The sequence below is a fragment of the Hemicordylus capensis genome, chromosome 3, assembly GCF_027244095.1.
Source record: "Hemicordylus capensis ecotype Gifberg chromosome 3, rHemCap1.1.pri, whole genome shotgun sequence".
Lineage (NCBI taxonomy): Eukaryota > Metazoa > Chordata > Lepidosauria > Squamata > Cordylidae > Hemicordylus > Hemicordylus capensis.
The window spans coordinates 294,432,258-294,534,272 of NC_069659.1; the positions used below are offsets into that span (position 1 = coordinate 294,432,258).

The 102,015-nt window shown below is 44.2% G+C and overlaps 2 protein-coding genes and 1 long non-coding RNA gene across 14 annotated transcripts; 2 read left to right on the plus strand and 1 right to left on the minus strand.

Annotated features, from left to right (window-relative positions):
* Positions 1–452: 452 nt before the first annotated feature.
* Positions 453–67,929, minus strand: TRPM2 (transient receptor potential cation channel subfamily M member 2). Of its 10 annotated transcripts, none has more exons than XM_053309212.1 (34): positions 67,551–67,651; positions 63,091–63,280; positions 61,194–61,417; positions 60,560–60,645; positions 56,623–56,791; positions 55,209–55,389; positions 54,896–55,062; positions 48,998–49,178; positions 47,432–47,493; positions 46,351–46,551; positions 44,104–44,206; positions 43,169–43,290; positions 40,156–40,506; positions 39,351–39,488; positions 38,204–38,333; positions 34,435–34,580; positions 32,286–32,398; positions 29,268–29,481; positions 26,347–26,465; positions 25,443–25,575; positions 25,097–25,268; positions 22,318–22,501; positions 21,712–21,893; positions 16,807–16,939; positions 16,320–16,407; positions 15,404–15,491; positions 13,543–13,694; positions 12,053–12,129; positions 11,722–11,823; positions 5,729–5,815; positions 4,815–4,920; positions 3,543–3,644; positions 1,856–1,972; positions 453–756 (listed from the first exon to the last, which is right to left on the minus strand). In XM_053309212.1, the coding sequence occupies exons 3-34, from the start codon at positions 61,386–61,388 to the stop codon at positions 631–633; spliced, it is 4,527 nt and encodes a 1,508-aa protein (XP_053165187.1). In that variant the 5' UTR covers positions 61,389–61,417; positions 63,091–63,280; positions 67,551–67,651; the 3' UTR covers positions 453–630. The 10 variants fall into 10 exon arrangements, 8 of the variants coding, with proteins under 8 accessions (XP_053165187.1, XP_053165188.1, XP_053165194.1 ...); XR_008319396.1 differs by having other exon boundaries at positions 735–756; positions 3,486–3,644; positions 67,551–67,657; XR_008319395.1 differs by having other exon boundaries at positions 735–756; positions 3,460–3,644; positions 67,551–67,657.
* On the plus strand, positions 5,420–31,202 carry LOC128350697 (uncharacterized). Its single transcript, XR_008319397.1, has 2 exons — positions 5,420–5,621; positions 29,292–31,202. It is a non-coding gene; the product is annotated as an uncharacterized LOC128350697 (long non-coding RNA).
* A 17,796-nt stretch (positions 67,930–85,725) lies between the features above and the next one.
* On the plus strand, positions 85,726–100,263 carry CFAP410 (cilia and flagella associated protein 410). 3 transcript variants are annotated; one of them, XM_053311727.1, is made up of 8 exons: positions 85,865–85,952; positions 89,314–89,332; positions 90,284–90,429; positions 91,863–91,909; positions 93,998–94,227; positions 96,369–96,543; positions 96,823–96,916; positions 98,415–100,263. In XM_053311727.1, the coding sequence occupies exons 3-8, from the start codon at positions 90,373–90,375 to the stop codon at positions 98,541–98,543; spliced, it is 732 nt and encodes a 243-aa protein (XP_053167702.1). In that variant the 5' UTR covers positions 85,865–85,952; positions 89,314–89,332; positions 90,284–90,372; the 3' UTR covers positions 98,544–100,263. The 3 variants fall into 3 exon arrangements, with proteins under 3 accessions (XP_053167701.1, XP_053167702.1, XP_053167703.1); XM_053311726.1 differs by lacking the exon at positions 90,284–90,429 and having other exon boundaries at positions 85,726–85,952; XM_053311728.1 differs by lacking the exons at positions 85,865–85,952; positions 90,284–90,429 and adding an exon at positions 85,983–86,112.
* The last annotated feature ends 1,752 nt before the right edge of the window (positions 100,264–102,015 follow it).

Genomic DNA, 102,015 nt, shown 5'->3' on the forward strand with positions numbered 1-102,015 from the left:
CTACATCTCAGTGTGCCAATGGTTGTAACATGGCAGCATCAGACTTGGGAATGGTTTTGCAGAAAGCTGATGGCTTTCGGTTGCAATGAGTGACCAGCCCTAGGATCTCTGGGAAACTGATTGTATGTTGGGCATTGTATTGACTTTTGAGAGGCAGGTCTGATGACAGGGCATGCAAATCAAAGGCAGTGTAGTTGGCCTCTTGTTATTAGCATTAGAGCAGTGACCAGAGAGCCTAATCAGAATCAGGCCTCACTGTGCTGGCTGCTTCACAGATTTAGAGTGCCACTTGGAGCCCTAGGAGTCCAGTTATGTGTTCATGGTCCACAAGACAGCCCATGGCAAGCTGGAAATGGAACCCAGGGCTCCTGCTTCCGGTGGCACAAGGCAGGAATGTCTCACCCCTTCCTTTTCTGAGTGCAAACATAAACTTTAGTATGAATCAATATGAGCCGGGTTTTGAATGTTTCATTTGCGATTCAAAATTCTAGTCTCAAGCTCAGAACTGGTTGTGTACAAAAAAAATGCACCAAGAAGACAACCAGAGGGGAAAGGACCAGTTAGGTTGCTGCCATTAGAAAGAGCTGAGGGAGAAATAGGAGAGAGCCTGTTGGTGTTGCTGCTGTGTCATCAATAGTATGCCCCCAAAAGGACAGCCGCTTTCTTCAGGAGCTCCTTGTGGTTCACATAAAGGGGAACTCTCTGGTCCACAACCTGCCACCGGACGGTCACCTCAAGGTCACAGCCCTGGAGAAACTGGAGAAAGAAATCCCCCAAAGCAAGAGGAATATAGGTTACTCTCAGCTTTCCCTCAGCATTCTGCTACTTCCCTCAAGCCATGTGGAAGCAGACACAGTTCCAGTGATATACAGGTAGGCTTCTCCCCAGAACCCTTGGTGCACTTACAAGCTAAGCGTGGCTACAACGCCACTTAATTTCCATAGCCTGTTCCATTTCTCCCAACTTGATACTAGACATGATCTATATCTGATAAGACCTAGGGCATCTGGATGTTATTGCACTCTTGGGAATAGCCATATAACCTATTATAATTACTGGCTGCCATACTACACAAGGAAATGTGGGCAGCTAGAGCACTCTCTGCACCCCTGTGTGTAAGCAGCGTCAATGGGGCTGTGCTGCAGGGCAGCAGCACTCTGGGAACAGAGTTGTACTACATAATGTCCATTGGAAATAATGGGTGTTGTGCAACTGTGTTCACTGAGCTTTACAATGCAGTCCTGCTGCCCTGCAGTGCAGCCCCACCAGGAGTGCTTACATGCTCCCAGGGGTGCAGGCAGTACTCCAGTCACCCACATTCCCTTGCATGATATATCAGGCACTGAGTAATCTCTCTCTCTCTCAGCTGAAAGCCCAGCACCCGCTGTGGTGGCGGATCAGCTCCGCCATTCAGCTGGCAGAAGCCATTTGCATAGCCCGCAAATGGGCTCCGCGCATGTGCAGAGGCCAGCGGAGTGGCAGAGCCGATCCTCGGCCACAGCAGGTGCTGGGCAGCATGCCGCTGCTGCGAAGAGCTTTCAGGTGCAGCAGTACAGGAGGTAAGTAACTACTAATTGACACTTAAAGGTGCCTCCTGCTGCCCCACCAGAGGCACCCAACCCAGTTGCCACTGGGCCTCGGGCCTGCTCTTGCAAGGCTCTTATGTTCTTAAAACAACATGCCTATGTCTGTGGCTGGGACCAAAGAGGCTGCCCTCTCTTTCTCTTGCACAGCAGGTCATGCCATGGCGCCTGCATTGTTGTGGCATCCACCTGGGGTTTTTATTATAGACCCTTGAATTTGCATTTAGAGGGGAGCCCATTTCATAACTCAAGAGTGTAATTATGACATATACCGAATTCATACGCTTCATCTCCACATCATTCTGGTCTTCAAAGTGCACACTGGTGGCCACTGTCTCGATCCAGGCATTGTCTGTGTTCCTGGGGTCATCCACATACCCTTTGAATACCTAGAAGAGAATGGGGAAAGTGGAGATGAAAAGAGAGAAAACAGTAAAGATGGTGGCTAGCATAGAGTGCAGTGTTCTGTCAGCCTTGGAATGTTGCAATGTGTTCGTGCAGTTTGCCTGAGTGTGCAATGTGCAGAAACACAAAAATTGTGCAACCAGAGTTGCACAAGAGTAACCCCATTGGAAACAATAGAGTTACTCATGTGCAATTCTGGTTGTGCAAGTTGCAAAATTTGTGCAGATTGTACAAACACAATGTTCCAAGGTTGATGGAACATTGTGCTGTATGTCAGCCAGTGTCTTCTGGAAGGTAGTGAGAATTCATTATCATTCAAAAGCTTGGCTCTCTCAAGGCGTAGGTATTACAATCAAGTAGCTACCCCTGCTGTAAAAGGAACTGGTAGCTTCACTACTCAGACCACAGGCCTCAGCCAAAATACTTAAGACTCAAGTGTGTGTGTGTGTGTGTGTGTGTGTGTGTGTGTGTGTGTGTGTGTGTTTCTGAGAGAATGATTAATCAGTAATCAGAGGCTCCCAAACCTTAGCCTGCCCAGGTTTCCTGATGTGACGGCTAATCACCTTCTATCCTGGCTGAATTCCAGTGCAAATGGCTAGCTTAATGGAGAGTTGCCATAGTCTGGCTTTCCAAATCCAGGTGCCTAACTTGCATATTATGTAAATTGGCTTGAAAATAATATTTGAGCAGAATAGTGACTGCACATTTTGCTCCATAACTCTGCTTCTACAAGGGCTAGAGCTTAGCCTTTTCCCCTTTTTTCTTTTTAAATGAAAACTGAAATCCGGGTGAATCTGGGTGGGCTAAGCAATCTGGGTGAGATGCTTAAAATCTGGGTGAAACCTGGAATTCCAGGGGGCATGGAAACTCTTCCATTAGGCATGCTAACTATGGGAGTGATCCCTGTGCCCTCTAAACATGTTCACTGAACACATTAGGGGAATGAGTAAATGAGGTTAGCATTTTAACCAGTTCATGCAGCCAGAGCCACCAATCTAAGCATTCCCCATTATTTCCTCCATCTAACTCATCAGAACTTCTTCCAGCCTATATCTCTGTTTTGATTTTCCATCCCAGCCCTTGTAAAACTGAATCACTGAATTGACCTCAAATAATGAAAAAGCATGGTAGGGTGAGTGATGACCAACCTATTTTGCAAAGTATCATAGATCCCCACACAATGCTTTCTAGTCTCAGAATGGCTTTAGTACCTGCAGAAATGGCCCAATGAAGCTCGTGCATGAGAGATGTGTGTGGCCAAAGGTGTGTCTGCACCCTTGTAGACACAGCTCTGGCCACACAAATGTCTCATCTGCTAGCTTCTGTAGGGCATTTTTGCAGACACTGAATTTGGAAACACCAAAATTTGTTTGGTGCCCCAAAAGCTGCTCCTGTTTTCTAAACATTAATGAGTCAAGGCTAGGCTATATATTGTGTCCATTGTTGCATCATACATCAAAGCTTCACTAACTTGCATTTCTCTTCAATCCACCATACATTGTTTAAGTGACTCCTCCTCTGCTTTTTTCAAGTCCCAGTCAATGCCCAAAGTACCTCTGTACCCTGATTCAGCAGTTTCTGAAACTGTGGCCAAAACTCCCGTCTCAGGACCCGCTTCAGTTTTGGTGGCAATGCTTCCCCTGGAACCAGAGATCCCTGGATAGAGTGAAAATATCTCTCAATAGTACAAGAAGCAGCTAAATCTTTTCACATTCTGTTACTAAGATACAAGGGCGCTATCCAGATTAGACCCTGCAACAGGGTCATGTCAGATCTCGGAAGTGTGCTTTCACATTTCCTGCATTGTGACACCACAGTCCCTACGTGGACAGCAGGGTGCTGTTCACACTGTCAATGCCTTGTCTCAAATTTAATCACTGCAATATAGAGCTAGGACGTCATATATCCAGCGTAAGGAAGTTGCTGTTGTTCAGGTTGTTAGTTGCTGCAAGACTGCTCCCCCTGCTGTTTATGTTTTCATTGCAACTTGCCTGAATGGAGGCATTTTCCTGCTGTTCCAGTCTGGAAAGCGCCAAGGCAAGGAAAACAGGAGTTTTCCTGCTACTTATATAGATTCCAGTCAACGAACATTTATATAGTTTCCAGTCAGAAAACATTTCTTGCACATGCAAGAAATGGTGATTTGGTGTCATGGCTGCCATCTTGGTGAGCAGTACAGTCCAATCTTGGAAATCCAAACGAGAATGCCAGATCCTTCAGCTTGAACTACTAAGAGTGAAACCACATTCCAGAAACTGGCCTCAAATTAGAACAGAGAACAAACACATTGGATCAGTGAATGCACACTTCTATGGACCTCACTAGTAAAGGTTCAAGGAAGAAGGTTGGCTTAATGTCGGCATTAATGTCCAAGTTTCATTTTGAAAGTCTTTTGTAGGCAGCCAGGCCTGCTTCTTTCTACAACAAAAATGGAGTGCAACTATGGATGTTTTGACATCTGTCATTTTTCACTTCTACTTAATTAAGCCACCCACACATTTCTCCAGATCCAAATTGAACAGACTGGCTGAATTTTCCACAGTGTAATGTGGGTGGTTCTGAACTGCTCACACCATTGCAGGCATCTAGAATACATGCCCACATTGCTGCACAACAGAGCTGTTCCACTACTGCTTACTGTTGCTTGATCACATGTTGCAACGCAATTTGCATTGGGAATAAAAGCAAGTCATGTTGCAACATGTGATCACACATGTAAATAAGAAGCAATGTGGGCATGTGTTATTGATACCCGCAGTGGTGTGGGCAGTCAGAACTGCCTGTGTTATGCCACAAGACGAGTCAGCTGCTGTCATGACCACTTACCCCAGGCAAAGCCCAGTGGTCCGACATGGGAAATTTGACAACTAAGACTTCCAGCATTTTCTTTAAGCTTTTCCGATAAATAGATCCATCAACATTCCTCCTCCAACTACAAACAACAGAGAGAAGGATGTTACAAAGGATTTCACTATAGTCTGAAGCACATGATGCAGCAACCTTGCTGCAGTTTAACAAGTCTGGGTCTGGTCAGTGCCTAGATGGGGGCCACCTGGGGACCCTATGTATGCTGTCAAATTTCATGAAGGGGAAAGGTGCGATATAAATGTAACTATATAACTAAAATAAATTATAGGGAGCTGTTTCTGCACAGTAGGTTTGGAACCATAGTGGTAGACTTCCCTGGTTACTCTTAAGTGTTCTCAAACAGCCTTTCTCTGACATTTAACAGTTACTAGATTCCAGATAGGGACGAAAACCCTGCTTTCTGTAAGTAGTAAAAAGTATTCTAAAGCAAGGCAGCTCAGCACAGCCCATGTGACCCACATCGGCTGGATTTCAGGGACATCTATGTTCTTTTCCCTGTACTGTTGTCATGGATACAACACTAAAATGGCAAGACCGCTACAGCCATTAGCGAGAGCAGAAAAAGTACTGGGGAAATATGCAGAGCACTTTCTATCAACCTGTGAAAAGCAGGCCAATTCTAACTCTGCATGAACCTACATCTGATAGGAGAGGAAAAGGAACCGTGCTGCTTTCAAAGGGAGCCAAATGACATTGCTCTCTAATGGCACCACCACCTAAAGAGTACAAAGAGGCTGTTGTTCTTTACTGCAAAGTAGAAATCATGTGAGTATTTCATTTCTAATATCCTGAATAGTTTCTATGCAGAGCTGCCCTCTTGGAGTACTGTACTGGCTTAATGGAGTTAAGAATGCCCTCCTCAGCCTACTTACCGTGTCACAACAGGGTGAAGTGCATGATTTGGGCCAAAGAACCGAAGGATCCCTTGGCCCCTCAAACCTGTCCTTCCCATAGGATTCCTGTAAGGGGGAAAAGAGCTACTTTGGTGCTGCTGAGTGCTAGGGCCTTAGCTATGTTTTAGTTCCAGTTCCAGTTAAACATATATTTTTTAAAAATCATGGCAACAAGTAGGGAAATTTCATATGATGCAAAGCACAAGAAATTATCAGGAGGGACTTACTGTGAACCTAAACTCGCCAAGACTTAATCCTGGAGCATAAACATGAGATTACCTCTAAGGATGTGCAGGAATATCTTTTTATCATAACCACAGATAGCCACACACATCTGTTATCGACAGAATAGATCAGAAGGTACCAAAACCCTGCATATATATATACATACCAAGTTCTCCATCTACTTCATGTATTTGAAGTAGGTTGCTGCCTATGAAAGCTAGTGGTACAATAAACCAATAAGTCTCAGGAAGTATTATCACACTGTTTACCTTTTATTTGGACAGTATGTCTCTTTAGTGACTGTGGGAGTTGCCATATGACGAGTCAGGCCTGAGCCCAGCCCTGTCTACTCTAAATACTCTTCAGAGTCTCAGACAGAGGTCTCTCCCAGCCATGCTAAAACAGGTCCTTAAAATGGAGATACCGGGACTGAATCTGGTACAGGCAAAACATGCACTGGATCTCTGAGGTGTGGCTACTGGAGCCGCATGCCCAGGGATGAAGCCCAGGGAGTAACCTTTGGCTAGTCACTGTCTTATCTATCATACTATTGCAATTACAAACACAGAGACACCATGGTGTCCCCAGGGGCAGCCCTTTCATGAGGCCAGGTAGGGCAGTCGCCTCAGGTGGTGGATTATTGGCGTGCCAGTGGTAGCAACTCCTTGGGACTGATCTGACCCTTGCAAGTTTTTCAAGGAACACTTCTCCTCACACTCTTTGCAAAGCCTGCAATAAGCACAAGAGAAGAGGAGATTGCTGGCAACCTTCCTTCTCCTTGTCCCCCTTGCACTTTCAAAGTTTGCCAGGGTTGATTTGGAAAGGGGGCTGTCTCCCACCAGGGGCAAGGGGCAAGGAAGCATTTTCTGCCTCATCTCAGACACCACAATACCTTGGGCCACCCCTGGTCTTTCTACAAGGTTCAGCAGAATATCACCAGCACAAAAATGACCAGAAACTGGATATGGGACATCTACCGTGATTACTACAATAAAAGCAGCAAATACTGAGTCTCCAATCTCAGCAACCTTCCTTCAAGCAGCAAATACTGAGTCTCCAATCTCAGCAACCTTCCTTCATATACTAAAGAGAAGATTGGCTATTTATTACATGGACTCTAGTCAAACTATTCTTCATTGTCACATGAGACAATGTCTCATGTGACAATGTCTCTCTATCTCTGTGTGTGTTACTTGTTAGGGTTACTTGTTAGGGTTAACATATAACAGGGCTAGGAGTTCTTAGGGTTACCTAAAGGCAGTGTTTACTAGTAGTGGGGGTGGAGTCAGCTAGGGCTGGGAGGGGCCCCACATTCCTTCCTTTGACTCACATCCTGTGTGACAGTTGGAAGCCTACTCTACATATGAGGTGTAGGCCCGAGAGCATAGCGAACAGAGCATAGCGGACAGGGATAGCAAACAGGACATAGGAGTTTTGCAGGAGTTTAGCGGGAAGTGTGCGGGGGAGCCTGGAACAAGCCCCCGCGATCACAAGGATCACAAGGAGCCTGGTGGAGAAGAGAACGTAAGTACATATCCCTCCCTTGTATCCCTCATATTCTTGGGAAAGGCTGTGTGGACAGTTAAATAGCTGACCATTACAGCTGAGACCTATCCTAGTAAACTATCTAATAAACGGACAATAAGCTCCCTAAATACTGTAAAGAGCCAACTAAAACAGTATGAAGATAGAAGGTCAGCAGGGGAAGGGGCACTTCCCAGTGTATTGCACAGAGTGCCACATGTACGACTATTTGCCCCATGGGCAGAAGTCATGGGTGTGTGCTTGGTGCAAGGAGCTCCTGGCTCTCAGGGAACAAATCCGTTCCCTTGAGACCAAGGTGGCGGATCTGGAGAAGCTCAGGGAGACAGAGAGGCATGTGGATGAGACCTTCAGGGATATGATAGAGGCATCCCACTCCAGGGCTGGTAGCTCCTCTGCTGTCAGGGAGAATGAAGGTCTTGGGCAAGGAGGACATCGGTCGGAGGAAGAGGGAAATGCTCCTTTAGAAGGGACCCCTTCCATGGATGATGAGCCCATATCCTCTCGCACAGGGGATACTCCTCTGGGGGGTGGGGGACTCCTTGTAGTTGGTGATTCGATCATTAGGGGGATAGAGAGATGGGTTTGTGACCCGTGTGTTGACCGCACGGTGACTTGCCTGCCTGGTGCGAAGGTTGCGGACATTACACAGCGTCTAGACAGGCTCCTAGGCAGTGCTGGGGAGGAGACAGCTGTTGTGGTGCACGTCGGCACCAACGATGTGGGGAAATGCAGTCGGGAGGTCCTGGAAGCCAAATTTAGGCTGATAGGTAGCATTTTGAAATCCAGGACCCCCAAGGTAGCATTCTCAGAAATTCTACCTGTTCCACGCGCAAGTACAGTGAGACAGGCAGAGCTGAGGGGTTTCAATGCGTGGATGAGACGTTGGTGCCGGGAGGAGGGGTTTAGGTTTGTTAGGCACTGGGACACATTTTGGGGCAAGCAAGGCCTGTACAAAAGGGACGGGCTGCACTTGAACCAAGATGGAACCAGACTGCTGGCGCTTAAAATCAAAAAGGTTGCAGAGCAGCTTTTAAAATGACACTGGGGGAACAGCCGATGGGAGCTGGGCAGTATCCCGTTTGGCAAAAGCCATCCTTTAAAGTGTGAGGCTGCAAAGAATTCAAATAAAACAGATGGGGACGGAGCAGAACCGCATAAAGAGCAGACGGGAGGCTGTGTCAGCAGGTCAAAGAGTCAAAGGAATAGCATACATCAGGGGAAAGATTCAGTGTATAGGTGCTTGTATGCCAATGCCAGAAGCCTCCGAGCCAAGATGGGTGAGCTGGAGTGCTTGGTTGCTAATGCAGAAATAGACATAGTGGGCATAACAGAAACATGGTGGAACAGTGAGAACCGGTGGGACACTGTTATCCCTGGGTATAAACTCTATAGGAAGGACAGGGAGGGGCACCTTGGAGGAGGGGTAACACTGTATGTTAAAGAAGGGATAGAATCTAACAAGCTAGAAAACCTAGGTGGACTGGAGTCCTCCACAGAAACCCTGTGGGTGACTATACAAGGCCGGAAAGGAATCATGCTACTGGGGACATGCTATCGCCCTCCGGATCAAAATGCCGACAGTGACTGGGAGTTGCAGGAGGAAATCAGGGAGGCATCAAGGAGAGGCAGGGCTGTAATTATGGGTGATTTCAACTACCCACACATAGACTGGGTAAATTCACATTCAAGTCAGGACAAAGAGGTCAAATTTCTAGATACGCTAAATGACTGTGCCTTAGAACAGTTGGTCATGGAACCGACCGGAGAGAAGGTGACCTTGGATCTAATTCTGAGTGACACCCAGGACCTGGTGCGTGATGTCAGTGTCATCGACCCTTTAGGGAACAGTGACCACAGTGCCATCAAATTCAGCATACATGCGGGGAGAGAATCACCAAGGATGTCAAACACAGACATTTTAAATTTCAAAAGAGGAAACTTCTCCAAAATGAGGAGTATGGTGAAAAGAAAGCTGAGGGGGAAAATCAGGAGAGTCACTTCGCTCCAGAGTGCATGGCGTTTACTCAAAACCACAATACTAGAAGCCGAGTTAGATTGTATACCCAAAAGGAGGAAAGGTACCACTAAGTCCAGGAGGATGCCAGCATGGCTAACAGGTACCATCAAGGAAGCCATAAAAGGGAAGAAGACTTCCTTCCGAAATTGGAAGGCCTGTCCAAACGAAGAGAACAGAAAGGAACACAAACTCAGGCAAAAGAAATGCAAAGTGACAATGAGGGAGGCAAAAAGAGAGTTTGAGGAGCATTTAGCAAAAAGTATCAAGGGGAATAACAAAAACTTCTTTAAGTACATCAGAAGCAGGAAACCTGCCAGGGAGGCGGTTGGGCCATTAGATAATGAGGGAGTGAAAGGGATTATTAAGGAGGATATGGAGGTTGCAGAGAAACTGAATGAGTTCTTTGCGTCTGTCTTCACGGCAGAGGATACTGAGCATATACCTGTTCCTGAACCAGGCTTTTTAGGGATGGAGGCTAGAGAGCTGAGTCACATAGAAGTGACAAGGGATGATGTTCTAAACTGTCTGGAAAAACTGAAAGCTAACAAATCACCAGGGCCGGATGGCATCCATCCAAGAGTCCTCAAAGAACTCAAATGTGAAATTGCCGACCTCCTTGCTAAAATATTTAACTTATCCCTGAAATCGGGCACTGTACCAGAGGACTGGAGAGTAGCAAATGTAACACCAATTTTCAAAAAGGGATCCAGGGGCGATCCGGGAAATTACAGGCCAGTTAGCCTAACGTCCGTTCCAGGCAAATTGATGGAAAGCATCCTCAAGGATAAAATTATAAAGCACCTAGAAGAACAGGCCCTGCTGGGAGTGAGCCAGCATGGCTTCCACAAAGGTAAATCTTGCCTCACCAACCTTTTGGACTTCTTTGAGAGTGTCAACAAGTATGTGGATAAACGTGATCCAGTTGACATAGTCTACCTGGACTTCCAAAAAGCTTTTGACAAAGTTCCTCATCAAAGACTCCTGAGGAAACTTAGCTGTCATGGAATAAAGGGACAAGTACATGTGTGGATTGCTAACTGGTTGAAAGACAGAAAACAGAGGGTAGGTATAAATGGAGAGTTTTCACAATGGAGGGAAGTAAGAAGTGGGGTCCCCCGGGGATCTGTACTGGGACCGGTGCTTTTTAATTTATTCATAAATGATCTAGAAGCAGGGGTAAGCAGCGATGTGGCCAAATTTGCAGATGATACCAAACTCTTCTGGGTAGTGAAATCCAAAACGGATTGTGAGCAGCTCCAAAAGGATCTCTCTAAACTGGGGGAGTGGGCGATAAAATGGCAAATGCGGTTCAATGTTAGCAAGTGTAAAGTGACGCACATTGGGACAAAAAACCCCAACTTCAAGTATATGCTGATGGGATCTGAGCTGTCGGTGACGGACCAGGAAAGGGATCTTGGGGTTGTGGTTGACAGCTCGTTGAAAGTGTCTATTCAATGTGCAGCAGCTGTGAAAAAGGCCAATTCCATGCTAGGGATCATTAGGAAGGGGATTGAAAATAAAACGGCTAACATTATAATCCCCTTATACAAAACTATGGTGCGACCACACCTGGAATACTGTGTACAATCCTGGTCACCACATCCAAAAAAGGACATTGCAGAACTGGAGAAGGTACAGAAGAGGGCAACCAAGATGATCAGGGGCCTAGAGCACCTTTCTTACGAGGCAAGACTACAACACCTGGGGCTTTTTAGTTTAGAAAAAAGACGACTGCAGGGAGACATAATAGAGGTCTATAAAATCATGCATGGCGTGGAGAAAGTGGAGAGAGAGAGATTCTTTTCCCCGTAATTGATATACTGCCTTTCAGTTCAAAGGACCCTTATGCAATACCAATAGCCCTATCCAGACATTATGTTGTACGTGCATACATGTTTGTACACATGTACATGTTTTTGTGTGAAAGACTGTACATGTGTTAATTTTAAATGTGAACCTGGGTACAGCCCCCCTCAAATGCAGGGTATAGATAGCAAGAGTACCATTGCATTTGCAGTGAACATATACACATATTGTAGGTGTCTTGGGCATAACGTGAAAAGGGCTCAAGTGTAGGTCATATATGGCTGATGTTCCATTGGAATGTCCTGTTTATCTGAAGTGAAAATATGGAAGGTGAGGCATGGTAATGAAAGCTTCTACCCATGCTATCAGGCATACTCACAGTGGCAGGCCATCCTGGACCATATAGGTGCCATGGAAGCTCTGTCTGTTGACATCCCCATCCATACTGTTGAAGTTTATCCTTGAAAGATTCTCCAAAGAGCTGAAAGACAAGAGCAAACCCTTTGTGTCCTCAGAATGAGTTATTGTAAACCAGCGCCAGACTCAAAGGAAGATGGTAAGAGAAGTAAAAAGCAATTGCTGAGAGGGAGAATGAGTGAGAGGCAAAAAAAGAAAAAAGTGTGTGTGTGTGGGAAGAATCAGGTACAGAAAGAGCTAAGAAAGTGCCAGATGGAGTATGAGAGAGGGAGACAACCAGAGGGCATACTTACTCTCTTAGGGTCTCGGGGATAGCCTCCTCTTGCATTTCTACACTACAAAAGGGTGGGTTGTAGATCTCAAACTCTACCTACCAAGGGAAAAGTTTTTTTCAGATATAACTCAGTGTCCCACAAAACAACACACATCCACATTTCAAGTATGAGATGTCTTTGGAAACCCAACAGCTGTGGGGACAAAGGGTTCTGCCTCAACTGTATCTTTACTTGGATCCAAACTCCAAAGAGCTCTTTTCTCTCGCTTTCTCTCTCTTCCTTTTGGCCAGCCCTAGTGTCACTCAGAGTTACTATGACTGCACACGTACTAGCAAGAACTGGGGGTCAAAGCTTCTGAAGTGGAACTCTTTAAGGCCCTGCTCTTTTGCCAATAAGCTGACAAGAAATCTGCCATCAAGGCAGTACTCAAAGCCTAGATATGAGTTCCTTTGGAGTTCAAGGGCATATCTGCACTACAAGTTTTATATAATTGTTACTCTTAGCTAGAATACAGGCTAAGGTGGTTTCCACCTATTCCCTTTCCCAGGGGCAGAGCTGCTGTCTGGGCCATCACACTCACTGCAATGGGCACCTGGTGGTGCCCCCCTCGGTGCCCCTTTTCTCCCTGCTGTGTGCAGTGGCGGCATCCTCCCTGAGGGAGCAGCCCACCTCTCAGCTGCCACCACACAGAGGGAGAGAAGGGGTGCCCTGTGCATGCAGTGGAAGGGGTGCTGCAGGAGGGAGGGGCTGCCACCACTACTACCGGGTTGGGGTGGGTGGGTGGCCCAAACACTAGCTTTCTACCGATGCCCTCCCTACACTACCACCCTCTATCCAGGAACCTTGGGAACTGTAGTTCTGTGAGGAGGGCTAGAAATCTCTAACGTATTCTGAGTATCCTCACAAAGGTTTTCAGGATTTAAGGCTTATCCAAATAATCCTGATATTTATTAAACTCTTAATAATTAAAACATGCAAAAGGCAAAAAAACCAAACAAACTGTAGTGTGGTGAAGGTACTGAGAGTTCTTTTTAGAGATTTCTAGCTCTTCTCACAAAACTCCCATTCCCTGGGTTCTGTGAGGAGAAAAAAATAGCTATAAACTATTTTGAATGGCCCCTCTATCAACTGAGGATGAGTGTGTCCACACACACACACACATCTCCTCCCCACTCATTGTGTCATCCTGTTGCAACATAATAGTGTAAGAGAGAGAAGATGGAATTCAGAACCTCACTGAGCAATTAAATATTACTTTACGGTAGTTTGGACATTCCATCCCCCCCCCCCCCATTTAGTAGTGGGATAATGCACTGGATGCACGCACATGCTTCTCTGTATGCAATTCAGTGGACCAGCCAAGTAGCATTGTCTGAACTGGCATCATATCAGTACTGCAGCTATGTTCCATGTCTTTTATAGTTCTAATTGCAAAGCTCAGCTCTTGGCAATATTTCCCCCCTTCTGCATGGAACTAGGCCTTCCTTTTGAAGAGTTAGGACTCCTACCTCCCATGACACTTTCTCGTCTGGCACAGGAAAGCGGACAGCAGTGGAGTTGGGATACAAAAGGTTCCTGGCGCTCACATGGTATAAGGTGTGGAAAAATTCTGGGACCTCTTCTTCAGGATCATCCTTCATTTCAGGGGCCCTGCTAGGAACTAGGGCAAATAAAATTCCTTCAGCCTACACATAATCAATCTGAGGAGATCATCATACTATATTTCTGAACTTGACTAGCCATTGTTGGTGGACAGTATTCAGAGCTAGGTAAACTATTATACTGAACCAGCATAGTGGCCTTTAGAGAAAAAACCACAAATAAGCAAGCAGAAAGAATAGTCTGGCCCATTGTGGTAATATTTTGAAAACAACTGCAAATGCATATGCAGAAAAGAAGCCCGCAAGGAAACCTTCAATGTTGAGAACTTTTGGGGCTAACACTGCAGCATAATCTGGCGCTAGTGCTAGGGATCATTTCTTCAGAAACATGAGTGACCCTAAAGCCCTTTGAAATAAAAATTAAGCTTCCCACCAACACCAACCATCTTCATATTAAATTGACTTCATATTCATCTTTATATAGCAATAGCAATAGCAATAGCACTTACATTTATATACTGCTCTATAGCCGGAGCTCTCTAAGCAGTTTACAATGATTTTAGCATATTGCCCCCAACATTCTGGGTACTCATTTTACCAACCTTGGAAGGATGGAAGGCTGAGTCAACCTTGAGCCCCTGGTCAGGATCGAACTTGTAACCTTCTGGTTACAGGGCGGCAGTTTTACCACTGCGCCACCAGACTTTATATGAAGTCTGAGGTCAGATTTCAGCATGCTTGTTTTCTAAACCTCTGCCTGTTTTCTGCTCTTCTGAAGAAATTGGAGATTTCCTCTCATGAAAACACATCACACAATCTTTTTGACGTTTCTCTTGCAGCAAGGCAATAACTAGCAGGGATGATCCAACAGCAGAAATATGAAGGGAGGTGTGGGGGGGGGGCAGGGGAGAGAAAGAGAGAATATTCACTGCAGTAGGAGGTGCAGCTGCAAAAGGCAAATTAGAAATCTGCCACCTCTAAGAAAAATATTGTCCACCAGAAGTCTTTATGGCTCAAGTGCAGAGCGAGATCCAAATGCAGAGTGACATCTAACACCGCTGCCCGCTCCTCCCCACGATTTTACAATGGTGACGTCACCACAACATGACTTCTGGGGAATTGCCTGGCATGTGTAGAGACCACAACTTTCTTGTTCAACACACACCTACACTGTACATATAAATATCCCCTGAAAAATCCTCATGGTGGCTGTGTCAATCATACATTCATGCTGTCAGTTCCAAGTAGAGGTCATCATAACCTGGACCAGCTTTCATAGTAGTCCAAGAACAAATTTGTCACTTTGGTAGGAAGGTAGAAACACCAGTTCTCTACTCCCCTACAAACCACAAAGGTTCACAAAGGGATCAGAAACCAAACTGGACAAACGTATCATACAACAAATGGAAACATGTCCCCCAAAGTGAAAGAACAGGAAGGTGTGACCCTAGGTCCCATCTGAAGTCTGCTGCTTGTGATACCTTTCATACTCAGGTTCCAATATCCAAGTACACAAGTCTCACATCAGTTATGAAGGGCACAGGTGATGTTTGTATAAAATTCACAGTGGTTTCCCTTTAAAATGCTCACAAACAGTGATAGGGAAATTGTCAGACTCCTGTTTGTGAATATTCTAGATAAAAAAGCTGTAAATGATACACATGTTGCCCCATAAATGACATGATGCATGTGTATTTTGTATTCAGGTATTGGAGTCAAAGTGTTGACAAAGCAGCTCTCAGATTCTCATGCTTGCAGCCAAACGTACCCATTATAGGAGCATCTTCCTCTGATCCAAACCCACTACTAGTGAGAGAGTGAACAATCCATCGCAATGCCTTTGCAGATTGAAACACCTAAAAATAAGCAATCAAACCAGTTAATGCTCCACTAACCAACCAGCAACTCTGTCCAGAGGGGAAGAAGTGAGATGATAAGGCTGTTGAGCAAGTCTGGATTATAAGAAGGAACTTAGGGATGCAGTTTTTTTCGCATTTTAATTCAGAAAATAACACTTCCTAGCTGAAGAATAATTCAAATAGGGTCTCTCTTCTTTCCTGAGAGCAACCTCTCAGTTTAGATAAGGTTAAGCATGTAAGTTAATTTGCCGCACTCATGTCTCTAGGCCATTAAAGGACAGGGAGAAGCTGGAAGAGACTCCTCTGTGCCTAAGAATACATTAAATGATCCAACAGTTGATCAACAGTGGCTGGCATGACAGGGTAGTTCACCTCAATTTGCTTTTCACTCTTTCCAGTTCTCTGGCAAGGTAGCCGTATTACCAGTCAGATCCCATCCTGGAGTAACTTGTGGGGTGTGAAATTTGATTCACTGTCAAATCAATCTGGGTCAAATTGGGGTGATTTGCAAATTTGACCCCTCAAAATAGAGAGCCCGATTTGGGGTTGAGGAGAATCACCCGATTCGACACAAATCGATTTGGGTTATTTGAACACTATTTTGAGGCCTGTTTTGCTGGAAAAGCGTGCCTCAAAATGGCACGTGAATCACCTGAATCGATTTGGGTGATTCGGGACTGATACATTGAGGCAGCCGGCCAAGCTGGATGCTTTCAACAAATCAGTTAGGGGGTCTGCAATTCAATTTGACCTTGAATCAAATCGCAGATTTTTGTTTGTGCATACCCCTGGTTTCTTGTGGAGAGCCTTGGAAGTCAGCCTCACCTGCTCTTCCAGATACACCAACCTCTGTTCCACCAGCCCTGTCCTTTTCACCCGATCAAGGTCCAGAAGTTCTGCCAGCACATTGACTCTGAAAAGAGATATTAGTGTTCACAGGGAGGCCAGAAGAGGACCAGTAAGCTCTTTAAACATGCTCCTCTTTGGTATTATCCATAGGCCCATTCTAAGAGTCAGGGTGCTATTCTATCACTGCACAAAGGCATACCTCTTTCCCAGCTTCTGTCTGTACAGCAAGATTGTGGGGCTGACACATCAACTCATGAAAGCAACTCCTCAGATGTTCGAAATCTTGGACACAAGATTAGGTAGGTAGGATAGGGTGAACCTGAGGTAGTTGCAAGGTCTAAATTATGGTCGGCAGTGCACTAGCAGAGCAGCTCAAACCCCTCAAGTTTCATGATGCCCAGGAGCACAACATCCACTTGGTCTGGTGTTGGGGTCTACTTAGCATAGCAAAAGCAGCCCTCACCTTTCTGCAATATCCTGGATCTTCTGCTCAGTGTTCTGCTTTTGCTGGCACTGTTGGTTCTGCAAGTAGTTTTCCTTCAAATACATCTCCCAGGACAAGAGTGCTGCCTCTTCATTCTTCTCAAGTTTCTCTTCTGCAGGCCAAATCAAACAGATGAAGAAACACAGAGGTGCACCTAGGAAATTTGGTGCACACCTGGACCTAAAGGCCTTTGGAGCCCCCCCCCCCAACCGTTAAACATCATCCCCCTACACCATGACAAACACAGTATTTTTAGGGCAAAAACAGCAACGGAACTCACAAGTATGTAATAATATAAAACAGGTATATTTATGATGCAACTTAACATATACCCATCCCACATATTTCTTTCTCGATTTCCCCCTCTGTCTCTAAAGCACCTGGAGCTTTCCCACACAGAGCTTCCAGCTCTCAGGGTATATGATGAGCAAAGCCACTTTGAATTACTCTCGCGGCATGAGGAAAGCAGCCCTCCTCTCTGCTCTCGGGTTTCCTTTTTGTGCAGGTTCACACTGCACGCCTCCATGTTTTCCTTATAGCCAATTGGGGGGGGGGGCAGAGAGAGAGGTGGGGGGGGAGAGAGAGTGTGTGTGTGTATGTGTATGTGAGCTCCATGGGGAGGAACACAATGTTACCATCAAAACCTTGTGTCCTAGACTGGAGCATTTGTATACACTAACAGACCTTTTCCCTTTTTCCCAGCACATGCATGGTGTGCTTTACATCAGTTTGTTGGTAAAACCTCTTTTTTAACCAGCAAAAACCTTAAGCAAGCAGACTAATATCATTTTAAAAAGTCAACTGGCGCATACACAGAGGTTTTATAACTAGAACCTTCAAGGAGTTTGCTTCCTGAAAACTGGTTTTTCCACTCTTTGCATCTAGGCAAGGCGGTTCTATTTGCATTCCTAAAGAGTGCTTTCCTCTTATCATGTTAATGATTATGTAAAGAGTCTACTTAGTGCCTCTCCCTGGCATTTGCTGTGGTGTATTCAGAAAAACTCGCTTAAAACCAGGGTTTTAAAAACCCTTGTTTTAACTGGGACAAGTTAAAATTCAGAAGTAGGGGTGAGCATGAAACCAGCTGGCCCAGGCCCCCATTGACCGCCCACCCCAGTCCAGTCTTGGAGAGGTTTGGAAACAGGTTTGTTTGTTTTTTAATTTCACCCCCTCTCGGAGGCTTCTCCTAGGCTGTGAGGGGTGGGTGGGATCCACGGAGGCTTCCCCTCCCCCCACCAGCTTCCATTATTTCTTAAATCATCCAGTTCAGGCTGTCTTTGGCCCTTTCCAGGCCTTTCCCCTGTTGCAGTGGCCATTTGGGAGGCCACCGCGCATGCCCAGTGGGCTCCTGCGTGGCTGGGTCATGACCCAGGCCATGCAGAGGCCCACTGGGCATGTGTGGCAGCCTCCAAAATGGCCACTGCAACAGGGGAAAGGCCTGGAAAGGGCCAAAGACCACCCAAACTGGGCAATTTAAGGCATAACAGAGGCCGGGTGGTGGGGAACCTCCGCAGACCCCTCCATGGCCTCAGAGAAGCCCCCAGAAGGAATAAGTGAAAATTTTTAAAAAGTTTGCAACACCCCCCGCCAAAGAGCTGGTGGGACCGAACAGTGGGTGGTCGAACCAGTTTGCACATCTCTATTCAGAAGCCTGATTTGTGTGGCGGGTGCTTCCAAAGATCTCAAATGCACATCGGGGTAAGTCTGGCTGGTGTGTGAATGCACATACTCTCTTCTGGAGGAGATTCGCTGTATCGGCTCTGTGTGGAAACTCTCCAGGCACAGATCACAGTCACATTAGGCACAGCGCAGGCAGCGGCATGGCGACTACACCACCTAAGAGACTAAAGAGGATTTGGGGGCCCCCAGGGGGTGTGGAGGCTCTGGACTTCAGACCCGAAATCAAGGGGCAAGAGTGCCTCTGAGGAAATGTAATGCACATGGTTCACAGTGATGTGAATTCGGTTCGTCCCTGGGTCCGCCTTTTAGCCAATCAAACAGACACAGTGGGAATCTCTTTTGAGGCAATTTATTGCACTGCAGTTGCAACAGGTAATCAGAGGGCTTTACGCTCTCAAACGGATTACCAATTGGTTATAGGTGCATCTAACATTTATACAAACAATCTGAATGATGCTGATACCCTAGACATAGTATACGTGGCAACAAAATGGTGGACTAAGTATCTAGTACGCATGCGAATGATTCATTGTTCATCTGGTGATCACTCCTTATTTGGTTACATCCTGTTTTCTTAACTGTCAGCAAAAGAACAATGAGAATCTTGTGAGAACCAAGTTTCATAGATACAATTTAGTGGAGAGAGATAATGACGTTGATCATGAGAGGCCGTGATGGCTCTGAGCTGAGCTGGGGTTACTTTAAGTCAAACTGAGGTTTTCTAAGTAAAATGGAGTTACTTTGGTTTTCTAAAACACATCAACAGTGATGGATGAGGAAAGGCAGACTGTTTATGTCTCCATTATTTTCTGGATATCAGTTCTACCTCCTCTTTCTGATGTCTTTTCTGGTTTCTTCTCTCCTTCTTCTGCCCTTTCTCCCTCAGCATCTTCTCAGCAGCTTTATCTCTCCTTCCAACTGTCACTAACTGACTTTTCCTCACTTTGCTCTTTACCAGCCTTCCATGCCCCTCCCTTCACTTGTCCTGCACTCAACAATGCCAGGAATATGCATTTTCCAAATGAGTAGGAAAAGGGGCATGTAAGACCAGCCAGACAAGTAATATTGCTGTGTGCTCCTGAGCCCAGTGAGCGGTCAAATGGCTCTGATGCCACTGCCTCTTATTCTGGCACAAAATACCCCTTCTGTTTTATTCACTGAGTGCATTACATCACAAGGTGGCTTACATTAAAAAAATCACAACAATTTAATGTAAGGTGGCTTACATTTAAAAAACACACAATTAAAAACAAAAACATACACAACATTTAAGATCAATTAAAACAATACAGGAGTCCATTTTTTAAAGTACAATGGCTGACATACTATGGAAGTAGTCCCATTGAAATTAAAAGGACAAGTTTAGATTTTCATTACCTGTCTTTTGAATTTGAATGGGGCTACTTGGAGTAATTTTCCTCACTATGTCACCAATAGCAGTTAAAAACAGGATATTAAAAGCCAGGCAACTCAATTTAAAACCAGGCCAACTAAGGGCCAAAAGCTTCTCTAAAAAGGGGAGTCTTTAAACACAGTTTAAAATGGAATGCTAGAGAGAGCATTCCAGAAGTGCGGTACCACAACTGAAAAAGCCCCGCCTTTGGTTACTGCCATACAAACTGAGGACGACAGCAGGCCAGAGAGCAGGGCAAAGGAAATCTCAAGGTTTAGGCAAGTCATATAGGCATAGGCCACAAGCTGTAGAGGGGTTTGAAAATTAACACCACACTCTACATTTGGCCTGGAAGCAGACTGGCAACCAGTGAAGCTGCCACAAAATAGGTGTCATGCTCATGTAGCAACCACCTCTCAATCCTGAAGTTCAGCAGTAGACCCTCTGAAGCTTCTGAACCATCTTCAAAGGCAGCCCCACATAGACAGCATAGTAGTTTATGCTGGATAGAACCAATGCATTGAAGACTGGTGTCACACCTGCCTTCTCCAAGAAGGGTCTCAGCTGGTGCACCCACCACAACTGGAAAAATACATTCCTGGCCACCTCATACTCGATGAACATGCTTACAGCAGCGGCACTGTTTGTCTGATGGGGCAGGGCAGTAAGCATGTTCAATGATGATTCCATTGAATCAGGTTGCAGCTCATGGAATAACCACTGAACACATGGTGCAGTCCCCTTCTGAAAAACAGTGCCATAAGCGTGTTTGTTGGGTGCGCGAGGGTGAGTGACAGTGGTGGGGTGGGACTTTCGCCCTGCTTTCCCACTTGTGAGTGTGAGTGCGGCTGCCCTCTATAGCAACTGAAGAGGGCTAGTGTTTGCTCTCATTCAGACTAGAAGCACTTCCAAGTTTGTACTTCTTCCCTGGTTTCAGATGACTGAAATAACAAGTAAAGCTGGGTGTCATCACCATACTGACAACAACACAGTCCAAAGCCTCGGACACCTCCTTCAGAGGTTTCATTTAGAAGTCAACAGCACGGGACACAAGATGGAGCCATAGGCCAATGGTCGAAGGGTTGAGCAGAAATTCCCCAGAACCACCTTCTGAAACTAGTTGTCCAGGTAGGAACAGAGCCACTCTAATACAGTGCCCCCAATCTAGAGAGACAATCCAGAAGGATACCATAGTCACTGGTACGGAACATCACTGAGAGGTGCGTTTTTTTTCATAGAACCGAGGAGAATCTCTAGATGCACCGTGTGAGCAGCAGGGAGGCCAGGGCTCATTTTCCCGGCCTTCAGAGCAGTGTGGATTGTGTGGGTATGCAAGCTGTGTGCCTCACAGTGTTTCACTGATCATCGGGGCATGGGGAGGTAGGCCCAGCTCAGTTTTAGCTTGGTCAAGCCAGACCCAATTTGAGTTCAAACTGAGCCAGCTAGACCAGCTTGGAGCTATACTGGTAAAGGGGAACTCTCACCGGATTCTCCATTACTAGTACGGGGAAGGGGGGGGGGCTTTACTAAGTATAAAGGGGGCAGGAGGGGAGTAAAAATACTTATAAGGACTATACCCTCCTCATTTATCTCCTGGTGTAGTCATCCACCAGGGCAGTTTCTGTCTCAAACTCCCTTTTCCAATCTCTCCTCTCATTCCTTCCAGGATTGGTGAATGACACCAATTATCATAACAAAGTCAAAAGTGGCTGTGTGCCCACATACCATACTTTGAACCAACCTGACTCAGTAAGGCCCCACATCATACTCTCAGTGAGCCCCCCTCCACCCGCCGCAACAACCCTTCTTACTGAGCTGCTTGTGCCGTGTGGCTGGCTTCCGCAGAATGACCCTCTTGACAAAGAGCTGCAGGTGGTTCAGGAGGATGAAGGGTGGTGGAGCTGGGGGCCTGCTGTGGTACTCCTCAATCAGGTCATGGCGCTGAAACTTCCAGATCTGATCAGTGTGCTCCTGCACCTGCTGGAATGTGTAGCTGGGAAAGACACAAGAGTGCACAAGAGTTAGCTCTGCCACACACAGGCTTTTATCTTCTAACCATCCCCTGAGTACATGGGGACAGTGGTGGTCCTCTCCTAGACATCTCATAAGTAGAAGTGAATGGGCTAAGTCTTGCAGAAGCACATTTCCATTCTGAATGGTGGAAAAAACATGGATTTCAAAACTGGCAACGAAGGCTCTCTGCTTAGGTGCTCAGGTGACACACAGAGACTTTGGCCAATTTAACCTCTCCTTTGACTCAGTGTTTGCTGCACACTGATATCCTGGGTTTATGGTTTCTTCAAGCAATTTAGCCTGCAGTGCAAAGGCAGTAAACCTTCACCTGTCAGCCTCAGTGTTTTCTGTCATTGGAGAGCCCATAAGGGGAAGGTGGCAGTGCAAGGCGGTGTTAAACTCACTTGAACATGGCAATGAGGAGATTGAGGAGGAGAATGTTGGTGAAGAGAAGGTACAGGCAGAGCAAGATGACTGTAAGCCACTCGGGAAAGATGGGCACCTGCTTGGCCTCACTGATCTCAGGGCACTTGGGCTTATATGGGTCCGTCCCGTTTGGGCTGCACTGATCAAGGTTGAAGTTCACGCCTGTCATAAAACATATTGAATCCAACAAATGCCAAATTACATCATCAACAGCCAACTCATCCCATTATCTTGCCTGCTGATTCTGAATTGCCATAACAGATAAGAACAAGTTCTGTGATCAGAGTTTAGAAAAATTAAAGTTTTGGGTAAAGATTGAACTGAATCACTCAGTCCAATATTACATTGACTTCAAAGCTGGTGGTGAGGCTGATGGCTGATTCCCACACACGGGTCTTTCTCCCTCTAAGAAATTCTATCAAGATGTGCTGCCACTGAACCACTGCCAGAGACAAGTCTTAAGAGCTCATCTCCTGGAGACTGTGCGGTTGCTGTCAGTGCTATTTATTAATTATTAATATTACTAAGAATATATTTATATATTATTTTACACACAAAAAAAGGTCTCAAATCAGTTTACATAGCAAAAGGAATGAGAAAATGATTCCTTGTCCCCAAAAGATCACATTTTTAAAAAAAGAAACAAGAAGAAGACACTGAGGCTGTTCTCATGACCAGCATAATCCTGCCTGGACTATCCCAAGCAGGGTTAGGATGGTCGCGAGAAGCAGTGGGATCCTTGCAGATCCCTCAGTTCCCCACCTGCCTAACCCCCTTAACAAACCTGGGTTTTAGCCAAGGTTAAGGGTGTTCTTGCACCCTTACCCTGGCTACCGGGTATCATGTGATTCTTTGGGTTGCACACAGCCCAAGTAGTCACAGAGATGGGTGCATAGATCATGCCATGCACTGCACTGAAGGATGCCTGGAGGCTGGAACAATGGCCCATCCCCGGATTCGTCCACCCTGCTCTGTGCTCCATGGAGCTGCATGGAGCAGGGCTGTCCATGTAGGAGGTGTGCTGATGATGGACGGTTGGGCAGTCTGGGGAGAAAGTAGGTTAAGTTCAGCCTTCCCCTCAAGCCCTCCCAGCGCGCCCAGGATGATCGTGTGACTTGCCCCACTATTTCTATCAGGCTGCAGCAGAAAGTGAGGCAAAACAGTGAAGCCCCTTCTTTGGCCTGAAGAGAACCAGCTGCCAGCTGCTGCCTGCCTTGAGAATTTAGGGTTGGGGTTTTTTGTTTATTTCTTTAAGACTGTGAGCCCCTTGGGGACAGGATTATTATTATTATTATTTTAAACACTATAAGCCACTCTGAGCCTATGGGCTAAAGTGGGATATCAAACCAACCAACCAACCAGCAACCAAACTGGAGAGATGCTAGGATGAGTTGAATAGGGACAGATGCTCTCCCCCGCCCAGATGTAAGAGAGCCACCACTTTGGAAGGTGCCTCCTTGCCCCTTTAGAAGGGATGGCAGCACTCTTAACAGCAAAGGCTGAGGAGCATAGGCAGCTGCCCCAGGACTAAGAAGGGAATATTGGAATATATACTTCATAAGCCATTTAATCAGACCATAACTGGTTTAACACAGGGGGCTCCTCCAGGTTAATTTGCTCCCATGTAAAGGCAAACAACGTATGTTAACAGAATGATGTTTATTGTGCTATAGTAAGTATATACCATAGCAGCTGCCATGGCAGCTATGACAGATAGTCATATTTGATTAAAAAGGCTCCATTATCATATGCCCATCTGCTTACCCTTCATTCACACCATTGCTTTGTGTTTAATGCTTTTACATCTTATGACATTGGTCCAAGTGCCTACTCCCCTGCCCAACGTCTGGCCAGGTCTGTTTGAATATATCCTTAGTGCAGAAGGGATATATTCAAACAAACTGGCTGGCATCCTGACTAAAGTACTCAATACTTAGAAGTTATTCTAAAAGACAACTAAATTCCAATAGGACTTCCTCTAGTAAATTTAAGATGCTAGCCACTGACTAGCCTTGCCATGTCCCCCGGAATTTAGGGTAGCCCCTGGATACTGGCCTCTCCACCTGGCTGTTAAATTCCACCCAAATTTACCCAGATTTCAAATGCACCACCAGGTTTGCCCAGATTTTACTCTAGATCTGATCACATGGAAGGGAAGAGAAGGAGGGGAAAGAAAGGAAGGATCTGTGGCTTTGCCTCCTGCCATTGACTCCGCAGTTTCTCTGCAGTCATTCATTTGTTTTATTGTTCTAAACCACTGAGAGACTTGGGTAGTGGCAGGCAGTATACAAATCTGCCAAATAAATAAATAAATAAAATGCAAATTAGTTGCTGCATAATTTGCATAATATGCAAACTAGGGCACCCAGATTTGGGAAGCTTGAATATGGCAACCCTATCACTGACATGAGAGGAGAGCTGGTCTTGTGGTAGCAAGCATGACTTGTCCCCATAGCTAAGCAGGGTCTGCCCTGGTTGCATCTGAATGGGAGACTTGATGTGTTAGCACTGCAAGATATTCCCCTCAGGGGATGGAGCCGCTCTGGGAAGAGCAGAAGGTTTCAAGTTCCCTCCCTGGCAGCATCTCCAAGATAGGGCTGAGAGAGATTCCTGCCTGCAACCTTGGAGAAGCTGCTGCCAGTCTGTGAAGACAATACTGAGCTAGATAGACCAATGGTCTGACTCAGTATATGGCAGTTTCCTATGTTCCTATGACCCTTGCTAATCCACAGTATGAAGCAATTTTGCATTCCATACCATCAATGTAGGAAGGAATTTGTCCAAAGATTGTCAAATAAGAATGGTAAACAACGCCTCTGAAGATCCAGTCCACGCGCTCCTCGTTATGGATCAGGATGGCTTGCTTGGCCACTCCAAAGGACACAACCCAAACAGCCAAGAGGAAGAGGAAGAAAAAGACATCCTTCATCTGCAAATCCAGAAGACCAGGCAGAAATGAAATATTCTTTGCCATGGAAACAGCTGCCACCCCATGGCCTCTTTCGCTCTTGGCATCCTCATTAGAAGATGAATGCCAGGGACTGCATGCAACTACAATGATGCTTTCCCTAATGACGTGTTATCAGCAGAAATAACGACTCACCATCCTCTTCACTATTATGATCTTGGGGCCTAGAGTTTTACTGACTGTGAAAATGTGCATCAAACGGAGGCAGAAAATAATAAAAGCCAGAGACAGTATGATCCTTCCAGGATATAAAGTGGATGGCATCCATCTTAGCACAGAGAAAAGAAACAAAAACACAGTTATTTATTGTGTTAAACAAAGGAAATGTCAGGACCACATTCTCAAAGACTACTGTTTTCAAACACAAGGAGCACCAAGGGAATCTGCACTGATGTCCCTGCAGCAAACAACAATTATTCAAACGAGCAGAGGGTTGTGTACATGCTTCTGCTGCAGCAGTTCTCCAACATGTGAACTCAACAACAAAAAGGTGAAAAAGAAATAGGAAGGAGAAAAGAAGAGGCTGGGCTTAGGACTCAAAAGGAATTAGGTGGGACTGAAGGAGGTGGGCCTCTCCTGTCAATCCCTGGGCAGGAAAAGAGCAGCAGGAGAGGCTGAAATGCCAGATGACACAACCAACAATTCCAGTCCCTGCCAACGGACTGAAGAGCCAACCAAGGGGAGCTGCTGGCTAGAAGGTATCTGTTTACATACAGTAGAACAAAGGGCATGATTCTAGAGGTGGAGGTAACCAGCAGCTACCTCGAGGCAAATGCCACAAATGTAATATAAACACAAGCCTGGTCTCAGGGTGTTTGGAGAAAGTATAGACTGGGTAAAACAGATGACATTTTGATGAACGTTTTCTGAAGTCAGCATTTAGAATTTAAAGAACAAACAATAGGTTGGCATAATTTCTGATCATTCCTTCAAACATTATGCCAATATATTGTTAGTTTTAAATCTAAATGCCAAATTCTGGAAAAATTATTTTCCCTTTCCAGCAAATATAGTTTGGTATTATTGCACTGCAACATACCTGCAGGTCAGGCCGGCTATAAAGATCAAAATGGCACACACATCCAACTTATTCCAGAAATCGTTGAGGTACAAGGAAGTCATTTTCACCAAGCCAAACCCATCAGGATCATAAAAAATCTGAGGGAAGAGAAACCATTTTGCTATGTTACTTTATCAGAATCATTGTGTGTGCATTTGAATAATAATAAAATAATAATAAATTTGTTAGCCATCCCATAACAAATGGTTCTCTATTTGATACAGAAATTGCTTCACATGCCCAATTATAGAGAGTAGAAACAGAGGCCTATGTTGCATGCTTCCACGGAACAGGGAGGAAACAAGAACTATCTCAGAAAATGTGTGCTTTCCAAATGTTCCCAATCATATGCTGACACTTGCTTCAGGCTACCAGGATTTTTAATGCAAGTTGGATAGGTTTCTGCAGTAATACAGATATGTGTCCATGAAAATATGAAGAATTCCTGGCTTCCACATACCATCACCACCACTGCCCAATACAATTTTTTTAAAATTTCTTACAAAGAGAATACAGTATTCTAGAGTACAAAGAATAGAATTCCACTTCTGCAGTCAAAGCAGGATGTAATTATGCTGAATTAAAGTGAACCACTCCAAAGAAATGCTATGCATTTACTTTTAAAAGTTACTGTATATCCTGCTCTATTCGCACAGCTTTTAGGATAGATAAGAACATCATTAGAAACAATCAATACAATAAAACATTAAGCCAATAAAAATTAACAGCAGCTTAATTAAAACATATTTTATAACAGCAGCATTTAAAACAGCAACGATAAATAAAAATGTGTTGGCAACACTTGATTTATATGTTAAAATACTTCAGAAAAGTGGGGACGATCACAGGCTCCAAAAGACAAGAAATAAAATAACCCAGTGTGTATTCATTAAAAACAAATTAGGGGAGAGGGGGGGTGTAATATCCATTCCTTCAGAATGTACAGAGTTGGCAGTACTGCGTGTCAGCATTGGCATTCATCTGGAGTAATTTGTGACAAAACCCATAAACATGACAAGACAGCAGGCAACTTGAGGCCAAACGACAGGAAGTTTGGCCTGGCATGCTTGCTTTTTCCAGTGTAAATAACAGACCGTGTGTGTATGTGAGGGGGGCGAGGTGTTAATTAGGACCAAGACGGTGGCTGACATCTCACACAATGTTATGTGCACCTCGCAGCGTAGCATTTGTGCTGCTGCCCAAGAGCACTGTTGTGCTAATCACAAGAATTGCAATTGACGGCCATTGAAAATAACATCCATCAGTTGGATGACTCTGGTCATGCAATTCTTGCCATTAGTTCAACTATACAAATGCTATGTTGCAATGCTATGTCGCAAGGTGCACGTAATGTTGCACAGTATGTCAGTCACTGACATAGTGGAAGGGAGGCTTTAGTCTTTTTCTCCTACCATGGATCCCCACCCTCTCCATGCTGTTGCTATTTACCCTACAAATCTCTCACTGGTGGCAATGGGAAGTTCTTTTTCAGGGAAAATATAGGAACATAGGAAGCTGCCATATACTGAGTCAAACCATAGGTCCATCTAGCTCAGTATTGTCTTCACAGACTGGCAGTGGCTTCTCCAAGGTTGCAGGAAGGAATCTCTCTCAGTCCTATCTTGGAGAAGCCAGGGAGGGAACTTGGAACCTTCTGCTCTTCCCAGGGCAGCTCCATCCCCTGAGGGGAATATCTCACAGTGCTCACACTTCTAGTCTCCCATTCATATGCAACCAGGGCAGACCCTACTTAGCTAAGGGGACAAGTTATACTTGCTACCACAAGACCAGCTCTCCTCTCCTCACATGCAATGCAGCCAAGCACTGTGGCAACCACTCAAATGGCTGCCGTGCATGCGCAGAGGCCAGCTAAATGGCTGCTGAGGAGGGGAGGGATCCAGATGGGGGCCATGGGAAGGGAAAGATCTCTCTCCCCCACATACCACAGTCCTGATCCTGATTGCCTTCTCCCCCAGCAGCTGCTATTTAAGCTGAAAAAGCAAGTAAGCAGAGTCAAATTATTTATTTCCTTTAACATGCAGTATAGCCCACAGAGACCCTTCAGATGCAGCATCATCCTCTAAAACAGTGGTGTTTTTTGTTTTTAACAGCAACCATGTAAAAAAATCCTGAAAGTTACAGAGCCAAAGCAGGGGGAGAGGAATGTGCTGCTGGTCACTAGTGATAATAAAACACTGGTCAATAGTTACCCATCATATTCACACAAACACAGTATCCATTGCACTCTAAACTGCAACGGATGTCTCAAGCTGGGATGTAGGAAGAGAAAATGGCACTCAGTGACAAAATATTAGTTTCCTAGTTGATAAGTGCAACTTCCTTCAATGGACATGGCAGCTGGGTGAAAAAAGTATGGTTCGAACAACTAATTAATATCCCAAAATGATCTTAAAAAAAAAAAAACTTTGTGTAATACAGTTCTATACTGCCCCATACGCAAGTCCCTTGGATTGATCCCTTGCTAACTGAGCAAAGAGACACCTTTTAAAGTGGTGATTCTCTTAAATTTAGCAGGGGGAGAGCAACTGGCCCTATCCAGCCCCAGCACAGCATCCCTGCAGTGACTGTTGTTGGTATCTGCCTTATGTTTCTTTTAGATTTTGAGCCCTCTGGGGACAGGAGACCATTTTATTTTTGTTTGTAAACCGCTTTGTGAACTTTGGTTGAGGAGCGGTATATAAATATTTGTCGTCATTGTCATGGTAGTAGTAGCAAAATGATCCAAACTATCCCAAAATGATCATTTCGGAAGGCCCAAAGCCTGGCCAGTGACTGACCAGGCTTCATCTTATGGTCAGTGATGACCAGAAGCTGAAGACCACTGTTGTTTTTAAATTATTTGTCACCATTGATTCTTCTATATTCTGCATAACCAATACCTGACGCGTCTCCTCGCACACCAGAGAGATGAGCCAGAAATAGATGACATACTCCCGCCAGGAAGGAACTGTCTGGAAATCAACCATCAACACATAAGCAAAGAGGAAGAGGAAGGTGAAGTAGGAAAGGATGTTGAGGTGGAAGATGACAACAGGCGCAGTGAAGAAGGCTCGGAAGCGTTTCAGGCAAGACGTTGACTGCAGCCGCTTCTCTCTGTGGAAAGGAGGGAAGTAGCAAAGAATGATGTGGCTGTCAGTGCAGCTGGGAGTTCATGTAATTGCATGATTCTTCCATATCAATACGCATGCTGTGTGATCAGGGCAGAAGGAATTCTGCCAGTTCTTCACGAGAGCCCTTGGGCTTCTCCTATTCATTGAACTAGGGGGTCCTAGCCTTGGGTCACCAAAAAGTTTTTCGCATAGGACTTTATAAAGCCCTTTAACTTGCATCTGCTCCGGAATGGAGGGAGTGCATTCACATATCGGCCAGATTTACACCAAAGTCCCTATGAGTTCATACACAATTTGGGTTTTTCATTGCGCATTAGAGTGTAGTCTAATTTATATCCAGGCCAAAAGAAATCCACTATTTGTGTCGATTTTTTGAGACAACTTTGAGCTCACAGTAAAGACTTCTCATAAACTCATGGTAAAGCCTGCTGTGTGTAAACATCCCAGGAGCTTTCCCGGACAGCAGGCTTTACCGCAGGTTTACTGCAAGGCTTTATTGCGAGTCCAAAGTTGCCCCCCCCCCAAATGACACAAAAAGTGGATTTTTTTTTTACCCCGGATATAAATTGGGCTACACTTTGACATGCAATGAAAAACCTGAACTGTGTCTGAAGTGCTCCCTGATAGCTCACAGGGGACTTCGGCATACATTTGGCCAATATGTGAATACACCCCTCCATTCCAGAGGAAATGTGAACTAAAAGCCAGGTGTGAAAAACTTCCAGAAGTTGTTGGAATATAACTCCCATCATCCCCAGCCACAAAGGTTGAATGCCAGGATGATGGAAGTTGTAGTCCAACAACATCTGGGGACTTAAGTTTGGGAACCCCCTGAATTAAATAAAGTCTTGCCCAGCCAGGTTTTAAGGTAATTACTCAGAGAGCACTGAATTATTCTGAATCCCCGAGTGCAGCTCTAGCTTCCAAGACTGTCACCAGCAAGGAGACATCTGACCCTGGAGAGATGGCATCATGTTAATGAATAAACACACTTCTAAAAGGCACTTGCTGTATGGGAAGGGTTTTTCTGCTTCTGTTTGTCTTTTTAATGGGGTTTTTATGTCTGTTTTATGGTTTTTACAGTTTAACTGATTTTAAGGATTTAAATGTGATTTTTATGGTGTTTTATTGTATTTTAACTTCTGTAAACCGCCTTGAGATGCCTTATGGAAAGTGGTATAAAATTGAACAAAAACAAACAAATAAACCCAGTTATGGCAAAGATATGGAGCTATGCTTCTGTTAGAAACAACTTCTGCTTGAGTTTGTATTTCATCAGCCAAACTATACCCATTTTTGTAAGGTTTCCATATTGCTTGCACCCTTTTTACCTTCAGAAAGAGGGAAAGTGTTGGAAGTTAAAGGACTTTGCGCTGTCTCTTTGCCTCAGACAGTGGAGGACAGACTAGTAAGTCAGAGGGCTAGAGAGTCAAGACATTGGTCATCCCTTCTCCACTGCTCTGATGCTATCCCTTTGAAATGTAGATTGCTACTCTTAGGGAATTCAACTTCCTCCCTCTCTCTCTTCCTACCTGCCCTTCTACCTTGCAACATGGCAAGTCTCTCTCCCTGCACCATATATGCAGAGAGGATGCAGAATCCATCTGCATCCAGCTAGATAGATAGATTAGAGATCCTAACTCCTCACTTTCCTATCTAGAATGGAGTTCCTTAATAAATGCCTTTTGTATTGATTTGAAACTATGAATTGGCTCCAAATTACTTTACTCTCAGCAAACACGCATGCCTAACTAAATTTCCGCTGTGCTGTGCCTCTGTGCACTCTGCTATAATGAGAAAGGGATTCTCTCACCACAGAGAATTTTCAACAAAAAGGACACTTTCAGAGCCAGACACATTATGTTAAGCAGTAGCCAACACATTTCTTTTCCCTAAACAGAAGCTGCAATGGGCAGTGTGATCTCAATCAGGACCACAGCAAGCGGGGAGGGAGGCTTTAACCCTTTGTCCCTGCTATAGTCCTGATCTGTACCCTCCCCATGGCTACTGAGGGGGGAAAAACACAACCAGATCAGCTGTAATGATGCACCTAATTTATTGTGTAGCTTGGCTCTGAGTTATCAGGTGTGTTGTTCATGTTTGCATTGTGCAGATTTCATCAACCTTAAGATGAAAGCAGCTGACTCTAACCTGGAGTCAGGACACTGCTGGAAAACATGATTCTGTGAGCCACTTCATACATGATATTTTACCTACACATGGGGATACTGGGGAGTGGGTGGCGGGTGGGAGTATCCACCTGAATTTGCCATCATGTAAATCATGTGCATGTCTACTTTCCTAAATGGAAACACCCTGAGCAAGTCCACTGCTAATCACCTCTCTTGAAACAAACACCTTCCTTATATAAAGTGTATGTGTGTGTGTGTGGAGGGGGGGGGAATTGTGAGATAGAAAACATATTATGCAAAGAGAAGAAAGTATGCAGGTCATTATTCTAGACGTATGGAGTTGGGACCAGTAGGTTTTAGGAGACTAATTAGAGGACTAGCCAAGACTAACGGCTGCCCTAATGGCATGCTTAGAGATATGAAGGGCTGGGGTGGGGGTGGGGGGACAGGAAAAAGGGGTGGGGGCTGAAAAAGGGTTTTTTGTTTTTTTTCGGGGTTGGTGGTGGTGATGTGGGGTGGGTGGGAGTTTTCTCCCAGGCCTTCACATCTCTAGGCATGTTCGGTCTGCACAGCACACAGCAAGGTGTGACATCCTTCCAAAGTGGAAAAACAAGAGAGCGAGATCTCCATGTTGTACAACCAAGCCTGCAAGTACCTGAAAGTGATGAGGCCAGTGTAGAGAAGGGGGAAGAACAGCATGCACATGATGACCCGACATATCCCATTATCAACACTCAGCTTTCCCCACCAGACTTTGGTTAAAAAGGCCTGCAACAGGAGAGGAACATCATGGGAACAAGGTAAATGCAGGCTGGGGAATGTTCTCTATGTCCTGCAAAAGGTCACAGACAGAAGGTGGACAATGGTTCATACTTGGGGATCAATTTGCAGATATGGCAGCAGGCAACACTGTATACCTGAGGTCACTGTGAGAGTTACAGCAAAGAAGTGGGCACAAGTACAGAACATATCGAATATAAGGATCCACACAACCAAGTCTCCTCCATTAGGGGACTAGGTCCACACAATAAACTTTGCTAGAAGTATGTATTTGGGGACAGGGCAAAGCAAACACAGGAGGGTGCTATGTCTGTCACAAGCTCTGGTAAGGCAAAAGCTTCATTGTTTGTGGGCCTGAGGACCCAGCATGCTACAGGATGCATGCAAACATGGTCTGCCTGCATGGTTGTACTGGGTTGAGAACCCAAGCATTGGAAGCACCAGGGAATCTCAATGAGTTGCTAATGGGAGGATCTAAGCCCTGTGAAGGGCATGGCTAAAGAGCCCAACCTGCTTCCCGGCCCCTGCTGTGACAGTCTGACTCCATGACTGTAACCTAGGATTCAAGATGTGTCCACATCAGCCTTTCTTCTCTAGAATTGACACCATTCATATATTTCTTCCCAAGAATCCAGATGTTTCTCCCAAACTGTGCTTTTCCTGGTCCCCCACCCCACCACCAGGTATCATCTGGTTATTTAAAGTGCTAGCTTGTAGCAAGCTTCTTGTGGCATTGTAACACAGTCTTACTGGTGTGAAAAGAGGTAGCGTTAACATTTCAGCTGGCTTGAAGGTGTCACTTCCCATGTGCTTTGTGTCTTACGATGAAGCCCCACCCTCTCCATTACCTGGCCAACTCTCTACCATTTCCCATTCTAAAATGCCCTCTCTCTGCTATGGCATTCCTGAAGTTCAAGCTGTGGGTCTTCTGCCTCAGTGGAGCAGCCGCAACAATGGCACAGGAGTTTTTAGAGGGAAAGGAGCAGTCAGGCAAAGTTCCCCCAGCAGCCGTTGGCAGGAAGTCTAGTTAGGGGAGAGTGACCATTTCCATCCCTGAAGCAACAGCCATAGCAATTGTGGCATGTGTGTAATGGCAGTGCTCTTTCGAAGAAAGGGGGTAGTTGGTTGAAGTTCCTCCAGTAGCAGTAGCAGCTGAGATGGGTGCTCTAATTAAAAGAGGGAGGATACATAGCTTCTGCCAGCCAGGCGTGAAGTAAGACCCCCGGGGGCCAGGGGACAAAATCTGGGCAGAGGGCCCCAACATCACATGCGCAAAGCACACACATGCGCCCCAGAGCCCTAAGCCACGCCCCCTACATCTGATGTCAGACGCAAGGTGTGGGGCAACCAACATCTCCCTGCCGCTGCTCCTACCTCCTAGGCTGGCGGCTGCCCCCGACAATGCTTCTGCCCCTGCCCCGCCACTGCTTCTTGGCCTCCTGGATGTAGGGGGTGAGCTGAGAGGGGCAGGCCACCCCCTGTGGCGGCGGCAGTGGCGGGCACTGTGGCTGGCGGGCCTCTCTGGCTGCCCTGTGCACTTGAGCAGTTTGAATATGCATGCCTGTGATATCACAGGCATGTGATGTCCATAGTTGAACTGCACAGGCGCAGTTTGGCCAGAGAGGCTTGTCAGCCAGAGCACTCGCTGTTGCTGCTGCGACGGGGGTGGGTGGGTGGGAGGGTGGGGTGGCCTGCTCCGCTAGGCTCACCCCCACCCCCTGGAGGCCAAGATAAGCGGTGGCAGGAAAGAGGTGATGTGGCAGGGGCGGCAGCAGGGCAGGCTGCTTGGGGGCCCCTTGGGGGGCCCCTGACCCTCTCGGCCCAGGGACATTTGTCCCTGCTTGTCCAATGGACGCTACGCCCATGCTGCCAGCATCACTATCCCTTCTGAATAAGGTGAACTATGGCATAAGAACCATCTATTTAGGACATCTTGCCTATGCTTGTTTTGTGCCGGTAAAACAACCCCACCCTACACTTGTTTTGTTGTTTTCTGAAGGATCCCTAAGTCACCAACATCACACCTGGATGCCCCCATGAGACACAAAGTTCATATTTTTGGCCTCCAGTGCTAGTTGCAGGCAGGTGGTCTTCCCCCAAGCATCAGAGACACGGATCAGAAGCTTCTGGGCTCTTTCCTCATCCTTCCGGTAACATTCAGTGAAGACACCTAGAAGAGCATCAGGGATTAGAGATATTTGTTATTTGGGGAGTATTGGGGAGTGGCCAAGATGGCAACAAGCTGGCAGCTCCACTCACGAGCTCCTGCCCTTCAAACAGCCTTCAAGCAGCCTTATCCCTTCTGGGCCAAAATGTCCAAGCAAAACCATGATGAACAAAGGCAAGAAAAGAACTAGGAACAGCCCAAATGCTGACCATCACAGGGACCACCACTCAGCCAAGGCAGGGAAGCAGATGAGAACCAACTCCTATCTCCCTCCCACCAAGCAGAAAGGAGCCATGAGGACTTTCTCTGCAATTCTCATTGAGAACAGATTTACGGCCCTAGGCATGGAGAGCCCTCCCTCTTCCTCCAAGGAGCCTGCTACAAGGAAGACAGCATCACATCAGTCTGCTTCCTTGCCAGTTCCAGAAAACCTCTGGAATAGAGACAAGGGATCTAAAAGTGCCAGACCTCCCCTGCCCTCGCTGTGAACTCCTTACTGAACACCTAAGCAGCACTTGCCTCCTAATGGCAGAAACAACTATTCAAATTCTAGGGCACTAAAAAACATAGCAGCAAAAAAATAGACGAACTCAGGCATGACTCTGATGTGTTCATATAGTATCACAAGGAAACCATGGGGAGAAAAACCCAGATAAACTCCATGAATTAGCCCTTGGCAACACCCAGACAGCTCCCTCCCCTCTTCCAGATGGGTCCTCTGCCAAATCCCCACGCAAGATGCCAGTAAGGCCTCCTAAAACAATTTGCCCTGTCAATTCCTCGTGAGTACTTCAAACATCTCAGGTACTGCTGCAAATTGCAATGAATCACTTTAATGTGCCAAAATGGTCATCTCGCAAGGCAATAACATTTTCCCTAAATTTGCCAACCCAGACATATAGACTTGAAATCTTTCCATTTCTTACCCAGCTTCCCGGAGATCAAACTTATTTTACTCTCCCTTTTTCAACCCTCTATCTCTCTGAGAATTATTTGATTGTGGGGGTGGGGGCATCTCCTCCATAACGTCAATATTAGAGCCATAAGAGTCTTCATAGACTGCACAGTTTGGCCTCTGCTCCCAGAGAGAGAAAAGAATAACATTTCTCCTTCTGAAACTAACCTTGCTGATAAGGCCTCCAAGGCAATTTGATCAGACTTCAATAAACATCCCAATAACAACTTCTCCAAACTTCACCAGACACAGCAGATTAACCCTCTTTGGCCTGAAGAGAGTGAAATTCAAAATTCCATAGATTCAGATCTTGCTGAACAGATAATGCAACTTGCCACTGTTTGAAAGAAAGTGCAGCCATTACCCTCCTCTCCTGCTCAGAACCTGAGCCCACTGACAGCGACATGGACGTTTACCCCGACAAGTCACTCCAGAAGGACCCAAGACTGCAGATGCTTGTGCCCAAACCAACCTAAGGGCTAAGGCTGCAACTCCATCCAGGCCAAGGTGGAGGCTGTCAGTCAATTTTGACAATTTTACCTCAGGCTCAGAGGACAGTGACAGTAAAATGGACAACACTGAGTTCCCCTCCCCCACACCTCCCAACACAAAAAGTGATAGTTTCTCTGAATCCGCCCAACCCCAGTCTACAACCCCTCCATGTAAGCTTCCCTCGGATGATGAAGAACCCCAGGCAAACCACATAATTACAGCAACCTCAGGAAGGAACACTCATTCCTCCTATACCCCAAGAGACCCTACCAAGAGCTCTACTATACCCCAAGAGCCCCTACCACTATTTGCAAGCCCTGGGAATCAAGGAATTGGGGAAGGGCCTCCACCACTACTCCCCCAGCCACAGGCACAGCAGCCCCCCAAAACAAGGCCCCAGTATCCTCTGCATAACCTCAAGAGCTCCAAGAGTTGCAACCGCCACTCACAACACTAGGGGAACCACAGTAGACACAGCCACCTACACCCTTGCATATGGACACTTTACCCAGAGGAAGGGGCCCATACATTGTATTCACCGTCCCAGCAGCAGCAGTCGCCACACGCAAACCCCAGGGACACAGCCTTTTTTGCCATGGGCCCTGGAACGTTGTTTGCCAAAGATCCCCAGTTTGACAACGTCACTGCTCTAATTTACTTATTGTTAAATTTCTATACTGCCTTTCATTAAAACAATCTCAAGGTGGTTCACACAAAAGTTAAAACAATACTACAAACATTACAGAATTAAAATATCAGCTGTAATATAAAAATACAAATCTGATTAAAAGATTAATTAATCTTTCAGACTAATCTCTCCAGTCTGCTTTCCTGAGATGGAGGAGTAGCCAGCTTCCTCTGTGGAGTCTGCATGCTCAGAGAGAGGTTTGGCAACCCCAGAGCTGAGAGCTCAAGAACATGCATGCACATCACCACTCCTATTTTTACAAGAGTCGCAGAAGTCCACTTCTAGGAGGCCTAGAATGCATTTGGAGCCCACCTCTTCAGAACCCAATCACGTGAATATTCTCAGCGACCTAGGGGCGCTGCACATTCACCCCACCTCTACCCAGGATAACCCACTGGGAACTCCCATATTGGCTCCAGCCAATTACACTCTGACATTCAAGAGACCAGCATAAGGTTTCGCTTCTGTCCTAGAATGTGGCAGGCTGGCATGCCAGCTGCAGAGACATCTCCTTCACAGACTACATCTCCAAACACAACATCATAATGGTGCAGGAAACCTGGATAACTGAGGATCTAACGCTCAACAGACTGAGCTCATACTCATTAAGGACAGAAGCTGGTACTGGATGGGGCAGACCAAAAGGTGGACTGGAGATGCTAATTTCTACCACATGTGCAACATTAGCAAGACTTCCTTCATTTAAGCATTACACTAAGGCAGTGACAATTCGCTTCAGACACTGCTCCCTACTAATAATTAACATCTACCTTCCCCCCACTGAACTGGAAATCCCAAGTCAGGAATCTATGGTCTGAACTGGAAAACTACCTAATTGACCTTCTCTCTTCCACTCCCAATGTGCACATAGTGTCTGCATTGGGCCCCAACGATGACACCCTATATGCATGACATCACTGCTGTCTAACTAATCATGAAGCAGACAGACTTCCTCTCACCTGCCCCTTGAAGGACAGGAAGTCAAACTATGCAAGACTCTGCCTGGCCCAAATGGCTACCAGATTCAATCTATTTATCTTAAATGGCTCCTTCAAAAAACAGCCACCCTGCCAAATTCACTTTCTTTCTGGGCCAGATCCAGGTGTTAGGATGGAAAGGATTTAAGTTAGGAAACAGACATAGCTGAAATCCAGCTACTGATGTTTGTTCACAGTGAAAACCTGCTATTCAGATCATTGGTGAAATGGCAGCTCTAACCAGTTCACCACACTGGCTACTTCAACCCATCATGTGATAAAACCATGGTGGTCTGCAATAGGTCCGTAGGTAAGAATTACAGGAGAGCCTCCAGTAAGCTGCTGTTAAAGAGGTTTCTGAGGCTTGGGAACTGCACAAAGCCAATGTAGTATAGACAATTAATCAGGAAAGTATCCGCCCAGGAAGTGGAAGTGCTGCTCTCTGTTCAGAAGGATGAGCCTTACATTGCTCATCAGTCCAGATCTGGGGCCTCACAATCCAGCCCTGACTCACCAACAGCTCGATGCTCGTATTCCTCTGCCAGAATCAGCATTTCGTCTGTGCTGTCTGTGTCATTTTCCTCCTTGGACAACTCCTTCAGCATCTTGCTGCAGGCCAAAGCACCTGCAATGCAGTCCTGGCTCTGAAGCAAAAGGACTCAGGTTAACAAGAACATGATACTTCTGATCCCAGGTTCACCTTGTCACCTTCAACGGTCCTGTGTTTTTGAAAACGAGGCTGCTCCTTCAGCACAGATCACCCTTTCTTCTCAGCGTCTGCAGACATCTCTGTGCTCCCTGCTTCATGGACTTCTCTATGCTCTATAACTTCTCACTGAGGCAATAAATCTGTTTCTGGGCTGTACCACTGAAGTCTGCATGTGGAGGCATATGATTCACTGCTGCTTCATGCAAAAATAATTTGCTCCACTCTATCAGAAGTGAGGGTAAAGGAGGCACTTCCAACAAACAGAAATCTAGCACACTTTCCTGTGGGAAGGGATTTTATTAAATTAAATGGAGGGGCATTCAGTCTCGGAAGCCCTGGCCAGCAGTTTGTACTAAGGTGGTAAACAAGATGCAGGTTTACCATCTCGTAAGAACTAGACCACAGTCCCTTTTCTTGGCTTGTACTGAAACATTGCTGACGATGCTCCCTCATAATCCCCACACAATGCGACTGTTGTTAGCAAGGGTAGTAAAGATCTCTGGCCTAAAGTTTCTGGTAGGGTTCAGGGCCATTTACAAAGTTCTGTTTCTCAAACTGAAGCCTCCATCATGAAGCTATATTAGCTGAATACAGTAAGAACATAAGAACATAAGAACAGCCCTACTGGATCAGGCCCAAGGCCCATCTAGTCCAGCATCCTGTTTCGCACAGTGGCCCACCAGATGCCACTGGAAGCCACAGACAGGAGTTGAGGGCGTGCCCTCTCTCCTGCCATTACTCCCCTGCAGCTGGTACTCAGAGGCACCCTGCCCTTGATGCTGGAGGTGGCCCACAGCCCTCCGACTAGTAGCCATTGATAGACCTCTCCTCCATGAAGTCATCCAGACCCCTCTTAAAGCCATCCAGGTTGTTGGCTGTCACCACATCCTGTGGCAGAGAGTTCCACAAGTTCCAGTCATGTTTGGAGACAGCTGAGATAGGAAGACTTTACCTGGGCCCAGATGATGTCGGCCAATTCCTTGCGGTTTTGGACAATGGCCCAGATGAGCAAGTCCCTCACTGGATCCATGGTGAATGTGACACGGCCAGCAGAACGTTTGTAGAGGGATCGAAGACTCACACCTTGTACCTACAGAAGGTAAAGGGAAATGTTTATGAAGGCTGGCAACAGAAAATTGTCTGGCACCTTGTCTGATGCAAACCAGTATAAGCATGGTATGAATATAATAAAACAAATGGCCAAGTGACATGTTACATTAAAATTGCAGTTTGCCCTTGTAATCCCCCCTTTTGCTTTTTAAATAGCAGCTGTGGGAGGCAATCAGAGTCGGAACTGCAGCAGGGGGAGATGGCAATTTGGAGGATATTAGCTTCTGCCTGCCCACTTTCAGCCTTGGAACAAATCTGGACAATCTTGCAGGAAACGGGCTTGGATGCAGAGCTCACAGATGCAAAGCACAAATGGGGTCACAGGTTTGCACCAGGGGTTAGAGCTCTAGGATAATAAACATTATAATCTAAAGGTCCTAGACGCCAGGAAAAGATATGCCCAATATAGACTCTGCCTCTTTTGGCTTCTGGTGCTACTGCAAACAAATGGCAGGAAAGCATAGTGATTTAAGGGCTGCCCACAAGTCTAGTTTAACAAGGATCAGATTTGGGGCAGGACCACTGTTAGAGAAGGAGAAAGGCCCTAATATGAGAGTAAAGGGGCCCTGTGGTAGGAAAGGTCGAGAAGTCCCATGATGAAGGTGGGGTTCCATGAGAGGAAATACTAGCATGCAGAAATACATTACATTGAGCTTGATATGGGGCACGGCAATGGAGAGACGGTGTCGCTCAGTGTTCTTCGGCTTGGGGTACAGCTGCTGTGTGAAGTCTCCCAACAGTTCCCTCAGCACCTGGGACACATGGTGCAGCTGGATCCCTGGCACTTTGGAGAAGGCTGAACGCTCCTTCTCCTCCAGCAACACTTTCTGAAGTTTCCCATGAAAGACACTGGAGGTCGCCAGATTTTCATAGAGGTAGATCAGGGTATCCCAGGTAACAAACTCCTTCAGGCGCACACCTTGCTCCAGAAACAACTTCACAAATTCCGGCTTGTTGGCTATCAAGGCAGCTGCCATCATTGGGTGCAGTTCAGAGGGCTGTTTGCCACGAAAAGAATCCGGAAGAGAGACAGCATCAGCACAGAGCGGTATGGCACAGGCTGTCCTCCCCATGACATGGGAGCAGGGAAAGGGAGTAAGGAACAGAAGCCCAAAGGGAGGGAGGAAGAAGCATGCAAGAGTTAGAGTAGCCTCAGTTAAGGGCAGCAACATTAGCCCAGCCAGCTAGGCCTGTGCAAATATTCAGCTCTGAATAGTTGATGCCGAATAATCTGTACAGCCCTGCTGGCACTGTGCAGAGGTGACCATTCACCTGTGCACAGTGCTGTACCCCATCATAAGCCAGTGCTGTGCTGTACCCCATGCTGGTGGAGCCCCTTAAAGAGAAATTGAGCCCTGTGAAGCCCCATGGATGTCTGGGAACATCAATGATATTGATGTCATTAGGAAGGAGTTTAAAAATGAAACTGCTAATATCATAATGCCCTTATACAAAACTATGGTGCAGCCACATTTGGAGTACTGCATACAGTTCTGCTCACCATATCTTAAGGACATCGTAGAAGTGGAAAAGGTGCAGAAGAGGGCAGTCAAAATGATCAGGGGCCTGGAGCACCTTCCTTACAAGGCAAGGCTTTTTAGTTTAGGAAGACGACAACTGAGGGCAGACATGATAGAGGTCTAATACAATCATGCATGGTGTAAAGAAAGTTGATAGAGATAATTTTTTCTCCCTCTCTCATAACACTAGAACCAGGGGTTTCTATGAAACTTATTGCCAAGAAATTTAGGACCAACCAAAGGAAGTACTTTTTCACACAATGTATACTCAACCTATGGAATTCTCTGCCACAAGATGTAGTGACAGCCAACAGCCTGGATGGCTTTAAGAGAGGTTTAGATATTCATGGAGGACAGGTCTATCAATGACTACTAGTCTGAGAGCTATAGGCCACCTCCAGTCTCAGAGGCAAGATGCCTCTAAATAACAGTTGCAGGGAAGTAACAGTAGCAGACAGGGCATGCCCTCAGCTCTTGCCCGTGGGCTTCCCGGAGGCATCTGGTGGGCCACTGTAGGAAACCGGATGTTGGGTTAGATAGGCCTTGGGCCTGATCCAGCAGGGCTTTTCTATGTCATTATGGAGGCGCCACTGAGCTCTATGGGGAAAGCAATGAAGAGGATTCCACTTCCCAGCACTCCCCAGGTGCCTTTCCAGATGTCATTGGGGTTTGGCAGGGCTCCATTTCTTTTTAAAGGCTCCACTGGCACAGGGAGCAGCACAGCACTGTGCACAGGTGAGTTGTGGGAACAGCTGCCTCCACAGGTGCCAGCAAACTGTGCAGATTACTCAACTTTGACTATTCAGAGCCAAATATCTGCACAGGCCTACAGCCAGCAGAAGTTCAGATGTTTATTCCATTTAGCCCACATTTACACCTCAGCAAAATGTGGAAAGTGGCAGCAGCTCTAAGCAAGCAAGCAAGCAGGCCTCACTGATGCTGACAGAGCATAGCTGTTTCCTCTCTAACAGGATGTGATGGATACATGAAGGACCAACCGTAAGAGTCTTCCCTCAGCACGCTACCCTAAGGGACAAGTATGGATGGACAATGTTGACAATGCCAGCTGCCTTACCCACCACCACTTCCTACATAAGAACATAAGAACAGCCCTGCTGGATCAGGCCCAAGGCCCATCTAGGCCAGCATCCTGTTTTGCACAGTGACGCACCAGATGCTGCTGGAAGCCTACAAGCAGGAGTTGAGGGCACCCCTCAACTCCGCTGCAACTGGTACTCAGAGGCATCGTGCCTTTGAGGCTGGAGGTGGCATATAGCCCTCCAACTAGTAGCCGTTGACAGACCTCTCCTCCATGAAGTTATCCAAACCCCTCTTTTAAAATCTTGTCTCTAGGCCCACTCCAACCTTGCTACACCCCTGGAGGGAAATAAACTTATTTCCTTTCCTTGTCTGCAGGTCAGTCCAGATGACATTGTTCCTTTGTTGTAGGATAGGAAATCTATGGTCATAGGAAATCTGTCTAAGGTCAGGAAAGGTTTACATGAACAACCTTGACTCTGAACACCAGATAAAGGTGTCAAAGACAACTAGAAGCAGCCCAGTATACATAGCTGGCCGACATGGTGGGCAGCCCTTCACTGAAGTCAGGGACTCACCTGGCTGCTGCGTAACTTGAAAGGCAGCCCTGGTGGAATATGGCGCTACTGCAGAACAAAGTAAAACTACTTTCAGGCAATCACGCAGTGCTCCTGCGTGACTGCCCGTGACTGCTCACTACTTTCAGGCAGTCATGCACAACTCCCTGGAAGTGGTTTCGAGCCATTCCACAGCAGCCCCATCATACTACACTGTCATGGCTGCCTTTCAAGTTGCACAGTAGCCCCAGTGAGGCCCTAACGTTGGTGTAGGGCTGCCTGTCATGTTGGCCAGTTGTTATTAGGGTTCACATCCCATCAGCATGCATGCAGTCATACAAGCCTGATACTTCTGGTCCCTGCTCCAATGATGGACCATTGGTAGGCCGCTGTGCGAAACAGGATGCTGGACTAGATGGGCTGCCTTGGGCCTGATCCAGCAGGGCTGTTCTTATGATGCAGGCAGAAAAGGAACATGCTCATTGCCAATATGTTACCAAAAGCCCCACCACGCTGTATACATACACACACACACACACACACACCTTCCATTCATGATCATCAGTGAAAATCTCACTCCGGGCAATATCCACCCTATTCCATGCCACTGCAAGCTTCAGCTGGTGGTCCCAGTTCTCATGGCCAAAGTGATCACGATAGCGGGAAGCTGCAAACAGGGGCATAAACAAGGAAAGGAGAGAAAGTAGGATGCAACTGACTAACATTTATTTATTTATTTGTTCTCTATGCATCCAGAAATTAAAAGTGGTAGAGTGGGGAACAGGGAAAATAAACAAGTAATTTGCAGTGAAAAGGAGACCCTGGTTCAGCCTTGTGGTCATCCTTCTGCAAATACCTGTGCTTAGTGAAAATTATCCTCTATTACCATATTCAGCAATACTCTCTGAGCATTATCCAGGAACCAAAGACTTTTTGTTTACATTTATTTTTAATGGCTGTGTTAAACAGGCAGGCATGGAGCCATTTCAATTTGCTTTTACTATATGATTATTAAATTGTAATGGTTATTTCACTGTATTTTTAAAAATAACTGCAGTTACCTTCAAATCAATAAATCATTTCTGTATCAGATCTCTCTTCACCCTTCTAGGCTTTGTTCAAATCTCACATGTTCACAGGTGGTTACATGGGCTCAGGATACAATTTTAGGCTGCATTCTGACCATTGCTTATGGTGATCAGGTGTACTGCTGCTCCTCGCAATTTGGATGGAGGTAAATACTAAAAGGTAGGTTGCATCTAAGCGCTCTCTCTCTCTCTCTCTCTCTCTCTTTCTCTCTCTCTCTCTCTCACACACACACACACACACACACACACACACACACACACACACACACAGTACTACATTTTGGAACAGGGGACTGTCCTAAGGGGGGCCATCACCGTGATGCAATGCCACTAACTTAACTAACTGAACTCATCAGCAGCTCCTCAACACCCACCGTGACTGCGCTTCTTACCTTTGAGCATTGCTTGAAGAATGGCCACGTCAACATCCTGCTGCCCATCTTTGCCTTCCCTGAATATGGTCAGGAGCTGCCTGTTCCGCACAATATCCTGGATCTGCAAGAAAAGCCAGAGAAGCAAGTGTGAGGATGCAGGAGCCCATTCCTTGCCATGCTCTCAGCCTGCTGGGAATTGGTTCTTCTCTACGCTATCAAGATGAAGTTTCCAGTTATATATATATATATATCCTAAATAAACCTTTCAACATTCCTGTAAGTTAGGTCAGTATTATTCCTATGTTGGGGGATGGTTCTCAGGCAAAGCAAACAGCAGCTTGCCTAAAGTTCTATTCACACAATAAGTTCTCTGTTATGTACAAAGTGAGTACAGTTTGCATGTACATATCTATGCAGTGTATTCATGTACAGATCTGTATGCACAGGCACATATTCATACATTATGCTCAACACATTTATGGTAGTACACTTTTTATCTACACCCTGCATTTAAGGGAGCCTGTACCCAGGTTCATTTTTAAAAAATGAATGGATGTACAGTCATTCACACAAACACAGGCATATGTGTACAGACCCTTGTATGCATATACAACGTAATGTCTGTTTAAGGTAACGGTGGCTGACATACTGTGCATGTTAGAATGACAGTGTAATGTTGCATTTGCACAATTGTGCAAGAACACTGTGCAAGTGTAAAACTTGCTGAAGCAGACCAGGGGTTATTCTATGCTTTCCTGGGATCTCAGTAAGAGAGATTGCTCTGATCCCAATTTAAGAGAATGCCACTCCTTCAGAGTAGGCTGCCACAGCTGAAGACTGATCCCAAGACACTGACCAGGCTCAGACATGGCTTCAGCAGCCTAGAACTGTCTGGCTTGGGACTTACAGCCTGAGCCCACACAATCCAGCTCTAGACAAACAGTATATTAATCTAAACTCATCAGTAGCACGTGACCTTACAAGGCACATGGGGAAGAGTTTTTCAAGTAACCCTCCAGATTCTTTTAAATCAGACTTAAGCCATTTATAAGTATATGATTTTTTTAAAAAGGGTTGCACACAGAATAAGGAATTGAGGGAAAGGGGGAGTAAAGAAAGGCACACAGGAATTCAAAAGAAAATACAAAAACATTAACTAGCACTGGGTTTTACCAGTCTAGCAGTAGGCGGGTCCTTGGCTGAGAGAGTATTAATCTCGACAGCATCTCCCTTTCTGGACACCAGTAGTCCAGTACCAGTGGTACTCGCAACTCATGACTGGACTGATGACAAAATGATTAAAGAGAGGGAAGGCTTTCCCACTCTTTCAGAGACAGACTGTCTTGGATCCCGTGAAAAGAGTCAGCATATCTCTGATGTAACACTGGTTTTAGGCCAATCCAGGGTTGAGGCTTCCCCTCCAAACTGGAGGTTCCTCCTCCTTAATGGGTCCTCAGACTTACATGTCTGAAGGCAGGCCTGGTCTGAGCTGGTCACCTATTGTGAAAAAGGGTTGATGACTAGAGATTGATGCGTCTGTCTCTTCAGTGACAAAAGCAAGGATTGTGCTCACTTAGTAACAAAAGGGAGGAATGTCTCCCATTCAGAGCACTCAGGGCGGGGTGGAAGTATCAGGCATTCTTGAGCTAAGAGGGGGATCTGTGTTTTGTCACACTTGCACATAAATACAGTGTGCAATAGTGCACCCATTATTTCTGGTGGGCACACTATTGAGCACACAAGATTGCAGGATAGTGCGTCCACTGGAAATAATGGGCACACTTTCATGTGACTGCATTTTGCACAATTTTTGTGTTTCGACAAGAGCACTCTTGCACAGCTGCACAAATGCAACATTATACTGTCACTCCAACACTGTGCATGTGTCAGTCAGTGGATTCATAGGTGAGTTAAGAGTTGAACCTGGGTCACACTCATAGCCCATATGCTAAACTATATGGGCTCCTCCCATATAATGGACAGGTGGGTTCTCTTGCTTCTCATCCTAGTCATAAGTTTCTAAAATAACCCATGAAATGCTGAGCAATGTCTCTCTCAGGGACTGTGGAAATGCAGCAGCCATCTTGTAAGTGCCCAGAGAGGAAGCAGAAATAATAATTCATATTCCCCATTCACTGACATGTAATTCCTAGTGTCATTAACAGGTTCACAAATTGCATATATTTAGCCAAATTCCGCAATGAACACCAGTAATATTAATATTAATATTAATATTAATATTAATACAGGGGCTGTTTGCCTTACCTTTTTGGTCCACTCCACAATCTTACTTTCAGTGAACTGCTCATAGCTGTCCTTGAAGAATGTGCTCAGTTTTTTCTGAATCCGGGAGATGGTTATTTTGGAAATGGGCAAATTAGCCACTTGAGCAAGGACATCAGCCACACGTCCCGAGCCTTCCACGATCACACAAGGAGTGCCGTTGGTGACTGCATTGTAGATGGTCTATAGAACAGAATAGAAGTCTGTCTGTATTTGAACCCAATTCTCATGGAATTCAATTATGCTATGGTATTGAAGACAGATCGTCCTGGAGAGAATCTATCTATGTGGTCGCTAAGAGTCGACACCAACTTGACGGCACTCAATCAATCAATGGTATTGCTGGGAATTTTAGAGCTGTAGAATGAGATGGTAGGAATACAGAAAGTAGCTTTCTACTGAATTCAGACCATTGGCCCATCTGGCTCAGTATTGTCTACAGAACTTGCACTGATTGGCAGCAGATCTCCAGAGTTTCAAATGGGGGTATTTTTCAGCCCTACCTGGAGATGCTCTGCTGCTAAAATGGAGCGGAAGGTAACTAGAAATGTAATGGTGCAGGTGCACATAGGTAGGGAAGTGAAGAGATAAGGCAACCACCTCATGAAATGCCATTGCACACATCAAAACCACGCTTCTTCAAAAAGATGGATGAGTAGCAATATGGTCCTCTATGCTTGGGAAGACTGTGCTACTGTTCCATACTCCCCACCACCGCCCACACACACATAGAATTTTCATTTTCCAGTTAGCAATGATATGTTGCTGGCATCACGTAGATCCCTGCTTAAATGTGAGAGAATTAACAGTGATCATTTCAGAGTAAACACTTTGTGTAGCAGGAGATATGAAGGACTTGCAGACAGAGTATTTTTGCCACTTGTAAAATAAAAGTGCAAGTCAGAAGTCTGTGTATCCACTTTGATTTGTCAAGGAGAGGAGGAGAGCATGTTTTAGGAATATACACCCTGATGGAGTGCAGCAATTTCACACAAACATCCAAAATGTGCTTTAAAAAAAATTAATTAAAATCAGTTGAGCTCATGCCCCACAGAGTACTTACATCAAGAGTGCCAGGGCCACCCTCCAGTACTACACAAACGATTGGTATCTTGATGGCAACCCCTGTGAGGAAATAAAAGCTTCGTCAGTTCCACATGCACTCAGGTATTAGAGACAACCCCATCCTTCCTTTCCTGCTGGTGCCCATCATCCCAGGGCTCTTGTAAGCACATAGTTCTCAGTTATGAAGGAAGATCGGCAATCACTCTGGAGTCTAGTGAATACTTATAGATTAAAATCAATTAACACAACCAATTAATTTAAATGTATTAACAATAAGCAAACATCAACCAAACCCACAAATGACCCAACCCAAACCACTGTTGACTGTGTCAGTTGTCTTTTCACTCAGTGAATGGCAGACATCATACAAAGTTCTTTAGAATCTATTATTAACTGTTCCTCTACTTTCTCATGTCTTATTCACTTTCTCCTCTCCCTCACCATCTTCTCCTTAGCTTCCATTCTCCCTGCAACTGTCACCAATGGACTTTTCCTCTCCTTGATCTTTCTCAACCTTCTGTCCCTCTCCCTTCACTTGTCCTGCATTCTATTATGTCACAATGTCACAACAGTAGGCATTATGTCACCTTAAGTGGCGCAGCGGGGAAATGCTTGACTAACAAGCAGAAGGTTGCCAGTTCAAATCCCCGCTGGTCCTATATCGGGCAGCAGCGATATAGGAAGATGCTGAAAGGCATCATCTCATACTATGTGGGAGGAGGCAATGGTAAACGCCTCCTGTATTCTACCAAAAGAAAACCACAGGGCTCTGTGGGTGCCAGGAGTCAAAATTGGCTTGATGGCACACTTTAGTAGGCATTATACTGACACAAATAATTTGGCATCAGACACAAGAAGTCTCCTTCTCCAGTCCAGACTGCAGAATCCCATGGAAGAAATTACATACTATAGAAAACAGAGGCCAAAACTGCAGGTCCACCCTTCCACTTCCAAAAGCAGCAGCGTCCCAATTATGCCTTATAATAAAAATGACATCATCATCATCATCATCATCATCATCATCATCATCATCCCTTCTTATAGCAAAATGGTTATCCCCATGCCAGTCACTTTGTAAGCAAAATGAGCCACCCACAAAGAAAAATCATAGAGTTGGAGAGAACCTTGTAGGCCGTCTAGTCCAACCCCTTCTCAATGCAGGAAATCCAGGGTTGCTGTTCCAGGCTCACTGGAGGGCTGACTAGGAGGAGCACTCCTGTTAGGGATCAGTGGTGGTGTGTGCGTGCGTGTGCGTGTCTTTATTGTGGTTCCTCACATATTGCTTACACATCGCAAGATTCAAATCACCTTGAAACAATGTGCTAACAACAAGTGCACTTATATTGACAATGGTCTATATATTTCAACTGACACCAGCAATACCTAATGGGAATATGCATAAATGTACAGTTTGGTTGGCAGAAATGAACTCAGTCTAGCCCAGCCTTGGAAGTTAAGTGGGCCTAGCAGGATGGCAGGATGCAACGAACATTCCAGTGTTATGGAATATTCAGCCCTAGATGTTTCTCAGCAACAAGATGCCCTTATCTTGTGTTGCTATTACCTCCTTTCACCTTGGTTTGTTCCGAAATAAACTTCTCAAGTCTGGTCCTCAAAGGGATCTCCACGCCATATTTCCCATGTGTCCCATCATCCACCAGGATGAAGTGTGAGTGATTACTGTCCAGGCAAGAGAGGTTCCCTTGGCTCTCCTCATCCAGTACGTATTCAGCTGGGAAGCTACCCTGCAAATATCAAGGGGGTGGGGAGAATTAGGCAGGCACAAATTGACAGAAGACCTAGTTATTGAGGCCCTGGCCTTATCTGGGTATGGCTTTGTGCATACCAGATTTCATTAAAATCTTTCTGCAAAAGAACTAGAGATCTTTTGAAAGGATAACATGCATTCTGTTGTGCATGTTGGAAGTGAAGAACTTTGCGCTGTCTCTTGTCTCAAAGACAGTGGAGGACAGACTAGTGAGTCTAGAGGGTCAAGACATTGGTCATCCCTTCTCTACTGCTCTGACATTATCCCTTTGGAATGTAGATTGCTACTCTTAGGGACTAACTAACTTCCTTCCTGCTTTGCACTTCCTCTCTCCCTTTCTCTTCCTGTTCCTTCTACCTTGCAACATGCAAGCTCCTCTCCCTGCACCATGTGTGCAGAGATGCAGAATCCATCTGCATCCAGCTAGATAGATAGATTAGAGATCCTAACTCCTCACTTTCCTATCTAGAATGGAGTTCTCTAATAAATGCCATATATATTTATTTGAAACTATGAACTGGCTCCAAGTTATTTTACTCTCAGCATACACGCATGCCTTAACTAAATTCCACTGTGTTGTGCCTCTGTGCACTCTGCTATAATGAAAGAGGGTTTCTCCTACCAGAGAGAATTCCCAACAGTGCAGACAAATATTTTTCTGGCACCAAAATAAATGTTACAACCCTTCCCACTCTGCAAGAGGCAGTGCTGTGTTGTCCCTTGTTATAACAGGTCTCACAGTCTCTCTCACCTCTCTGTTTCCCCCTCTAGCCTTTATTATAAAACTTAACAAGAAAAGCTCACTGCTGAGAATCTAGTGGCATCTTTTATGTTTCTTCTGCAGATTAACAATAAATCCTTTGCCCCATCACTGCTACATTGTACCTTCTAGATATACACTGTGAAGAGCTAAGGAACTTCTTCATGAACCTCGCTGTTTATTAAGATCATTTGGGGAGGTCCGGTTGCGGCTGCCACCAGCTCACTTTGTGGCAACCAAAAACTGGCCTTCTCTAGGGTTGTCCTGAGGCTCTGGAAACACCACCCCCCCCCCCCCGCCAATGAAATTAGAATCTCCCCATCTCTGGTTGTTTTTAAACGGCTTTTGAAAACACACCGGTTTTATCAGGCTTTTAGTTTATTATGTTTTAAAGTTTTATTTATGGTAATTTCAATACGTTTCTATGATTTTTAGGTTTTGGTTGTTTGATTGGATTGTATACCACCCTGAGATTTTATATAGGGTAGTTTATAAATGTGACAACAAACAAACAAACAAACAGCATGCCATCCACATATATGAGAATCCATAGCCAGTTATTCCTAGATGATGGAGCTTAGTTCTAACATTGAACTATAGTAAACATATTAGTACATACCCAAGTTGGTCATTTTCCACAGGATTTTCTACTGAGATTCACACAAGGAGAGGGCACAGTCCACCTGGTAACCTAGGATCCATCACTGTTTGCACTCTATATCTTGTTTTTATTCCCCATGTACCCTTGCACACAGTTAAAGAAGTTCATACTTGAGGCAATTGGTCTTTGGAGAGACTGGTCTCTCTCTCTCTCTCATTTCCCATTCTTCCTCCTTAATACTGAAGCCCTTAAGCAAATGTTTGTTTACAGGAAATCTGTTCCATTGCATCAGTGAATCATTTCACCGACCCACTTCATCTGCTAATTTCTTTTAGCAGAATATTGCCAGCAGCTTCACAGTCCTGTCCCAAGTGGCCCATCCTTTTTTCAAGCAAACTAGATCAAGTGCATTGGGATAAAAGGTATGCAATTATATGTTCATTATTGAGAATCCCCACACCCCAATACACACACACCAGACTCTAAACCTGCTATTCTAGGCAGAGTAAGTGCCTATAAATGTGAACTATATGAAGATGTCTTACAGGACAGAGGCAAGAGTAAAAGAACATGAAATGCGACAATAATACTGGTCTGAATGTATCTTGGATTATTATTAGACTAATGGAATTGTAAGGCCAGACAGGTCCCACTGAAGATGTGGCTATCTGTTACATGCATGGGTGAGCTTTCCTTGCCTTCTCCTTTAAATAATCATTATTTTAATTATCAAACCTGCAAATTATTGTATTAAAAGGTTTTGATTATTGTAATTGCATATTTAAATAATGGCAGTCCTGCTAAGGTCAATGAGCTACAATACCTTCAGAAGCCAAGTTAAAGTAAGTCCAGCAGAGGTGGCTCCTCATTTGGGGCAGAGGGGGAATTGCCTCACATTCTTGTCCCACATTCTGTCACCAAACATAATGTTGTAAACCTGTCAGGCTAATCTACAGCTATATATCAGCAGATGGAGAGTGAAGTAGGCAAAGGGTCAAAAGGTGAATGTCAGTGCCAAGCAGTAAGCAATTTCCAAACCAAAGCCAGTCTGAGTCGTTACAATGTCCAGTCAGTCAAACCAAGTCCAAGTCGAATTCCACAAACAGAGTCCAAATGGTCCGGAGTCAAAACAAGCAGGAACACAGCTGGGTAGCTCACCAAAGCACGACGTTGCTACCAGCAATGTGGCTGAGGCAAAGTCGTCTTAAATAGGCTGAAGCCATGTACTGTCGTACTAGGCTCTGTTTCCTTTTCAACATCCCATGAGTCAGTCCTGCTTGCCTCTACAACTTCTTGCCTTTGAGGTTGCTGCACTCCCTCCTCCTCTGTCACACTGCCTGTCTCCTCCTCATCCCCGGAGTCTGATAGCATGCCCATGACACATACCAACTTTTTCTCTCTGTCTTTCTCTTACTTTAATGTTGCTCTTGCATTCCCATTGCTTGCCAGTAGATGGTGCTGGCTCTTGGTGTTTTTTCCAAATTCCTTTGTAAAACTATTTCCTCCCTCCCAGGGTATTCAGTGGGATCCCTTGCCCACAAATGAAGTAATTACCATTCTTAGTCACTATCTAAATTGCATATTTAGTGCTTCAGCACCAATCAAGAGGTGCCTTTCTCTTCTCCACCCGCCCCGCAAGGTTGGGCAGGGGCTAGCCCTGCTCCCAACAATCAGCAGTCCCAATAGCTTACAGGCACCTATTCTGACCACTAGCCAGCAAACAAGGCCAGCACAGTCATCTGAGTTCCCAGGATCCTTTTAGGGAGGCTGAGCAGACTCTTTGGAGATCAGTGTGCAAAATGGGAGCACTCAGTCTGCAAGCAATTGGAGCTCAGAACAGGGGCTCTTGCTACCTTTCTCCAACCTCCTCTTCTCCAGAGGGAAGCAAGCTCTTTTCTTCTCACAGCACCCCAACCAAGCACTTAGAAAGCAATGGATTCTCCAGCACTAGCTGGGAGCTCTTTTCATTTCCTTAAAAAAAAAAAAAAAGCCACTAGCAAATCTTGGCAACATTCAGAGATCGGGGAAGAGAGAATATGGTAGGCTGGCACTTCCTTTGGTAGTTATTTTACTAACAAGCAAAACAAACAATCCCGCCCCCACCATTCTGTGACTATAGTAAGTCACAGAATGGCCTGTTGTTAACTGTCTTATCTTTTTCTTACTCAATTTCCTCTCTTGAGGATTAAGGAGAGGGAGTGAGTTATGACTTCCAAATAAAACAAGGCATTTTAACTGAAATTACTAATTGGACAACCTTAAACTTATCCTGCCTAAAATGGGTGTATTTAATGCGGAAATGTTTGTTTTTTAAGAATTCTAGATTATTGCCTTCTATTTATGGGCAACCTAACAGGCACACCTTGGAAACCAGTCCAGTCCAAAGCAGTCAAGTAGCTCCACCACCTCAGACTGAAACAGTCTGTAGTATTTTGAATAAAGGTTATTTTTCTTTTTGTTCCTTTACCATTTTAACCAGCGTCTTTGAGTGGATTTTCAACTCAGGTAAGTGGGGACTGGAAAGGGGTCTTACTCTGGTGAAAACAGGCTTGAAGTTTGATTGCTCAGCTGCACACTACCAAGTTTTCCTCCTCATGCGTAGGCTACACATGGGAAGTTTTTATATATTTTCCATTTGGTAGAAGAAAGGGAGTCTCCCTGGACATTCAGCCAAATCCAGAGAAGCAGAGATAAGGACTAAGGATACCTTGGACAGCCAGGGTTTGTTTTAAACCAATGGATCATAGGACAAATCAATCTAGAATTTTCACTCGAGCACAAAAGACCAAGCTCAAACTATCATACTTTGGACACATTATTCGAAAACCCAGCTCCCTTGAGAAGTCCATAATGCTGGGGAAAGTTGAAGGAAGAGAAGATGAAGATGACCAGCAGCAAAGTGGATGGACTCGTTTATGACAGCAATGCATGCACCACTGAGAGACCTTAAAGGCCAAGTTGGAAAACAGATCATCCTGGAGAGAATCTATGAGATTCTATTGCTAAGAGTCGACACTGACTTGATGGCACTTAATCAATCAATTTTAAAAATTGTGCATATTTGTGAGAAGGAAAATAGTGGGCTCTGTGTGTGGCCAATACACTGTGGTATTTTCAAGCAGTGTAACATGTGTGTATGCAGGTGCTACCTACAAATAGGCATTAAAGACTCTGACTCCCCACTTCAGTTGATCTTCTTAGCCTAGTCCTACATGTGGTGAGGAGGAGAGGGCTGAGACTGCAAGGAGGGGGAGAAATGGAGATGAAGCTAATATAAGAAGGGATGGAGCTACTGAGGAGGAGCAGCAGCATGGCGACTTCAGAGACGGGGTGGGGTGCTGCGCTGTTTTCCACACTGACACCTACAATTAACCAGTCTAGGGGTATGGTTCCTTTAATCACAGCCAACCAAGGGGTAGATTTAGCACTAAATTGTGCTAGTTTGAATGATGGAGATTTTGATTGAGAAGTAAAGTTCTACAGATTGGATAAAACCATGGGTTGGTGATAACCCTTCCACTTCTATATAACTTAGAGTTGGACCTGCCTAGCCCGGCTCCCTCCCCTCCCCTCTGCCCCCCAGCCCCAAGAGGCAGCCACCACTGATGTCCAGATTTAACAAAAACAGCTCTCCGTTATGTGGCTCCATTTATTTCTGCATTTTCCTTACTTCAGTAGACACTGTGTGACTTTCAGACACAGTGTGAAGACTTGGTTTTCAAAGTGTTTTTTTCTTTCCAACTCCCCTACTCCCAGCCAGCTGCAAACCTCACCCACTTGACCACCTTAAACCAGAGGAGAGCTTTTTCACTGGCGCGGTTTAATGCCTTGCCTTCTGCCATTTGGGATGGAAGATTTAAGGGGATACCACTAAGGAACTGGTTATGTCCATGTGGTTCGGGTAACATTGAGTCTGTCCTACATGTTCTTTTACACTGTGCCTATTATAGGGGCATTCATACTATTTGGATTGAACCATTTTTTAAAAATAGGCCTGGTCAATCAGAAGAGTACTACATCTCCTATCTTTTGGCGGATCAACATGCAGTTGTCACAGCAGGGACAGCAAGACTGTGCAGCAGCCTGTAAACTGAGACGGGAACAACTTAGTTGCAACTGAGATTTTTGCATAACCTGATGTGGTGTTATCAAGTTTTACTGTTTTGATTTTGTTTTGTTTTATGCTGATTTATATTTTGGTGCGTATGTTGACTGGTCATTGACCGTAATAAATTATTACTCATTCCAACTCCTCCCGCCACCCAAATCGAACAGAGAGATATTTGGTCATCTTTTCTTCTTGTAGCATGGTCTGAAGATCTTTTTGGCTCACCGTGGGGCAGATGAGGCTGTTGCGGTTGTGCACAGTCCCCCATGTTGCAATGCCAATGGTAACGATCTCACCTTCTTTGTAGCTGCTGCTCATGCTGAAGTCCCGAACTGCTTCCCCAACTTGCTTCATCACACCAGCGTGAGAACCACCACTGATGATCCAGGCACCTGTGGAACAAAGAACCGAGCACAACTAGGCAGGGTCACATCTAGGTACAGGCCACCTGCCACATCATTCCCGCTTTTGCCATGCCAGAAGGAACATATTAAAGAGATCATTTTCCTGTTGGCATTGGACCAGAAAGCTGCTTTACCTGTTGTCTGTGCCACTTTGACAAGCCCCCTCCGGAATATGTTCTTCAGTCTCATCTTCATGTTGAAGTTTTTAGCTCCTCCTGTTACAGATATTAAGAGGTTGGGTATATCAAGGCCCCAGTGCTGGGTCATCAGCTGGTATATGATTCTTGGAGGTGTGTTAGAGGAGACACGCACATACTGCAATAGGAGAATAAAACATATATGAGAAGGAGTTACTCTCTGATTCTAGCTTGTATACGTGTATTGTCTACATTCTTCTTACAGGTTAGCATAACTGAACCAAATCCCTCTTCTAGATAAGAAAACAACGAATGGTAATCTTTTGATTTCAGTTTCAGTTGTCCTCTCCTCTCAGTACCTGCATATCAGTTACCTATCAGATAACAAAACTACAGACTCAGCACTATACCTTGGTGGCTCTGTTCTACATGGTACCCTTTAAATATTGCAATCACACTGTGGGAACTGCTTTTTCTTGTGTTCATCCCACAGAGTGCTGCTCTAACATTACAAACATATAAAGCTAATTAGATGGCCCAAGTCAGACCAATGGGCCATCTAATTCAGCATTGTCTACACTGATTAGCAGTACCTCTTCAGGGTTTTAGACAGTGGTCTTTTCCACACCTACCTAGAGATACCAGAGACTGAACCTGGGACCTGTCACATGTGCACTACCATTGAGTCACAGCCTCTCCTACCATTAAAAGGCCCACAACCACAAGAGCAGGGTCAATCACACAGATGCTTACCTGCCACCCCTGATCTTGACTAGGTAATGGTTTTGTTGTAAGTACCCTTCTGATTAGCTTTTCCCACATGGTAAAGGTAAAGTGTTCCATCAGTCAATTTCAACTCCTGGCACCTACAGAGCCCTGTGGTTGTCTTTGGTAGAATACAGGAGGGGTTCACCATTGCCTCCTCCCGTGCAGTATGAGATGATGCCTTTCAGCATCTTCCTATATCTCTGCTGCCTGATATAGTAGCAGGCCTTTAAATGTTACAGCAGCACCTATGGAACAGCAGCTCCCATAACACTAATGCTAATACTGAAAGGCTACCTATTCATTCATTCGATTTCTATACCACCCTTCCAAAAATGGCTCAGGGCAGTTTTCATAGAGGCTAGGTCCAGAGAGTCCAACAGTGTGGGTATAGTACCTTCTGATGCCATAAAATAGGAGTGAGGGTGACTTTAATTTCTGCCTTGTCTATCTGATCAAAATAATCTTTGATGGTTTTTTTCTACTCAACAGCCTTTACAAGCTATTCAAACAACTACCTCTTACCTTCCCAGTTTTCTTAGAAGACCTTGTCGTCTGCTCAGTTTTTAACAGCTGCAAATGCTTAATATTCATGTTTAACTGAACTCCAGTCCCTTGTATGGTAGAGCATCGTACGCTAACTCACCTTCCCTACTTTCTGCCCCAAGCCTGTGAAGCTGATATCCCCAAACGCATCTGTTGACAATTCCTGGACGTGTCTTCTGGAGTCCCATTCTTTCCCCTGGAACATGACTGGTTTTATGGCCTCTTCTAAGTGCTGCTCCTTAAGATAGCCACACTCACATGCTGCCTTCCTATAGCAAAACACCACCACAACATTTTAGGTACTTCTTGGGCATTTCCAGACATTGATTTATTGTATCTTTTTAAAGCTCCCATCTTAGTGATGGGCTCTCGCACAGGCTCCAGACTCCTGGGTCTGCTTTGGAAGACATTCATCTCCCTCTTTGCAATTTTTGGTGTGGTGGCCAGATGGGGAGCACCTTCCTTGAGGTATTTTTGGTGTAGCATAACCACTGAAAAGAGCTGGGTAAGTAAGTGCTGGCCAGTAGGTGGTGCACCAAAAATGGCACAAGGAAGGTGCTCCTCTGGCCTCAGCACTTAAAACTGCATAAAGTTTTAAAACTGCATAAACCCAACAAGTTTCTTCTGAAGCAGACTCAGGCGATTGGAGCCAGCAGTTAACTAATGCAGGAGCTTTTTAAATTAATTAATTAATTTTTATTTAATATTTTTTTGATATTTTATATTACATACATCTTTCCCCGTTTCCCCTATCCCTTCCCCACCCCACCTCTGAGTCCGGCCTTCCCTCTCCTAGCCAGCCTTTGCACGCTATGCTGGTTGGGGGGAGGTGGGAAAAGAAAGGAGAGATAGAGGGAAAGAGAGAGAAGAAGGGAAGTAGAGAAGGAAATACACACTGTTGCACCAACAGATGCAATAGATACAAGCTGCCTGACATGTCCAGAAGGAACTGGCAAAACAACTAAACTTTGACCCCTACACCCATAAGAAATGACACTGTGGGGAAACCCGCATATATTGATAGGTAAACAGCAATTTTTATGGAAGCATTGGGTGGAAAAAGAATCAGTTGGCTATCACAGTTGATAAATGAGGATGATAATTACAAACCCCTCGCTTCTGTGCAAGAGGAGTTCCACTTACCTTCATCCAGTGCCTGGCAGTATATGTAACTGAAACATAGAATATCTCCTCAATTCGGACCAGATGCCCTGGTGGCCTCAGCAACTCCAGATATATTAGTGCATGCCATTAAGAGGACCCCTCTTTCAAAACTGAATAAATATCTGTATGCCTTCGTGCATGGAGAGATGGACCCCGGCTGGGATATACTTAGGGACAAATGGAACCTAGAACTTACACATAAACTGTCACCAGCGCAATGGCGAGATATGGTAGTGTTAAATGTAGCTAAATGGATCTTAAATTGCGCCTTATCCAACAGAAGATTATTTTCAGGGCATATTGGACCCCTCTACACCTTAAGCAGTTAAAAATGGCCTCAAACAGTAATTGCTGGGAGTTATTCACACATGTTTTTGGGGTATCTGAAGAGCAAATCTGCTTCACAGTAGATTCACAAGAGGTTTCATCCAGGGGATTAAATTGACAGTGCACAAACCGTAGGCTCTTTTTCCTGTGCAGTTCTCCGGGTTTTTCCTCCAACCAATCACAAAACACACTACAAAGGAGGAGAAGGCGGAGAGAGCGCTTCCCCCCCCCCTTTAGTTTGACAGCTATGGAGTGAAAGAACACTGGGAGCTGGATCAAACAGCAGGGATGCTTAACCCTTGCCTTAACCCCAAACATCACAGAGAAACTGCAGGCATGACAGAAGTCCCGGGTTTTTTTCTCTAAAGCCGCTGAAACAAGATGATTTCTTGTGCCAGACATAATTTGGGCTAAGCCATAATGCGCAAGCATTACTGGTGTGTGTGTGGGGGGAACAGTTGTGTTTGAACGGGACCCTGATAGCCTGCAGGGACTTCGAAGTTAATGCAGCTAAAATGTGAACTGGCACACTCCATTCAGGACTGGATTCGAAATAAAAGCCCTGTGTGAAAAGCCTCCTGGAGATGCAACAATCCTCAAGCCAATTTAACACATATGTTCTGGGACTGTCCCATAGTGCGAGGATTCTGGAGGGAGGTTATTATGTGAATTAATGTAGTGATGGATTCATTCCTTGCACTGAAGGATCTGAATGCAGTACTGGGGTATATCCCAACTGAGTGGGAACTAAAATCAGGTCCTAAACAATGGTTATGGAGAAGCTTACTGGTAGCCAAGAGATTAATACCATGGCAACGGAAATCTCCCACTCCCCCTGGGAGTGAGGAATGGGTGCATGATCTGCTTGAGTTAGTGGCACATGAAAAATGGGCCCTCATAAAAGTAAATAAACTGAATAAATGGTCAGAAATCTGGGATAACATTCTTGAACTATTCTTAGAATAAAAGAGAGAGGGAAAAAACCTTTCTTATTTATCCGCATCTATTGGTGCAACAACCACCTTAAGTGGCGCAGCGGGGAAATGCTTAACTAGTAAGCAGAAGGTTGCCAGTTTGAATCCCCACTTGTATGTTTCCCAGACTATGGGAAACACCTATATCGAGCAGCAGTGATATAGGAAGATGCTGAAAGGCATCATCTCAGACTGCGCAGGAGGAGGCAATGGTAAACCCCTCCTGTATTTCGTAGACCAAAGAAAACCACAGGGCTCTGTGGGCACCAGGAGTCAAAATCGACTTGATGGCACACTTTACCTTTACTTTATTGGTGCAACGGTGTGTATTTTTTTGGCATTTTTAAGAAGACGCAATAAATCAACATTTGGAAATGTCCATTGACACAACTCCTGGAAGGTGCTTGAAAAATCTTGCACGTAGATTTTAACTCATATCTGCCATTCTGCACCATATTCACTTCTTGACAAACATTGTCTATCACAAACATTGCTGTTTTGAGTGTTTGCGAGCACATGTTGAGCTGAATTGTAGCTATGCTGGCAGATGTATGTGACCAGTTGGCCACAGGCTGAAGGGCGACGTCTATAGGGTTTTCAAGTGACTTTATTACAGCTATCACCCACCGTGTTGTGATATGAACAGACCCCTCAAATGTGAGCAGGATCAAAACTTTAGCCTCTAAATACAAACCACATTTCTATTTTCATACATGGGGCTTAATTGGTTTTGTTTTAAATTAGCTCTTAGTGAACATGTAAAATACTACATTGCCTCAAGGATGCACATTTGATTTTTCTTCTGAATTTTCTACCACATTAACAGCATTGACACATGAGCACACAGAACATGAAGAGGCTTATTCGTGCCATGCACAAAAATATTTTGTGTGGCCAAGTCCAATCTGCATAATAGACCAATTACAGATTGCAAATTAAAATATTTGGATTTTTATTAATTTATTTTCTACAAATCATGTTATAGCAAATATTCTCACAAAAAAATCACAAATCAAATTTTGAATAACTATCTTCTGGACAGAGCAAAGAGATCTCATAGAAATGTTTTTTAAAAACAACCACCAAAAGGAAGACCAAAACTGAGCTGAGACTCGCTTTGGCAGTTGGATGCATAAGGCTCTAAGCAGCGGTTAGTACTGGTGGTACAATACACTCACTCCTGCTGGATAACAGCAACAACAACAAAAACAACACAGGGCCACCTCCTACTCCTGCTCCCGCTCTACAGCAACAGAAGAAAAGACATCCAAGGTTTTTCAGGTTCCCAGCCGTAACATAAACAAACATAAACACTACGAATGTATACACATTACTTACATACCGAGCATGATTTTCTGTGAGATTTATAGACAATCACCAAGTTTTCATAAGAACACAGGTACTGCAATCAAGCCTATAAAATACTTGTCATAACATGTCCACAGCCATCATTCTGAAACAAGTCCTGCCACTTTAGTACCACTTTAGTGCAAGCTCACCACCACTTTTGCATATTCAGTGAGTAGTGAAAAGTAACATAAGAAATAGAAAATATCAGAGTAGCTCTCTTACCCAGAATCTGACATCTGGGAACTTTCGATAAAATAAACACATTCTTTTTTCTGAATGTTTTCAGGAATCCATGCACTCAGATTTTCCTGCAGAGAGAGGGAAAGGGGAACACAATAGTAATTAATATGCTCACAAGCAGAAGGCAAATAAATCACACAGAAAAATGGTGCCAATTTGCATCATTTGTATAAGTCACAGAATTCAATTTTTTAAAGAGTAATCAGGGGGCTTTCTAGATTACACACTGTTCACATTTCCAATGCCTTCTTTCGGATGCACCCTTGCATTTTAGTCTTACAAAGTTGCATGTGTGTCACAAAAATAAAATAAAAAAATAGCTGTATTTTCCTGTTGTAGGAGGGTTGCACAAGCTATTTGCGTTTTCAAAATGATCCTGCCAAGCTGATGCATTTTACTGCTGAACAGTGTGTAATTTGGAAAGCACCCTGGCCTGGTGTGGAATTTTGTTTGCTTGTTTTCAAGGCAAATAGTACAGTTCTAATGTTGACTGTTCATTAAAGGGTGGCATTATTATTACTATTATTTTTCCTCCATGCTTTCCATCCCATGACAGATTACTCCTTCCACCACAGAGAACCAACATCGGGCTCTGGCTCCTTTTCCTTGAACTTGCCTTTTCATTGGTGCTGGGGATGCAGTGAGTTCTCCTCTTGCTCTTACTAAAGGCACTGTTGCTCCGCCTCAGGTTGGGGACCATGTCAAGATCATAGTAGCTCTTTGGATACACAGGATAACCTTCTCCTTCATCAGGGCAGACCTTATTCAGCTCTGTAGGGAGTGTTCTGATTCTCCTGCCTGGCCCAGCCATGGCTGTGTTTCGTAGTACATTAGCTAAAGCTGTGCAAATACAATTATTTATTTATACTGTATCGTCCATGTACATGGGTGCTTTACAACAGAGGACAGGTCCCTGCCCTGAGGGCCTCACAATTCAGAAACAGACAGAAGGGAGATAACAGAGGAAAGGGGAGGGAAGTAGGGACAGAGTAAATAGGAAGGAATACTGTATTATTTCATGTACACATACTTAAGCTTAGTTGAAGTAGGATATGGGGACAACTGGGAGCAGAGTCCTGGAAACCATAATCCCAGAGACAGAGGAATGCAACTGGAATATGTTACTTCCCTTTTAGAAATGCCAGCAAACACCAAAAGGGATTTTCTGACTACAGCACTGCCACAGAGACATTATCCTTTAGTCTGAACTTGCTTTGGAACTTGCTAGATTTTCTCTGTGTTCAGAGAATACCAAATCACAGATATATTCAGCAGTAATCCATTTGTTGGGTTACCACAGACATCCAAGGTGGATAAAAGCCCTATTCAGACATTATATTTAAAAAGCTGTACTTGTGTACAGCTGTCAGGGTGTGTGTGGAAGTCCCACCCCCCTGACACATCAGTCAGTCTCCCTCTTCCACAATGCTCGCGGTTACCATGGTCGTCAAAAGAGGTGACCACCATAAGTCTGATGGTGACCACTTCTGTAGTCACGGATTAGAGCAGAATCCATACACTTTCTTCAGTCTGCTTCTTGAACATTCTGCAACCACATTTGGATGACCTGCCCCCTCACGTGATTATGAAAAATGGAAAGGTGCACTGGGAGAGGGACAAGCATGCTCACATATCTAATTGGGGTTAGTGGGCTGGTCAGGTATATTTTCTAGTATCTATTTTATTTATGTAAAAAGTTATATATCCTACTTTATAATCCCAATAGACATTCAAAGCAGTTTACAAACCACCACCACCGAAAAAAACCCTTGCAATAAAATCACTCTAAAGACTAATATCTGTATCAAAAATCATTTAGTTGTAGTTTCCACATGGTGCCGGGATCACTCAGGCAGTTTCTTCCTTCAGTTTCCCCCAGTCAACTGTCTTTGGCCACTACTTATGTTTTCTTATTGTTATGTTTTGTTATAATTTGTAATGTTGATATAATTCAACAAAATTATTTAAAAAAATAAAAGTTTAATTTAATTAATTAAATAAATAAATAACACCCTTTGGCCAACACTTTCTAGGCACCAGCTCCTATTGAGGGCCTGTGAGGCAGAGGAATGGTACTGAACAGCTGGGGTTTGCTCAGCTCTTGATGGTGGCATACCTTTCCTCGCTGACAGTTAACACTAGAATGTAGGCAGAGGTGGTCCTTCCATGAGGTGAGGTGAGGCCGTTGCCTCAGAAAGAAGATTATTGGGGCGCCAGCAAGGCAGCAAGATGCCCTTCTGCCCCCCTTTTTTTTAAAGGGAAAGAGGGGGAGGAGGGTACATGCATGGGAGGAGACATTTGACAGCCTGCCTTAGGTGTACAGAAGACTTGAGCTACCACAAGTAGGGAAGATGTCTAAATATCTGGGCCAGAACTGTTTGAATCTCTCAGGTAAGCAAAAACAAAAACAATTCAGTAATCGCCAAACTATTTTTTGAGGAACAGAAAAATAAACTCACACAAAGCAGGTACAGTAAAACGGCAAAATAATCAGAGTATAAATGCTAACTTACATTGCTATAAGCTATGAAGGAGGCACGGCCTTGTTTCAGGAACAGTTAATATGGTTCCATGAATTTGGTAAAACTCTTTCTTTCTTCATCAGAGATCAAGCAACCCCCTTTTCACCTAGGTCTTGGTGTAGCTTTGGTTGCATGGACATGGGCCAGTTTGACAGTTAGCACAAGCATTCTCAAAACATCTCTTAAAAGGAAAACAAATACAAAAGCAAATACAAATGGGTAAGAGCTGGTGACATCATATGAGTTCTTCTGTGCTAATCCCAAGCCAGTTCCCATAGTCAATTAAATCTAATCATCTGTTTTAAAACAAAGAAAAATGCACATCACAGAACATGGAAGCCTAGGCAGGCATTCTTTCAAACCAGGAGTGGCTAATAGGTACTGAAGAATGGAAAGATGGTTTGAAAATCAAATAATATAGAAAAACTGTCTTTTATATATATTTGATCACTGGGGTGATCAAAGATTTCCATGTCAGGAAGAACATTGCAAAGAAGAGCTTTAAATTAGGGGGAAACACTCGGACACAAAAGAAAATGGATTTTTATAATATTGATTGACATATTACTAATATTAACCTTGTGTTTGCATTTGTTGTGTTGTACAAAAGTAAGCCCACTGTAAACAATTGGCTTACTCTTTTGCACAAATGCAATGTTAATAGGCTGGGGTACTCTTGTGCAGTATGGCAACCACTGATTCAAAACAAGACTGTGATAGGACAAGCCAGCATAGATTTAACTTATAGTTAGATTGAGTCCCATTGCTTGATGTAGAATCAATGGAAGGAATACAGAGATAAATATTAAATGATACGTGCAAGAACAATATTTAGAATAGTCCGAATACGTCCCATCTGTTTTGTCCCAATGTTGTAACCCTTTCTTCGAATAATGACAAAATCCATTTGATCAATGGCTCACTATCATTTCTAAGTCTTATTTATGACCCAATTCAGGAATTTTCTAATCTTGAAATTAACCTTCTACAGTACTTACCTTTATTTGAAACTAACAGACCCTGTTTTGCTGAAATCTTATCTTCTGTGAACTTTAGGCACCAATGCTGGTTTCAAGAGTGGTAACTTGAAGACTTTTAAAGGCTCTGAGGCGGGGTGAACAAATAGGCTTAAAATCTGATAGAGGCAAATTCTTGCAGTTTTTGTGTTTTCACAAAGACACATCACAGCTATCTTTCTCACCTTAAGGCTGCAATAGTTAACTTCTGCTAAGTGGGTAAAGAGACACATTTAAAGTGTAACTCTTACTTAGCTACTATCCCTATTCAATGCAGCACAGCATTTTCCAGTGGTTGTTACTTGTGTCTATCTTGTAGATTCTTTTTCAACTGCGAGCCTTTTGGGAACAAATAACCATCTTACTCTTTCATTTCTGTATAAACCTCTTTGAGAACTCTTTTATTGAAAAATGATTTACAAATATTATTCTTAAAAACAATTTCAAGGGAGTAGTCAATTTGAATCCAAGGGCATTTACTTTTAACATACTTGGGATTACAGGTAAAACTCAGAAAATTAGAATATCGTGCAAAAGTCCATTAATTTCAGTAATGCAAATTAAAAGGTGAAACTGATATATGAGACAGACGCATTACATGCAAAGCGAGATAAGTCAAGCCTTAATTTGTTATAATTGTGATGATCATGGCGTACAGCTCATGAAAACCCCAAATCCACAATCTCAGAAAATTAGAATATTACATGGAACCAAGAAGACAAGGATTGAAGAACAGAACAATATCGGACCTCTGAAAAGTATAAGCATGCATATGTATTCAGTACTTGGTTTGGGCCCCTTTTGCAGCAATTACTGCCTCAATGAGGCGTGGCATGGATGCTATCAGCCTGTGGCACTGATGAGGTATTATGGAAGACCAGGATGCTTCATTAGCGGCCTTCAGCAATTCTGCATTGTTTGGTCTCATGTCTCTCATCCTTCTCTTGGCAATGCCCCATAGATTCTCTATGGGGTCAGGTCAGGCGAGTTTGCTGGCCAATCAAGCACAGTACACTGTATACTTTTCAGAGGTCCGATATTGTTCTATTCTACAATCCTTGTCTTCTTGGTTCCATGTAATATTCTAATTTTCTGAGATTGTGGATTTGGGGTTTTCATGAGCTGTACGCCATGATCATCACAATTATAACAAATTAAGGCTTGACTTATCTCGCTTTGCATGTAATGCGTCTGTCTCATATATCAGTTTCACCTTTTAATTTGCATTACTGAAATTAATGGACTTTTGCACGATATTCTAATTTTCCGAGTTTCACCTGTATATTGTACACCAGTTGTGAACAGTGCTTCTCTGCATGCATTCCTGACTTTTCCTTATTTCAGTTAATTGTAAAGCATTTTAAAAATTGTGAAGCATTTTAAAAACTTCAAACAGAAATTTACAAAATGGGCAAAATATTATTTAACTATGTACCTCAATGAATGGATCACATCACTCTCAGATTCTCTGAACTGATATCAGTTATGCACATTTCCTAATTACAGTTAGTAAACTCCATCTTAAGCTGTTTTCTTGAGATTAGTGATTTAATTATCTCCCTATATATATATTTTTAAAAAAATCTAAAGTAATGCCCAAGACAGCACTGCTGTTTTACTAGGGATCGATGCCTTCAGGAGCTTTCCCAGACAGCAGGTTTTACCGTGGGTTTTCTGTGAGGTTTTACTGTGAGTTAAAAGCTGCCCCAAAAAACCAACGCAAAAAGTGGATTTTTTTAAAACTCTGGATATAAATCGGGCTACACTCAAATGCATGATGAAAAACCTTAATTATGTGTGAAGTGCTCCCTGATAGCTTGCAGGGCCTTTGGGGTAAATTTGGCCAATATGTGAGCACACACCTCCATTTTGAAGGAGATGCGAACTGAAAGCCAGGTGTGAAAAGCTTCCAGGTATTGTTACATCAAGATGTTATGACAGTGCTGGAAACATTACCAGCAGGAGAAAGTGAAGATATGATTGAGAATGCCATTGTAATTGTCGTGGCTCTCATTAGCTGACACTGGACCAATACCATTTATCAGTTTCTTTAGGAATGTGGGAAGGATTTCTAAAAGGTACTTGAGTCAAATACCCTATTTTTACATATTACCTACAAAAGGTCCTCTCAAAGGTGGAGGAGGGATCTCCTGAGCTTTTGTTCCCACTCCCATGATCTGTGGCCTTTTATCGCTCGCATTCTCAGCAACCAATACATGAACACCCCAAGCATCTTTCAAGTAGCTCATGTACCAAAAAAATGTTAGGCAATGTTGGCAGGTTACCATAAAGCAGGAAAAAGCTGCTTTACACTTAGTCATACCGACTCGGGATCATTCTAGCCCAGTATTGTCTACTCTAACTGGTAGAAGCTCTCCAAAATGTCAGGCAGAGACTCTCTCCCTCCTCTGCTGCCCAAGAACAAACTACTTAATAACCGTTCACACTTCATCCATGCTGGACCTCTGTATTAGTTCAGTTTTGCAGATAGGCAAACAAGGCTGACAGACAGCAGCTTAGCCAAGGTCACCCGGTTATTAGTACAATTAAAAATTGTGTATAGCTGTATAGTACAGTTAAAAATGTGTATAGCTGGCTATGAAACTGGCCTGGGAAGCCCTGCGTATAGGACTGCAGCCATAGATATTGTCAGGCTTGGACTGGCCCACAGGGCTACAGGGCATATTCCCGGTGTGCCCTACTTGTGCGGCGCCCCTGCGCCCCAACTCCCACCATTAATTACCTATTTTGCTCAAAACTCGGCGCCCTCCCCACATACATTCCACCGCCCTCTCAGTGCCCCCAATCCGGCCCTGGATATTGTTCAGCCTACAACCCAGTAGACATGCAATTTGTAACTTGCATACAAAAAAGTAAGCTTTGGATATCTACTCCCTGTGAACACTCTGCATTACAACGGCTCTTAACAGATATAGATAGGCTGTAATCCTATGCAAACTTACTCAGGGATAAGTATTATTAAATTCAGGTGAATTTAAATTCAGTGGAACTTACTTCCAGGTAAACACATCAGCTCAGGCTACACAGATGGAAAGGAGGAAAAACATAGCTCCAAAAGCTCTCCATAGAGGTATTAACAGTGTTTAAAATGTTAAACTCTCTGTCAAAATGCATCCAATTTCACAGGAATAGCGCAAAGCAACGTACTACTATATAGAAAATGTATCAAGGATTTCTCCTGACCTTGCAGTGCTGAGTATTTAGTTCTACTCAGTACAATGGCTAAGCAATTTTGCAGCCTATTCTACCTATCTCTGGTTGTGCAGGGCATCGATTACTCACCACACTGGCTGAGATACAGGGCAAATTCCCAGCCTTTGCCACTCCAAGGCCCCAGCTTAAGGTCTCTGGAATTTGCAATGAAAAGCCAGACACACACAAACCAGGCATTCCTAAGCATCCAGCTGCACCTACCTTTGCTGCATCATCCTCTCTATTTCATTCATGTGCTTCCTTTCAGATACAAGGAAGATACCTCCATCTCATGCTGCAGGCAGGTCACATTTTGGCTGGACAGAGCCAGGAAGCGGCAGAAGCCTCACTGAAGTGACTGCAGTTAAGAGGAGGAGACAGTCGGAAGGACTGGCAGCTTGCCAGCAAATCACACTGCAGAAGTAGTCCCCAGCCGTCTGTTCTCAGGCGCATGGGATAGAAGGACAAGCCCACAGTTTGCTAGTCTGTCAGAACTGCAGAGAAAGCGGTTGTATCTCACAGCTCACTCAGATTTTTGGAACTTCTTGCTGAGGAGGAGCTTCTTTGAGCAATTCAAACCGTGGGGCAACATTCATCCACTTGGATCAGCAAACAACATACAATAATAGAATCCTGGAATTTTAGAGTTGGAAGGGACCTTGGAGGTCTTCTAATCCAACCCCTGCTCAGTGCAGAAAACTCAGCATCCCTCAGAAAACTCAGTGCAGAAAAATAGCATCCCTCAGTCTGTCCAGCCACTGTTTGAAAACTATCAGTGGAGGAGAGCCCACCACTGTACAAGGCAGACTATTCCACGGTCAAACAGCTCTTACAGTTAGGAAATTCTTCCTAATGTCTAGCCGAAATCTGCTTCATTGTAATCTCAGCCCTCTGAATTCTGCCCTCAGAAGCAAAAGAGAACAAATCCTCCTCCTCCTCCTGTGTGACAGACAGCCCTTCAGATATTCAATCATATCACCCCTTAGTGTTCACTTTTCCAGGCTAAACATACTCAGCCCTCTCAACCATTCCTAATAGGACACGGTTTCTAGATCCCTCACTATCTTTGTTGTCCTCCTCTGAACTGGAGATGTGCTGAACATTCCAAGGATGGAACGTTCCGACTCAGAACAGGCTGTTCCAAGTGTTCCAAGCCTGGAACAGGTACTCTTTAAATAAAGGGCCTGTTCTGGGCATAGAATGGAACAATCCTGTTCTGACCCAGAATGTTCCACCGTTCTGGGTGGCCGGTGAGGGGATTGAGGGCAGTGTAGGGGAGAGGTGCGATAGGTACCTTTAAAAGTGGTTGTTCTCCAGGAGTTCTCAAAGATTACATACAGTGGTTCTGAGATCGAGAGATCACATCTGTAAGTTCCTTCAGTATCCAGGGATATAATTCATCTGGACCTGAAGACATGGATTCATTAAGGGTATTTAGGTCTGCTTTGGACTTCAGAAGAGGAAACTTCTAAAAAATGATGGGACTGGTGAGAAGGAAGTTGAAAGGGAAAGTCAGGAGGGTCAAATCACTCCAGAAAGCATGGAACTTATTTAAAACCACAGTACTAGAAGCACAGTTGGAATGTAAACCAAGGAGGAGGAAAGGTACCACCAAGTCCAGGAGGATGCCAGCATGGCAGTCAGGGAAGCTAAAAAAGGGAAGTAGATTTCCTTCAGAAAATGGAAGTCCTGCCCAAATGAAGAGAACAGGAAGGAACATGAACTCTGGCAAAATAAATGCAAGGAGACAATAAGGGATTCAAAAAGAGAGAGTTTGAGGAGCATGTAGCTAGAAGTGTCAAGGGGAATAACAAAAACTTCTTTCAATATATCAGAAGTGGAAAACCTGCCAGGGAGGCAGTTGGACCCTTAGATGCTGAGGGTATGAAAGGGATTATTAAGGAGGATAAGGAGATTGCAGAGAAGCTGAATGAGTTCTTTCTCATCTGTCTTCACGGCGGAGGATACTGACCATATACCCTCTCTAGAATTGAGCTTTTCAGGTTTAGTGGCTGAGGAACTAGGCAAATTTGAGGTGACAAGGGAATATGTTCTAAACTGTCTTGAAAAACTAAAAGTTAATCAATCGCCAGGGCCAGATGGCATCCACCCAAGAGTTCTGAAGGAAATTTCAAATGTGAAATTGCCACTCTCCCAGCAAAAATATATAACTTGTCCCTACAATCAGGCTCTGTACCAGAGGACTTGAAAGCCAATATGACTCTGATTTTCAAAAAAAGATCTCTGTGTGTGTGTGTGGGGGGGGGGGGGGGGTTCCAGGAAATTTCAGGCCGGTCAGCTTAACTTCAGTGCTGGGTAAATCGATGGAAAGCATACTTAAGGACAAAAGCATATAGAAGAAAAGGACTTGTTAAAGGAGAACCAGCATAGTTTTTGCAAGGGAAAGTCTTGCCTCACTAACTTTTTGGAGTTCTTTGAGAGTGTCAGCAAGCATGTGGATAAAGTTGATCCAGTTGATATATTATACTTGGACTTCCAAAAAGCTTTTGATAAAGTTCCCCACCAAAGGCTCTTGAGTAAACTTAGCAGTCATGGAATAAAGGGACAGGTTCATGTGTGGATCAGTAACTGGTTGAAGGACAGGAAACAGAGAGTAGGAATAAATGGACAGTTTCCACAATGGAGGGAGTAGGAAGTGGGATCCCCCAGGGATCAATACTGGGACCAGTATTCTTTAACTTGTTCATAAATGATAAAGTTGGGGTGACCAGCAAAGTGGCCAAATTTTCAGATGACACAAAACTAATTACTAGGGTAGTGAAATCCACAACAGATTGTGAGGAGCTCCAAAAGAATATCTTCAAACTGGGTGAGTCGGTGACAAAATGGCAAATGCAGTTCAGTGTAAGCAACTGTAAAGTGATGCACATTGGGGCAAAAACCACCAGCTTCACATATACGCTGATGGGTTCTCAGCTGTCGGTGACTGACTAGGAGAGAGATCTTGGGGTCATGGTGGACAGCTCATTGAAAGTGTTGTCTCAGTTTGCAGTGGCTGTGAAAAAGGCTAATTCCATGCTAGGAATCATTAGGAAGGGGATTGAAAATAAAGATGCTAATATTATAATGCCCTTATACAAATATATGGTGTGGCTGCATCTGGAGTACTGGGTACAGCTTTGGTTACCATATCTTAAGAAGGATATTTATTTATTTTATTACATTTACATTTATTTATTACATTTATAAACCGCCCCATCCAGAGGCTCTGGGCGGTGTACAATATTGTTGAACTGGGAAAGGTGCAGAAGAGGGCAACCAAAATGATCAGGGGCCTGGAACTCCTTCCTTATGAGACTAGGCTACCGCATCTGGGGAAAAGAGGTGACTAAGGGGAGACATGATTGAGGTGTATAAAATTATGCATGGAGTGGAGAGGGTGGACAGAGAGAAATTTTTCTCCCTCTCTCACAACACTAGAACCAGGAGTCACCCCATGAACCTGAAGATCGGGAAATTTAGGACCGACAAGAGGAAGCCCTTTTCCCACAGTGCATAGTTAATCTATGGAATTCCTTGCCATGGGATGTGGTGATGGCCACCAGCTTGGATGGCTGTAAAAGGGGTTTAGACAGATTCATGGTGGACAGGTCTACCAGTGGTTACTAGTCTGGTGGCTATGGACCATCTCCAGCCTCAGAGGCACAATGCTTCTCAATACCAGTTGCAGGGGAGCAACAGCAGGAGAAAGGGCATGCACATACCTCTTGCCTGTGGGCAACCCAGAGGCTTCTGGTGTGCCACTGTATGAAACAGGATGTATGGGACTAGATGGGCCTTGTGCCTGATCCAGCAGGGTGTTTACACCTAACGTAGGTGTTTTCTTACCCTTTACCTATTATGAAGCACCTTTCATTTCTTCGTCATTTGAATATCTGTTGCTCAGCTGGGCTACTTTTGCATGATGGGAGAAGACAGATGCAAAACAGCAATTAATTACCTCTGCCTTTTGCCACCTGTTAGCAATAGCAATAGCAATAGCACTTACATTTATATACCGCTTTATAGCCGGAGCTCTCTAAGCGGTTTACAATGATTTAGCATATTGCCCCCAACATTCTGGGTACTCGTTTTACCGACCTCGGAAGGATGGAAGGCTGAGTCAACCTTGAGCCCCTTGGTCAGGATCGAACTTGTAACCTTCTGGTTACAGGGCGGCAGTTTTACCACTGCACCACCAGGGGCTCAAGGGGCTGTTACCATTTCACCATCTGCTTCCTTGACCTTCCTCTTGCCTTCAACATATCTGGAAACCCCCTCTTTGTTGTTTTCTTACATCCCTCACAAGCAAGGATGTAGCTATAGTTAAGCGGATGGGTTCAAAAAACCCGGGGGCCCCAGCTCCACCCCTCCCTATTTCTTTTATTATCTCCCTCACTGCGAGGGGCCGCCAGGGAAAGGGACAAACATGGGCCCCTTCTTTCCTAGTTTATTGATTTAATTTAACTCATTTGTATATTGTACACAAGGCTGAGCTCATTCTTAGCCTTAGCTTTCCTGACACTGTTCCCAAAATGAGACCATGGGTTAGGGCGGTATGAAAATGTGCTAAATAAATACATAAATAAATAAAAATAAAATGTCCTTTTTTGTTTCTCAGCTGCTCAGAGTTCTCTGTGCATTCCTGCTGGTTTCTTGAGATGTCTCCCATTTTTCCTTCTCATGGGAATTGTTTGTGATTGTGCCTCCACAATCTCATTTTTCAATGGCTGACACACCAGGAAGAAGTGTCCTCACTGTGGAGAGCTTTCTGGGCTCCACAGAGCCTATTGTGCAAGAGCAATGGTGATTCTTGCCAATCTCTCCTTCCCCCAGAGGTGACCTGAGCCACTTGAAAATATGTCCCTGAGTGCTGTGCTACTCTCAGGCATATATGCTTGGGTGGTGCAGGGCACTGCTGGGGGAAGAAGAAAGGAATCAATATTGGCCCCCTCCCTTGCACAATAGGTGCTGTAGTGGTCAGGAAGCTCTCCGCAGTGGGGATGCTTATTCCTCATGTGCAGATGCATGCTTAGTCAGGATGTCAGCCAATATCTCCCATCCCTTTTGGATTATTTGCTTGCTTTAGGATTTCTAGGCATGGGATCCTATCTAGATTTAATCTGAACTCATTAAAATTGAAGTGTTTCCCTTGATATCATGAATTCCAAGATGGCATGGTGACTTTCCTCTAAGGTTTCTCCTACTCTCACTTCATCAGTCAATTCTTCCTTGTTAGTAAGGACTAAGTTCAGGGTGGCTGGCTTCTTGTTGCTTCTTCCACCTTCTGAAAGATTAAGCGCTCAGTCTCAGCAAGAGATCATAATCTTATTGGACCTCCCCCTCTTAGCAGAGTTCTTCTCCTAGCAGATGTCAGGACAGTTAAAGTTCCCCATTACTACTAACATTTGCTTCTTTTAAGATGTGGTTATCCATCTAAGGAAAGCATCTTCCATGTCTTCTGCTTTGCCAGTTGGTCTGTACTAAATGCCCACAGTGGTGTAACTTTTACTTCTCTCTCCTTTTATTTTTTCTCAGACACTTTCAACTAGGCTTCCATGCTCAGATTCCTGGATGTCTCTGCAGGTGTATGCATTCTTTACACAAAATGCAACTTCTTCCTCTGTTTCTGTTGGGTCTATTTCTGTTGATTAAGTTATATCCTTATCCCACAAGTACTATATTCCAATCATGAGGCTCATCTCACAAAATGTGATACATATCAACTTTCAATGATCAATTTTCAATATCATCATTTTTGCCTTCCTAACATAGGAAGATCATTTTGCCTTCCTAACATTTCAAACTTCTCCTGTTTGTTTCCCAGTCTCTGTACATTAGTATTTAGACATTGGAGATTGTGATTGCCATCTTCTGGTTTCCTTGCTATTTGAGAAGATACCTGGGGCCCGATCAGCTACAATACTGAACATACTTAACTCTGCAATTAGCATACATTCCCTGCTGGGAAAACTGGTGCTTCTTCCTGGAAGTGTTAATGAGAGCTACTGTTCTATAAATGAGACCAGGGGCGTAACTACCATTAGGCAAGGGGAGGCGGCTGCCTGGAGGCCCCCATGTCTCGAGGGGCCCCCCAGAGGCAAGTCACATGTGAAGTGAGTGTGTGTGTATCAGCGAGGGGCCCATTTTAAAATTTTGTCTCTGGGCCCACTCCAGCCTTGTTACGCCCCTGAATGAGACTATGCCACCTTATATTCCCCACAGAGTGAAACACTGCATTTAGCTCAGATTCTTCTTTGTAATCAGGATAAAATATACAAAATAGCTTAGGAAAGGAGCCAAGGAAGGGCCCAGAGGTAGCAAGCACATGTGGCACTACTGTGACCAAATGAAGCCAATTCAACCCAGCCCTACAGACTAATATCTACATTATGTGTAGCACTGCACTACCACTATGTACATGATTCCAGTGCCATATTTGTGGAATTACTTGTGTATATGAACAATGTTCAGAATTTGCTCAGTGCTGTAAGGGGCCTCTCTTTAGCAATCAATCAATAAGTGCTCCCAAACTCAGAATACAGGCAATAAATGTTGGGTCAGGGGAATCAGTACTAGTGGAATCTGTTAAATATTTGTGTATTTACATACATTGATAGCCTTTCTATTCTTCAGGAAAGGCACCTTAGCAACGACATACAAATAAAGCTATTTTAAAAATTGTACATCTATTTAATTTAATCTATTTGCAAATATCTAGGTGTGTGCAAATCCTTTTTTTAAAAAAACAAACCATTTTTTAAAAGCTGTTAAAAGTAGAGGAGAAGAATAGGACAAGGGCCAAATGGGAGGAATTCTAAACTGACCATCTTTTCCAGGTAGTGATGCTGTGGTAATATTAGCACCTATCTTATGAAGTAGCAATGTTTGTATTTTTAAAAATGGAGGTGAAGTTCAAAGCATGAAAGTACTGTACATGGTAACACATGTGAAATGTATATGTCATTACTCATACATAGTGGGGGGAAATGGCTAATTTCATAATACAAATTGAGAGGGAAATAGTACATATACCTGTATATACATAGTATTCAGGGGATCATGCTGGCTTTCACTCTCCATCTAGCTAAATCAAGAGATAGAAGACTTTTATTCTTTGTATTTTTTTCATTATTTTCATGCACTGAATGCTGTGGAAAAACATATTTAAACTTCTTTGGGGGGCTTAGGCAAGCCCCAAAATTAATGTCCCCAGCATTATTTTCCTTTTTAGTCCTTTTTCCTGCCCACACCATTTTTTTTATTTTTTATTTTTATTTATTTATTTACATTTTTATACCACCCAAAATGCGACTTCTCTGGACGGTTTACAACACAATAAAAACCAATGAAAAGATTAACACATTAAAATTTAAAATGTTAAAATTATTAAAACACAGTTAAAAGAATGTCTAATTAAAAGCCTGGGTGAACAAATGCGTCTTGACTGCCTTTTTAAAAGTTGTAAGAGAGCTCTTATTTCAGCAGGAAGTGTGTTCCAAAGCCTTGGGGCAGCAATGGAGAAGGCCCATCCCCAAGTAGCCACCAGATGAGCCGGTGGCAACTGCAGACAAACCTCTCCAGATGATCTCAATGCGTGGTGTGGTTCATAGCAAAGAAGGCATTCTCTTAACTACCCAGGGCCCAAGCTGTTTAGGGCTTTATAGGTTATAACCAAAACCTTGTACTCTGCCTGAAAATTTACCAGCAGCCATTGAAGATGGTTTAAGATAGGAGTGATATGGTCTCTCCGAGATGACCGAGACCAATCTGGCTGCCGCATTCTGGACTAACTGCAGTTTCCGGACTATGTATAAAGGCAGCCCCACATAGAGCGCATTACAGCAGTCTGGAGGTGACCAGCAGATGTACTACTGCTCTGAGATCATTTATCTCAAGAAATGGACACAGCTGGCATATCAGCCGAAGCTGATAAAAGGCACTTCTGGCCACTGCCTCAACCTGGGACACTAGGGAGAGTTTTGTGTCCAGAAGCACCTCCAGGCGGCATACCTGTTCCTTCTGGGGAAGTGTGACCCCATCCAGAACGGGCAGATCAAAATCATCTCCCGTGTTCCGACCCCGCACAATAAGTACCTCCATCTTATCTGGATTCAGCCTCAGCTTGTTACCTCTCATCCAGCCCATGACTGCCTCCAGGCAGGCATTTAAGGAGGTTATGCCTTCTCCTGACAATGCTGACATGGAGAAAAAGATTTGGGTATACTGATAACACCCTGCACCAAATCTCCTGATGATCTCTCCCAGTGGTTTCATGTAGATGTTAAACAACATCAGAGACAATACGGAGCCCTGAGGGACACCATAGCGGTTCAGTTTTTGAAGAACAGTCCCCGAGGGACACCATCTGGAATCTGCCCAAGAGATAAGAGTGGAACCACTTCAAAGCAGTGCCTCCCACCCCCAACCCACTCAGACGCTTCATAAGGATACTGTTGGAAGTTCTCTGTGGTGAGAGAATCCCTTTCTCATAGCAGAGTGCACAGAGGCATAACACAGTGGAATTTAGTTAGGCATGCGTGTATGCTGAGAGTAAAGTAACTTGGAGCCAATTCATGGTTTCAAATCAATATATAAGGCATTTATTAAGGAACTCCATTCTAGATAGGAAAGTGAGGAGTTAGGATCTCTAATCTATCTATCTAGCTGGATGCAGATGGATTCTGCATCTTCTCTGCACACATGGTGCAGGGAGAGGAGCTTGCCATGTTGCAAGGTAGAAGGGCAGGTAGGGAAGACAGAGAGGAAGGAAGTTAATCCCTAAGAGTACCAATCTACATTTCAAAGGGATAGTGTCAGAGCAGTGGAGAAGGGGTGACCAATGTCTTGACCCTCTAGCCCTCTGACTCACTAGTCTGTCCTCCACGGTCTGAGACAAGAGACAGCGCAAAGTCCTTTAACTTCCAACAGATACTATGGTCAATAGTATTGAAAACCGCGGAGAGGTCCAAAAGGACCAACTGAGTCATACTTCCTCTGTCAATTCCCAATTGGAGATCATCCATCAGGCCAACCAAGTCAATCTCCACCACATAGCCTGCCTGAAAGCTGGTCTGAAACGGGTCTAGATCATCAGTTTCATCCAAGACTGCCTTGAGTTGGGAGGCCACCACCCTCTCAATTACCTTGCCCAGCCATGGAAGGTTGGAGACAGGCCTATAGTTGCTCAACTGAGGAATCCAAGGCAGGCTTCTTCAGAAGTGGTCTAATAATTGCCTCCTTAAGACAAGGAGGCATCCTGCCCTCCCTCAGAGAAACATTTATTATCTCTACTAGGCCTTCTACAACAACCTCCCTGCCAGATAATATTAGCCATGTTGGGCAAGGGTAAAGAGAACAGGTGATAGGCCACATGACTCCAAGCAGCTTGCCCACATCCTCACGAGTCACAAGCTGAAACTGAGCCAGCCTAACCTCATAAGAGAGTCACTGGACACCTCCGATTCAGACACTGCAGTAATTGTAGGGTCTAAATCCATGTCGGCCTGAATACAAGAGATTTTATCCACACACAAATTATTAAACACGTCACAGTGGGTAATAGATGGTTCCAATTTCTGATTCAAGGGAGGAGGGGCACTCACTATCCCTCTCACAACCTGGAATAACTCTGCTGGACGTGAACGTGTGGATGCAAAATAGGCCGAAAAGAATAGCTTCTTTGCTACCCGTATAGCCAGAGCATAGATCTTCAAATGTGCACTGTGATGTAATCTGTCAGATTCGAGTTGAGTCTTCCTCCACTTCCGCTCCAGTCGTCTACCTTGCCACTCCAGCCCCCGTAGTTCTTCCGTATACCAAGGGGCCAATTTTGAAGCGGGTTGGAGAGGACACTTAGATGCGATCATGTCTACTGCCCTGGTGAACTTGCTGTTCCAGTTCTCCACCAGGGCATCAACAGGATCACCAGCAAAGCCAAAACTAAATCCCTCCAAGGCTTCTTGGAACCCTATTGGATCTAATAACCTTCTCAGGTGGACCATTCTAATGGGCCCCTCGCCCCTGCAAAGCTGGGGTGTGATTGTGAGTCCAACCTTAACCAGATGGTGGTCCGTCCACGACAATGGGGAAATCACAGGAGTCCCCACCCACGGAACACCACCCTGATCAGAGTGAAAGATCAAATTAAGCATGCGACCTGCAATGTGCATTGGTCTTGAGACCCTTTGGGATAGACCCATAGTCGTCATGGCCACTATGAACTCCTGAGCCGCCCCAGACAAATTGGCCCCAAAGTAGACATTGAAGTCCCCCAGCACCAAAAGCCTGGAAGGCTCCAACGCCAAACCCGAGACCAAGTCCGTCAGCTCAGTTAGGGATTCCATTGGGCAGCAGGGCGATTGGTACACCAAGAGAAGTCCCAGTCTATCCCTAGTCCCCAAACTTAGGTACACACATTCAATATCTTGTAATTGCTGATGGGATGAGTGGTCTCCCTTGACAATATTAGGCTATACAGCTGCTTCTATATTTTTTTGATAAACTTAACGGTAACTGGTGAAGTCTTTTTCTGTACCCTCCTCTTCTATTCCAACTCTGATATGTCACTGGTGAAAGAAGCAACATGTGTAAATTAAGCAAGATAAGGTCCTCAACCCACAAAGAAAATTTAAAAAGTACACCCAGTTCAGACCTCCTTAAAACCAAAGAAGTCTTTTTATGTACCCTCCTCTTCTCCCCCCCCCACTTACATATCAGTATATTTAGACTGTAAGCTTGTGAGCCTTGTCATTGTTTGTACAGTGCCTTGAGTTTATTAGGCACTTAAGCAATATTTATATTATTATTATTAGCCTTTCAAACCCAAGTCCAGTCTAAACTAAATCTGAACATCACTAGTGAATGTTGGGCTAGCAAAATCGACCCCAAGGCCCTCACACACCACAGAGGCATATCTGAAGAGGTGGGTGTCATCTTGTAGAGGTACTCTTTTGACCTACACATAAAATTTCTTTTATTTCAGTCAGGATCACATCAGGAGTAAGTTACTACTACATGGGCTAGAGCCCCCTCTTGAGTCAATCCTAGAGCACTGAAATTGATTGAGGACACCATTAGCCTCCACTTGTACAAAACCATGGGGATAGAGAAGGGATATCAGTTGCCTAAACAGCAGACTCTATGAAACCACCAGGTGTCCTTTTCTTGCTTGCTAAGCATCTTAAGGAGAATTCACACATGTACGTCCATTACTTGATTAATGTAACATTGTGTGAAAACAGCAACAGATAAAACAAAAGCTTTTAGTAGTAGCAGTTCACATACTTGTGAATCACTGGGTGAGGAATTAGCAAGAGAAGCATGTGCACGTGTGAATCAACCCTTAGGCCTAGTTCTTTCACATAATGGGAATATATTGTTGCCACTCTCTTGCACAGCTCAGTTCTATACTGTTCTTCTCCAGATCCAGCTTTTGACACTAATGTGGTTCTTCTGATGTGATCCCACCCCTCTCACATGGTTTATATACCTCTTATGTTACTGTGAGAGGAATGGAAGCCACATAAGGGGGTGGAAGCCACATAAGAATTGTGCCTAAAATCAGAGCACTACAGTTACTAGTGTTGGGTTTAGTTATGAAAAAACAACAGGTGCAATTTCCATTTGCAGTGAAACTGACTAGGTAGTTTCAATGAAACTTAGCCTTGCATAAATCACCGCCTCTCAACCTAGCAGGTCTGTTTTGAAGATAAAATGAAATAGTCCCATCATGTATTATAGACATCATTCTATCTGTAATATAACTGAGGGCCTAGCCCAAGACCATTTATGAATTCCCCACTGGCTTAGCAGGAGACCCTGAGTGCCTTTAAAGCTCTGTAAAAGGAAAAAGGAAAAAGACAATTATGTAAAAAGTACTTTAGAAAAGATGGAAAGTACATTATTTTCAGATATCAAGGTTACCAAAGAGCTTGTAGGATAGAAGACAACACGATGGAAGGGTGCAGTGGTGGCTCAGATGAAGGACCTTTGCAGACATACATTTCCCCCCACAATACCCTCAGTTGTTACTTATTTGTGAGAGAACATCTAGACATCTTCCCTCAAGGAAGTGTCTGTTGTATAAATTTTATTTAAATATTATATATATATATATATATACATACACACACACACACACCCTCTTAGGATTCAGATCCTCCAGATGTTATTTTTTATTGTATTTATTGTTAGATTTTTATGCCGTCTTTCATTAAAATAATCTCAAAGCGGTTTACAAAACATTTACAACAATATGAAACAGTTATACAACAAAAATATTAAACTGGAATATAAAAATACAAATCTAATTAAAAGTTTTAAAAAACATACACAATGAGACCATAAAATACAGAGCAGCAGCAACAAAAACAACACTTATATGCCTGGATAAAAAGCCTGGATAAAAAAAATATGCCTGGATAAAAATTTCACTTGCTTTCTAAAAACTATGATGGGGGAACAGATGCTCACCGGGAGATGATTCCTAAGTCTGGGGGCAATAACTGAGAAGGCCCTGTCCTGCGTGCCTGACAGCTGAGCCTCCCTCATTGTCGGCATGCGGAGCAGAGTCCCCTCCAATCACCTTGTCAAGCAGGCAGAAACCCAAGGGAGCAGGCAGTCCTTCAGATATCCAGGGCCCAAACCATTAAGGGCTTTAAAGGTTAAAAAAGCACAGCACCTTGAATTGAACCTGGAAACAAATTAACAGCCTATGTAGCTCTTTAAAAATGTGTGTAATATGATACCACTGGACAGCCCCAGATAAAACCCTTGCTGCCGCATTTTGCACTAGCTGCAGTTTCCAAATATTCTTCAAGGGCAGCCCCAAGTAGAGCGTGTTACAGTAATCCAGCTGTGACGTGACTAAGGTATGGGTAACCGACCCGTGGCCAGATGTGCCTTCTCGAGAAAGGGATGCAGCCGTCACACTAGCTGAAGCCGTGCAAAGGCACCTCTGGCCACTGCCTTCACCTGAGCTTCCAAAAGCAGGACCGGGTCCAGTGATACCCTCAAGCTGCGTACCTGCTCTTTCAAGGGGAGTGCAACCCCTTCCAGAACCGGTTGAATCCCCTCATACCGATTGGCTATCCTACTGACCCACAGCACCTCAGTCTTGCCTGTATTCAATCTCAGTTTACTAGCCCACATCCATCCAGCCCATCATTGCCTCCAGCCCCCAATTCAGGACATCCATTGCCTCCCTAGGATCAGGTGATAAGGAAAGATAGAGATGAGTGTCATCTGCATATTGCTGACAACTCAGTCCATGTGCCCAGATGACCTCTTCCAGTGGTTTCATGTAGATATTAAACAACATGGGGAACGAAACAGAAGCCAGCAGTTCTCCACAGGCCAATGGCCAAGGATATGAGCAGTAGTCCCCCAGAACCACCTTCTGGACCCTCCCCCCCGCAAAAGGACCAAACCCACTTCAAAGCAGTACCTCCAATCCCAATATCCAAGAGACGGTCCAGAAGGATACCATGGTCGATGGTATCGTTATGGTCGATGGTGACATTATGTGCAAAGGGGTCGTGGCCTGGGCTCCAAAGAGCCATTTGCTGCCTGAAAACATTTTATTTTGCATTCTCTCCCTCACTGGAGCTCGCACAACGCTCGGGGGACAGATGTTACTGGAAGGCAGGGGCTGCTGCTGTTGCTGGGAGAAATCATGGATGGGCACTCTAAAAGGTAAAAAGGGGGGTACTTTTCCCTCCATCCTTCCCCCCTTCCCTGCAGCCAGTTAGCCACTGACACTGTGTCTCATCCTGCCAATTTTTATAGACAAAAGGGGGGGGTTCCCTCGTGCCCCCCTCCCCAAGGTGGCAAAAATCCTCTTTGCCTATGGGAGGCAAAGAGGTTAATCCACCCCTGCTGCAATGCCCCCTCCCTGACCCTCAAGGCAGGGATGCTGCAGGATCAGAAAACCTGGAGGACAGAGCTGAGAGAGACCAACCAACCTTACCTAGCTCATCCAAGCAGGTCTCCGTCACACATACCAGGTCAGCATGCTCTTCCACAATCAAATCGTGGATGAGAGATGTTTTAGCATTTATTGACTGGGCATTTGACTAATTCAATTACTTTAAAAATACATTAAAGGCATATGTAAAAAACCACAACCAACACACCAGTAAACAATCACACATAACAAACCTTACAAAGTCAGCAAGAAGACCACAAGAAGGAAACTTAGCAGTCATAGGATAAGGGGACAAGCACATGTGTGGATTGCTAACTGGCTGAAAGACAGAAAACAGAGGGTAGGTATAAATGGAGAGTTTTCACAATGGAGGGAAGTAAGAATTGGGGGTTCCTCCCAGGGATCTGTACTGGGACCGGTGCTTTGTAATTTATTCATAAATGATCTAGAAGTAGGGGTAAGCAGCGAGGTGGCCAAATTTGCAGATGATACCAAACTCTTTCGGGTAGTGAAATCCAAAATGGATTGTAGGGAGCTGCAAAAGGATCTTTCCAAACTGGATGAGTGGGTGACAAAGTGGCAAATGCGGTTCAATGTTGGCAAGTGTAAAGTGATGCACATTGGGATGAAAAACTCCAACTTCAAGTATATGCTGATGGGATCTGAGCTGTTGGTGACTGACCAGGAGAGGGATCCTGGGGTCATGGTGGACAGCTCATTGCAAGTGTCCACTCAATGTACGGCAACTGTAAAAAAAGGCCAATTCCATGCTAGGGATCATTAGGAAGGGGATTGAAAATAAAACTGTTAATATTATAATGCCCTTATACAAAACGATGGTGCGGCCACACCTGGAGTACTGTGTACCATTCTGGTCACAACATCTAAAAAAGGACATTGTCGAGTTGGAAAAGGTGCAGAAGAGGGCAACCAAGATGATTAGGGGCCTAGAGCACCTTTCTTATGAGGCAAGGCTACAATATTTGGGGCTATTTATTTTAGAAAAAAGACGACTGCGGGGAGACATGATAGAGGTCTATAAAATCATGCATGGTGTGGAGAAAGTGGATAAAGAGAAATTCTTCTCCTTCTCACATAACACTAGAACTAGGCGTCATCCCATGAAATTGATTGCCAGGAAATCTTGGACCAACAAACGGAAATACTTTTTCACACAATGCATAATCCACTTGTGGAATTCTCTAACACAAGATGTGGTAACAGTCAACAACCTGGATGGTTTTAAGAGGGGTTTGGATAACTTCACGGAGGAGAGGTCTATCAATGGCTACTAGTTGGAGGGCTATAGGCCACCTTCAGCCTCAAAGGCATGATGCCTCTGAGTACCAGTTGCAAGGGAGTAACAGCAGTAGAGAGGACACGCCCTCAACTCCTGCCTGTAGGCTTCCAGCAGCATCTGGTGGGCCACTGTGCAAAACAGGATGCTGGACTAGATGGGCCTTGGGCCTGATTTAGCAGTGCTGTTCTTATGTTATGTTCATTCAGATGCTGCATTAGGATTTCCAACAGTCCCTCCGGGCGTGGGATGTCCCGACTTCTTGAAGGGAAATGCTCGTCCCGATAGGGACTCATTTTCTCCCGCTATTTGACTTCTCTTAACTTTTTTTGTTTTGACTTTTAAAACTTTTGTAGCTGCTGCTCTGCAGCAGCGGAGTGGGGCGGCAGCAAGAGCTCTCTTACCTCCCAATTAAACTATGTTAAGTCTGTCGGGGGCTTGGGGGCTGGGTGCACTCGCTGGCAACTGGCAAAACTAGAGAGAAGGTGGCACTGACAAAAGATTCCGTTACCCGACCCGCCTTCCTCCCAAATGAAGCTGAAGCTGATTTGTCTGATTTCAGGCCTCTGCACATGCGCACGCCCTTGAGGCTCCAACAAGACAGTTTAATTGGGAGGCGGGAGAGCTCTCACTGCCTTCTCGCTCTGCCCTCGTGCAGCAGAAGCAGCCACCCACCCTGGTCGTGGTGAATGACCACCACTTGGTAAGCACACCCACCAGCGGCTGCCACCAGCGGCCGAGACAAGCCCCGCCCCAAGGTGCCCCCCCCGGTGCACCCAGCCCCTCCCCCAGCATCCAAATTTCAGCCAACACAATGTTGGCAACCCTATGCTGCATAGTTTAACAGCACCCAAACTTTACCAAGACAAACCATACAAACCACAATCATAATCTGTTTTGTCTTGACTAAGTTTCAGTTTGTTCATTCAATTGCAACACTTTGCTACACAAGTGTGCTTTCTATCTCCTGTGTTGCTCGTCCACTGATCCTAAGAAAGCTGTATGTAATGTGGTTGCACAAGTGTCATAGATATCTACAGGTGAAACTCGGAAAATTAGAATATCGTGCAAAAGTCCATTAATTTCAGTAATGCAAATTAAAAGGTGAAACTGATATATGAGACAGACGCATTACATGCAAAGCGAGATAAGTCAAGCCTTAATTTGTTATAATTGTGATGATCATGGCGTACAGCTCATGAAAACCCCAAATCCACAATCTCAGAAAATTAGAATATTACATGGAACCGAGAAGACAAGGATTGAAGAATAGAACAATATCGGACCTCTGAAAAGTATAAGCATGCATATGTATTCAGTACTTGGTTTGGGCCCCTTTTGCAGCAATTACTGCCTCAATGCGGCGTGGCATGGATGCTGTCAGCCTGTGGCACTGATGAGGTGTTATGGAAGACCAGGATGCTTCATTAGCGGCCTTCAGCAATTCTGCATTGTTTGGTCTCATGTCTCTCATCCTTCTCTTGGCAATGCCCCATAGATTCTCTATGGGGTCAGGTCAGGCGAGTTTGCTGGCCAATCAAGCACAGTACACTGTATACTTTTCAGAGGTCCGATATTGTTCTATTCTACAATCCTTGTCTTCTTGGTTCCATGTAATATTCTAATTTTCTGAGATTGTGGATTTGGGGTTTTCATGAGCTGTACGCCATGATCATCACAATTATAACAAATTAAGGCTTGACTTATCTCGCTTTGCATGTAATGTGTCTGTCTCATATATCAGTTTCACCTTTTAATTTGCATTACTGAAATTAATGGACTTTTGCACGATATTCTAATTTTCCGAGTTTCACCTGTATTGTCTATTACTGTTACTAAAAATATTTATATACTCCTTTTTAACAACAAAAACATATCAAGGGTATATAGCAAAAATATGAAAAAAATTGTTTCCTATCCCTGAGAGACTCACAATCCAAACACACACATAGACATGCACACAAAGAAGACACCAGCAACAGCCATTTGCCACACTGTAGGGACATTTGCTCTTCTTCTGCTAAATACAAGTGAGCCACTACTTTAAAAAGATATCTCTTTCCCACTCAGTAGGGATAGAGCCTATGTAGTTAAGAAACACAACTAGAGACAAATGAATACAAATGTATTAATATTACGTCTTTTAAAAAGTTTGATTTTTGTATTTCTGGGTTAGAAACTCTGTATTTGTTTATTTTGTTCCCTTTGTAAGCTGAACGTTTCTTTGGCATCAATTAAGCAAATTCCAAGGAAATGGATAATAAATGGATGGCATGTAATTGATACAATTTTTTCTGTGCCTGATAACTGTATTCACAAATTAAGCCAGAACATTAGATGTACACTAATTTAATCCAGTCATAATCATCCAAGAACTTCAATTTACTTAATCTGTATATTTGATGTAAATATTATTAATTCCCATCTATAACTGCCCCGTACAGACAGCCATCTTATTTATTTATTATTTCTCTATGTAAATTGCCCTGAGCCATTTTTGGAAGGGCAGTATAGAAATCAAATAAACAAACAAACAAATCTTACTTTGCTAAAGTTTTAATAATGTACAAGTTGTGTACATCTGACCAGGGGTGAAGAAATGTTGGCTCAGTTTATCAGCCAGACAAAATATTTTACTTGCCAAGCTATGTTGATACATTGCTAATCAGGTCTTTTTTCATTCGACAGGCATCATTTTTCACTTGTCACAGACTAGTAAACTAGTGGATTTCTGCAGCCCTGCGTATGACCATCCAACTCACTGGATGACCTTGGGCCAGTCACACATTCCATCCAGCCTAACCTACCTCACAGGGTTGATGTGAGAATAAAATGAGATAATCCCCAAATATACCCTCTTGAGTGCGTTGGTCGGGAACAGAGGATACAAATGTGATTAATAAGACTAATGGAAATGAGAAGAAAACAAGCATATAGATGATGTGGACCGAAACTGGCGCTTTGCGACAAACTGCATACACACACAGCACAGCTATAACTGAACGACAAAATTGCTGCTCCAAAGAACGGGCTTCCCCCCGCTGAATCTGCCCTCCTATACGGAAAAGACCGACTGGCCCCGCCCCTTAGGAGCTCCCGCGGCTAGCCCCGCCCCTGCAGTCGTTGGATCCCTGTCGCGCGGCGCCGTTAAGGGGCGGGAGTACATAGTTAAGCCCCGCCCCCCGCTAGCGTGTAGCATTTGCCCCGCGAGCGGGATGGAAGCGATGGCGCCTGTGTCTGGTCCCGCCCTTGGAAACGCGTCGGAAGCTTCTGAGCGGGCCTTGGCTACGCATCCCGGGAAGTCCGACTCCCCTGCTGGGACGATGAAACTGACTAGCAAGGCGGTTCTGTCCCGGGCGAAAGCCACCGAACTCAGCGGAGTCCGCAGACTGAATTGCTGGTGAGGGTCGGGCCAAGCGGGCTCCCTGGGGGCGGAGCCAATGCTCCCCGGCGGACCCTGGGAAAGAGGGTGATTGGCAGGCCGATGGGCTTCTTTGCCCCCTGCTTGCAGGCGCTGCAAGGGGGTGTTACGGTGCAACCCTAAGCATGTTTACTTGGAAGTAAGTCCCATATAGTTCTGTGGGTCTTGCATCCTTACATTTATCCTTCGAAGTGCAGCCTCAGTCTGTTAGAGCAAAAACTAAGGTACCGCAGGACTCCTTTTAAAGACCAATCTACGGTATGAGCTTCTGTGGACTATAGCGCACTTAGTCAGGTGCATAAAGTGTTGTCCTCAGTTGGCAGGTGTATACACACATTTGTGGGCGTAGGAAGGATGATAAACACGGAGACTGAAAGGCTATGAAATCGAGGGGGAAGGTTCTGTGGCATTTCTGTGCCGAACTCGAACGTATGCAAGATAAGCCCAATGATCACCTCCAAATTGCTGCTGGCATTTATATTGTTAAAAGGAGAGCTGCCACTTCTCTGCCTGAGTAGCTCTTGATGCACCGCAGCAGAAGCTAACCTCATTTAGGTTGCAATCCTGCACACACTGACTTGGGAATAAGCCTTGCTGAACAAAGTTGGGCTTACTCCTGAGTAAACCTGCAGAAGATTGTGCTGTACATCTGCATAATGCTTGTTCTCATCAATGTTAAGACTGTTGCAAACTGTAGACAATGGGGCTTTGCCATCATTCTCCTCTTCACTCTCGTTTTCTGCCCTTTCCGCCATTAATGTCTGGCTGAAGAAGAATTCTGAGGATCTTTAAAGCTTACTTATGTGTCATGTTTTAGTTGGTTCTGTTAAAAAGTATTACACTACTGTTGCTTTTGGATTTTTTTCTAAGGGACCAGCAATTGTGATCTTTGCTGCTGTGAATAACTAGTATGCTTATATTATACACCTGCATATAATATACTTTAGTCCATAAAGGTTTATGTCACAACAGCTCTTTAAGGTGCTACAAGTTTCATTTTTGTTTCTTGTGACAATGTGGTGCATTCAGTAATGTGGAAAAAAAGTTCACTTGCAGAATGCTTGTAGTTGTTGAAAGCATAGATCTTTTGGCTGAAAAAGCTAGTTTTAGCCCCTTAATGGTGATGGTGGAAATATTCTTTAAAAGTTCAAACTTGCCAGTGTGTGAAAAAATGTATTATTGGATTATGCTGAAAAGTGATGTATTAATATTAATAACCATCGTCCTGTCTCAATTGTTCATCTTTGTTTTGTGGGATTGAATTTGATTTACTTCCATTCATACATTTTTTCATGTATTTTAGTCTGTGGACAGCTCTTTGACAGTTATTCACTCTCTTCTATCTTGTGAAGACTTCTTGGATCCAGCTACATCTCCAGCCATTTTTCTTCTCCTGCTTTGATTTATGTAACTTATTCCTAAGTCTGATTCGTTCTTCCAATTGCCTTTCAACTATAACTTCTTTCTCCATTTCTTAAATGGGCCTTGTCAGAGGCCTAATCACACATGCAGTAGAACGAGATAACAATGTGACCTTTACCTCTTCATACCACAGGTTGAGGACAGTGCTCTCTCTAAATGTTTTCATCTTTAAGAATGAGTTTTGTTCTGGGTGGCAGTATCAAGGCAGTGTGTGTGCACGTGCATGCAGAATGGGATCCTCCTGATTCAACTTGAGTGGCATCTAAAATTAAATGAACAGACATAAAACAACAAATAAGCCTTGAGAGTGTTCACTCATGCCCATGCCTTGGAACACTGGTTGGGGATGCCATTTTTGGATATCTCCAAATATGAAAAACTTGCTGCAAGTCAAGATACTAGACCATGATCAAACTGTTCCTAGTTTGTTCTAATTAACAATCCACAGTTTCCCAAGTTTTTACATAACACAGTACTGCAGTTCTAAAACTTTAGCTCTCTTCCTTCCAAATGTAGAGGAGGAAAAAAGGGGAGGGGAGCCCTTGAGCCCTCAGATCTTTCCTTTATTTTCCCCTAAGAATAACAGCAACCCTGTTGCTTCTGCTCTCTTCATCTGAATATAAAGAACTTCCTCCAGGAATCCCCTTTGTTGTTGCTACCTCACCACTGAATCCTTGTTTGTCAAGTTCTTTGTACTTATTTTCTGTTTTGTTCTTGAGTTTTCCTATCTGTCTTAATGTTCTACTATTCCAAGTTACAATACATTGGTAAGAGCTTGTTGTGCCAAAGAACTTTGTCACTCCCCTTTCTAAACCCAGATTATATCTCTGATAGCAGATAGCCTCAGATATATTTATATATTTATTTGTTTCTCTGTGTAAACCGCCCTGAGCCATTTTTTGGAAGGGCGGTATAGAAATTGAATAATAATAATAAAAATACACTTCTACCTGTCACAGCCCTTTGAACTGTAATGTGGTTTGTTCCCATTGCCTTCCATATCATAATATGAAGACCACACTTTGGTTCTTATGGTGTTGCTGTAATCTGATGTTCATCATATTTGACTAAACTCAGTTTGTTATCCCTGCTAACTGTGCTACAAAGCACCTTTTTAAAGTCATGATTCTCTAATATTTAGCAAGTGGAGAGCAACTCCCAATTCATCCCCAGCAGAGCATCATACTAGTGTTGTAAGCCACCCGGAGGACAATTTGTTATGGGGAGGCTAACAAAGTTTTGTTATTATTATTAATGGCTGTTGCTGATGTTTACCTTGTGTTTCATTTTAGACTGGGAGCCCTTTGGGGACAGGGAACTACCTTATTTATTTATTTATCTACATAAACCATTTTGATAACAGTTGTAGATAAGTGGTATATAAATAGTAATAGTAGCAAACTTACATAGTTTTGCCTATGGGTTGACACAATGGCTGGGGTTTGACCACCTGCTTAATCACAGCTTCTTGGAGTCCTAAGTGAGAGCTGATTCCTTCTGGATACCCAGTCTCCTGAGCTATCTTTCTATAAGGTGTGACTATTCTTGATGGAGAGGTACTGTCCCCCCCCCCCTCCATTTATTCAAAATGTCTAGTTCGCTAGCGCTGGAGCTTTGAGAAAATAATTTTTGGAATGTTAAGATGACAGTTCTGTAAACAGCAGATTTGGGACAGTGTCCAGACTAATTTGCAGTCATACTAATTACCCTTTAAATCAAGGAGACGGCTGATGTGAGATCCATTAATTTCCATGGGACTTAATCATAGTTAACTTAATTTGCATGCTGCCCAGTGCCCATTTTCTCTGCTGAGTTGTTTTTCACATGTGGATTTTCTTGGCTTGGTTTTAGTGCTGTTTCATTGTTTTAATCATGTGTTTTTTATGATGGCCCATTAAAGAATGTTTTTCTCTTCTAGGGGTAGCCGCCTCACAGATGTAAGTACTGTTCTTATCTTTCTAAAAATGCAGGCATTAATAGCAAGTGTTCTGGAGGATACAGAGTGATTGCATCTTTTTTCAGTTGTTTATCTCACCTTTCTAAGGATCAGTATCTCTGAAGTTATGCTCTGTCTTCCTTTGCAAGCACAAAACTAATCCAAGCTTGAAATTGTTCTGTGTACATTTCTTGATGTTTTAAAAGTAAAGTGTGCCATTGAATTAGTGTCGACTCCTGGCAACCACAGAGCTCTGTCGTTGTTTTTAGTAGGAGGGGTTTACCATTGCCTCCTCCTGCGCAATCTGAGATGATGCCTTTCAGCCTCTTCCTATATTGCTGCTGCCCGATATAGGTGTTTCCTATACCAGTGGGGATTCAAACTTCTGGCTTGGTAGTCAAGCCATTTCCCTGTTGCGCCATTAGGTGGCTTCTTGATGTTTTAGCTGCTGTTTAATCTATAATCTCTCTGGATATGTTGATGAGTGATTTTATTATGGTTTTATTGTTGTATTTTTGTTCTAATGTGGTACTAGTTTTTCCTAAAATGAGTATCTTACTATAACAATAGTAGCTTACATTCTCTGCAGGGCTACAAAAATGGAAGTAGTCCTACAGAAATGCAAAAAGACTTGAGCTTAAGTGCTCTGTAGTCTTTCCCCTGCCCACAGCCCCAGTGATGGCGGACGGTGGGGGATACAACTTCTGCCATATCTAGGGTCGCCAACTGTCCCTCATTACTCAGGATGTTCCTCATTTCAGGGATGAAATGTTGTTCACTATAGGGACAACATTTGTCCCTCACTTATTCAGTAGCATATAATTCAATTATATATACGTCAATGATACTCAGGCTCTTGATTACCACTGCATACACCTCCCAGCCCCCACAAACTTGTGTCCCTTATTCTGGCAATGAAATGTTGGCAACCCTAGCCATATCATCCATGCAGGAACTACTCATGAGAAGGAAAAGGCAGTCTCTCCTACTGCAGTTGCTTTGTATCTGTGCTTTGACAGACGGTATGGAATCCTTAGTAACATGAGAGCTACAATGGACCCCCAGCCTTTACTGCCTGTACTAGTCTCTGGAACCCAGGCAAGAGACCACCACGCTATATTCACTATATTCCCTGCTTAAAAGGGTAATGTGAATTGGCTTTCAACAGTATTTATTAAATGATTTCCCATGGCTACACCCATTAGACAGGGCTCTGTGTATGCTGTATAGAGGCAGGGCTCATGCACAAGTTCAAGTAGTATCATCTGCAGAACTTGACTTCCTTGTTCGCCTTTTTAAAAAAAGAGTGTGTGTGTGTGTGTGTGTGTGTGTGTTGCGTGAATGGATAGTTGTTGCCTCTCCAATGATTAGGAAAATCTGAGTGAAATATGCAGAACAGATCATGCACCCTTGCATAGCTGCTGCTACTACTACTATGAATATTTATATACCTTTCTTCAACAAAATTCTCAAAGTGGTTTACATAGAGAAATAAATAATACATAAATAAGATGGTCCCCTGTCCCCAAAGCTGATAACAGGCTGTAGAATTCAGCTTCTCTTGGTGCAGAATTTGAATTGCTTGGGTGTAGAATAGTTGTAGGGTTTTTTTTAATGTGGACTGCACACAAACCTATGTATACAAACTTCAAGTGTTTGCTTTTAGTTGCTTGTTGATTTCATAGTTCTCAGTCCCAAACAGTGTTTCCTGTAACAGGGATTCCCAGATGTGATTGACTGCAATTCCTAGCATCCTCAGCTGCAATGGCTGTTGGCTGGGGATTATGGGAGTTGTAGTCTACCATATCTGGGAATCCCAGTTACAGGGAACACTGGCCCCAAACCATTATTTTTAGTGGAAGTTTGGAAATCAGGATGTGTTTAAGCAAGAATATTCCTTGCTTTACATTGCCCTTCCTCACTGCAGCATCTGAGGCATACTAGAAAATATACATGCTAATCTTTTGTAGGTATTTGAGAAATAGCACACCCTGCCTTGATGCAGATAACCTTTATATCCGATACAGCTCCACAGACTTGTTAAAAAATTGTCAATTAAATCAGTGTTTCTGGCTTTTGTCTTCAGCCTAAATAAACATCAAGAATAAACAAAATAATCTGCAGTCACAATACATGACTTCCATTACCCCTGCTAACTGGGCAAAGAGGCACCTTTTGCTGTGGTGATTCTCTTTATTTAGCAGGGGGAGAGTAACTGGCCCTATCCACCCCCAGCACAGTACTTCCAGTGACTGTTGCTGGTGTGTGTCTTATGTTTCTTTTTAGAATGTGAGCCCTTTGGGGACAGGGAGCCATCTTATTTGTTATTTCTCTTTGTAAACCACCCTGAGCCATTTTTGGAAGGGCGGCATAGAAATCGAATTATTATTATTATTATTATTAATAATAATGCCTAAACATTTCTAACAGTCTTGCTGATCAGTTTGTACTCTGTGTTGCTTCTCCGCCCCACCCACCCCCAACACTGTAGAAGTTTGCTTATACTGTTGCCTGATTTTTTCTTTGTCTAGATTTCAATTTGCCGTGAGCTTCCCAATGCTGAGGTGATAACTTTCAGGTATGTGTTGGAGCCTGCTGAAGAGCAGCATCTTGGCACTTTCTCTTCCTCAAGTTAGCTGTGGCTCAATTCCACACTTTATTACTCCACAAGCTCTTTTTAGGGTCCTCATACTAATCATAATTTCATAATTTCTGTATGTATGAAGTTGAACACCCTCCTGTCGGTGGAGATATGTAACCGATTTTGGGCTCTGTAATCTTGAGCCCCAACTTTAAAATATTATTTATTTATTATTCTGCACTTCTTTCAAAGAACCCAGAGCAGTGTACATTATTATATTTATCCTCACAAGAATCCTGTGTGGTAGGTTAGGCTGAGAGACAAGTGACTGATCCAGCATCAGCCAGTGAGCTTAATGAGTGAATGGGGATTAGGGCTGGGGAAATTTTAGTTAAAGTCCAACCACTACACCACACTGGCTCTCCGAATGTCCAAGATTTGAGATAGTAAAAAATAGTAATTAATAGTAAATAAATGAAAATAATATTCCCACTTCAGCTGTGCATTTCCAAAATATTAGATATCAGAATTTTACTGCAGACCTTTAAATAACAGAATAATAGAGTTGGAGGATGTCTTGTAGGCCATCTAGTCCATCCACCTGCACAATGCAGGAAATACGCAATTGGCACTGCCAGTGGTTTGAATTTTATCCTTGTTGGTCCTTGAGTTCTGCACTGCATCCTTCTTCTTTAATCTGGTACAATAGTTCATGGGATGTCTTATCCTATGAAAGTGCCTACACAGTAGTAGGTGCAGCTGCAGGGTACTTTTGCCCGGTATTAATGCCATTGGTTCACTTCTGAATTCCTAAGTAAACCATACTTCCCAAACCAAGGCACTCCTACATTTTTTCTCTTTGTCCCATTTAAGATTCATCTTTCTAGTATGGTGCTTTCAAATGGGAGGTGATACAGCATAACTATCTTGCCTGGTGCAGAAGAGTGTTTAAGTACGGTGTATAACCCTCCATGTCTGCATTACTTGCCATTGCCTTCACTGTGTCCTACTCTCTCAAGTCCTTGGAGAAACCCCTTGTCAATTCCATTTGAATAATGAAGACCTTTTTTTCAGCGATTCTGGAACAATTTGGGGAAGAGCAAGTTTCACTCTTGTCCTGTCCTTTTAAAGCTAAATACTACCGTGGACTCTAGCAGAGATGTGCAAACACACATGCCCTCTTTATTCTAAACAAAGAAGACCCATCTCTGGAGCAGCAGTAATGGTAGTGGCAAGAGAAAGGGGTGGAAGGATGAAGTTCCCACAACTGCAGCTATGATCAGCCTTCCGGCTAAGGGGAGAAGGGATAGCGATAGTGGCTGTCATTGATGGAGGGCCGGAAAGGTACTTGGAGAGTCTGTAGCTCACCCGTGAGCCAGAGCCTGCCAGACAGTGATTTTACTTTGGAAGGGCAGGTGTGCGTTGCGTTGACATATCGCCCAGATCTACGTTGACGTTCCTGTGAGTTATCAGGGAGCAAGTCGTATATGATTCAGGCTTTTTGTTGCGCATTGTTGCTTAGCCCAATTTATGTCCTGGGTAAAAACATTCCACTCTTCGTGTCCATTGGGGCTGTGGGAGATTCAAAATATCAGATATACCTTGTAACTCGCAGCATTTCACCCCTCTTAAACCCAAGGTAAAGCCTGCTGACTGTCAGGGTGGGCTGCTGGCCTTTTCACTTTTGCTTTCATTCCCAGCAGTTCATGCAGTGAGAGAGCCTTTGACACAGGTGGGCCATGCAGCCTGGTTGCAATAGACTCCAGTTCCACTGGGTGCCTCTGAATTCAGGGTGGTTTGGAACAATGTAGAGGTAGTGATGCAAGTGGGGAGGAGTGTCAGAGCAGGTGTTTTGCATGTAGAAGGTCCCAGGTCCAGTCCTTGGCGTCTTCAGGCGGGTCTGTCGAAAGACCTGGAGAGTCTCTCCCAGTCAGTAAGGACAGTGTTAACCTTGATGAGCCAATGGTCTAACTCCGTATAAGGCAGTTTCAAGCAATGCATAATTGGAATTCTCCACCACTGACTTGTTGGCCTTATATTGTACATTGTATCTGGTTTCCAGCTCTCATTTTTTCTCTCCAATAGCGTGAACAACATCTCTGACCTGGAGCCAATGAGCCAGTGCCAGAACCTAACTGAGCTTTACCTAAGGAGGAACAACATCACAAGCCTCCACGAGCTGTTCCACTTGAAAAAACTGTCCCGCTTAAGAATCCTCTGGCTGTCTGAGAATCCCTGCTGTGGTTCAGATCCTCATCGCTATCGGATGACCGTGCTGCGTAACCTCCCCAATCTCCAAAAGCTTGACAATCAGAGTGAGTATTGGAGCAAACTGCCTTGTCTTTGTGAGGTTCTCTGTTCTGATTTGATGACTGTTTAGGACTAGTTGACACATGTAGCATAATTAAGCACTAGCATGGATTGCACCACTTTCGAACCAATTAAATAAAAGCTTCCTACAAAGTAAAAGAACTAGCACACAAATGAGAGGTCCAAGCCGGGTCCATTCCTTGCAATCTTAGGTTTCCAGTTGTAGAGTTTTTACATAGTAGAGTAGATCAAAGATGTGATCCAACATCTGTGCTCCATGTTTATTCTATTGCCTGGGTAGACTAGACCTTGGATTAAATCAGTCCTGATGTAATCTATCTTTTTCAGCCAAATATTCAAAGTTTGCCTTTTGCGGCAACCTTCTGAAAGCATTAACCAATAACTTATTGGGGCTATGATTTTTGTCTGATTCCTTAGCACTGGTCTGCATGTTCGTTCCATGTGTAACAATAATCACTACATAGGCAAAAGGTAAATGCAGTTGAGGGATGTCAAGACTGGTGCCTTTCATACAATGGTCTCCTGCCAAAACTCGAGAACGGTATGGTGGGCCTCTTTAAGGAGGACCTGGCAGCTGGTTGTTGGAGGTTGAACACATCTTCCTGTAGTATCGTATCTTATTTGGGGTTTTTGTTTGGTCCCCCCCCCACCCCAAGTTCTCAAAGCACAGAAAAAAAATTAGAAGATGATTATCCTGAAGGGGCTCACAGCCTAAAAAGAGACACAAAGGAGACAAGGAAGAGGAGGGGATAAGGCAGAAATGGAAAGAACTGCCTCTCTTTCTGTTATTGTCAGGTGGAAATATCTGCAGGAGGACACAGCTCTTGGAGGGAGGGCTTCAATGGCTGTTGGTCTTTGCCAGGCTGATAGAAAGGGAATAGTATAATACAGATTACTGTGTACTGGGGACCAGTGCAAACTGTCTGTACTGCCGTTTGGGCCTGCTCATTCCTTTCATTCCTATGGTCTGCTTGTCCCTCATGAAAGGATGAGTAACTGCTACCAGCTGATCTTGTTTTCTTTGGTCTGATTCTGAATGGTAAATCTGTGTCTGTGCTGTGTCTGTGTCTACTACTTCAGACTGCAGGGAAGGGGCTGATGTGATTAAATATATGTGTATATGTATATCATATATAGCACATTTTTCATAACATTGGAGCAATCTTTTTAAAATGAGAAAACTTTATTACAAACAAAACATAATGCAGAATACAGAGTATTCCACTCAAAGTTATGTAATGTCAGTAATGTGTCAGTAGTCTAGTAATGTATCAGTGTTTAGTGTTCCTCTGTACAAAAAATATGAAATATCTCTCATTTGCGCGCGCACACACACACACACTCTCTCTCTCTCATTCTCTCGCTCTTTCTCTGAGTGAAAAAGCTAGGCAGTCCTTCTTCCTGACATCTTTTTCTGTATGGAGTGAATTTTAGCCTACTGTTCAAAGGGAAGAAGGCTAATGAGATCAGTGTGTGTAACTGTGTGTCCTTCTTAATAATGTTAGTGTATACAATCTGATACAAACCAAATTCACAGCGGAGGGTGTGTGTGAGGATCCTAAGGGACTCTGATGGGTTGTTTGTTTGCCAATCTGCTGTGTTGGTTTAAGATGTCAACCACATGGGCAAAATGTAACCCATGTGCTGACAGTCTGATACAAACCAAATTCAAGGCACATGAGGAGGGCCTAGGTGAGAGCCATTGTGTTAAAAGAAATAAAAAAACAGGCTCCTTTAATTCTGAGAACTATTTGTTTTAAATGGAGGAGCATTCAGGCATGTGAGCCCCACCTGCATTCTGAAGTGGTACCCAGACACAGATGGACCACCTTATTGAAAACAAGGAACTTGTCTTGCACACACTAGAGCCACAATATGAAGGTTTGAAACAATATGAAACTGTTTGCTCTGGGGGTGTTCTGTGTGAGGAGACTTGGGTGGGGGGACATTCCTGTCATGTTGAGTTTTGTTGTTAGTGATCTCTCTGCTGTGGCCATATGGTAACAGCACCTATAGATTAGGCTTGTCAGCACTTGAAGTAGTTCTCGACTTCGGGAGGCTCACTATGCCCCCCTAGAGTGTTGCAGATGGCTAACCATGGTCTCTCTTTGCTTGGTATTTGTAGTGGTGACAGAGGAAGAACTGTCCCATGCACTGCTGGAGGGGGAAGAGATAACTGCGGCCCCAGCCAAACTAGACTTGAAGAACTGCTGTCAAAACTCCACCACTGAATCCAGTGTGATAGAATCTACAGTGGAGAATGAAAATGAACTCATAAATTTCAGCTTGGAGGAGACCAAGTGAGGAGAATTGTCTTGCTAGTTGTTGGGGTTTCTGGGCTGGACTTCATTCATAAAGAATGTCTGGCACAACATAGTAGTCCCATCTCCTAGTGTAAATCCACATAGCAGGTAGTGGTGAACAACACCAACAGCTTAAGTGCATCGAAACACCTTTGCGATATGTCTGGTATTAGCAACTATGCACTCCCATTTTATGTAATGCCGGGGGTGATGCGGTTAGCTCAGCAAAGCAGCCTTCTGTTATTTTCTTGTCTTTTCTTCTTCTTCCCTGCCCAGTAAAATCCGTGAGCAGCTTGGTATGAAGCCTGTTCCAAGAGATAAATTTTCCTCCTTCTCACCCAGAGAGATGGATGGGAACAGGAAGAAACGGGTGAGTGTGAGAAACTTCCCCTCCCTCCCCAACAGTTTGGTGTGTATTTCTAGATCATGTGCTGAGCCATACTAGACTGCTCCATTGGCAAGCAGCTCGGCTCAGCCCTGCAGAAGGACCTCTCCAGAAGCTGTTTCTAAAGGCAAGGAAAGCTGGAAAGGCTTGAAAGGCTTGCTTGCTTGCTTGTCCCTCTGCATTTAAGTAAAGAAGCCATTTACAAACACCTCTACAATTATCTTACCCCAACCCGCACTCAACTGCAAAGTGACCAAATAACCCAGTGATAACCTTAACAAAGTCAGTGAGAAGTAGGCAAAAAAGGCCTCCACCACAGCCAATCAGCGGAGACCAAAAAAATCCCTACTTGGCCCCGGAATATCCCACACTGAGTTAAGGGATGGGCGGGAGGGTGCCTGGCAGCAGAGCAACTGGGGGAGAATGAAACAGAGCCGGCTGCTTATGCAGGTGCTCCTGTAAATAGATTGGTCCACCCGTAACACATGTCGGACCAAAACAGCAGCCTGCATGCCTGCCTCTCGGGCTGAGCCTGCAACTCTGCCCCCCCCCCCGCAATATTGCTGCTGATGCAATGAAGGGGGCGGGGAGCGGCTTTGCCAGGAGCATTATAGAAAGACAGTATTATTGTGAATCACTCACTTTGTTCATAGCAAAATCAGTCTTATTCACTGTGCTGAATGTGCTGTAAAATATTGGTTCAATACCTTTTTAATAGGACTTGTCTGAATGATGAGCAAAAATAATTTATTTATTTATAATTAATTTATTTTATTTTTACATTTATATTCCGCTCTTCCTCCAAGGAGCCCAGAGCGGTTTACTACATACTTGAGTTTCTCCTCACAACAACCCTGTGAAGTAGGTTAGGCTGAGAGAGAAGTGTCTGGCCCAGAGTGACCCAGCAAGTCTCATGGCTGAGTGGGGATTTGAACTCGGGTCTCCCCGGTCCTAGTCCAGCACTCTAACCACTACACCACGCTGGCTAATTGTGGCAACGGTTTTGATAATGGTTTGTTGAGATTATATAGGTCCGTTTTCTTAAAATGATTAGCCTTATGATTGAATAGGTGGTTTTGTGCTTTTAAGGACATATCCACAAAAGATTAAGCTATTGGGCTTAGCAGACCATAACTGATAAGCAGGGTTCAGGATAGAATGCATTAATTATAGAGTTTGTAGAGGAGCAGGTTGCTGAACTGTGGGGCTGGGGAAAGAAACCTGAAGGAATAAAACATAGCGGCTGTTCTCATGGGCAGCCTAACCTGGGCTAGAGACTCCCAGCCTGAGTTAGGCTGCACAGGAGAACCGCCAGGATTGGGCCCGATCCCGGCAGGGCAGCGCCGCCTAGTCCTGCTGTTTACCCTGGCTGTTAGCCAAGGTTAAGGGAGCACGTGCTACAGTCAAGTAGCAGTAGACTTTAATGAAGTAACTATTCCCAGGTGAGCATTGATATTCCTATATCTTTGTTGTGGGCTAACAGAACAACATCCTCAATGCCATCCTGCTACTCCTGAAAGAACTGGATTCGGAGGGATTAGAAATTGTCCATCAGACCGCTGGAAACAAACTCCAAGCCTTGCAGAAGAAACAACTCCATGAGGACCGATAGTAAATTCCACGCAGCTATTTTGTGGATTAGCGGAACTTGTATCAAATTTGCATCACCGGCCCTATTACTGCACCGTTTCTACACTGCTGTGATCTGCGAAAGGGTGTGTTGATGAACACAGGAGGAAACTACATGCATTGCCTGTGCTTCATGTGCTACGACTTGGTTCTACGGTGATCGCAGTATGCATGCATGCATCTGTGCAGTTGCTACCTGTCACTCCATAAAGGCCCTCAACAGAGAAGAAATTACCATCCACAGAAAATGGTCACATGGAAGAGGAGGAGGATGCAGCCCCTGCCAGTGCCTCCCAGCCAGAAGAATCACTCTTAGGCCAAGCCTGGGCTATTGTGGACCTGTTTGCATGATGTCCTCCCTGTGCAATTTCACTCTGGAGCAAGATTACACTTGTTGCCTGCACTGCAGTGAGGAGCTTTTGACAGCAACCTTGGCCACAAGGCCAGAATTTCACAAAAACGTGACTTAAAAGTACAGAAACAATCACTGAACTTCTAAATTTACTGGCAAACTTCAGAATTTTGGACTTGTTTGAATAGGTTTGTGGGGTGGGGGTTGTGTGTTTTTACCTGATAACACACACTCTCACAGCTTGGAAGTTTGCCTGTGCCTTTCCCCGCTGTTTTTTGCCCTCTTCGTCTACATAGTAACCTGAAAAAAGTGCATGGTATGTAAGTACTTTGTTGTGGGGGAAGGCAAGTAGGTGGTGTCTGCAATAGAAAGATGGAATTAAATGGTCTGAATAGCAATTTGTATACAGACCTGGCATCTGCTCAATAAGATGTTGGCTCTGTGTAGTCTGTCAAAGCTGTGTCTGGTGTAGGGCAGCATGTTACAAAATGATGGTATTTAAATATACGCAATGGGAATATCTTGACTTAAAAACAACCTTTCTCACAACAGTATTCATACATTTTGCATCTTTGCAGCATGAAATTGTCTCCTGGGTTTATGTATGAATCATAGGATCTCTGATTTCCTCATCTAAATCCACCTCTGTCTGAATGAGATCCAACTAAGTTTTCTGTTAACTTCCTTTTAGTACTATCTCCTTTGGGATGAGCCCTATTGAATGGGGTCCTCTGTTTTAGAATGATGGTAGAGGCGAGCTCAGTATTTTTTCCTTTGTGCTTTTAAGCCACCAAAGTGTTGTGGCACATACTTGGCTATGCTTTTAATAATAGCAGTGCCCTCCCTCATCTTAATTATTCACAGTAGAATTTGGGAAATCTGGATGACTGGTATGGAGGTAAGAAAGCATATTGGTACTCAAAAGTTTGATCTAGTAATGCACCCCTTATTTCTGTTTCACATATACTCAGCTAACAAGCCTACATATTAAAGCAATAAACGGAATGAAAACGTTGCCTTTATAGGAAGAGCCAGATAATGCAGAATGATGAACTATGCACTGAAGAGGCTACATGTATGTGCAAGGAACTGGGTGCTTTAAAAAGTGTTCCTGTGCGTAAATGGGTTCTTAAAGGCTTCTTATTTAAAATATGTTCCTTTTGTATTCAAAACAGTCATATTAGCAGGAAATGGCTTAGTCCAATTTTGATGTAGGAAATCCTTAAAGCTCCAAATATAATGGCTTGTTTCCATATAATGTAAAGAGAAAAAATGTTTGTAATACATCCAGGGAGTTATTACATTGTATGATCCTTATGTATCATCCCTGATTACAACTGCCATATAATCATTCCCTATACCTGAAGCACCACCCTTGCCTGTGCTTGATAGCGGATGTTAGCCCAGATCTACTAAGCAACATCAAAGATATTAGCCCAGATCTACTAAGCAAATAAAGCCAGTTTTGAAGGCCATGAAAATAACTTGAAGAATGTAGAGTCTTAAACAAAACAGTAACAGCCTTTGTGTATCTGCTTCTGATGGTGACTGCACAGGTAGCAAGTTGTGCTACTTTAGCGAAGAAACTTAGTTGTAGGGAAAATGTGCTTAACAGTCTTTCAGTTCAGATTTTTTTTAGAAGGAAAAGTAAATGGAAAGTGCCTGCTTTATCTCTTGAAATGGGTGCTGTAGGAAAAATCCAACCTTAAAAGAGAAATTTTGTAAAAACTAGGGAGGGAGTGGGGTTACTGAGTTTTCCCCTTTGCTATGGAATACTAACTGCTGTAGAGCAGTCACATCACTGTACCTAAAGGAATGTTCTGCAGAGTACAAGTGACTATCCAACCTACTTCTAATACATCTAAACAGATTGCTCAAAGCAATTAAGTCAGTTGGTGTTCCCCCATAGGACCTTAAGTAGCCATTCTGTTGACTTTAATATCATAAAACGTTGTCTTCCAGCACAAAGGGTCTGAATTCCAGTCTAAGCAGAACATTATTTTAGGTGCAGCTCCAGCAAAGCCAAGGAATCTTTCATTCTTTGGTAGAAGTGGACTATAAAATCAACCCTAATTATGTCTTAAGGTAGCCTCTGCCAGAGTTCCAGGAATCTGAAATCAGAACACAGACTAATGAGCTATAAAGGGCCTTGCATACCATTTTAAAATTCTCTACTTTGGCAAAGATACACTTGTACCCTTTTTAAAATTGCTTCTGCTCATGAATCTCTAATTTGTTCTTCTTTTGAGGTTTGAACTAATAACTCTCTATAAATGATGGCAGTTTTAGGTCTGTGATAAACATTTTCAACAGAGGCTCCAGGCTAACTTCTGTTGAAATGCCAGCAACTGGGGATGTATTCAAAAGTGACAGTAGAAACACTTTTTTGTGTGGAATATGTCACTTCTGAATCTGGTCCAAATTCATTCCCACTTGCACCTCAAACATTCACACATCTGCCATCTTGAATTGGGGTTCATAAGCTAGCCAAGTTTGTGTCCATCTCAAATGGGGTAGATGACAATCACAAACTACACTGTCAGTGTCCCTACAACTGTTCCAAACTTGGTTCAGATTGGTTAGGTGGTCCACAAGTTAGCCCACTTGCACCTCAAACATTTACGTGTTCGCCATCTTGAATAAGGGTGGATGACATTACAAACTCTGCCACTGAGGTATCCCTACAACTGTACCCAGTTTTTTTTCATAATAGTCCAGGCATTGCTAAGTTGATGGGTGGAGGGGCACACACACAGAATGCCGGGTGATCTCATAAGCTTACTTTCCTTAAGGAAAGTAGACTAAAAGCTTTGCACATAGTGAGGTCATTCACGCAATCAAACTGTGTTCTACCCGGGTTTAGGAGCTATGTGTGCTCCCAGTTCTTGGTCATGTGGAAGCAAGGTCAGAAGAAAACCTGGGTAGACTTTCCTCCTATCTTGTTTCCACACAATCACTTTGTAGCGGATTAAAGCCTTTGTCTCAGAGGTAGCTTACGTGAGGGAAAGAAAATGCTGAGTCCTTTCTTCTGAGCTGCCCGCGTTGGCTTCTCATAAATCTATTCTGTAGTACCGGTAGAGTCAAAATGCTGCTACCACCCCCA

Excerpts from the sequence above, each read along its gene's own strand:
- CFAP410 (XM_053311726.1), top strand. The coding sequence starts at position 85,768 with ATGGAAGCGATGGCGCCTGTGTCTGGTCCCGCCCTTGGAAACGCGTCG. Across the intron at positions 96,544-96,822 it reads TTCAGCTTGGAGGAGACCAA|TAAAATCCGTGAGCAGCTTG; the intron begins GTGAGGAGAATT and ends TTCCCTGCCCAG. Across the intron at positions 96,917-98,414 it reads ATGGGAACAGGAAGAAACGG|AACAACATCCTCAATGCCAT; the intron begins GTGAGTGTGAGA and ends GTGGGCTAACAG.
- TRPM2 (XM_053309212.1), bottom strand. The coding sequence starts at position 61,388 with ATGGCTGGGCCAGGCAGGAGAATCAGAACACTCCCTACAGAGCTGAAT. Across the intron at positions 49,179-54,895 it reads ACAGCCTCATCTGCCCCACG|GGTAGCTTCCCAGCTGAATA; the intron begins GTGAGCCAAAAA and ends TGATATTTGCAG. Across the intron at positions 38,334-39,350 it reads CCGACATCATCTGGGCCCAG|AGCCAGGACTGCATTGCAGG; the intron begins GTAAAGTCTTCC and ends CTTTTGCTTCAG.